This window comes from Salminus brasiliensis, chromosome 17 (assembly GCF_030463535.1).
Source record: "Salminus brasiliensis chromosome 17, fSalBra1.hap2, whole genome shotgun sequence".
NCBI lineage: Eukaryota > Metazoa > Chordata > Actinopteri > Characiformes > Bryconidae > Salminus > Salminus brasiliensis.
Genome location: NC_132894.1, coordinates 2,050,643 through 2,193,813, shown reverse-complemented (window position 1 = coordinate 2,193,813; position 143,171 = coordinate 2,050,643). Strand labels below are relative to the sequence as shown.

General features: G+C 42.4%; 9 protein-coding genes across 17 annotated transcripts in view; 4 read left to right on the top strand and 5 right to left on the bottom strand.

The window, feature by feature from the left end:
• The window catches only part of cdc14ab (cell division cycle 14Ab), a 58,863-nt gene extending 39,012 nt beyond the window's left edge, over window positions 1-19,851 (bottom strand). For all 3 annotated transcript variants that reach the window (XM_072660021.1, XM_072660022.1, XM_072660023.1), the window contains exons 1-5: window positions 19,276-19,851; window positions 17,195-17,285; window positions 16,827-16,902; window positions 8,460-8,552; window positions 2,385-2,464 (exon numbers count right to left, since the gene is read on the bottom strand). In XM_072660021.1, the coding sequence (XP_072516122.1) occupies window positions 2,385-2,464; window positions 8,460-8,552; window positions 16,827-16,902; window positions 17,195-17,285; window positions 19,276-19,372 (437 nt within the window). In that variant the 5' untranslated portion in view covers window positions 19,373-19,851. The remainder of the gene's footprint in view (window positions 1-2,384; window positions 2,465-8,459; window positions 8,553-16,826; window positions 16,903-17,194; window positions 17,286-19,275) is intronic.
• A 7,962-nt stretch (window positions 19,852-27,813) lies between these two features.
• Window positions 27,814-33,937, bottom strand: rtca (RNA 3'-terminal phosphate cyclase). The gene is made up of 11 exons (XM_072660278.1): window positions 33,458-33,937; window positions 33,187-33,287; window positions 32,360-32,503; window positions 31,913-32,036; window positions 31,717-31,775; window positions 31,480-31,621; window positions 31,146-31,267; window positions 30,971-31,029; window positions 29,746-29,840; window positions 29,531-29,635; window positions 27,814-28,929 (listed from the first exon to the last, which is right to left on the bottom strand). Exons 1-11 carry the CDS (start codon window positions 33,500-33,502, stop codon window positions 28,831-28,833), a joined length of 1,095 nt encoding a protein of 364 aa, XP_072516379.1. The 5' UTR covers window positions 33,503-33,937; the 3' UTR covers window positions 27,814-28,830.
• A 2,023-nt stretch (window positions 33,938-35,960) lies between these two features.
• Window positions 35,961-46,389, top strand: dbt (dihydrolipoamide branched chain transacylase E2). The gene is made up of 11 exons (XM_072660148.1): window positions 35,961-36,040; window positions 37,110-37,236; window positions 37,532-37,607; window positions 38,694-38,875; window positions 39,087-39,208; window positions 40,459-40,708; window positions 42,151-42,317; window positions 42,399-42,476; window positions 42,575-42,766; window positions 44,154-44,225; window positions 44,343-46,389. Exons 1-11 carry the CDS (start codon window positions 35,990-35,992, stop codon window positions 44,508-44,510), a joined length of 1,485 nt encoding a protein of 494 aa, XP_072516249.1. The 5' UTR covers window positions 35,961-35,989; the 3' UTR covers window positions 44,511-46,389.
• Window positions 46,390-47,098: 709 nt separating this feature from the next.
• Window positions 47,099-47,728, top strand: LOC140538510 (dynein light chain Tctex-type 5-A). The gene has a single exon (XM_072661106.1). The coding sequence runs from the start codon at window positions 47,099-47,101 to the stop codon at window positions 47,708-47,710; it is 612 nt and encodes a 203-aa protein (XP_072517207.1). The 3' UTR covers window positions 47,711-47,728.
• Window positions 47,729-49,571: 1,843 nt separating this feature from the next.
• Window positions 49,572-55,981, top strand: lrrc39 (leucine rich repeat containing 39). The gene is made up of 8 exons (XM_072660152.1): window positions 49,572-49,699; window positions 52,370-52,475; window positions 52,576-52,732; window positions 53,156-53,292; window positions 53,779-53,924; window positions 54,160-54,312; window positions 55,517-55,659; window positions 55,818-55,981. The coding sequence occupies exons 1-8, from the start codon at window positions 49,572-49,574 to the stop codon at window positions 55,889-55,891; spliced, it is 1,044 nt and encodes a 347-aa protein (XP_072516253.1). The 3' UTR covers window positions 55,892-55,981.
• On the bottom strand, window positions 55,459-62,842 carry trmt13 (tRNA methyltransferase 13 homolog). 3 transcript variants are annotated; one of them, XM_072660149.1, is made up of 11 exons: window positions 62,708-62,842; window positions 61,780-61,829; window positions 61,307-61,373; window positions 61,154-61,216; window positions 59,811-59,880; window positions 59,405-59,511; window positions 59,148-59,315; window positions 57,948-58,020; window positions 57,112-57,186; window positions 56,566-56,995; window positions 55,459-56,472 (listed from the first exon to the last, which is right to left on the bottom strand). In XM_072660149.1, the coding sequence occupies exons 1-11, from the start codon at window positions 62,840-62,842 to the stop codon at window positions 56,304-56,306; spliced, it is 1,407 nt and encodes a 468-aa protein (XP_072516250.1). In that variant the 3' UTR covers window positions 55,459-56,303. The 3 variants fall into 3 exon arrangements, with proteins under 3 accessions (XP_072516250.1, XP_072516251.1, XP_072516252.1); XM_072660150.1 differs by having other exon boundaries at window positions 62,652-62,801; XM_072660151.1 differs by lacking the exon at window positions 61,780-61,829 and having other exon boundaries at window positions 62,708-62,742.
• Window positions 62,843-63,371: 529 nt separating this feature from the next.
• Window positions 63,372-94,657, top strand: osbpl1a (oxysterol binding protein-like 1A). Of its 4 annotated transcripts, none has more exons than XM_072660234.1 (29): window positions 63,372-63,690; window positions 65,965-66,113; window positions 68,778-68,903; window positions 69,059-69,144; window positions 69,235-69,309; window positions 70,124-70,235; window positions 70,413-70,498; window positions 71,081-71,225; window positions 71,610-71,677; window positions 72,619-72,663; window positions 73,123-73,196; window positions 73,373-73,436; window positions 73,536-73,631; window positions 74,294-74,416; window positions 77,398-77,479; window positions 77,909-78,015; window positions 80,751-80,916; window positions 81,402-81,585; window positions 83,431-83,506; window positions 83,785-83,919; window positions 85,235-85,332; window positions 85,575-85,757; window positions 86,441-86,548; window positions 86,732-86,821; window positions 87,337-87,463; window positions 88,262-88,375; window positions 88,521-88,644; window positions 91,666-91,756; window positions 93,691-94,657. In XM_072660234.1, the coding sequence occupies exons 3-29, from the start codon at window positions 68,780-68,782 to the stop codon at window positions 93,791-93,793; spliced, it is 2,886 nt and encodes a 961-aa protein (XP_072516335.1). In that variant the 5' UTR covers window positions 63,372-63,690; window positions 65,965-66,113; window positions 68,778-68,779; the 3' UTR covers window positions 93,794-94,657. The 4 variants fall into 4 exon arrangements, with proteins under 4 accessions (XP_072516335.1, XP_072516334.1, XP_072516337.1 ...); XM_072660233.1 differs by having other exon boundaries at window positions 65,965-66,136; XM_072660236.1 differs by lacking the exons at window positions 63,372-63,690; window positions 65,965-66,113; window positions 68,778-68,903; ... (9 more) ...; window positions 73,536-73,631; window positions 74,294-74,416 and having other exon boundaries at window positions 77,411-77,479; window positions 77,880-78,015.
• A 7,600-nt stretch (window positions 94,658-102,257) lies between these two features.
• Window positions 102,258-124,746, bottom strand: ttc39c (tetratricopeptide repeat domain 39C). The gene is made up of 14 exons (XM_072660717.1): window positions 124,099-124,746; window positions 120,949-120,997; window positions 118,398-118,526; window positions 118,057-118,171; window positions 116,840-117,209; window positions 113,117-113,285; window positions 110,873-110,966; window positions 110,632-110,739; window positions 109,002-109,111; window positions 108,749-108,872; window positions 108,104-108,201; window positions 106,580-106,684; window positions 106,036-106,074; window positions 102,258-105,347 (listed from the first exon to the last, which is right to left on the bottom strand). Exons 1-14 carry the CDS (start codon window positions 124,248-124,250, stop codon window positions 105,258-105,260), a joined length of 1,752 nt encoding a protein of 583 aa, XP_072516818.1. The 5' UTR covers window positions 124,251-124,746; the 3' UTR covers window positions 102,258-105,257.
• Window positions 124,747-127,693: 2,947 nt separating this feature from the next.
• The window catches only part of lama3 (laminin, alpha 3), a 28,114-nt gene continuing 12,636 nt past the window's right edge, over window positions 127,694-143,171 (bottom strand). For both annotated transcript variants that reach the window (XM_072660713.1, XM_072660714.1), the window contains 20 exons: window positions 142,865-143,053; window positions 142,619-142,767; window positions 142,350-142,512; window positions 141,459-141,586; window positions 141,216-141,354; window positions 140,368-140,472; window positions 139,960-140,111; window positions 138,879-138,993; window positions 137,661-137,804; window positions 137,259-137,389; window positions 136,199-136,333; window positions 135,849-136,047; window positions 134,095-134,192; window positions 132,708-132,888; window positions 131,964-132,119; window positions 130,761-130,926; window positions 130,297-130,427; window positions 129,308-129,401; window positions 129,042-129,161; window positions 127,694-128,263 (listed from right to left, as the gene is read on the bottom strand). In XM_072660713.1, the coding sequence (XP_072516814.1) occupies window positions 128,121-128,263; window positions 129,042-129,161; window positions 129,308-129,401; window positions 130,297-130,427; window positions 130,761-130,926; window positions 131,964-132,119; window positions 132,708-132,888; window positions 134,095-134,192; window positions 135,849-136,047; window positions 136,199-136,333; window positions 137,259-137,389; window positions 137,661-137,804; window positions 138,879-138,993; window positions 139,960-140,111; window positions 140,368-140,472; window positions 141,216-141,354; window positions 141,459-141,586; window positions 142,350-142,512; window positions 142,619-142,767; window positions 142,865-143,053 (2,838 nt within the window). In that variant the 3' untranslated portion in view covers window positions 127,694-128,120. The remainder of the gene's footprint in view (window positions 128,264-129,041; window positions 129,162-129,307; window positions 129,402-130,296; window positions 130,428-130,760; window positions 130,927-131,963; window positions 132,120-132,707; window positions 132,889-134,094; window positions 134,193-135,848; window positions 136,048-136,198; window positions 136,334-137,258; window positions 137,390-137,660; window positions 137,805-138,878; window positions 138,994-139,959; window positions 140,112-140,367; window positions 140,473-141,215; window positions 141,355-141,458; window positions 141,587-142,349; window positions 142,513-142,618; window positions 142,768-142,864; window positions 143,054-143,171) is intronic.

Here is a 143,171-nt window from a genome sequence, read left to right as displayed (position 1 = left end):
TTTGCGCCGGCATGGAGCAGTGATGGCACGGCCACTTGGACACAGCTGGCCTTGCCAAGTCACAATGCGACTTATTCATTACCAGGAGGCTGAGAAAAGGCCCGCCAGCTTCGCTCCCATTAGACACATGCACTCAGACACTAGGACTTCAATCATACTACTTTAAGCCTACACACACTCAGGCTAGAAGTAAGAAGAGTCCCCTAATTACAGATCAGCGTTCACATGAATGCACCATTCATTTCTGGCATAATTAACATCTAGCCTACACAATGCAAACGGCTAAACCGTCCCACGGACTCATCCGACGCCTTTAACTAGTCAAGTTTTCATTTCTATCACAAGGACTGTCCGTGTGCTGTGCCTTACATTATTACTCAATTATAATAATCATTAAAATCATTATTATTATCAGTGTACATCTGAAATTGGCAACCCCACCAATCTACATTTATTATTATGGCTTTTAGTCAATACTCTCAGCCAGAGCAACGTACAAGGTTACTCATATTACAGAGGCGGGGCAATCAATCGAACCCCAGTCTTCCACTGGCAGGTCGTAGTGTTTACTGGTCATTTAATTGGAAGGGGTAGCCAAGTAACTGGTGCAGTGTAGTGGGCAACACCACCACCTTTTACATTACATTTACATTTCATGCCATTTAGCTGACGCTCTTATCCAGAGAGACTTACACGTACTCGTATTACAGATGTGGGCCAATGTAGTGTTAGGAGTCTTACCCAAGGACTCTTATTAGTGTAGCACAGCACAGTCTCCCAGACTGGGAATCGAACCCTCCATTTCTGACATGGTGGTGCCATCTGTAGCGCCACACCAACCACACAGCAAAACACCACCACCTTCCCAAGGGCAACCAATGGTTCGACTCCCCCTGACAGGGCAAGTCCATCACTTTACACCAGTAGAGCAGAGTTGTCAGATCCACTGGTACCCGTGCAACACACTGGACACACTAACTACTAAAACACTCGCCACCAGTCAGCCAGTGTCACTGCAGTGCTGAGAATGACCCACCCCCCACCACCAAATCCTACCTGCTTTGCGGTGGTCAGTCCTGTGGGATCCTGACCACTAAAGAACAAACAGGGTGAAAGGAGGCTACAGAAGAGCAGATGGACACAGTCTGGAACTACAGAACTACACAGTGCTGCTGTATAATCAGTGGAGCTGATTATATAGGAGTGAGTCCATCCGAACCGGAGAGGGTCATGATATTTTGATATGACTGTGCACAAAATACTCTCAAAATAATTATATTTATATAATCAATATAAATAACAATAAATGTACCTCTAGTCAATTTTCAAACATATTTACCATCTACCAACTATGCTGCATAATCACATAATCTGAAGAGTGTTAGGACCCATGCTACACTTGCATGCACTTACTGTTTATTAATTCTTAATATTGCACATTTTGAGGTTTACTGAGTTCTTAAAAATGCATGAAACCTAATGAGTTTATCATCAAACATCAACGAGCCACTCAACTGGGGATAATTCCCATAGCTCACTTTTCCTCAAATAGCTTCTGGACTTTACTGCCCTAGGTGGCGTGTCTGGACCAACCCCAGCTCTATACAGGCCGGATTACATCAGCCCCTGACCTCGCCGCTCTCTAATCCCAAATTACAAGGCAGAGCTTGGCAGTTGGCAGGAGTGAAATAATCTAGCCCTGTGGCATTGTGGCACTGTGCCATAAAGCCATGTTGACTGTTTGTGCTTTCCTGTGGAGGTCTGGAGAGTCCAGTTTTCTACTATGTGTCGACGGCCGGCAAAACTGACCTGAAAAGCTGAATATTTTGAGTTATCTGGAAATGTAGTTCAATTCCATTAAAATCTGAGGCGGCAACAGGGCCAGATATTTCATACCATGCTAAAGCAGATTAGCAAACTGCGCGCCAGGAGGGAAGCAACGATCTGGGTGATGGCAGGCGCATCAGCAGCAATTTGGACGGGACTGGGTTTTTGCTACGGCTTTGGCTTTCTGACAACGCTGGTCGTTGGTGCAGGACATTTTGACACTGAGCAAAAAATAAGGTCACACACAAACCCAAATATGCACACTAAACACACAGACACACTATAATGTGTTGTTCACGTGCACGACCCAGAGTCTTTGTTCCCCGGTGGCGTGAGGGGGGTAATTTCAGGGCATTCGGTGTCTGAGAACGTCACACTGTGGCTCAGGTGACACACAAATAGGCCAAGAGAACACAGCCTCTAAACAGAGGGGAGAACATGTGCCTACGCACGGCCATGTGCCTATTCAAATGTACTGGAAGACAAAAAACCTCCTCCGTCTTCTGGGAGTTGACAGCTGAGCCACAGGCTAGGTGGCCTGAATGATGGTTTCTCACCTGAAGGGCAGGTATGAAGCGTTGGAGCCGGAGATTAGGGCTCTGTAGGCCTCCTCCGGCGTCTTCTTCAGGTAGATCACCTGGAATACATCAAGAGGAAGAGATGAAAGATTAAAAAGAATGAAAGAAAGAAAGCAGAAGACCAGAAGACAAGAGGAGAGACACAGAACAAAAAAAATGGAGGACAGTCACAAAAGCAGAAGACAAGAGGAAAGACACAAAGACAGAAGACAAAAAGGGAGGACACAAGGAAGACAAAAAGGGGAGACACAAAAGCAGAAGACAAAAAGGGAGTACACAAAGAAGACCAGAAGGGGAGACAGAAGCAGAAGACAAGAGGGAAGACCATAAGGAAAGAACCAAAAGCAGAAGACACAAGGAAGACAAGGAGAGACACAGAAGACACAAGGAAGACCAGAAGACAAAAAGGGAGGGCAGCCACAAAAGCAGAAGACAGAAGCAAAGACACAAAGCAGAAGACAAAAAGGGAGGACACAAGGAAGACCAGAAGGAGAGACAGAAGCAGAAGACAAGAGGGAAGACCAACAGGGGAGAAACAAAAGAGGACACAAGGAAAGACCAGAAAAGGAGACGCATAACAAAAAGGGAGGACAGCCACAAAAGCAGAAGACAAAAAGGGAGGACACAAGGAAGACCAAAAGGGGAGACACAGAAGCAGAAGACAAGAGGGAGAACACAGAAGCAGGGAGAGGAGGGAGAGGAGAGAGAGGAGAGGCAGTGAGGTGAGTGAGGTGTGACCCTGAATGCTGCTGTTTTGGTGAAACGGTCTAAAGGAGAAGTATAAAGCCATACCGCTGACCGCCCCTTCATTTCCTTACAGCCGCTGATAAACCGGCGTTAAACTCGACCTCCTGAGGCAGACACCCCCCCACAGGGCGCACTCTCAGTCCTGCACCAATTACACCCCCCACAACCCCCCTGGTCAGAGGAGAAGGTGATGAGGCAGAATGTGGCACAGAGACGAGACTTCAGTGGATCAGCATAAAGAGGCTTTCTCACACGGGGACGACTTGTCTCGGCACGGTGCGGCTGACCAGTGGAAATGGTCAGACGGTCTCTCACACACACACACACACACACACACACACACACACACACACACACACACACACACACACACACACACACACACACACACTTACTTCAGCGATTTCTCTCCAACACCCTCTCAGTCAGAGAGAGAGAGAGAGAGAGAGTAATGAGATCCACTAACTCGGTCAGCAGCTCAGCCGGCTAAACGCTGGTAGTGTGAAGAGTCTCGATGATTCCAGAAGATACAGTGAGGAAGTGAGGCTGTGCGATTCAGCAAACGTACAGCATCTTCAGGAATCACTAAATAAGACACTTTTACCAAACCGTCCTCCCTGACCTTTCTGTCCGGCTTCTCACACGGTCCAGAAATGTTCTTTTGGGTTCTCTTGACCTTGGTTCTGAATGTACAGCATATTGTAAAGTTCAGCATACTGTAACACACCTGACTAAACGCCCCAGATACTCATCAGGCCTGGAGAGGGTTATAGCTAAATGCACGAGAACAGATGAAAGGGTAGGAGAGGAAAACAGGAAATAAGAAAGAAAGAAAGAAAGAAAATAAATAAATAAATAGATAGAGAAGAAAAAAAATAAAAATTTTAAAAAAAATTTAAAAAACGGATGAAGAAAAAATAAGATAAAAGAGAAAGAAAAGATCAAAGGAAAAAGATCAAAAAGAAAAAAGAGAGAAAGATGAGACAAAGAAAAATAAGATAAAGAGAAAGAAAACAAAAAATTTAAGAAAAAAAAGGTGAGACTAGAGAAAGAGATGAAAAGAAAAATAAGAATAAAGAAAAGAGATCAAAGGAGAAGAAAAGAGAAGACAATTTTCGATATCTTTATGGATCACATTACATTTGTGCTAAACCTCCGGCCTCTAAACCTTCTCTCCAGCCGCCCCCCCTCGCTCATTTGGGTTCCCTTGACTGTGATTCTTAAAGCACTCCCACCTGTAATATCTGAACTCACCTGATTCACCACTTCAGCCCCTAATCAGCCCTCATTGACTCGTTTAAACAGGCTACCAGCATCATAACGATCCGGCATCATGACAAGCTCTCCAATACAACTGCATTAGGTGCCTTACTACAACATGCAGGGGGTACGCAACTCCCACAGCGCCACATGAGTGCGGCAACGCGGCTGACGGAGGGCCCAGGGACCAAAACACGGAGCTGTGTGCCAGTGTGTGTGTGAGAGAGGAGACTGGAGGCCTCTCGCTTTGTAATTCCTGTACGAGCTCATAAAATATGCAGCAGACAGAACTATATACACCTGCAGACGTGCAGATTAAGCTCTGCAGCCATAAAGACGGGAAACACCGTGTGTACGTGGTGGGGGGGGGGGGGGGGGTTGTTTTTGTACTGTACTGGGACTCTGTAGGCAAAGCAGAGGAGGAAAACAGCAAGGGTTCACATCAACTGGAAAATGCTAAAACTGTGTCCAAATGTTTGTGGACACCCCTTGTAATGAATGCATTCAACTACTTTAATAGGCACTGATTGCTGCAACACTGCCAAGCATAGGCTAGAGGGGCATAAAGCCCCCCAGCATTGAGCTGTGGAGCAGTGGAGCATAACCTGTATGACCACGTGGTACAAAAACAAGCGTGTGTTCATGTCTCCACCATGTGACCCACAGAAAAGGCGGAATCCCTGCGCCCAGCTGTTCCACCAACCCCTATAATCTCCTTCACATGAAAAACCAGGGCACTTGAATTAAAGGGCAAAGAACATCTGCAGCTGGCAGAGCAAGCCAGGCCACACATGACTGGATCAATAAAACCCTCTTAGAGGATGAACATTGAGCCAGAGCAGGAGATTGCACACGCGCACACACACTTGGGTAATGGAAATAATGACCGTAGTGAAGGCTGAATGAATTTGTCAATGACGGAAAAATGACCAATCAGCTGCTTAGTACTAAATAGGTCCCCTCATGCCCCCAAAACCTGACCAGTTCTGACCAGTCAAGGCATGGACACCACAAAACCTCAAGGTGTTCCATGGTATATTGTTGTGAGATGGGACCTCCATGAGCATCAGCGAGAGCCGTGGGTGGGTGGTCTTGCCCCAGACGTCTAGAACATTTCTGGAGCCACTGGCACCAGATCATCAATGTTGTTTACTTCAGCCGTCAGTGGTCTTAATGTTGTTGGCTGATCGATTGCGTACATGTGCTTATGGATTGAATTCTGCTTAGCAGCTGAAACGGGCTAAAAAGCAAAAGACAGGCAGAGGAGCTTTCCCATTAGAAGAGGGAGTTAATTTAAGCCTGGGATCAAGGTTCATTCTAAATTTAGCCTGACTGGCAGGGTGTGTCCCGAGAGGCTGACTTTAAGGAAACGGTCCTCGCTAAAATCGACCATTATGAGACAGATAACTGGGTTAAACACTGGGCGTCCAGTCCTGCTTCTCTATCTAGGCCTACTTTATCCACGCCCTGGCCTTTACTTCACATACTGGTGTTCAAGCAGGGTGAGGGGTCACCCTACAGCTGTCCTATGCAGCTTTAAAACACACACAAATGAGCCATGTTTTCAGAAATGGCTACATCTGGATTAATCCAGTGCATTACTGAGATGCTCAGAGGGATGATGTTGTTATGTTAGTGAGCACAGGTTTGGGTGCTGATCTTCTCTCTGAACTGCAGGAACTGTATGGATTTGTATAGCTGCACCAGCAGATCACCTGATTTACCTGAACGAAGGACTAACTGGCCGTTGGAGGAGTTGGACTGGTCATACTGGTTGTCTTTTTCCAGGAGAACAGGACTGGCAATGGTTCAAGTAAGACATCATAAGAAGGACATAAACAAAAAAAAATTTAATCTAATTAACGCACTCGGCTACTTTTATATTTCACCCATTGCTGACACAGACGTGCAAATGCACACACAGCTTGTCTAGTCCCTGTTGAGAAGAAGTACTGTCAATAGATTAGGACTCTCTGGAGCAGATAGTTAATATGACCCTATTGGCACCATGCTGCCTAATGCCAAGCGTGGGCTAGAAGAGGGGTATAAAGCCCCCCAGCAGCATTGAGCTGTGGAGCAGTGGACAAACGGTGTTCTCTGGAATGATGGTGGTGGTGCTGCTCCATCCGGTACTTTTAAATAGGATGAGTTGGGAAGGTGATTATCCAACATTCTGACCTCACTTACTGAATGCCATCAAATCCTCACAGCAATGCTATAGTTTAATCTAGTAGAAAACCTTCTTCCCTGGGCAGCAGAGACAGAGTAACGCCAACAAAAGCAGGATCAACTCTCAGAAGAAACAATGAATGAGCAGGTGTCCCAATACTTTTGTCCATCAAACCTTATTTCCAACTATATGCAGAAAACATTTCTGATTTTTCTTTAAAAGGTTCTTGAGTAAAGGCAATGGTTCTAGAAGAACTAGGTGGTTCTAGATAGACAGATTTATGCTAGACCTGTATAAATGGTTCGGAAAAGAACTTCAGAGGCAGAGCTTCACAGATGGAGAAAGCCAAACCCCAGCCAAAAAGCCTTCACAAACCCCGGCGTCTGTGTCACAGATTAGGGCTGAGGATCTAGGCATTCTCACTGGTCCACAGGGATCTGAGTCAGATCTTGGAGATCAGCCCTACAAAGCTGAGAGACTGCACAAATACCAGCCCGGATCACGTCCCTCTCTGGACAATGGTCTCTTTGAGGAACATTGGAGAGGTATCACTCATGTCACTTCCTCCCTCTGTCCCATTTAAGAGTCATGCATATTTAAGATGCCTCACCTGCCTCACTCCTCCACCTTACCCTTTTTCCACTTACACAAATCCAGCCATGCTTTAAAATACAGCTGAGGAGCCGACTGTGGAGTCCAGCGGAGCCATTTGTCCAAAATCTTACACTTAGATAAGCCAGAACATTAAAAACACCTTCCTAATATGCCTAATGTGTGCAACCCCCACCCTCAATCCCACCAAAACAGCCCTGACCTGTTGTGGCACGGTCTCCACAAGGTCTCTGAAGGCGTGTTATGGTATCAGTGGAGCATCAGTGAGGTCAGTGAGATGTTGGATGGTCACCACCCCACCTCATCACATTCAAAAGTACAGGCTGGAGCACCATCATCATCATCATCATCATCATTCCAGAGAACACAGTCCTTCCACTGCTCCACAGCTGCATTCATTAGGAGGTGTGTCCACAAACATTTGGACATGGTGTAAGCGCGTTGCGAGGGGAAAAAGTTTCTAAACCAAGCAGACAGCTGGTGATGCCATATTGCAAGTAAACATCTACAACCATTCACAGCCCAATTAAAAGTATGTCCTACTTCCACAGAGCGGATGAGTAGCCTGTGATACGCTGACCCACATTAGGCCATCTTTCTGTTATCGTATGAGCGGGTCATTACGGATGCCACTTGGCTAAGCAGCTAAAGCCAAGCAGTGGAGGTTGTCAATACTGCTGGCGAAGAGGCAGAAAGGCAGGAGCTCTGCTGAAGAGACACCATTCACAGATGCTTGTGTGTGACTGGTACTCAGCAGGCGGGCGGGGGGCTTTATGGCGTAGGAGGAGTGAATGAATGGACGCTGTGCAACAGGACACACTGGCATGCCAACGGCGGCAAGGGCAGCGCTAGTGTGTGTGTCTGTACACGTACACAATGTGGTGGGCTATCAGTCCGTCAGCAGCCTGTTTTCTCTGTCTGAGGGAACAGGCTGGTGGGTGGAAGTTGGAACACAGCTGAGACAGTGTGTGAGTCTCTCCCTCACACACACACACACACACACACACACACTCACTTGTTTGTGTGGCAGGATATAGGGCCATATACAGATTTACAGGAAGAGGAAAATTCAAAGTGAAAATGGCAAAAATGGAAAGTAAGTAAAGCAGCAGTAAGAAAGGCACTTGTGTGGACCAGACCTCACTCCGAGTGAACTGCTGAACACATTCAGGAATGTCCCAAAACTTCTGACCAGTAATAATACAGCATCACAACAATATTTTGTTTATCTAAAAGCCCAGAATAGAGATGAAATCAATACTCACAGCATAGGCACCGATTAAGACAGCAGCATTAGCCCTCTTGCGCTGGTCAAAGCTGGTGTAGTGCACAATCCTCTTTCTGGTCAGTGTGAACGACTGGGGGGGCAATACAATAAAAAATACGAAAGGTTATTGACAGCATACAACAACAGAAAACATCACTTTGTGACTGAAAAAAAAAATTAAAGCAGCATTATGTGAAAAATGGCATTTCTAGCTCCTGGGCTCTCCCTACAGTTGGGAAGGGGAAATCGTGCTTTAAGACACCACTAAAGGGCATGGTTTTTACATACATTTGTGGACAAGCCGAGAGCTTCAGCAGCAGCATCTGAAGGTAGAGAAGCATGTGGACTGAGGCGGTTGAGTAATACTGCAGATTTTACACGAATATTACTCGGGGTGCGCAGCATTTGCATAGGTTTTCAATGGTAAGCCAATCAGGTTCTACCAGAAGCAGACACACAGTGCACCATGGGTCTGGGCGTGTTGATTCTGTGGGATGCAGTGCGACTAAAAGTTGAGTTGATAAGTGTTCGCAACACGTATGTATGAAACCGTATTGAAACGTCCCAGTGAGGCATGGAGGAATGGCTCATTACAGCAGTTTCAGGGTTCCCTGTCCTTTTCGATCCGTCCCGACCCAATTACAGGAAGTTGGATCAATAGTCCAAATATATTCAACATCAGTGTCTGCAAACTCAAAATTCATGGAGGAAAACATCAGGTTGGTGTAAATATCCTATGAAATTGCAGATATTGAACACATGCATGCACGTCTTTATTTTATATATATATTATTAGCAGGCACTGATGAAGGATCAATAGTCCACATATTTATAAGAGCCCCTGTAATTGGGTAGGGACAGATCAGAAAAGAAAGGGAACCCTAAAATTGCCATAATGAGCCATTTGAATAAATACAAATCGACTTAGCAGGACGTAACTTTAATTGGACACATTTACGCCCACATGCAGGGGAGTTTGTTTACGTCCGTTGTCACGCCGAAATAGTGTAAAGGCCTTACACAGAGGGGTTTTTTTCTCTCGAAGTTTTCCCCAAATTACTGATAGCCAATTATCCAACCCACTTGTTAGTAAAACCCCCTAGCCACAGGTAATGCTAACGGAACTGGGAGGATGAGGGCCGCCACATACCTCCTTCCGAAGAGCAAGGCCAATTGTGCTCTCCCTGGCTCTGGCTGCTGATTGCATTAATTAGAGCCTGAGCCCAGAGTAGCAATGATCGTAGCCCTATTGTCATCATTACAGGATTCTTAAGCTGCTACTTTTAAGGTAAAAATGCTACATAACGCTGCTTTAAAAGAAATTAAAAACCTTTTAGGTGTTGATTATACATACACAGTGGTTAAGGTCAATGTAGGTTTCACTGCAAACACACTTCATTATTGGGGCTTATTACGACATGTTAAGGGTCACGGAGAAGTGAGTACTCCTAAACGATCACTAACTGCTGCTACCAAACCCAGCATCTCTCCACAGTTCACAGACAAGCAAAGCTTCAGGTTCTTTCATGCAGAGCTCCCGTGTTCAGTGGCTAACTGAGCAGAGCGTGCATCTGGACGGCTCCCGGAGAACACGAGGGAGACCCAGACAGATGCTCCAGCATCTGCCCCAGCTGCGGCAGCAACCCCAGGCCTGCGGGGGCAACAGGGAGGGAAGCAGCAGGTGGGCTGCAGGTGTGTGTATGACGGACAGCTTGGCGTTTTTGATGCTAGAGGGAAGTCTGATCATGCAAGAAGCAAAACAGGCCGAGACAACCGCTTCTGTATAATCTGCGCTGGGGCTGAACCATCTGCTCCTCTGCTGCAGCACATGTGGCAGACAAATATCCACCAGGCTGGCGGAGAAACTAGACCATTCAGGAAGGGGAGGGGAGACGAATACAAATATTTAATCCAGAGCCAGAGACGATCCGAAGGAGAGCACTGTAACTTTCGGTGGAATTGTGACCAGCCTAGGTAAGCATTTAAGTGCACAATATTGACAAAAGTATTGGGACATCAGTTTATTTACAGTTTCCCCTGAAATCAAAGGTATTAAATTAGTTTAACCTGCTTTTATTGGAGTAACTGTCTCTACTGTCCAGGGAAGAAAGCTTTCTACTAGATTTTGGAAGAGCATTGCTGTGAGGATTGGATTGCATTCAGTGACAAGATCTATTCCTGAGAACACAGTTCTTCCACTGCTCCTCAGCTCACGCCCACGCCTGGCATTAGGCAGCATAGTGCCAATAGGTTCATCTAGTTTCTCTGCTCCTATCCGAGTCCTATTCTGGCAGTACGTGTCTGCGCACATTTGCATGAGCAACAGTTGCAAATTACACAGTAGCTGACTGCATTCATTAGAAGGGGTGTCCACAAACATTTGGACATACAGGGCATACATAATTTCCCCAACTACACACCGAGTCAAAACATGAACACTATAGCTGAGCCCTCTTATCTCCTAGAGATACAGCTAAACACAAACACAGGTTAATCGTTGGCTCAGCGGGTCATTTCGCAGCGAATGGGGCTGTAAGCATGTGCAGGGGTGCAAGTGCCGCGAGTGCCAGCGAAGGGATGGGCGTGCTGTCAGAATGCAATCAAACGAAGCAACTGAGGGTCAATTCAATGGAAAGAAACTGAGCCAAATTAAAACGACGACATCACGTTTAGCAGATTATTAGCCCGTGCCTAAACACGCCCTCATTGAGACGCCAAGAGCTTTGAGAGTCCACTCAGCAAGGAGGGAAAACTGTCTCTGTGCAACAAGCGCCCCACACACACACACACACACACACACACACACACACGTAACTTTAAAGCACTATAATTTCATTAATTACATGTTACCCTGACAATAGAAACACACTCCTTCCCTCCTTGTCTTTGTTTGGTTCGTTTTGTTTCACATGCAGGCCCATAACAGTGAGGGTTCAGAAAGAATGCCGTCCCCTTGGAGACACTGAGTAAATGGTAGAAACACAAGGCGGGGGGCAGACAGGCACGGTTGGGAGGGCGGGGTGCAGTGTGAGAGTGTTTAAAAATTTAAATAATAATATAATTAATACATTAATTAATAAATAATAATAATAATAACGGCAGAACACGCACAGCTTCATGCTTCTGCTGGAGAACTTTACCTTCAACATTCCCAAACATGAACACATGAGGTAACTACACCTGGCCAGCTTCAGAAACACAGAACACACACAGAAACAGAACAGGGATTACTTCAACCCTCCAATTTAAAGCCACAAATGATGGTGAAGAAACTCTTTCAGTGGTTTTATAGACACTGAGGACTTGGAGCGCCCCTGAGGTTTGGGTTTCATCCTCCTCTCTGACCTTCTCTTTAATCAGGGTAATTGGAAACGGAGGCCAGGAGGCTTAACCAATTAGGAGAGCCCAAATAGCTCACGTTTAGCTGGGTCCTAAACTTACAAATATAATAATAGGAGACATGCACAGGTTTAAGACGGCAAACGTGACTCTGCACGTCACTCGCGGGAGCGTCGTGGAGTAATGCTCAGTGTAGGTGCTGGAGGCCCAAAGCATTGCACTTGTGCTGTGCTGATTCAACCAATCATAGGCTTGATAATTAACTGACACCCACCCTAAACTCTATAGCATTGGACTGTGAGAACATCAGGAGACATGCAGAACCAGATTACACACCAATCAGCCATAACATTAAAACCACCTGTTATTATTATTATTGTTTGTTTGTTTTTGCACAACCAAAACAGGTCTGACCCATCGACTCATGGACTTCAAGACCTCTGAAGGTGTCTAAAAGTGCCCTGTGGTATCTGGCACCAAGACTAACCCTAGCAGCAGATCTTTGACATCCTGCAAGTTGTTAGGTGGGACCTCCATGAGAGTCAATGAGCCTTAGGTGCCCATGACCCTCTAGAGTCTTTCCTTGGAGCACTTGGCACTTGGTACAGACCATTGTGTACCAAGTACATCCCACAAGACCGGCCTGATGTTTTGGAGATTCTTTCGCTTCACCTTCAAGAAACGACTGTTCACTTGCTGCCTAATACAGTAAATCGACAAAAGTATTGGGACACCTAATCATCATTCATTGTTTAATCAGAATTCAAGGTTATTAAAAGAGTTTCTCCTGCTTTTGTTGGAGTAACTGTCTCTGCTGTCCAGAGAAGAAGACTTGCTACTAGATTTTGGAGGAGGAGCATTGCTGTGTGGATGTGACTGCCTTCAGCAGCAATAAGGTTACTGAGGTCATGTTGTTGGATGATCACCACCTCACTTCATCCTGAGATACCCAACTCTTCCCAGAAGTATTGGAAGGAGCATCCATCATTCCAGGGAACACAGTTCTTCCACTGCTCCACAGCTCCTCAATTCCTGGGGGGCTTTATTCCTCTCCCTCTAGCCCACGTCTGGCATTAGGCGTCAATGTATAAACATTCTGGATACCATCAGGTCATCTGTGAAGCCTGAACTGTTTGAAAGACTCTGTATGAGCGACCAGGATGAAGCTCTTCCCACACAGCATCCATCACACTGGCTCCAGAGGCTTGCTTACCTCATAGTTCCCCTTCTTCCTGAATGCTTGACCTAGCCACTCACCCTCCCCCATCCCAGCTAATGCACACAGAGTAGCACTCAGGCACTCGTCTAATCCTTCTCCGACAAATCCTTAGAGACAAGTAAACCCCGGTCAAGAGCCGGGCGCTGCTGCACTGGATGAACGGAACACTAGGAGTGAAGCAGCCGACTGAGGAACTGTAGCTGAACCTGTTGCAGGCTGCAGTTGCTTGCCTCAGGGTGTGGAAATTATGACAGCAGGGGTTTTCTCCTTGCACACTTCCCATGAACATCGAACCGGTGTTGTCCATTTCTGAGGGTAGATGCTGTACTTTGACGTCAACTGTGGAGAGATCTACCTACTACTGTAACGACACTTGATTTTCGTCATCTTGTGGTTCTGCTGTTGGGCTGAACTTTCTAGGACGTCCTGACCTGGTCATGTTGGTCAGCTGTTCCACTTGTAAATGATTTAGTGGACGGTGGAACGGTGGCTGAATTCTAACTGTTCTGAGATCTTTTTAAACCCCTTCCATCTACAGACCCCTCTGTATCTCCACCCTTCTTTCTGAAGGCCTCAGAGAGCTCTCTGGATCTGGCCATGATGGTGATGATCTTCACCTCTCACCTCAACCCATCAAGATCAGACCAGACTAAACGTCTTAGGTTTAAATAAGACACCAAGACTCCTCCAGAAGAATCCTCTCCAACCATGTTCTGATCATCTGCATTTAAAAGGAGTAATAAATGTGTGGGTTCCAATATTCCTTAAATGAAAATTACATTTCTATTAACTCTTATGATTAAAGACATTTGAGTTCAGTAAGATTACCTCCCTCTCTTTTAGTGTCGATCACATGACTGAAGCACAAAATGCTTAAATATGTTTAAAAAGATTTTCAGAAAGAAAGTTTTCATGGGGCGTTCTCATTTTTCCACATGTCTCAAGGTCATAGGTCTCATTTTCTTTCAAATACACAGCTTGTCTGATCCAACCTGGTCAAAGTTACCCTAACACCACCTTTTTACCCAATGACTCTTACAAAAACTTTTTATACAATATAAATCTATTAAAAGTATATTTCCACATTTAAAATGTATTTTTATAATAAATAATGATACAATTATTATAAAATAATAATTATTAAGTAAGTCCTGCTTTCTTGCAAACTGTGATGGTAGTATGCAAAAAAAAAAAAAAAAAAAAAAAAAAAAAAAAAAACTCATATTTTGTCTTTATTTCCAAAAAGTATAGACAAAAAGTTTGAGCATCCCCAACATATCTGACCATATGTGCAACACATTTGGTGGAATAAACCTGACTCTGATTCTAAACAGACAGTCAGGTATTTATAAGGGCTATTATTTCCCCCAGCGTATAAATCTACAGGCCGAGGGCTGGACTGATGTCCTGCCAAAGAAGGCAGTAAAAGAGCACCTGAGCCTTTCCTGAACCATCTAGGCACTTCATAGTGGGCGCACACAGAACCGTGCAGGCTCCAGCAAGCCCACAATAAAGAAAATCGAACATTCCCACACCTGCTTTAGAGTATTTTTGAGCAATTGGTCAAATTGTGATTACTGTGAAGCTTGAGGCCACATCACAAAGTGCTGAGTAACACAGCAGCTCTCTGCCAAGAGTGTCTCCTGCAATCCCTGAGGACAGTGTCCATGTCCGTGTCCAGACAAAAGTGCCAGGGTAGCTCTGAGACAGGTGAGTCAGAGGCTAAAAACAGAAAGGCTTACACCATGTTGGCGAAGCCCAGCCATCGTTTACGGGGGGAGGAATTCGCTTAAAAGCAGACCTTTAGGAGCTCTTTAACATAGCAAACGCCGGAGGCCTCGGCAGACTCGGGCTTGATTTAGGCCCTGAAAGAGGACCTTCTATGGTGCTGCTCTGAAAAGCAGATCTCAGCTTGTTTGCATTGGAACCTACCCTACCACGAACACTCATCAAACATGGGCTCCTCTACAGAACTGTCTAAAGATCTGAAAATAAAAAAATAAGTAAATCAATGCACACAAGGCAGGGGAGGCTGTAAGACAGCCAAGAGCTTTCAGCTTGCAGTTTCTACAGTGAAGACTTTTAGAAACGGCTGTTATGGGGAATAGGGCTGGGCATCACCACTGATACCCCAGGTCAAATCGATTCCGATTCACAAGGTCCCAATTCAATTCAATTTCCAAAACGATTTAATTAAATTCAATGTTGACTCCTTTAGGGTTATTTCAGTTCAATATGTTTTGTTTGAATATGAAGAGAGGAGGGGTGACAAGTATGCTAATTTTAGATCTCAGGCTTACGAATACGAATCGATATCAGATCAATAAATTAATTTGAAAAATCGATTTTCTAAATGCACCTCTAATGGGGATCTGTGGAGGCTAGAAGGGAGCTAGAAAACTAAAACCTTTAAACTGTAAAATCAAGAGAAGTTTTAAAAAATAATACCTAAAAAACATCTGATTCATATTGTCTTATTACTGCACCTAACTGTTATCACTTATATTCGGGGGTTCAAACTGATGTCCATATGGTAACAGGTTTATGATGCAATAGACTGCAATGTTACTTTTTTCTAATCAAACCTATTGTATAAACAATAAACAAATTAATTAATTACATAATCCAATCATCTGATGACCGAGTACAAAACTGCTCTCTAGTGGTCAGGGGTTTAAACACCACAAAATGAACTACTGTCTGCTAGGGCTGGGCAATATGGTAAAAACACTGCATCATGATATTTAAAGACTTTCACAATACACACTATTAATCACGATACATGCAAGACTACACATAAATCAGTAGTATTATAACCTACTATTCAGATCCTCTCCTGTACTGAATACAGTGATTTATACTCTATTAACATCTGCTGCTCTTCATCTAATGAACCCAGTCTAATTACACTGTTAGTAATGAACCCTGCAGCTGATCAGTGTTTATTAAGCACCAAGTCTTAGAAAAGCATATTGTTATCACCATAAATAAAATTATCACCATACAATAAAATAGTCATATTGCCCAGCTCTAATGTCTGCCACCAAATTTTTACATCTTAACTTTTCATTAATCATCAATATTGCTTTTGGCTAATGAACAGTTTCTACCCACAAGCCATCAGGTTCCTGAACAAGCTGTGAACCTTTCACCAACACCACTGCACTCGGACACTTTATTATTAATACTAATTTTTTATTTATTTATTTATTTAATACTGCTAAATAAATTTATTTAAAAACTGCTATGGACATAATCACTAAATCACTTTATGATAACAGAAGGAATAGACAAACATACATATTTATATTTAGCTCCACTCTCTCAGACTATACTCAGTCTCAAATGTACATTCCAAAGAATTGTGTTTATTTTGTATTTATTTCATATAATTTATATGACTTTTTATTATAGAAGAATAGTTTTGTCCTCCTGTAGAGCATCATATTTTATTATTATTAATAATAATAAGAAATTATTGTATTTTCTTACACCCCTAAGGGAGACCACTCTACCTTATAGTTGTGAACTCTCGGATCACAGCAGGCCTCAGCTGCCTAGACTTGACTTGACCTGAAAGAGGACCTTCTATGGTGCTGGTGTGATCTCTGGAACCGACCCCACCACCCACACAACACTGGAGTAAAATGTCAGCGAGGAATACATTTGAATGCCACCAACATTACAAGCGCAGACAATGAGAGGGTGTGAGTGGAAACTCCATGTGTGTGCAGCTGCATACTGTACACTGTTCTGCAAACAGGTAAAGTGACAAAGCAGAAAAAAAGATGGGTGCACAGCACTCACCTTCAGCTTCTTGTTGAGTTTACAGCAGTATCGATACAGCATAGCAAGGTTGAGAGGCCCGAAGTCTGCATAAAAGCTGAAAACAAGCAGACACTGAACTTCAGACCATTTTTCCAATGGAATTACACACACAATTAAAACCCTGAGCCTCGATGAAGCACTGAACCTCTTTAATTAGAGGCCTGAGACGCTAGTCTATTTATACACTGAGCTCTGCCAGCAGGAAACGGTGTAAACTGAAAAAAAGAGCTGCATTGTGTAAATAAGGAGTAATTCCAGGGAAAAACTGGGTGGGAAAATGTCCCGTTGTGCAGTTACGCAAGTGTTTCAGTGCTGTCGGAGTGGGACAGGGTGGGGAAAGCACTTACTTTTCGTACACAAACTCATCATCCGTGCAGAAATAGTGCGTGTTCGCTGTGCTCTTGGGTTTGCTTCTTAACGTGGCAAAATAGAGTCGATCTGGTTGGGAGACAAAAGACAGGTCATTACAGTGGAGACGTTTCTTCTCAGTAGGAAAATAACTTATTAACTTATAGAAGAAGTAAACCAGGAGTCTCTATCAAATCAAACATCCAATCCTACATATGATAAAACATCCAACTCATCAATGTGGCCTATGTAAACATTCAGGCATCGATTTGCAGGTCACCAGCTGTAATTGGGAACTGTCTGCTGAATCAATTCCCAAGATTTATACATTTTCTGACTCTTCAAGCATGGGTTCCTCTAAGCAACTGTCTAAAGCTCAGGAAAATCGAGCTAATCGATTCCCACCAGGTAGTCTGAGGCTATAAAGAAAAAAATAAATCGTCAAGTGCTTTTAGCTTGTGTTTCCCCCACAGTGAAGACTTTAAGAAAGAGCAGTTGAGTTCAGGGGAACTGTGGAAGTAAAGCTGAGATCTTGAAGACCAAGAGAAACCTGGAGAGATCTGCTCATATGCTGTTAAGACCTCCATATGACTCTCAGGCACCGGCATTGAAGTTTGAAAAGGTTGATTTACTAATTCTTGTTATGTTTATATATATTTTTACATAATTAAAAAAAGACGCGTCATTTTCTAAGGGTGTCCAAACTATTGCATTACACATACAGGTTCCATTCTGCACAGGACTTGAGTATAGTGATGGATAAAGATCTCTTAGAAATCTTATTATGAAAATGTAAAGGTAATAGATTCTTTAAGAACTGCATTTCTAACCCAATTAAAATGTTTATTCAGTAATGTTCATCTTTGAGGATTCAGGGGCAGCTTCCCAGATTAGATTTAAGACGGGGTATAGTTTTCTTCCAATGGAAAAATAGTACTTGAGTTCAGGTCTAGGCTTAATCCTCTTTAGTTTTAACATTTCATCAAAAGTAGGGGTCTCAGCATCAGATTAGATACTGAAACACTTATTTAAACACAGAACAGACGATTTCCTGAATTTATACTGATGACTAAAAAGAACTTGTATTACTTATATGCCTATAAATCTCAATTAATTGTAAAAAATATTAAAAACATTAAATAAAAAAACAGCCAGAGAAGCTGACGGATTGAACATGAACAAAAAGTCGTTCAAACACACACACAAAAAAAAAAAAAACACAATATGACCATAAAGACTATAACATTGCAAAAATAATATCACAATTTTAATGATAATATTGAGCACAATATTTGACAGATTTTTTTTTACCTGCTATTCAAACTCTGTCCTATATTTCCTACAGTGATTTTCACTTAATATTTGCTGCACTTAGTCAAATTAAACAGGACTATATTAATTATACTCTTTGTAATAATCTCATAATTTGATTTTTCATAAAAAATATTATTTAAATATTATTTTTTAAAATATATAGGAATATAATAATAAAAAAATTGTAATGTATGTTTATTTATTTATGTATTTATAATAAGTCATATTTCCCACTCCTATGATAATCAAACATTAGCTTGGACCCGTTTTGCACTGTTTACAGTTCAGACAAAACACTTCATATGATTTCTATTCTGCAAAATATTAATATCGCTTCACAATGAAATTTGAACATTGAACATTTTTATTCTAATAAAATGTGTAAAATATCGATTAATCGAGTCGAAGCTGGAAATGCGTGACGCGGTTAAAGTTGGCTTCCTATTCGCCAGCGTCTTTTTTTTAAACAGCCCGTTCCACCTTAAATCCCGCAGCGGAGTCCTATGCTGGAGTATGCGCGAGCGCCAGCCAAACTAATGCGCTATTTAAGGTGGACCGGCCAAGCAGAAAAACAAGCCCAATTCAGCTTTGAAAACCGTAGCATCACATCCCTAAAGGCTCAGACTTAATACTAGTTCTGTCGTAAGCAAGTTCTGCCGGCGTGCAGTGAGAAAAAGTAAGGAATTCGACCACAGGGTAGTTAGCTAGCTATCTAACTAGCACTATAGCTAGCTAACTAACTTCCCCGCCTCAGACACGCTCTTACCCTTCATAAACTCGGAGGCTCCCACCAAGGCATGGTCATCAGCCATCTTAAACAGAGTCGACAGAATAGCGGAGTGTCTGAGGTTGTCTAGAGTCATGAGGGGAACCGAGGAGACAAGCAAACACCCAGCCAGAAGTTTTCTAGAGGAGAGGAAGCCGCTCCGTCCGTCCGCCCGTCCGTCCGCCCCGTCTGCGCAGATACCCCGCAGCCTGCTGGCGCTGGCTCCAGCTAGCTACTTCCCCACGCAACTCCCCCTAAACTCCGAGAAGCAGCCGGTGTTTACTTAGACCCCCGGATTCAGGCTCTAACATACTAGCTAGTTAGCTAAACGCGTCCAACAGCCACGGTAATGACTGGAGAAGCGAGCCGAGCGCAGCCCACGTCCACCCCGCAGACGCGTGGCTAAATGACCGCTCCGCCGCTCGGAGCTCCAGCAGCTCCAGCAGCTCCACAAAGTGTCCCTCAGAGAAGAGCCGCGGAGAGCTGACGTCCTCACCCTGCTCTCACCCTGCTCTCACCCTGCTCTCACCCTGCTCTCACCCTGCTCACTCCTGAGCTCTCCAGTGCCATGCTGGGTCTGTGTGTGTTTGTGTGTGTGAATGCGGCTTAAAGGGACGTCACGTGGAAAGCCAGGCGGCCAATCACAGCGCAGAAGTTTGTTTGGAGCTCAAATTGACCAATCAGAAGCCAGAAAACATAATTTCATAATATGGCATAATTTATGACATGCTATAAATATATATATTTATATATATAATAACAATGATATATATATAAGACAGACTGACCTATAAAATAAATCCTAATCCAAATAAGTAATTCTTTATAAAAACTCCCATTAGTATTTATTGTAATATAAAATATTCAAGTATTTTTTTTATAAATGCTTACATGTTAAATATTACACTTACAGTATATTTGGTCACGGATAATTGCATGAAATAATCTGGGGGAAAGAACTGTAGATGTGCACAGACTGATACATGAGCGGTGGATGTTTATTAATGTTCTGAAAAGATGAACTTGTCTAGAAATACAAAGGTGGTGCTCAAAACCTAAAGCAGAAAATAATTGTAAACAAATAATTGTATGATTTCTCATTGTTTCCAAACATTTGAAATACTCAGTGTGTGTGGATTACAGTGCACACTAAAACCTCCACCTCCAGAACATCTGCAGATTATTAATATCCTTTTTGGGTTATTTTTGCTCTGTTGGCTCTTTGTCCACTCTCTCCTCTCTGTTCTGTACTTTAGTGCATTATTTTGGACCAAAAGGTTTCCAAAAACAAAAGAACAGCAACTATGAAAAGTCCTGGGCTGACAGATGCTGGGTGTACGCTACCCATGGCGTTCCACTGCGGCCCTATAGGGAGTTCAGTTCAGTGCTGGAGGAGAACCTCAGGGCCTGACTCAGGCTGACTCAGGTAGTTTGGCTAGGCTACTTTTAAAAGTAAAAAAAGTTATTTTAAGTTGGTTTTAGGACCTTTAACATATATATGAACTTGGCTTTGACTCGTTTCATTAATTACTGGCTCATTACTGCTGTAATGCAGTCATTTTTTCATGGAGGCCCCACCTCACAACTTCCAGGGCTGAAAGGATGGGATGCTGACGTTGTGGAATCCATACCTGTCAGAGCTGTTTTGGCAGCACATGGTGGTTTTAATGTTATGGCTGATCAGTGTACATGTCTGTTACTGTTTCCTGTGGTGACTGTTTGGTCTTGTATCTCTGTAATAGCTTTCTGTGAGGAAGCTTTTAGAGGCACGTGTCTGACTCTATTCACCTGTACTGTAAACAATTCGGGCAATTCAACTTCAGGGCCTGACTCAGGTAGTTTGGCTAGGCTACTTTTAATGACAATCTCTTGCTAAAAGTTATTTTTAGGGTGGTTTTAGGACCTTTAACATATATATGAACTTGGCTTTGACTCGTTTCATTAATTACTGGCTCATTACTGCTGTAATGCAGTCATTTTTTCATGGAGGCCCCACCTCACAACTTCCAGGGCTTAAAGGATCACATGGTGGTTTTAATGTTATGGCTGATCAGTGTACATGTCTGCTACTGTTTCCTGTGGAGACTGTTTGGTCTTGTACCTCTGTAATAGCTTTCTGTGAGGAAGCTTTTAGAGGCACATGTCTGACTCTATTCACCCGTACTGTAAACAATTCGGAAAGCTTCTCACCCTCACAGTGCTGGAGGAGAACTTCAGGGCCTGACTCAGGTAGTTTGGCTAGGCTACTTTTAGCAACGATCTCTTAGGTTGGTTTTAGGACCTTTGACCTACATATGATCTTGGCTTTGACTCGTTTCATTCATTACTGGCTCATTACGGCTGTAAGGCAGTCATTTTTTCTGGTGGCTTCCTTGAACTCGACACTGCATGAAAAAATGTACAACCGTAGGAATACTCAATGCAATCTGAGCCGGGTTGTCCACATTTTCCATATTTGCCTCTCTCTCCATCCTCTGTTGCTCCTGAAACCCAAACACGGGCTCACACGACGAAGATCACATATCCTTCTTCCCGTGCCCGGCTTTGTGTTTATCCAGGTCACCCACAAAAACAAACGGCGAGAGTGAATGAACCGTACACGGGACTGGCCACTCGGTATCACCACACTCATGCATGCAAGAGGTCAGAAGGTCATTAAAAAAAGCTATCCATATATTTATACTGTATATATATATATAAAGATAGATAGATAGATACCTATCAGCCATAACATTAAATTGTGAATAACACTGATGATCTGGATCTAGGCTGGATCTACACATTAGGCAGCAAGTGAACAGTCAGTATGTGAAAGTGATGAAGGTGCTGGAAGCTGAGCGTAAGAATCTGAGACACTTTGACAAGAACCAAAATGTGATGTTCTAGATAATGACTGGGTCAGAACATCTCCAAAACATCAGGCAGGTCTTGTGGGGTTTTCTGCTATGCAGTGATCAGTACCCGTACCAAAAGTGCTCTATGGGGTGCCCTGGGCTCACTGATGCTCATGGAGGCCCCACCTCACAACTTCCAGGGCTGAAAGGATGGGATGCTGACGTTGTGGAATCCATACCATAGCTGTTTTGGCAGCACAAGGTGGTTTTAATGTTATGGCTGATCAGTGTACATGTCTGCTACTGTTTCCTGTGGAGACTGTTTGGTCTTAAACCTCTGTAATAGCTTTCTTCACCTCCACTGCGTTTCACACCAGACCGCCTCAGCTGTAACCGCTGGATTATACAGATGTTTCCAGGGTAAAAAGGCTGTGATTTGAGTCCAGTTTAAGTTACATTGAGTGATTATTGGCGTGATGCAGTCTAGTAGGTTCCTTAAAGCAGATCCTACATGAAAGCAGACACATCACACCTCCAACGAGGGCCTCCCCTCAAAGTAAGGCTCCCATTCAGGATCAATAGATACGATCGATAGATAGATATGATAGATACGAAAATCTGTCCTACCTCCTATTAAAGAGATCCACACCCTTTGCACAGCTGAGGCCGGCTGGCTCCACTCACTGTTCTCCTGGCTTCTCCAGGACACAGCGTCTGACATGCCTTCATGGAAGGTCAGCAGACTGAGAGGGGTTCGCGACTCTCCTGACTTCCAGCAATGTCCAAAAATCCTCGAACCCAACCAGCAGCACTCAGCCACAGCAGGCTGCAGTACAGTGGGTCTGCGGGGACACAGTGTGCCAGAGGAACACAACAGTGGGGATTTGGCTCCCGTGGCTCACTCGGGTTTCCGTACACTGGGCTCGTGTTACAGCCCCGGTGAGGTGTGACTTTCAGGCTTCTTCGGGTTTCTTCACCAACTAATCGACCGCCTTCCTGTTTTCAGGTGCAGATGCGGGCCAAGATCAGATGCAGGCTGTTGTGTCCAGCGATTGGGCTCTTTGTACGGTCCAGATGCTTTAGGCCTCAGATAGCCTTTTAATTGCTGCTGCCGTCTTTACCAGTAACCGCCTGCTGTCATGCTGTCCTGCTGTCATGCTAATAAAGATGACTTGATACTGTATGGCTCTGACATCATGGAAAAAGCAGCCGACATGCCAACCGGTGTATTATTGAGGGTGGAGGGGGGGGGGGCAATTGGCATGGCACAGTACAGCTATGAGCATGGCACACAGCTTGTCTAGTCCCTGTAGAGAAGTACTGCCAATAGAATAGGACTCTCCGGAGCAGATAAACAACATGAAGCTATTGGCACCATGCTGCCTAATAATGCCAGGCCTGATGTAGAAGGGTATAAAGCCCCCCAGCAGCATTGAGGAGCTGTGGAGGTGGTCATCCATCATCTTCACCTCACCTCACTAACGCTGCTTCTAAATCTAGAGAGAGTAGAGACAGTTACTCCAACAAAAGCAGGATCAACTCTTTTTAATTTTAACAAGCAGGTGTCCCAATACTTTTGTCCACGTAGTGTATAAGCCTGCCCATTCACACTTAAGTTCAGACATCAATCAGACAAAAGTATTGGGACGCCTGCTCATTCATTGCGTCTTCTGAATTCAATTGTGTTGGAGGAACTGTCTCTACTGTCCAGAGAAGAAGACTTTCTACTAGATTTTGGAGGAGCATTGCTGTGAGGATTTGATTGCATTCAGCGGCAAGAGCGTTACTGAGGTCAGGGTGTTGGATGATGATGATCACCACCCCACCTCATCGTCCCCAACTCATCCCATTCAAAAGTACTGGATGGAGCTCCACCACCATCATCCCAGAGAACACAGTTCTTCCACTGCTCCACAGCTCCTCAATGCTGCTGGGGGGCTTTAGCTATACCCCTCTAGCCCACACCTGGCATTAAGCAGCATGCTGCCAATAGGGTCATGATATTGATCTGCTTCAGAGAGTCCTAATCTATTGGCAGTACTTCTCTACAGGGACTAGACAAGCTGTGTGTCTATATCAGCAATGGGTGCAACTTAAGGTAGCTGGATGCATTCATTAAAAGGGGTGTCCACAAACATTTGGACATGTAGTGGAAACTGTAAGAAGTGGGTCTTTAAGGTCGGGTCACTGAAGGATTTCTGCTTAGTAACCATCGCTGGAAGGCTGACAAAGGCTGAAATACTGCGGGTCTTTGCACTCGTGTGTGTTGGGTAACAGGAAGCTGCTTGAGGGATAGTGCCACCCACATGTCTGTAGTGTCCAAAGACTTCTGCAACAGCTTTGTACTGGAGCTCTAAAGCCATCCCACTGTGTAATAATGGGGAACCCCCTCTCTGTTTCATCATTTGAGGTGGGATAACACAAGCAGAACTGACATTTCAACCACTAGGGGGCGCACTAGCCAGGTCTAAAACAGCAAAAGTGTCATTTATGGGTCTTAAACGGCTTTAGTGGACAACCACATGAGACAAGGGACTATTGTTGGAGAAGTTGTAGGAGTTATAGAAGATATATAATATAAAAAAGTATTATCCACACTTTAAATGTACATTTTTCTGTTGGCTCACTTTAAAGATCACCTCAATGCTGCTCAAATGCTACACAAGCTTATATACACTATTGGACAAAAGTATTGGGACACCTACTCATTAGATGTAATTAGAGTAACTGTCTCTACTAAGAAGACGGCTTTCTACTAGATTTTGGAGGAGCATTGCTGTGAGGATTTGATTGCATACAGCTCCCAACAACTCCCCAAACGCATCCCAAAAGTACTGGATGGAGCACCAGAGAACACAGTTCTCCCACTGCTCCACAGCTGGGGGTGCTTTATAACCCTCTACTAGCCCACACCTGGCATTAGGCAACATGGTACCAATGGATCGTGTTGACCTGCTCCAGAGAGTCCTATTCTATTCACTAGACAAGCTGTGTGTGTGTGTGTGTGTGTGTGTGTGTGTGTGTGCGTGCATTCTCACATCTGTGTCAGCAGCAATGGGCGCCACCTAAAGTAGCAGATTGCATTCCTTACAAGGGGTGTCCACAAACATTTGGCCATATAGTGTAATACGAATAACATCATTGCGAAACAACTTCGGACTTCACATCTTCTCAACAGAAGCGATTGGGCCTAATCTCCGCTCGCTGCGCTCAGGCCGCCGCGGTGTAGCGGTAGGTGGATGTTTGTGTTATTTAAAGGGGCACGAGGAAAAGGCAAGGCTGCAGATCACGAGCAATAAAGGCCTCGGTTACGTAACGGCCCCTTCCAGAGCAGGTGTCCGGGCTTCCAGAACAAACAAGGCCAGCTGTTTTTCATCTGAACCTACAAAAGATTATTGATGACGGATGACAGAAGGGTCTGGAGAGTGAAGAGCATTTCTGGTTAGGCAGTCCACAGCTATTCTGCTCAGCTGGATGACCAACCCCAGTGTTGGAGTTGGAGAGCTAGGCTCTGTCCCTAAGCCCTAAACCCCTCCTGGAAGTGCACTTTTCGGAGGTTGTCAGAGGGCAGGTAAAAGGGGTGTGAGGGTTCAGGGCGTCTGAGAGTTTAGATGAGAATTGGGACAGAGCCTAGCTCTAAGCAGTAAACATTGGAGGTGGTCATCCTTGGCCCATCTCCAGCCAAGGTCAAAGGTCCCTCACGTCCCTTTACCTGCATACAATGCTGCAACACTTTTGCTGTTTTTTGATTATTTCATGCAAGAAACATCACTGGACTGCAGAGGAACATGGGTCATTGCCGTGAGACGCATAAGGGAGCATGAAGTGCCCCTAGGGGGCGCTCAAGAGAACCCTTGTTGGGGATATGCATACAAACGGGACACCCTACAGCCTTGCTCATCTAACGGCCATGCACAAATAAAGGATGCGAGGGTGCAGGTGTGAGTAATGGGACAGGGCCTTGGTGGCAAAGGTACCCTGGCACTCGATGATGTAGGTGTCCTACAGCAGATCCAGCAGTCAGTCAGCTGCCAATTCACACTGAAGCCATTAGCAGTACAGCCAATCAGAACAGAGGTCATTTACACGCATTTACACACCCTTAAAGGCACAGTAATCAACAGTAACAGTCAGTTTAAAGCAGTAATATGCAAGAACTGGTTATTCTTTGTTTCTGGGCTCCCCCTACAGTCAACAAGGGTGAATTTCATGTGTAATTTACAGTAAAATAGTAAATCATGCTTTGAGCGGGACAAGGACGAGCTGAGAGCTCCAGAAGCGGCATCTGAAGGTAGAGAAGCATGTGGATTGAGGAGGTAGAGTAATACTACAGGATTTTACACTAATGACTAATATCGGGCCCCTTCACACAGGGATAATTTCTTCCTGACCTTAAAACGGATGCGGTTTTCAACGTAGCGATGATTAATTTATAATTTTACTTGACGATGCACACACTGGGTTCACACCAATCTACAGAAAAGACAACTCAAGGAGTTTCAACACCTCATGCAAGACCTGACGCTGTATAACGAGCTATCCCGAAGGCATGGTCGTATAGTAGTGAGGGCGTTTGAGGCTCTGGATGATGATTAGCTTTTCTGACGCTATATTTATGCTGATTTGTTTGGTCTGCAACCATGACAACAGAGCTCGGATTGGTCTGCAACTATGACAACAGAGGTCAGCTGGAATTTTTTGGGCAGGCTCTGGTTTAAGAACTAAAGCAGCGTCACAGTCCATCAGTTTCAGACTCGTGTTAAAGACACGGTTCGCATTCGTTTTTTTGTATAAAGGCCCTTTGCATTGCTTTGAAAGGGCCTTTATACAGTTCCAGAAAAGGAGAAAGGTTCTGAGCTAGATGATAAAATGATGGGAAACCGGTCTCCTGCCTATTGCATACCAAATGAGCATAAACAGGATTGTAAAGCTGACTTTAAAGGTAAAATTCTTCATATTGCTGCTTTAATTTGTTTTATTAATCCCCAATTCCCACTGAATAGTCAGAACCCCATTAAATGGACTTATCATTCTACATGGCAAACTTGTTAAAGTCAATTTCTCACCAAAATCCTTCTCTAAAAATAGATAAATAAAAAACTAGAAATCGATTTCTATACATTTTAAAAATACCCGGCCTGTCTGGGGTACTCGCTGTGGATGCTACACCCTAATTGTGACGTGATGTAATTAGAACCTCATTTCCTCTGTGTCCCCATGCTGCTCTCAGGGCACCGCTTCACCCCTTTCAGGGACAGATGCACAGAGGACAGCCTGGGACTCCTGACCCGCCAGGATATTAACTATACAGCGCACAGGCCGCTCCCACCAGCCCCCACCGAGGATCTTCCCTCTCGCGAACAATTGCGGATGCACCCTTCCCAGACCCAAGGGCTCCATGCATATTCATTCATCTCGCATGGGGCTACCCCATTCTTTCTTTCTCCCCCTATTGTCCAAGCATCTGCTGGGGGGTAATTGTATTGCCTCACCCCCCACCCACACTCACCCCACGCACAAAGGGGCTCAGCCTTCAGGCAACAGCCTTAAAGTTGCACTCTTCACAACTGACACTTGTGAGCAATCACTGCTGTTGGGTAAACTCTGCAGATAACACTGTATTTTTAAACACACACACCAGGCTCACTGAAGGGATTTAGAGATGAAAGTGAGGCCAGGTTAAAGGCCAGAAGTCTCAGCACACTTTTTTCATATTTTTCTGCCTTGGCTTTTATTGTGATTCGTTTTCTTCCAAAAATATCTTAAAGCAAACAAACAAAAGGCCATTCTTCTTCTACAGTAAAGCCAAAAAAAAAAAGCATATAAAATCCCAGGCTTACCAGAATCACCACCTGCAATCCCTTCTCATAAATAACAAGCAGTAAATGCTACAAATTAACCCGGGATTTCAAACCTCAAACTTTTACACACGCCCCCCACCACCATCTCGCAGTTCTAGGAGCTTGAAATGAAAACACACGAGGAAAAAAATAATAGAAATGAAAGAAAAACAATAAAAATGAAAGAAAAACAAAAGAAACCCCCAAAATAAAGCATGGTGCCATTCAATCAATCAATACATCGACTTAAATAATTTACAAAAGAAAAGACGACAAAGCAGCTACTCAAAAATTTTGTTCAGGGACAAGAGAACCTTTCCTCTCCATGTACACATAGTGCACTATATTTAACAGTGACATACATGAATATTACTAATTCCATGCAAATGATTCAGTCAGACAGGAGCTGTAAACTTGATCCGATACAGATTGTGGTAACAGAGGGTTTTTACGAAACGCTGCTTCTTTAAGGCTTGTGTTGGAGCAGAAACTGGTGACCGCAAACGGGACAAATTCAGAGGGATGGAGCGGTATCAAGGATAATTATCAAGGATAATCTGGCTGGTCTAATAAACCATCTTTAATGCAACACCACTTTGTTACAGTGTAAGGCAATACCCTGAGTAACAAAAGTCATTTGAGAAAGGACAGGATATTTAAAAAGGGGGAAAGCGTGGACAAAGCAGACCGAGCCGGGGTCAGTCCAGAGACTAATAAATCAATTGTTCATTCCATGTAGAAATGCGAAGAGAACGTCAAGTTGTCCTCAGGCCATCCAGTCAGTTACAGTAGTGTGTTTCTGCTACACGACCTCCAGTCGCCTCTCTCGGAACTCCCCTTACCTTGGCTGGAGATGGACCAAGGACGACCACCCCCAGCGTTTACAGGTTAGAGTTAGTGGCACCGATACCCTGGCACTCAATGATGTAGGTGTCGTTGTTGGCGTGCTCGTCGTCAGCCTTGCTTACAACAAACTTGGCCTGTAAGGAGAGAAGAAATAATGTTAAAATTATATATATATATATATATATATATATAAGTTATTTTACTAAAACTTGTTAGATTTTAATAGTTAAACAAATTAAAGCAACATTATGCAAGAATTGGTATTTACTGCTCCTGGGTTGCCCCTACCATTGGTGGAGTATAAACTCCACTGCTGTAAATACAAATCATGCTTTGAACGCCCGCTCAAGGATAGCTGTACACGTGCATTTGTGGACAAGCCGAGAGATCCTGAAGGTAGAGCGGTATGTGGGCTGAGGCGGTAGAGTAACACTACAGGATTTTACACTAATATGACTATGGGTTCTGCAGCGTTACACAGCAGTTCTGGAGAGAGGTTCTCCTCCTGCAGCTCCACCACCAAACCTCCATAGTGCTGCAGCAGCGTTCCGGCCTGGAGTGGTAATGACGGAGACGCCGCTGTTCTCCCCCTGTTCCAGGTAGTGGAGCATCAGCATGATCCTGAAAATGCTGGTTCAAGCTAAGACTGCTGCATAATGTTGCTTTAATACAAACTGTGCTCTTAGACTAAAACCTCATCTTACCACCGGAGTAGGTCATCGTTAGAAACGTTACCTTAGTGAGTTGCTCAGCAACGTGGATGGCGGTCTGCGTGTGTAGAGTGATCGGGCCGGTGCGCATTCGAGATGTGCCCGCAGCCAAGGCCATGAAAATGATGAGCTATAAAAGAGAAGGAAGAGGAAATATTTACTCTAACGGGAAAAGAAAAACCTCAACTGCTCATCTTGTTTGACTGTTTGTGTGTGTCTCTCTCTCTCTCTGGTTCTGACCTGGTCTTGCAAAAACTCATCCACACAGCCATTGTGCCTAATGTTCCTCAGGAGCATCTCCGCAGCCTCGATTCCCACTTTATCTGCATAAACACCTGGGAGACAAAAGTTCAAATAAATCATTAATTAACAACTACTACGGCCAAAAAGCCATCACTTAATTAGAGCAATAATTATAAATATTACTACTATATAAAACAATTAGCATATTTACATTCATGTACACTGCACAAATATGGACCAGCTTTGTGCAGACTGTCAATCAGGCTATGGATAGTTCTAGAACTTGGGGTACAGTTCACCAGTATTTCTCAACCCTGGTCCTGGAGGAGTCCTGCCACATACAATTACTGCTTTCCCTTCTCCCAACACACCTGATTCAACTAACCAGCTAATTAACACAGCCTTTCAGAGCTGCAGCGGGTGTGTTAAGCCAGGGAAACCACTAAAATGTGGAAGGTAGGGCACTTCCCTTCAGGACCAGGGTTGAGAAACCCAGCATTTTATGTCTCCTAGACACTAGATTATTTTAATTATATTATATATATATATATATATATATATATATATATATATATATATACTATTATTTAAAAATAGATAAAAAGAGAAAAACTTTTGACTCAGTTTTGCATAACACCACCAATTGTATTAATTGTTCACTATTCATAATATAATGCAAGCTTTATATTTTAGGCACAATTAATACATCCAAATATAAGCTAACTGAGTCCCAGACCAAACATTAAATACATTAAAACTAATTAGCATGTACAAGTGTTTCATTTTAAGTTTGTGTTTACTCTAAAAGGTAATCAATATTACATATATTATATTTACGCAGTAATATGCAATATCAGCTGTGAATAACCATTTATGTATGCCCGGTGTTCTGCTGGGCACATGGGGTGAAGACACAAAATGGTGGAAAATGTAAACCATCAACTCAGTTAGAGGTTTCAATGGTCAATATTTAAAAACGACAAAAAAAAATTCAATATGTGAAACGTACCCAAATTCTGGAATACACCTTACCCTGAACCCCACCACACTTTCTGTTCATTAAATTTCCTTTTACTAACAAAACACTTCACTCAAGTGCTGCCAACTAGCGGTGAAAGTGCAGAAATGAAGCAAACGGCAGAACTACCATTAAGGCAGGCTGTTAAAATTAGGGACCAAAGCACACCGTCAGTTTAGCCTACAATAAAAAGGATGCCCTCACCTTTCTTGCCAAGAGACGAGCCAGCGAATATACAGCCAGTAGAGGACTCTGCAACGATTCTGTGAGGAACAAAAGGCAGAAACACTGTAATTTAATGTTCTGACGATCACAAAGGAACAATGGAAGCAATGCTGCTTAGTTTGGGTTTGTTGTTTTTTTGTTTTCTTAAACTCACATAATGCCGTTGCCGTTGCCGCAGGCCTTGTCCTTCTCTTGCAGAGACTGGATATTGATGTAAAGGTCTTTAATCTCTTTCCGGATAGTGCGCACTGCCGCAGTGGACATGTCCTTCGCCAGCTACAAACAACAGTCATTCAATCAGCATTTTAGCAATTTAGCCACAACAAAAATAAGCCTGGCGGCAAAAAGCCTCCCCCCCCCCAGCCCAAAAAAAAACAGACTATCAAAATGTGTGTGAGTAAATGTTATGCACTAATGCTGATGCACAAGACGTCGATGCCACGAAGGCCAATAAACACAGCAGAGGGCTCAACCTCGGACAGACGTACCTTAAAAGGCAGCACCCCGGCCACAAAGGCCCGGCCGTAGATTTTAGTGATGTTGCCTCTCTCAGTCATGTTGATGGGGCTCAGTTCTTTCACAGGGTTCACTTTTACGACCACTTCTCCACCACCCTTTGGGTAATAACCTCTGTAAAACGTCCAAAACAAGTCAAAAGACTTAAGAGTTAAGTATCACAGGGCGTTAGAGTTCAGAGCTAACGAGAGTAAAGGACAGAAACGCACCTCATTCTTAAGTCACAGTCAAACTGCAAGCCAAATTTCTCTGCAATGGGTTTGAACACCTATGGGATGGTTGGAAAATGGGTTAGAAGAGATTCTGCATATTTGGGTCTTGACATACTTAAGTTAATATATATATTAAATAAACAAATAAATAAATATATAAAATTATGACTTTAACTGGACCATCATTACATACCTTGATCGTATAATCAATCTGGGGAGCCATCTCTGCATTGGTACCTCCTTTCAAGCAGAGCTCTGTAGGTCCTCCAGTAAACAGAGCACAGGGCAGGGAGACCTGAAGCAGAAGCCCGACACTCCTACAGAAAACACAGAAGACGGCCTTCGGTAAACATGTAAGACAATCATCACTGATAAGTTTCCTAAGCCACTGAGGGAACTATGATGGACTATGTGAATCTCTTCAACCTGTAACCTGGAGGGAAAAACAAAATCCATGTATCCAGCTTTCCTCAGCCAGTATATCGCTACAGCTAGATGGCACTCCCATAATTATCTATTAATATACCCCAACGGACCTAACGGCTGCTTTTCCAGGAGCCAAATCAAGATAAATAATTAGTGCTCAGATGATTTTAATGAAAAAAAATTGAAGTTTAAAACAAACCACACGTTCGCTCACCCTGCAGTCTGGGTGTCGGCAATGTAGTTCCCGCATTTGATCTTCCCTGGAGTCAACGTGATCTCTGTGGAGCCCATCGTAGCTCCCTCCAGATTGCCATCACACATGTCCCTGAGCAGCTCCAACCCTGACAGATGCTGAGGCCTGCCGAGGTCGAGGAGAGGGGAGGGGAGGGGAGGGGTGGATAACAATGGAGAAAAGACAAGAATGAGTACATGGGGCTCCAACTGTAGACTTTTCTGTTGATGATCTAATGATGATGATGACGATGATGATGATACCTAGTGTGTTTACAGCAGCAGAATCACAAAACACACATTCCTACAACTTGCACACAAGCACATATTCTGGATTTATTGTCAGAAAGTAATATTTTCCAACTTCTAAGTTGTTCATAGGCATAGAAACACTACAGCTCTTAAGGAAGTGTGGGTAAAGTTGGGGTAATGCAGAGTAGTGCTGGCAGGCCATGTGCTTGTAGTGCTGAGACTAACAAAGGCCCCCATTCATCAGAGCATTTCAGAACAAATTTACAGTGCAAATGTGCAGAGTGTGTGTGTGTGTGTGTGTGCAGGGACTGAACACTGAAGATTAATAACTGACCAGCTGTGGAGTTCAGTCTAAAAGCAAACTTATAGTGGAGGATTGAGCTCAGAGTCTTCCTCCGCAGCTGGGCTAGCTTTTGTTCCACGGGTGAGTGTGGAGCTGGGGAGGGGTGCGAGCTGCCTGTGCTGGACATCCCGCTTAATGCAGGACACACAAACCCAAAACCCCAAAAAACAAACAAAACAAACACTAAAAGCCCAATTCTGGGCGTTTTACGTCACCTCAAGCCTGGTGTGCTCCTGCCTGCTCGGATTTTGTTGATTTTGATGGAAGCCCCCTGGATGCAGCTTAGCGCAGCGGACACCCGCAGGATCTGTCCCCCCTGAAAGAGAGCGAGAGGACGGGGGCGCTTCTTTGAGAACTCGGGGTGGCTTTTAGACACTTTACACGAAGCCGGGCGAGCTAGAAAGCACTGGAAAGCCTTAGAAGCGTTAGAACAGCCTAAATTAAGCGGATAAAGCTAAAAAATAAAGGCAAATTAGCCCGACTCACCCCTTCCATCGCACTTCCGTCCATTTCGTGCGCCGTTGCGGCCATTTTTCTGCGATTCAGATCTAATTTACGAGAAAGTATCGACGGATTGAATAACGACAGAGCCTCCTGATGTAGGAGGCTGAGGTCCCGGAGAGCTGAGCCGCTAATTCGGGGTACAAAAGCCCCCAGTCTCGCTCGGACGCTGGCTGAAGTTAGCTATAGCTAGTAGCGCTAGTGGAGTAGCTATGCTAGCTAGCTAACGCTGCACCGGCGAGCGGCTCCCAAACAATGCGGGGAGGAAAGCGCGGACCAGCAGATACACCCCGCTACACAGGGCCGGGAGGAGTCCGGGGAACAGAGGATGGAGGCAAAACCCTGCTCTTTTAACGGGTGGAGAGGCTCTGGGCTCAGAGCAGAGGCAGGAGAGTTAATTGAGTGTCTGCTGAGGATGCAGGGAGACTCTCCAACTGCGTTGCAACTAGTCTGGCCAGTCACACTGCTACAACACCAGCGCGCATGCGCAGTGGTGGCGCGGTGACGCATGGCTCCATATAAGTTTTGCAGTGGGGACATTTATTTATAATGATTTATAATCATAGATAATATCAGTGACATCAAATTACATCTAATAAGTTCCTAAGTCCGTTCATGTCATTCCAAATAACGACTAAAAAAAATGTCATATTATTATTTAGCCTTAAACAATTGTTCTTCTCATTGTTCTCAATCAAGATTCATTTAATTAATATGCAAATACTATCAGTAATATATCATACATTAAATATTATTATAATGAAATCTGTTCCCTGATAGATTTAAAGAGATTTCAAATATTGAGTAAATTCTTAAAGGCAGATTCGAGTATAAGGGGGGTTCAACAGTTGTGTTTTGCATGTTTTTGTTTGTGTCTAGTTTCTCTTAGAATATGATACAAAATAAAAGTTATATGCAAAAGTGTTGTTTAATGTCTTTTTCTAAAACAAAAGGTACAAAAATAATTAAATTGCCAGTTCACTGGCAGATATTTGATGGTTCAGGCTTTAAAGATGTTGTGATTGATGTAAAGGAAATTATTTTCTTTCTTTAAAAATTATTTGTTTTCTTTAAAACACTGATTCTAATTTTCTACTATGTTAAAGAAAATCAGTAGTCCTGTGACCCCCCATTTACTTAGATTATTGCTAAAATATCTCCCTTTCTCACCTCTACAAAGTTTAGCTCAGGCCAGCTCAGAGAGAACATGGGCAACAGAGGATCATTGCAAATTTGGACTAATGGGTTTAAACATTGCTCTGCTAATAATGACAATAAGCTTTATTTATAATGCACTCTTATTTATGTATGATATACTCTTCCATAAGACAATTGCAGCATGAAACAGCCATGGAATAAAACAAAATAAGAAAAAAATAAAAATGATTAAAATGTTAAAATATAGGATTAAACTATATATAAACTATAGAATAAACTATAGATAGATGGAAATAGAATAGAAATGTATTAAATATTAAAATATAGGCTTCAACTAAATATAAGCTATATTTGTATTTATAGCCATTGCAAAGAATATATATATATATATATATATATATACACACACACATATACACACACACACACACACATATATATATATATATATATATATATATATATATATATATATATATACTATATAATAAACTATAGATAGATGGAAATAGAATAGAAACGTTTTAAATATTAAAATATAGGCTTCAACTAAATATATATATATGTATTTATTGCCATTGCAAAAAATTATTATTGTTTGTTTATATGTATATATATGCACCTATATACACACACATATATATATATATATATATATATATATATATATATATATATATATATATACATACACACACACATATATACATATACTTTATAATAAACTATAGATTGATAGAAATAGAATAGAAACGTTTACAATATTAAAATATAGGCTTCAACTACATATATATATATGTATTTATTGCCATTGCAAAAAAATATTATTGTTTGTTTATATCTATATATATACATACACACACACACACACTTATATATATATATACACACACACACATATATATATAAAGATAGATAGATACATAGACAGGTTTAAAAATAATAGTGTGCAGTTGGAGAATATTGATTTTTTAAATATATTCTGTTTATATGTTTATATGGTTATATCGTATGTAGATAGTACTGTGTAAAAGTTTTTGCACCTGTGGAAATTATGAACAGTCGTGAAACCCGTTAAAAACAGTCTGGTCCAATAATAATAAACAAAGCCGTGGTGAAGTTGCGAGCGCAGCTGCTCCTGCGGTCTGTGTTCATCACTGGAGTCTTTTGTGCGGTTTTCTCTCTGATCTCAGGTCAGATTTGCACTTTCTCTCACACCGTTTTCCTGTGAAACACGACCAGCCAGCGCTGATCCCGAATCAGCGGAGCGACATCGCCGTCTGATTGGCTAGTAAATCGGGGCGTGATCATTACGTCACACGCACGTCTCCAACGTTTTAATGTGAGGAGAAGAAAAACATGGCGGCGCTCATGACCGTGAGAGGCTCGTTCCCGTTTATCAGACGGCTGGTGGGTTTGCACGGCTTTTAAAAGACACTGTACGGCGGCAGAAAAGCGAGCAGAACCGGTCCAACTGTGTGAGGTTAGGGTTCTGCAGAACAGCGAGTTCGACGAGCAGGAAAGGCGGAGGATCGGGCGAGTGAGCCGTGCGTTAGCTGTGCAGCAGCAGCTGTGAGCAGCAGGAGCAGATTCACTGCGAATACACTGAATATCATAAAACAGGGAGTTATGATTTTATACAGCTGCAGCGAATAGTGTGAGGACTAATGAGAGGAACAGCTGATAAATCCATTCAGAGTTAGATATGAGCTGCTACTGTCAACAGCTAGTCCCAGATTACTGAGTCTATGAGACTATTGTGCCATTAAAATGACATGACTGCAGTAGAAATTATCTAAAGATCACGTGATAAGTTAGCTAATTTTTCTTGAGATCTGTGTTTTCTACTTTCTATTGAAGTAATGTCTTTTGTCTTTGAAGGTTCCACATCTTTAACTCATTTTTCAGAAGTTTAAACAGCATGACATTTTATTGTAGATGTTTTTAATTGTGACTTTATGAACTAATGTGACTAAAATGTGGGCAAATTTCATAATCCTTATAATGTCTAATAAAACCGATACATGAAAATGGCTGGTCTGTACATTAAATTCTAACAGACCTGGTTTGAATTAGGAGTCTAAGCACTAATTTGTAGTGTGACTATTGATAAAATATGCAGGACCTGACCGGTAATGGTCTGATCTGTTAATATCTGTCTGGTTTAAAATCCCTGCAACTAAATGAAATGTGTTTTTCCTGTCTGGAAATCTGGAAATCTGCAGGCATTCAAAAACTTTATTTATGAACTTTATTACAGCAAACAAACACGTCTGTTCTAATAAAGAGTTTTAGTAAAAGATCCATCACTTAGGGGTGGTCCTGTGGTGGGACGAGTAGCGGGGGCCTGATATTGTGCAGCAGCAGATAGGCTAAGTGCAGCTATACTGTGTACTGTGTTAAAGCGGTCTCCTGGCAGAGCTGCACAGAGCCGAGTGAAGTGACCCACAACTGTCTTTTGTTCTTTGCTTTTTTGCAGGTCTCTGTGCAGCATCTGCGCAAGTGGTGCTCCTCCTCCAGGGTTCAGAAAGCACCTGTCGTACGCACACCCCACTCATATCCTATCAGTGGCTTTAATCAGCACAGATTTTTTAGAACTAGCTATGGTACGTTCTGTATGTCTAGTTATTTTGAAGAAGGTCAACTGAGGTGTGTGTGTGTATATATGTGTATATATATATATATATATGTGTGTATATATTAGTGTGTGTGTATGTATGTATGTATATATAGAACCTCTACATCGTGTGTAAGTGTGTAAATGCGTGTATACATACACACACTAACGTGATGTAGAAATGTGTGTGTGGAAATATATATATATATGTGTGTGTGTGTGTGTGTGTGTGTGTGTATAAAGGTATTTATATATCTTGAAAACTTTGCTGGTTCCCCTTGCAGCTGCAGCAGGACCCATTTTGCAGTTTAAACTCTCCGACATTGGCGAGGGGATCATGGAGGTGACCGTTAAAGAATGGTAAGCTATTGACACTGTTTCTTTGTTGGCAGTGGAGCAGTTGTAGGAAGGGCTGGAGATAGTGGACGTGTCCCCTAATGTCCAGATTTTACACAAGTACAGAACATGGCAGGGTGGTTTGTTATCACTTACTTTATTATTAAGGTCTTTTGCTCAAATCTGGGTAAAAACATGCAGAGTATACCAAGAATTGAGAAGAAAGTGGGAAAATGTTCTTCCATTTATTTAATTTCTAAACTGAATGTGTGTCAAAATGCAGGGAGGTTCTGCACCTCACAGCTGGGGATACATATAGGTGATATTATTATTATTGTTCCTGAGGATATTGCTTTGGGTAATATTCTTATGTTTTACTACCGACATAAAAATCATAGGATTTCATGAGAACATGGGGTGATATGTTCAGACAGAAAGAAGTTCAGACGAGGTCATAGCGATCTATCTGTTTGATAAAAAAGAACCAACAGTCATCGGACCCTACCTGTGGCCAACGCTAGGGGTAAACGTAAATAAGTGAGCAGGGACAGGGAGAAGACTGAAATGTGAGCAAACAAACAAAAGACAAGAGAACAGAATGGGGGCGAGGGAGTGGTGGAAGGAGGTGGTGTCCTTCTGTTCCTCTCTCAGGTGCAGCCATTAACCTGGTTCCACCTGCAGTACCACAGCAGGGCCAGAAGGGGGGCATGGGACTGTAACAGGTGGTTCTTGATTACTTAGTTTATTGTATAAATTAAAAATACCCCCCAACACACACACACACACACTTCTTAGACCGAATCTGCTCCCTGTTTGTTAGCAAGTCATAGAATTGCAGTAGCAAAGGCAAATCCTGGGGCGGATCGTTATCTTTATAAATAGGATTGCAGTGGTAGTAATATGGATATATGCTTAATAATTATACACAACATTCATACACTCTGCACATCTTACATCTGGATTATTTTGTATATTTTAGAGATTTTTTTTTTACTCCTGTGTCTCAGTGAATACTCAGATTCGGAGCAACACCACCAGGGGGCAGCATTGTTACTCTTTAGTACAGTCTTGTCCTGCAGGTCAAGTCATTCCTGACTTTCTTCTGAAAAGGTACGTGAAGGAAGGCGACCGAGTGTCCCAGTTTGACAGCATCTGTGAAGTACAGAGTGACAAGGCCTCCGTTACCATCACCAGCCGCTATGATGGGGTCATCCGCAAGCTCTACTACGACATAGATTCCATTGCCCTTGTGGGAATGCCGCTAGTGGATATTGAAACGGATGGAGGCCAGGGTAAGCACACGCCAGCTTCTCTTGCTCATTAGAAAGTCTGATGAATGATGTTCGTGGTTTAACATTGAACTGCTTCAACTCTGAACCCCAACGCAGGATCCAGCCCTCCGCATGTACTTGGCTGTGAAGACTGTGTATTTACAGTGTTGAGGTTTGTCCTGCTCTTGCCTGCAGTGTAATGTATCAGGCGTCCTGTATTGTTCTCTGTTAGCTCCAGAAGAGGACGTGATGGAAACACCAGCCGTGTCTCAGGAGGAGCACACGCACCAGGAAATTAAAGGCCACAAGACCCAGGCCACTCCAGCAGTGCGGCGCTTAGCCATGGAGAACAATGTGAGTGATTGTTAGTTAACTCTCAAAAGTATTGGGACACCTGCTCATATTTAAAAAGTTTGTCTGCCTCTATTCCCTGTCCAGGGAAGACTTTCTACTTGATTATGGAGATAAATTGCTGTGAGGATTTGATTGCATTTAGCGACAAGAGTGTTAGAGAGGTCAGGATGTTGGATGATGATGATGATGATGATGATGATGATCACCACTCATGATCTCAACTCCCCAACACCTCAAAAGTACTGGATGGAGCACCACCACCATCATTCCAGAGAACACAGCAGTTCTTCCACAGCTCAATGCTAGGGGGCTTTATACCCCTCTATAGCCCACCCCTGACATTAGGCAGCATGGTGCCAATAGCTTCCTGATATTGATCTGCTCCAGAGAGTCCTATTCTATTGGCAGTACTTCTCCTCTACAGGGACTAGACAAGCTGTGTGGGTGTATTTGCACATCTGTGTCAGCAACCTAAAGAAGCTGAATGCACTCATTAAAAGGGTGGGTGTCCAGAAGTATTTGGACATTATGTATATGTCATATAGGAGTATTCTGTTAGACCAGAAATGAACTTTTTGGAGCATTTCTATTGGTCCGTTCATCTCGAGATCTTGTTGGTCCCACCCTTGCATTAAAAAAAATAAAAAATAAATAAATAAAAAGCTCATGTTTTTGCATAAACAGTTTAGACTGAAGCTTCCTTCACTTCCTGTTCAGCCGGTCTGCTGAGGAAGGCAGTGGATAGAGACTACGCCAGAGGCTCAGTGAGAGTGTAGAGACAGTCAGCAGGGGGTTCAGGGTAACTGGTGTTACGACGAGACGCTGATGACTCTCTCTTACTGGGCCAGAAGCTGCGGGGCTCAACAGAGACAAAAAGACAATAAAAGAAGGTCATGATTGATTACTGTTAGACAAGGTCTGCTTTGTGTGTGTGTGTGTGTGTGTGTGTGTGTGTGTGTGTGTGTGTGTGTGTGTGTGTGTGTGTGGAAGGTTCTGTCCTTTTCTGGGAAGAACGAAAATAAAAATGTCAATTAAATCCAGATGACTACACATAGTTTACCAGAGCGAGGCTGTTTCCATAGTCCCTGCTGGGGGCTGGGCAGAGGACTGGTTTCTGTGTAGCCGTGAGATCAGTGTGTTTAAAAAGCCAAAGGTTCAAGTCATGTGTTGTGGTCTCTGTGCAGAAGATGATGGATTTAGTTCATCTTCAGTTTATTTCATCCCCTTGTTTCACCTCTGTGTCTTATTAGATCAAGCTAAGTGAAGTTGTTGGGACTGGTAAGGATGGGCGCATTCTTAAAGAGGACATCCTAAACTTCATAGCCAGGCAGACAGGAGCCATCCTACCTCCGAGCCCCTTCCACGAGATCCAGCCACCCCCTCCTGCACCAGCAGCCCCAGTGGCCAAGCCCAAAGAGATGAGCCCCAGCCCGAGCATCCCTGCACCCATTGCCCCGAGGCCTGTGTTTACGGGCAAAGACCACACTGAGCCTCTTAAAGGTAAGACAGCGTGTCGAACACTCGTAAAAACAAAGCTGCTACGACACCATGGAAGACCTCCTTTTTCTCCTAATTTGGTGTCGCCAATTAATCCACCCCTTCGTAGCTCCCCTCTAGCACTAGCATTCTGATGCATGTAAAGCCAGCCACCGCCTCCTTTTTAACTGCCACAGTGCAGCATTGCCAGACAGCCGGCACACTCTGAGGAAAGCGCCGGGTCCACAGCTCCACCACACCTGCCAGCAGATGCCAGCATTGCTTCAGAGCGATGAAGGGAGAGCGTGCCATCTACCCACCCGGAAAGAGCGACTTACAAGGTTACTCGTATTACAGAGGTGAGCCAATGTAGTGTTAGGAGTCTGGCCCAAGGACTCTTATTGGTCACCCAGACCGGGAATCGAACCCCAGTCTCCCACATGGTGTGGTAGCTAGCTCACTGGCAGGTAGTGGTGTTATCTGTTGCGCCACACCAACGGTTGTGCTCTCTCCGACTCTGGCTGCTGATGGCAAAGAGGCATGGCTCAGGTAGCGCATTTGAAGAAGGAGACCGATGAGCCGCTTTGAGACGTAGGATAAATAAACGCAGAATTTAGGTTGTATTCTTTTTTTTTTATTCTCTATTTTCTGACACGTTAAACCCCTCCAGATTTGAAGCACCACTCCGTTGTAGGAACTATTTAGTGGAAAATCAAATTCACGGTTTTCCCCTTACCCCAGACATAGTTATTTAGCCGGGTATATCTGAGCGAAGCGGAAAAAGGTTAATGGGCCGCTATTTGGACATCTTTTACTATTTCACATCTCCTTAAAATCTTGTACTGTACTATTTAGCAGCTAAATTATATGATTGTTTTATAAAAGGACCCAATAGCACTTCAACAATGCATCAGTATATCATGATAAAATGATATTGAAGGTGGTTTATTTGCATATTGGATCTACTGTAATATATGTAATTGTAAGGTATGTGCTAATCATTTGGCCAAAATTAAATATTAAAATCTCAGATTAAAGTGTATTATGTTTATTATCTATATTCCACAACTGCTGAGAGACTTTCTCCAGAGGCGTTTTTTTTTATTATTTATTTTTTAATATTCAGACCAAAATTAACTAATTTTACTGAAATTTCAGACTTTATGATTTGCTTTTTGCAAGGAATCCAAGTCAAATATGATTTTATAGATTTACCCACCCAACAAGGTTTGGACATTGTTGCTGTCCAATAAAAAACATGTATCTAGAAAATAATGACTTTACAGGCAAAGGCAGAAACGTCCCCTTAACTCTGAATGGAAGTCAATGGGACATAAGAGCTTATTCCAAGTAATTTAGAGCATTTCTATTGGTCCATTCATCCAGAACTACTTACACACTATTTGGACCTCCTTTAGTACATTAAATTACCAGATTAGTTCATGTCTCCTGTAAATCTTCAACAGGTTTTCATAAGGCCATGGTGAAGACCATGACGGCAGCTCTGAAGATCCCACACTTCGGCTACAAGGATGAAGTGGACCTCACGAGGCTGGTGCGTCTTCGATCAGAGCTTAAGGGAGCTTCTGAGTCTCGGGGGGTGAAGCTCAGCTACATGCCGTTCTTCATCAAGGTGATAACCTCAGTGAATGAGATGCTGTGTGTTTTATAGCTCATGACCCAAACATGACGAATGCTTGTGTTTGGTGAACAGGCAGCTTCTCTTGGCCTGCTCCACTTCCCAATCCTGAACGCCTCTGTGGACGAAGCGTGCCAGAACATTACCTACAAGGTAAGCGTCGAGGTGAAGGTCCTGCTCAGTGACGGTTTGGAGGAAAGGGAAAATGGTGTTGATCTTTAGTGTTTGTGCTGTTTTCGTTCCGAACTCAGGCTGCTCATAATATTGGACTGGCCATGGACACTACTCAGGGGCTGCTGGTGCCCAACGTGAAGAACGTACAGATGTTGAGTGTTTTTGAAATAGCTGTGGAGCTCAATCGGCTGCAGAGTTTAGGAGCATCTGGGCAGCTGGGCACTGCCGATCTCACTGGGGGAACTTTCACCCTCTCCAACATCGGCTCGGTAAGTCTGTCCTTGTTACTGAAGGTATTTAATAAGGCGATTCTCACAAATATGAGAAATCAAATTAACTTAGAATAAATTGAAAATGACTGACTAAATTTTATTACATTTTAATTGATTTTTTTTTAAAAATATAGTTGTAGTGTCTTTCACAGTAAATGACAATTCTTTAATGATAATAATTAATTCATGATAAATGTGATGTTATTTCTTTATATAATCTGTAAACTGTTGCTCAAAGCATTTTAAAGCCAAATGTTTGACAGATTTGAGATAATTGAGAGATTTGAGATTTTTTTTATTTTACGTATTTTAAGTAATAATATTTTTCAATTTTACCTCATTATACTAAACACTGACAGTTATCAAGGGTTTTACTTTTACTTCTGCAAAAGAACAGCAGTTGTTTTGGTTCCAATAAAAACATTTTCAAATTTAAAGTTAGTAGAATACATTAATTAATTTAATGTATAACTTTTTTTAATATAAGTAGTATAAGATAACTAATGCGAAAAATAAACCTATCTGTTGACGTGTGGTAATTACAGTTAGAGAGCTGGTGTAATAAAACTATTTAGCACTCCACATAATCAGCTGAATTATATGATTGTTTTACAAAACAATAGCACTTCAACAATGCATCAGTATATCATGATACATTGATATTGAAGGTGGTTCAACTGCATATTGAATCTACAGTAATATATGTAATATGTGCTAATCATTTGGTCAAAATTGATTTCAAATATTAAAATCTCAGATTAAGGTGTAGTGTTTTTATTATCTATATTTCACAACTGCTGAGAGACTTTCTCCAGAGATGTTTTTATTTTTATATTTCGTGTATTTTTGTTTTTTAATATTCAGACCAAAATTAAGTCATATTTCTGAAATTTCAGACTTCATGATTTGCTTTTCATAAGGAATCCAAGTCAAATATGATTTCATAGATTAACCCACGCAACAAAGTTTGGACATTGTTGCTGTCCAATAAAAAACATGTATCTAGAAAATAATGACGAGAGAAGGAGAAACGTCCCCTTAACTCTGAATGGAAGTCAATTGGACATAAGAGCTTATTTCAAGTAATTTACAGCATTTCTATTGGTCCATTTATCCAGCTTTATTTACACAGTGTACAGATCTGCTAAAAAATAGACTTTTCATTTTATATTTATATATATATATTTATATATATATATATATATATATATATATATATATATATATATATATATATATATATATACACACACACACACATATATACAGTAAATGTAACTGTACCTGTTCTTATTCCATTTTAATTTAATTGTTAGTTGTTGAATTGTTCACTTTAATTTATCCACATTTTTCAATGCTCCAACAATCCGTTCACTTCACTCAGATTGGAGGCACTTATGCAAAGCCGGTGATTCTGCCGCCTGAGGTTGCGATCGGTGCTCTTGGAAAGCTTCAGGTTAGTGTCACGTTTCTCTTAAAGACGTTCTAACATTCCTGATGGATCGTCACTGTTCACACGCTGGTTCCACGTGCCGCCCCTGAGATGCTTATTGGTTCTCCTTACTGCCGGCAGGTTTTACCCCGGTTCAACGCAAACGACGAGGTGGTGAAAGCACACATCATGAACGTCAGCTGGTCTGCAGATCACAGGATCATCGACGGAGCCACCATGTGTCGGTTCTCCAACTTGTGGAAGTCCTATCTGGAGAATCCCGGCTCCATGGTGCTGGATCTGAAATAAGACTGGTTTAGGATCAGTATTAGGAAAGCACACCCAGCTGTTCGAACTCACTGACTGACTAGGACTTTTGTGTTGTTTGTTTGTTTGTTTGTTTGTTTGTTTTTTTCTCTTTGATCAAGTTACTGAACTCTGATTTGTTGGTCCATCACTCCCTATCTCTTTCTGTTGGTCTCTCTCGTTACATCACATGGAGGACTGCACATGCCAAGGACACTAACACTAGACTGGAGTAGTCTTGAATGGGTCTATGATTGTTTTGTTTCTGTTGAAAGATCTTTGGGAGATCAAACATGCACACGCTTGATCTACACACCTTAATAATAAAGGCACTTCAATAGGGTCTTTCAGCAACGCCATGGAAGAAGCACTTTTGGTTGGTAAAGACCCATATTTGTAACGGAGATTAGTGTGATGAACCTCTGGTCCAAAACCTTCTCCAGTATAGTATATATTATTTTATATTATTATTAATATTTAATGATCAGACATGATTATCATTATCACTATTATCACAATTGACTGAATAACCTGATACATTACGCAGCAAGTGAACAGTTGAAGGTGTTGAATCTGGATAAATGGAGAAGCGTTGACAAGAACCAAACTGACTGTGATGTTCTAGACGATGACTGGGTCAGAACATCAGGCAGGTCTTGTGGGGTGCTCTCTCCCAATATGCAGTGGTCAGTACCAACCAAAAGTGCTTCGAGCAAGGACAACTGGTGAACTGATGACGTGGACTCCGACAGTAATGCTCATTGAGGTCCCACCTCATGATTTACAGGACACCTTCAGAGGTCTTGTAGAGTCCGCTCATGCCTTGACAGGTAGCACATAGGAAACGTGCTCAGTATCAGGCACTGATGTTATGGCTGATTGGTGTAGTTTGCTGTAGTACTGACTGCAGTAGAACGTCTTCAGCATGTTCTTCTCTTTTTAGTCTACAGTAAAATCAATAGAACCAACACTGCAGACTGTACGGGACTGTACTGTCCCAAAAACGTCTGCTTCATTACACGGTTAGGATGTCCAGAGTGTGAAATACTGCATTCTAGAGCCATGTTTGTAACAGAGATGTCTAAGTGAGTGTGGAGAACCTTTTAAAGACCTGAAGAACCCAACCAGTTAATAGGAAGGTTCTTCACACTCATTCATCTCCATTATCCTTCATGGCATGGAACATCCCTATGGCATTGCTCAAAGAACCCTTTGAAGAACCTCTATTTGTTGGAGTGTGTGGTATGAGGCAGCCAGCACATGACTACCAATCCTTATTTTCCGTTATTGTGTGTGTGTGTGTGTGTGTGTGTGTGTGTGTGTGTGTGTGTGTGTGTGTGTGTGTGTGTGTGAGAGTGAGAAGTTACTGGTCAAGTCCCAACCTCTTCCTCACAGCCTTAATGAGTTATATAGGATATTTATACTAGGATCTTCTGTTTCTATGGTAAATGTGGGGTTAATGGGTTCAATGAAGCAGGTGGTGGGCTGCTGACCATCTCCTGGACATTTTCTAAACACGGACCTTCTTGTATTTGGAAAGCAAATATAGTGTGGACCTGAACACTGAGCATTATTGCACAGAAAGGCTTTCGAGTGTGTTCCCGCTGACTGTGATCACGGGACGATGGTCAGCGAGCATCTGATGGGTTTCATTTCTGTGAGGTTTTACGGCTTTTCTAATCGTCTGATACTGTTTTTAAACCACGGGTGCTGTATGTGTGTAGTTTTAGGACGGGTTGGTCGTGTGGGCGTTAGCTCTGTGCTCTGTTTTAAACATGGGCTTCATCGCTGGTGAAGAATACAGGTGTACGTATGTATGAGCACAATTTATCCTGGATTTCGAGGGTAAACGTTGTAAAATTACACAACTGAATTATCTGGATTTGGTGTGCGTTTCATTTCATTGGGGCATTTTAGAAACACCCAGCCAAGGGGGTGGAGCCCCCTATTCATGTGGCCCTTTATTGTGGCTGGGAGCTTCTTTTTTTTGGTGGGTGTCACCCTGCAGACCACAGCAGGACTGCTTCAGCTTCTGCACAGGCCAACAACCTGGGAAGCTTATTTAATACCGGGGCATTTTCTGGATCTGCTAAATGTGAAAAGACAACATGCTGGTAAGTTTGTGTTTAATCTTAATTAACCTTCTGTTTAATTATGCGGGTTATGGTGGTTTATAAGTTTTTATATAGGAGATATTATATATATTATAACATGTAGAGAAGCTTAAATCTATACTTTAATAAGATAAAGACTCACAACTAGCCTAGAGTGGAGGAAAAAGGGGTGTGGGGGTTTGTTCTGCAACTGCAGTGGAACTCGCTTGTGCACCTGTCGCTGAATGCAGTCAAATCCTCACAGCAATGCTGTGTCTAGTAGATCTAGTAGAAAGTCTTCTTCTCTGGACAGTAGAGACAGTTACTCCAACAAAAGCAGGATCAGCTCTTTTTAACGTCCTTGACTTTGGAAAACAACAATGAATGACCAGGTGTCCCAATACTTTTGTCCATATATTGTATTTGTATTTTGGAAATACTCTAAATGTATAAAGTGTAGCAGCTACTACCCTCTGTAGTGTGTGTATAACACTTTTAATGTCTTTGGTGGTTTTGGTGGACATACAGCCCCGTAACACCCTCAACACCGGCTTAAGCAAGAGGAGACTTGGCCAGGGGGGTCAGAAAGGGGGTGAGGGTCCGATGTCCAGATTGACCACCAAGACTGAAAATGACTCCAAGCAACAAAGGAGCAGGACAAAGAAGACTGCAGGGTCCTCACAGAGACCACCGAACCAGGCCGTAAAGACGGAAACCTCCATTCCCTGGGCGTCATCTCGGACCCTGTACCCTGGACAGGGGGTGTGGCAGCAGTATCAGACTGCTCCACACAGGAGATTCCCCAGCGAGCAGGTGGGCGCAGTGATGAAGAGCGTAGTGGATGCGAGGCTGGGAGAAGCTCGGTATACCAGCAGCTGCTCTGCAGTAGCAAGAGAGCTCTCCGACTCCATTAAGGAGGCAGTGAAAGGCCTCTCCTATGAGCGATATAAGCTGATTTCGTATGTGGCCATCGGGCAGCTCCGGGATTCTGAGGTCACTTGCTCCAGCAGAGGAGTTTGGTGTCCAGCAGCGGACACTTTCACAGAGTACGTCTTCAAAAACGATCACCTTTTTGCTCTTTGTGTACTGTTTGCAGTGTATCAGGAGTAGGCCGACGGACAGAGGGCTGTACTACAACATATGTGAAATTTAACATGTCACTGTGGGGCATGAATGGGGAGCCCACCTGGGAACCAGAAAATTTTGTCCATGGGTTCCATGTTAGTCCTACATATGGATGGCCTCCAGGGTCCCCCTAGGTTCAGTGATGGGGCCTCATCTGGGTTGTACACTGCATATGGGGCCTAGATGTGACGCATGTGACACTAAGGTGGGCGGTAATGTGTGATCCCATTTGGGAACAATCCATGCCAACCTGGGACCCACCTAGCCCATGTTACACCCATATGAGCCCCACATGAGCATGTTAGCTAAGGTAAACTTGTATTCTGCTGTCAAATATTCTCAAATTATTGAATAAAAATATTGAATTTTACCATTAATAAGAATCCAGACTTTATATAACCTAATCAAATAAGTATGTATAATAGATAGACAGGTATATAGATACCTGCAAGCGGCAATGCAAGGGGCCCAAGAACATGGGTAAACATGGGTGAAAAAAAAAAAAAAAAAAGGTGAAACAGTATTGATGTATATATATGAGAGAGAGAGACCTTATAATTTAGGCCAATATATATATTATGTATAATAATATTATAATAAACCATTTTAATAACTATTCTTTTCTATTAGGTGTGTCAAATATTCGTCTTTCAGCAACACACTGTATTCTATCATCACAGACACCATAACACCAACTGCTCTGTTGTTTCAGTGTTAACTCAGGCCTTTCTGATGATGGGCCATTCTCCAAAATAACATCAGTAATTAATAAAGGTGTTATAATAAAAATGAAGTATGCATTGTTTCCAAATATTATTCCAATTTTGTGATTCAAGGGCAGTTATTCTAATCCAGTACTGCTGAATAGGGAAAAATGGGCAAACATGAGAATCTGAGACACTTTGACAAGTTCTAGATAGACGACTGGGTCAGAACATCTTCAAAACATCAGGGGCATCAGGTCTTGTGGGGTGTTTCTGGTATGCAGTGGTCAGTACCTACCTGTCAAAGGTGCTCTAAGGAAGGACAACCAGTGAACCAGCTTGTTTAGGGTCATGGGCTCCCAAGGCTCACTGATGGTCCTGGAGGTCCCACCTCACAACTTCTTCCACAGGCTTCAGGGGTCTTGTGGAGTCCATGCCTTGAGCTGTTTTGGTGGTATGATGGACGCCTACACAATATATGTATATCATATGTAATTCCTGTATGATATGAAATAAATAGAATGAGGAACCTCTCATAGTTGAGGGATTAGAGGCGCAGGCCTCTGCAGGAGACCCATTGTTAATCTGGTTAGGTCCACTCTATTCTTAAGGGTCTTTTTGAAGCGTGAGGGTCAGGGGACAGCTGCTATGGTGCCAGCACTGCCATGTGACCATTGCTATTCCCAGTGTAGGCTCTAAATTTAGACTCTGGCCAGACTTACTCTTCATGTGGGAAAACCAATGACAAACACCACCGGATAATGACTTTTTGAGCAAAGGGGGCACTTCTTTCAGCACCTAGCGCACATATTGGATTATTAAGGGATTTTTGTCAATGTCGGTGTTCAACCAGAGTGAGCCAGCGGGTCACAGGACTGGGAATGTCAAGAGTAGGAGCTGAACTGAACTGATGAGAGTGGTGAGTCTTTTTTTTCAGAGCTGTGTTTAGATTTATGAACCTATTGCACTGATGGTTGCATGATTTACTGCAGTTTCTCCAGGATGGAAAGTAGACTCAGGTTCTGCTTTTGTCTCTGTGGTTTTACTACTCTGCTTAGTAACACCCCAGAGTTCCCGAATCACTGGGTGTTTGAGATTGAGGAGGGGGAGGTGTACAGTGTGTGTGTGTGTACAGGGTCATCATGACCGGGGTGACGGTGTGTTTTGGGACGGTGAACTCCATCAAGGCTCTGTGGGAGACCAGGATAAAGAAGAGTACAGATGACCTGAAGAGAGAGAAGCAGCAGAAGGAGAGAGCCACAGTGGGACGGTGGGTGAAGGCTTAGGCTGTAGACCGAGACGTTGTTGCACTGGAGCTCTAGGCTTGAACTTTTTGGTAATTCCTAAAGCTATTGTTGGGTTTGGGTCCTGCATTGCTGCTCACATCTCTGATTTTGGAGCTTTAGCTTTGAATTTACAGTCAAAATCAGAGGAACCGAGTCGAGCACTCTCCAGTTTGTGTACTGAGAGATGCAGGAGGTACTTAGAAGCTCCAATGCAGTCCTGTACACCCCAAGCGTTAGGCCCTTTATATTTATATACTGCAAATACTATGTACGCTATACAGTGGGGAGAACAAGTATTTGATACACTGCTGATTTTTCAGGTTTTCCCACTTGCAAAGCATGTAGAAGACTGTAATTTTTATCATAGGTACTCTTCAACTGTGAGTGATGGAATCTAAAACAAAAATCCAGAAAAATACATTGTATGATTTTTAAATAATTAATTTCCATTTTATTGTGGGAAATAAGTATTTGATCATCTATCAACCAGTAAGAATTTTGGCTCTCACAGACATGTTACTTCTTCTTTAAGAAGCCCTCCTGTTCTCCACTCATTACCTGTATTAACTGCACCTGTTTGAACTCGTTACCTGTATAAAAGACACCTGTCCACACACTCAATCAGTCAGACTCCAGCATCTCCACAATGCCCAAGACCAGAGAGCTTTGTAAGGACATCAGGGATAAAATTGTAGACCTGCACAAGGCTGGGATGGGCTACAGGACAATAGGCAAGCAGCTTGGTGAGAAGGCAACAACTGTTGGTGCAATTATTAGAAAATGGAAGAAATGCAAAATAACGGATAATCTCCCTCGGTCTGGGGAGCCATGCAAGATCTCACCTCGTGGAGCATCAATGATCTTGAGGAAGGTGAGGAATGAGCCCAGAATTACACGGCAGGACCTGGTCAATGACCTGAATAGAGCTGGGACCACAGTCTCAAAGAAAACAATCAGTAACACTCTACGCCGTCAAGGATTAAAATCCTGCAGTGCACGCAAGGTGCCCTCCCTCAAGCCAACGCATGTCAAAGCCCGTCTGAAGTTTGCAAATGACCATCTGAATGATCCAGAGGAGGAATGGGAGAAGGTCATGTGGTCTGATGAGACAAAAATAGAACTTTTTGGTTTAAACTCCACTCGTCATGTTTGGAGGAAGAAGAATGATGAGTACAACCCCAAGAACACCATCCCAACCGTGAAGCATGGCGGTGGAAACATCATTCTTTGGGGATGCTTTTCTGCAAAGGGGACAGGACGACTGCACCGTATTGTGGGAAGGATGGATGGGGCCATGTATCGTGAGATTTTGGCCAACAACCTCCTTCCCTCAGTAAGAGCACTGAAGATGGGTCGTGGCTGGGTCTTCCAGCATGATAACGACCCAAAACACACAGCCAGGGCAACTAAAGAGTGGCTCCGTAGGAAACATCTTAAGGTCCTGGAGTGGCCTAGCCAGTCTCCAGACCTGAATCCAATAGAAAATCTTTGGAGGGAGCTTAAAGTCCGTGTGGCCCAGCGACAGCCACGAAACCTGAAGGCTCTGGAGGAGATCTGTATGGAGGAGTGGGCCAAAATCCCTGCTGCAGTGTGTGCAAACCTTGTCAAGAACTACAGGAAACATCTCATCTCTGTAATTGCAAACAAAGGTTTCTGTACCAAATATGAAGTTTCTTTTTCTGGTGTATCAAATACTTATTTCCCACAATAAAATGGAAATTAATTATTTAAAAATCATACAATGTATTTTTCTGGATTTTTGTTTTAGATTCCATCACTCACAGTTGAAAAATAAATAATTATATATAATATAAATAATAATTATAGTTGATAAAAATTACAGTCTTCTACATGCTTTGCAAGTGGGAAAACCTGAAAAATCAGCAGTGTATCAAATACTTGTTCTCCCCACTGTACGTCCAAATGTTTGTGGACACCCCCTCTAATAAATGCATTCAGCTACTTTCAGTTGCATCCATTGCTGAATCAGATGAGGTGGGGTGCTCTTGTTGCTGAATGCAATCAAATCCTCACAGCAATGTTCCTCCAATATCTAGTAGAAAGTCTTCTTCTTTGGACAGTAGAGACAGTTACTCCAACAAAAGCAGAATCAACTCTTTTTAATACCCTTGATTTCAGAAAAAACATTGAATGAGCAGGCATCCCAATACTTTTGTCCATATAGCATAATGTACTAAATAACTATTATAAACAATATTTCAATACATTTGTTCTTTAGAGGACCAAAAGAACCTTCAATTAACATCAAGGTTCCTGGAAGAACTCTTAAATCTTTTGATGATGTGAATGTTCCTCACTCTTCAAAAAGTTTCTTCATGTTCTCTTATCTTCTTTATGGTTCTCTAAGGCTGTGGTTCTCAACTCTGATCCAGGAGAACCCCCCTAACCTCTATGTTTGATCATTTTCCCTGATCCAAATGATCAACTCATTAATAAGCCCTTCTCTGGGCGAACACCTGATCTATGGGACACCATAAGTGGTTCTTCTATGGCGTCCCTCAAAAAACACACTGTGGTGTATAGAGCTTTGGAGAACCGTGGGTGTCCAGAAACGGTTAGCCAGCAGTGGTTAAAACGATTGATTGGTTTTATGAACCCAAAGGGTTTATCTTCGTCCTCGCTCTGTGCTACAGGCTGGCCGGGGCTTGGGAGGACAGGATCACCTTGGCCAGGTTAAAGGAGAAACTGGTGACGGAGGATGGGAGGGTTATCCTACGCATCGAAAAAGAAGAGTGGAAGGTACCTTCCTCCGTAACCCTCCGGAGCTCTGAATTAGTTGTTTTGTGCTTCACCATGTTGCTTTGCCCGCGTAGCGTTTCACAGACATGCTGTTACACAGACTCTTCCACCAGCCCTGGTCCAGCTCGCCCACATTCAGGAGTGGCAGCTGCACCGGACAGGCCTTCACAGGATCCCCAGCTTCATCTCCAGCTTCCAGGGCCTCATCGTGCTGGACCTGTCCCGCAACGCTATCAGAGAAATCCCTAAAGAAATCGGTTAGTGGGTTTGCGTTTTATCATGTCATATGTCCAAATGTTTATGGACACACACAGCTTGTCTAGTCCCTGTAGAGGAGTACCGCCAATAGAATAGGACTCTCTGGAGCAGATTGTCCAGAACGCCAGGCATGGGCTAGAGGGGTATAAAGCCCCCCAGCATTGTGAAGCTGTGGAGCAGAGGAATAACTGTGTTCTCTGGAATGATGAAGGATGGAGCTCCATCCAGTACTTTTGAGATGAGTTAGGGAGTTTGGGATGATGAGGTGGGGTGCTGATCATCCAGCATCCTGACCTCACAGCAGTGCCCCTCCAGGATTTAGTAGATAGCCTTCTTCTTCCCTGGGCAGTAGAGACAGTTACTCCAACAAAATGTGACACTTAATGCGTCCCAATACTTTTGTCCTTTTGTCTTTTCACCAGGTAAACTGACTCGGTTGCGAGAGCTGCTCGTGAGTTATAACAGGCTGAGCTGTGTACCTGAGGAGCTGGGCAGCTGTGAGAGTCTGGAGAAGCTGGAACTGGCGATGAACTCGGATCTGGATGAGCTGCCCGAGCAGGTATCAGGAAACGGGCCTCAACTTATTTGTATTCAATGGAGTACCTGGGTCCAGTGGCTCCTGTCTGTCGAGGGTGGATCTACATATTAGGCAGTGAGTGAACAGTCAGTTCTTGATGGTAATGAAGCTGAAAAAATAGACAAGCGTAAGAACCTGAGACACTTTGACAAGAACCAGACTGTGATGTTCTAGACAATGACTGGGTCAGAACATCTCCAGAACATCAGGCATCAGGTCTTGTGGGGCGTTCCTGGTACGCAGTGGTCAGTACCTACCAAAAGTGTTTCACGGAAGGACAACTGTTGGTCATGGACGCCCAAGGCTCTTTTGATTGATGCTCATGGAGGTCTTACCTCAGAACTCACAGTATTTGAAGGCTCTGCTGCACCTTCAGAGGTGGAGCGAGGTTTTAATGTTATGGCTGATCAGTGTTTTTTGCATTGTTCCAGCTTTCTTAATTGCTTTTCATATTGACTGTCTCTTCAGCTCAGCAATCTCAAGAACCTGTACCACCTGGACCTCTCCCTGAACCAGTTCACCACAATCCCAGGGTGTGTGGTGAATCTCCCTGCTCTGGAGTGGTTGGACATGGGCGGGAACAGGCTGGAGAGCTTGCCAGATGACATCCACAGGTGCGGATGTCCTACCAGAACCAACCTACCAGTATTCATGCTTATCCCAACTCAGTATTCAGTTCAGCCAAAGGTTAACATAACTGACAGCTGAAGATCAGCTAGGTGTGTTAGGAAAGGATTGGATGTTCTCCGTCCTCTCTGTAGGAGGTAGATCTCCATTAGAGGTTCTGATGTTCTAGATTTCACGCATCCCTCACATCTGATTTTACTGTGATCCGATGCGTAATTGCAGAATGGAGAAGTTGCACACCCTGTGGCTCCAGAGGAACGAGCTGGAGTATCTACCAGACAACATCAGCCGAATGCCCAATCTAGACACGCTGGTGCTCAGCAAGAACAAGCTGAGAGACATCCCTCCTCTGATGGAGGGCATGACAAACCTCAGGTAAGGGGGGTTTGTGGTTTTCTAGGCTGGTAAAAATGAAAGTGTGGAATTATTATTATTGTTATTATTTATATATATATATTATTGATGCCACAGAGAAATACTTTTGATTTCCTAAAGAACCATACAATATAAAATCATCTTTTATAAATCAGATATGAGTGTAAAAATATAAAATTAATAACAGAATAAATTAAAAAATAAAACAGTAATGTAAAGGTTTTCCTAGAGCCACACATCCAAGTAAAAACATATTTAGGGACTTTTATTTTGTATCATAGCTTCCCCCCTAATCTCACTTTTTTTATTATTAACAAATGTTAATTTTAAAAATACTTTTAGATATTACAATATATTTTCATACTAGTATAATTTTAATATTATAATTAACATTTTAATATTATGGATACATTCTCTACTGTAATTATTTATTTACGGGTATTTTTGGCACATCTGAGGTGCGACTTTCACTCTTGAAATGCAGGGCATTGATCCTAGCATTATTCCAATTTTATTGAGGCATTTTAGAATCAATCTTTGCTTAAATCCTTTATTTATTTAATTTTACAGTGTATTTCTACATATATGTTACTATATAAACATAAAGTTGCACAGGATTCATATAGTTAAAAAGTTTAACTGCAATTTTTAATTTTCTCTTATGGAAAACACAAAATACCTGTATATGAATGTAAATAAGGTACACACCCTGTACTGAGATGCACTGCGTTACTACTAAATTTTACATATTGGGGGGGAAAAAAGCATGGCATACATGAAGGTAATACCACATTTCCAAATATGTTAAATTAACATTCTTTTAAACAGAATATTAATTAATTAACCCACCATGCTGACTACTTCTGGACAGAATGAGAAATTCAGATTGCTATGTTTGACAGGTTTAATTTCACAACTTGTTAATGTTTGCCCAATACATAAAATAATAAATGAATGAATGAATTATTGAATAGTAATAAATACAACCATTCTGATTGTATCTGGGCAAAAAGTGAGAAATTCTGATTACATTCACAATTAGTTTATTTTCCCAATAAAAAAAACAACTTATATAAACTAATAATAATAACAATAATATTAATAATATATTTAAAATAAAAGTTTTTTTGGCTTCTGGACACAAAGTGAGAAAATCTGATTTTATTAAAGAATACAAAACTGTTTGACGTTTGTTTTTTGGCAGGTTTGTGAATTTCCGGGACAACCCGCTGACCTACGACGTGACCCTGCCGGACGTGAGAGAGGACGTGGACGAGGAGGAGGACGACAGGGAGATGTATGGGCGGGAGTTTATGCACCACTACATCCACGAGGCCCGCAAAAGAGGTTACGCTATACTCAACATGCACTGTGTGCACAAACGATAGGACAGATTTCATATAAAAGATAATAATAAAAAAAGAATAAAAACAATAAAACACTGCAATTTAAAGCCTGAGAATGATCTGCTGTCGATCTAACCTTCTGTCTACGCTGTGTTTCAGATTCCCAGACTTATACCTCTGTACTAAATGTGGCCCTGGAAGGTGTGCTAGAGATCGCTGCGCCTTTACTGTGATGTCCTGCATGCCACTGCTCAGTCTGCTCTGCTGTCTTCTGTTCAAAGAGACCCGGTCTGTCCGGTCACGTCCCGTCCCGTCCTGCTTGTTCTGCTGGTCCTGTAAAGACTCTTCTGCATTTTGCCTCTCTAGTCCCTACACTAGAGGGTGCCATTCTGCTATCTGTGCTGTTGGTCTACTGCGTCCTGTGCCAGCTGTTGCCAACCTGTCCCAATGTTAGCAGCAAAGAACTGACTGGAAGAAACATTGTCATATCAAAACCTCATCCCAATTTTAGTCCAAGCACTTGTGAACCCCTTTCATTGGTCCATTCATCATGAAATGTACAAATGAGGCTTTGATATGACCACATTGCTGTGTGTATGTAAGTAATGTCTATGTCCACAACGTCCAGCATTAGGGCTCACGTCTTTAAATAGGAACAGCAGTCAGAAGAACATTCTCCAAAGACACGTCTCGGCTGGTGTAATATCTAAGGTTGGGCTTGAACCCTCTTTGCTGAAGGTAATGCAGCCTGCCGTGGTCAATCAGCACCTTGCACAGGCGTCCTACGTGCTCCCGCTCTTCTGCTGATACAGCGCTAACAGAGACCACAGATAAAACAAGAGGTTAACAGGGCAAGACCATCCGCAGATCAATTCCACATCTACTGAAGGAGCTGCTGAGCACTCACCTGTTGAGGTTATCTGGTATGGTCTCAGAACTGCCTTCATGTTCTGCCTCTTCATCTTCTTCGTCCTCCTCCTCTTCTTCTTCTTCTTTTCCCATTTGTTTCTCATCTAATGTACCGACCTTCTCCCGTGGCGACGTCTTGTGGCCATGGCTAACTCTACTCATGCCACAGGTAGCCCAGCTGGACATGCGCTGGAAGGCGTCAAACTCTCGAATTCCAAGGCCTCGTTCCCTGAAGAACTCCTTCCCTACGTAATGCCTCCAGTCACAGCGGTGGTGACAGCAGAGGGCAATGGCAACCCCTGAGACTGCAAGGTCCCCTCCAGTTTTGCTGTCCTCCTCAGCTCCCTCGCTGAGCTTGATGCGCTTGGTGGGCTGATGACTGTCGAGGTCTTTCAGACTGTGCTCAAATAAACACCTCAGAGCCAGGTCTGTGAAGATGAACACAGATAAAGGAATCTGAGGAACGAGAGTCTGGAAGAAGAACGAAACAAGCTGCAGGACATTGGAATCCACGGCTGTTTCAGGTCATGGTCCAACCACTTACCAGTTGCTGCACCACACAGGTGTTTACCCACAGCGATGACGGGAAGCCCCTTTTCACTCAAGAATGGCACTCTTCCTACAGGGGTTTATGGGAAAGAGGAGCAAAATATCACCCTTATGTCCATCACATATCTGACCATTTCACCTGTGGGATCTCCAAATATAAATAAACAAGCAACGTCAGCAGCCGACTTTGGTGTGTTGTTTACGGATGAAAAGGTTCAATGAAGGGTCAGTCTTAGGCTGGGCAATGAATTCAAATGAACTGCAGGGCTGGGCAATATGGTAAAAATACTATATCCTGATATTTAAAGACTATTCGTGATATTTATCATAATACATGTTTATCACATACTAAAAACATCAGTATCAGATTCTTATAATCTTCTATTCAGATCCTCTCCTGTACTGAATACAGTGATTTATACTCTATTAACATCTGCTGCTCTTCATCTAATGAACCCAGTCTAATTACACTGTTAGTAATGAAACCTGCAGCTGATCAGTGTTTATTAAGTACTAACAGTTTTAGAAAAGCTTACTGTATCACCAAACCTAAATTTATCGACAAAATATCGTCATATTGTCCAGCTCCAACTGAAACCAACATTTAGAAGCTCTAATAGATGTAATCCCCTTCAAAACATACTACCATGTTTCAAAACATACTTTCAGTCAATGACATGGAAACACCATATAACTAAATAACTCGAGCAGCCTATCCGATCGTTCATTAATCATAATCGAGGTAAAAAGTTTAATTAATCATGATCCTGATTTGAGATCATATCGCCCAGCACTAGTTCACCCATATCCCGCATTCTCCAATCCACTTACCTAAATCAAGGTGCTGAATGTCCACCTGCAGTCTGTCAAATGTTGCGTCTGTGTTTTTGTGCTTGCCATCTACCTTAAGAAATGAGACCAGAGAAAAATGTCAGGTTTCAGATGATTAAGTGACCCTTAAGGACAATGCATTAACCCCTTGAACTCCACAGATCTGTCTGAAGGCCCATATGTGGAGTGTAATTCACTTTTACTCCACTGCTGTAAATACAAATCAGGCTTTGCACGCACTCTCATGGAAGGCTGTACACGTGCAGTCTCTCTGTACTATAATAAATAAGGACATACATAATTAATGACATAAGTAATTTAGAGGGAAACATTCTATTAGAATATCCCTGATGTTTGCCGTTCTTTCAACCTAAACTACACACGTCTTATTATAATACATACAATATAAATAAATTCAAAAACATGCCTAAAATGAATTCATATTGATGTATATTTGTTTGATCGTCACAGTCATCCCTCATAGTTGTCGACTAAGGCCTCTCCTCCTCTGAAATTAAGAGCAGGGAGTGTATTGGCTTAGGGCTGATATGTTAGCTCATATCTAGTGCATTAATATGGACTATCATACTTTAATGCTGTTGAATGTTCTAATAAATTAAAAAGGGTAACATTGAGAACATGATATTACTCAACAACATTAATAACTTAATAACTAAACAACAAGCCTGGAGTTTAAGCACTTAAAGCAGCATTATGTAGAAATGTTATCTTAAACCAGCAGCTTCAGGATCATGCTGATGCTCCTCCACTGACTCTAACAGGGGGAGAACGGCGTCTCCGTCATTCCCACTCTGGGTCGGAGCGCTGCTGCTGCTACTGCACTATGGAGCTTTGGTGGTGGAGCTGCAGGAGGAGAACCTCTCTCCAGAACTGCTGCTGTGTAACTCTGCAGAACCCATAGAGTCATATTAGTGTAAAATCCTGTAGTGTTACTCTACCACCTCAGCCCACATGCTGCTCTACCTCCAGATCAAGCTTCAGGTGCTCTCAGCTTGTCCAGAAATGCACGTGTACAGCCGTCCATGAGGGTTCGCTCAAAGCCTGATTTGTATTTACAGCAGTGGAGTAAAAGTGAATTACACTCCCCACCTGTAGGGGGAGCCCAGGAGCAAGAAAATAACCAAATTTCACATAATGCTGCTTTAAAACATCCCTCATCCTTGTTGATATGATGAATACCTTAAACCGAGTGCTGGACCTTTCCACCAGCAGAAAGTGGACATCCTCAGCTTTCTCAAGAGCAACATGAATCCAGTGGGAAAGCTTTCCTTTACCAGCACCAAACTCAACGTAACACCTGCCAGGACCGAGCAGCTCCAAAGCCTCCATGTTGCCCAGGATTGAGGCCTGTAGAAGAAAATGCAGCGCACTTGACTTTCGTCTTGATGATTTAAATAAATAAATAAATAAATAAATCAAGCTGTTCTGATTGTTACCTGCTGCTTAAGGTGTTTGAAAGCAAAGTTGCCATTCTTCGGATCGTTGAGAGGGTCATGTAAGGCCGGATGAGAGAGAATGCCGCTGTCAGGTTTGATGTTTAAGCCTGAGAAAGCGTTTAAATAAGAAGAGAACAGAACATTGTCTGTTTGTCTATAAATATATATAATCAACCGTTTATAACATTTGTGCATACAGTAATACAAGTAATATTACAGAGTATGCAGGATGGTTAGTAGTCACTTTACCTGGTCTTGATTTCCAGAACACACACACACACACACACACACATATATACATACATACATACATACATACATACATAATATATATATATATATATATATATATATATATATATATATATATATATATATATATATATATATATATATAAAAGATTACCTTGTAATGCAGTTTTCAGTTTCCCAATGAGGTCGTCCAACTCCTCTTTGGTTCGATCAGCGATGGACACCTTTAGCACATAACAGCAGACTGTTAACAAGGCATTTTCTAGTCAAAAAACATGCAGATTAACCCATTTAGGTTGGCTATGGCTGGGCAAAAAAAATAAAAATAAAATAAAAATTATATATATATATATATATATATATATAGACTTTTTTGTGATACACAATATTAATCACAAAACATGTAATCACAGACAAAACACATCAGTATCAGATTCTTATAAACTTATATACTATTCAGATCCTCTCCTGTACTGAACACTGTGATTTATACTCAATATCTGCTGCTCTTCATCTAATGAACCCAGTCTAATTACACTGTTAGTAATGAAACCTGCAGCTGATCAGTGTTTATTAAGAACTAACAGTCTCCTCCATATGATTAGAAAAGCTTACTGTTATCACCATCACTACATTTATTGACAAAATATCGTCATATTGTCCAGCTCCAACTGAAACCAACATTTAGAAGCTCTAATCGATGTAATCCCCTTCAAAACATACTACCATGTGTGCAGTCACACCACACTGCCCCATCCAGTCTATGACATGGAAACACCATGTAGGAGAACCCCAACACTGAGCCAACTGAGCAACTCGAGCAGCTTCTACGGTCATTCATTAATCATAATCGAGGTATTATTAATCGAGATTAGTGCATTTAGGTTTGGCTATGGCTGAGCAAAAATATAACATCATAATTAAAATATGTATAAAAGATAATACCAACTGAGATAATCCATTTTTCTAAGGTTTGCAAGCAGTGATCCAGCAGTGCTGTATCTACATAACTACTAGCGGCATATTATATATAATATATTATAAAATATAATATATTATTTTTGTTGTATAAACTTTCCAGACACCTTTAATTGAAGCGCAATTTGAAATGTGCAGCTCGCAGTGTGCCAGCATGGTTGAATAGCTACTAGTGGATCGGGATCAGGCATATTTTACTGAATCAGGTACTGGCTATTTTAAGCTAGATCCATTTGATGACCATTGACAGACACCCATCCGTTAGCCATTAACCCATCCGTGCAGTGTAAGTGGCGGCTTGCCGAGCCCGGGTATCGAACCCACAACCCTGTCATCAATAGCCTGTAGCACTACCCGCTGAGCCACCACTGCCACAGTTCCGATCCTTTGTTTTTACCGCTGTGTTCCAGCAGAGCAGCCTGTAGGTGCCATTAAGGGACATCACTCCCACTCCGCAGCAGTGACGAATGTTCCCGTAATTTAACCACTCTTAAATTACCCTCCTGATGATGTATTCACCTCACTGATGACCTCCTCCTCTTCATTAACGGGTCCAGCGTTGATGTCTTTCACATAATAAACCTATTAGGCAATGGAAGCAATACAAAGAGGCAGGGTTACCTGAGGTAATGATGAATGGAGAATGGAGAATATGGTCAATCAGATACTCACAGGCTTGGGCTTCTCCTTCGAGTTGCACTTTTTCAGATGTTTTGCCAAACTGTCTTCAAACACAGTGCTGATCAAAGAGAAGAACCATCGTCACACATAACAGAACTGTCTATTTACTAGAGCTGGGCGATATGGACTGCCACCAAATACTCTCCCATTACACTCTTTGTAATCAAACGTGCAGTTAATCAGTGCTCTGATGATACGCTCATAAAAGCATATCGTCAGGATAGATAAAATATTGTAATATAATATAATATAATACTGGTGTACTCCAGTACAGACGGTAGATCCAACCCCATTGTTGATTTTGACCATAATCGAGCAACCCTACTACAGTCTAACACTGGAGCCTTACATACTTCCGCATCTTACACTGACAGAAGGTTGACCTCCATAAAACAGCCAATTACACAACTCTTCCTCTCCTCAGACTGACCAACAGAGACCATCAGAGTTTGGTGTGAGCTTACTGTTTGGGGTCCAGAGGGCAGGGGATCCTTCTTCTCTCACTATCTTTATCCTAGAAGACAAATAGACACATGACCACAAGGGAAACACCAAGCAAGCTGTGTAAACTTCACACCTGCCTACAGCAACCCAGCTTCAAGCTCCAGCCACCCAGCTTCAAGCTCCAGCCACCCAGCTTCAAGCTCCAGCCACCCAGCTTCAAGCTCCAGCCACCCAGCTTCAAGCTCCAGCCACCCAGTTCCCAGCCACCAAGCCCCCAGCCACCAAGCTCTCAGCCCCCAGCTCCAAGCCCCCAGCCACCAAGCTCTCAGCCCCCAGCCACCAAGCCCCCAGCTCCCAGTCACCAAGCTTCAGCCCCCAGCCACCAAGCTCCAGCCCTTATCCCCCAGCCCCAAGCTCCAGCCCCCCAAGCTCCAGCCCTCCATGCTCCAGCCCTCCAAGCTCCAGCCCTCCAAGCTCCAGCCCTCCAAGCTTCAGCCCTCCATGCTCCAGCCCTCCAAGCTCCAGCCCTCCATGCTCCAGCCCTCCAAGCTCCAGCCCTCCATGCTCCAGCCCTCCAAGCTCCAGCCCTCCATGCTCCAGCCCTCCAAGCTCCAGCCCTCCAAGCTCCAGCCCTCCAAGCTTCAGCCCTCCATGCTCCAGCCCTCCATGCTCCAGCCCTCCAAGCTCCAGCCCTCCAAGCTCCAGCCCTCCATGCTCCAGCCCTCCAAGCTCCAGCCCTCCAAGCTTCAGCCCTCCAAGCTTCAGCCCTCCAAGCTCCAAGCCCCCAGCTCCCAGCCCCCAGCTTCAAGCCCCATCCCCCAGCCCCCCAAGCCCCAGCCCCCCAAGCCCCAGCCACCATTCACCCAGCACAGCTCACTCAGCTCAGAGTTACCGCGGGGGGGAAAGGTGTGGGGAAGCAGAGACTCTGGGGTAAATCTGCACACATACTGCATCTGCATGTTCCCCACAAAACGCCCTTCCTCGCCCGACCACCATTTTACAGTAGCGTTTCTTCTTTACAACGTAAAAAGCGCATCTTCCAGGTAGAGGAGCCGCCACACCGTCACTGAGCGGTTCGGCCATGCTGGCGCACTGCGAGCGGCACATTTCAAAATAAAAGCCCTGTTCCGCGCTTCAATTAAACAGCAATAGCTAGATTCCTCATACAATTTCTTCATACAACGAAAATAATATAGTATATTATATTTACATATATAATATCCAGCTAGTAGTAAAAGCAGACACCTTTTTAAAATAAAAAAAATATTTTAAAAGTTTTAATATTTTTAACGGCAATTTTCTTACAGTTGTTTGGGATTGTACCAGATATTTCATTTTAATTAAATTTTGTTTGACATTTTAATTAATTTTTTTTAATTGTCGTTGTTATTTATTCTTATTTTACTTATTTATTTCACGTGTTTTATAAAATAATTACAAGATACAAATTGTATTTTATAGCACGCCATGCTCTATTGTATGTTTATATTATTCAGTCTTTAGTGTGTGTATTTCTGTTTATTAACTATGTGTCTAGACAGCGGCTGGGCTCTCTATTTTGATTTCACTCGAGCTTTTATTGTGCCTGTTTTTCTGGAGCAGGACGCAGCCGTGTGTTGACGCTGCCCTGTCAGCTGGGAGGAGGCTGGAGCGGCTGTTTGGGGAGTAAAGCTGAACCTAGTGTTTTATTTTTGTTAGTTTTTTTGCTTCTGTTATTCTGTTTACTTCTGTATCCTTGACGCTTTTCCTGAGAACCTGGGTCGGGTCTGCAGGAGCTGTTCAGGCCGTGTTTATGGGAGAGAGCAGAGCTCAGCCCATCACATGCCTCTCCTAATCTGAGTTCAGCTTCAGCTGGAGGAACAGAGCGAGCAGGCTTCCAGCCCTCGGCTTCCAGGCGAGATCCAGGGCCATGTGTTAAAGCACAGAGGCAGGTAAGTGGCCGGGGGACAGGGACAGGGACAGGGACAGGGACAGGGACAGGGACAGGGACAGGATCCTCAGTGATGTTAATCGCAGCTCTGCGTGTCTTCATTGATTCGGGTCAGTCTGAACGACCAGCCTGGGTTAATGTACTGAGACAGCAGCCCAGGAGCACCAGGCTTAGCATTGATTTATCCTTAATAACCATTGACTGTCAATAGATGAATCTAAAAAAAAAATAAATAAATAAAAAAAATCTAATAAAGAAATTAGGGATATATATATATATATATAAACTTTTTAATTATTGTTTTTATTTTATTTCATTTTCATATTTTTCATTTTTTCATCTTTAGATTAAGCTGTATGTAGCTATATATATTAAATAATGAAAAACTAACTTTTTTATTTATTTATTTATTTATAGTATATTATTACATGTATATGGGTTCTTGTTTCCGTACATTAGACTATATCAAGCATTTTTATAATATTGGTTTTGTGCGGATAATAAACAGCTTAATGTAAAAATTAATACAATTTTTAAAAAGTTTTTGGTTTATAGTTTTATCGATTGGCAGTAGGGAAATAATTGTCTGTAAGTAATAAATCAGAGAACTCGGGGCTCCTAGATCACTGTTTCAGTGCATTACGCTTTTTTCCATGTTAAGCATTTTTAAATGCCCTGTTGAATTGTCAGGTAAAGATTACATGGCTCAGGTGTGTTTGCAGCAGAACTTTACACAGTATTCTCAGAATAGCATATATATATATATATGTGTGTGTGTGTATATATGTGTATGTGTATATATATATATATATATTATTTATTTATTTATATATATTAAAAAAAAAAAAAAATAAAAAAAAAAAATATATATATATATATATATATATATATATATATATATATGCACACACATACACCAAGTATTGTGTAGTTCCCCCTCATGCCACCAAAAAAGCCCTGAGGATGTCCTGTGGAATCTGGCACCATGATGTCAGCAGCAGATCCTACAGTCCTGCAGGTTGTGAGGTGGGACCCCCATGAGCATCATTGAGCCTTAGGTGCCCTTTACCCCGTTGCTAGACGGTTCACCGGTTGTCCTGCTTAGAGCAGTTGTTAATAATAATAATTTTGCTGCAATTAAAGCCGATTGTTTTTACATTTTTGTCTGAAAAAAAAGCTCAGACTATCCACTGGCCTGAGGCCTGAATGCTGAATGTTGTGTGCCAGACGGCCAGTGGTTGCATTTTGATGGACACAGCACCTGTGTGTCCAGCTGCTTCTGATTAGCCAGACTCACCTACAGGCATTTCACAAGCTCACACGTTCTATAAGACACCATGTTGGACGTAGGCTGTGGTTAACATGGTACCTTTCTGAGTTGGTCCAGCAGTCAGTTCATTACCATGTCCCAGTGCTGATGTAAAACCCTGTTCTCACGCAGCACGCCTTTCAGATCCCTCCACATCTCTTCAGCCGGGTGTAGGCCGAGTTTACTTCACCATAATAGGCCTATGTTATTTTCAAGGGGTCCTTCAACGCTGCTTGGAATTCTGCCCACGAACCTTCTCAAACAAAGAGGGTTTTATGAGATTAGGGTGCTTGTAACATGGTTTTTGCCCTTGTTGCTTTAACCCTCCTGTTCTCTTCAACTGTAAGGAACAGCAAAAATCTTCCCGGGGCATGTTTAACCACCCAAAAGCAGTTGCTTTTGAAAACAATTGTAATATCGCGATTTTTTTTATTTATTTCTAACTATTATTTAATCAAGATATTCATATTTTAATAACATTTCGTGTTCCCTAATTTTGGAGCTCTGGTTCCAGTTTCTCCTGTCAAGGACTGGATCTACATATTAGGCAGCGAGTGAACAGTCAGTCCCTAAAGGTGATGAAGCAGGAAAAATGCACAATTGTAAGAATCTGATAGACAACGACTGAGTCAGAACATCTGCAAAACATCAGCAAGCAGGTCTTGTGGGGTGTTCCTGTTGCGGTATGCAGCGGTCAGCACCTACCAAAAGTGCTCCAAGGAAGGACAACCAGTGATGGGCGCCCCCAAGGCTCACTGACTGATGCTCATGGAGGTCCCACCTCACAACTTATAGGACTTAAAGGATCTGCTGCTAACGTTACCACAGCAGGACACCTTTAGACGGTCAGTGGAATCCAGACCTCAACAGGTCAGAGCTTTTTGGTGGCATGAGGAGGACGTACACAATATTAGGCAGGTGGTTTTAATGTTATGGCTACCCGTAGACTTTTTTTCTTTTTTTAAGGTGGGGTGAAGTGTCAACATGTCTCAGAAACGGTCTGGCCGGTCTGCTGAGCTGTGTGCTCCACTGACAAGATAAACAGCAGTAAATCCAGCCTGGTCACGTCTCCGCTATTTGATTTCCTTGAAGAAAATAACCGGCTTTGATTTGACGTAGGTTTCCTCCATTGTTCCAGGTGTGTGTATATACACACACACACACACACACACACATATATATATATATATATATATATATAAAGTAATTGACATCATAGGTAGACTCAACTATGAGAGACAAAATGAGAAAAAAAAATCTGAAAATCACATTGTCTGATTTTTTAAGAATTTATTTGCAAATAATGGAGGAAAATAAGTATTTGGTCAATAACAAAAGTTCATCTCAATACTTGGTTATATATCCTTTGTTGGCAATGACAGAGGTCAAACGTTTTCTGTAAGTCTTCACAAGGTTGGCACACACTCTCCTAAAACTCTTCCAGAACATCCAAATGCTCTCTAGCAAACTTCAGACGGGCCGGATCTGTACTGGCTTAAGCAGGGGAACACGTCTGGCACTGCAAGATCTGAGTCCCTGGCGGCGTAGTGTGTTACTGACGGTAGCCTTTGTAACGTTGGTCCAGCTTTCTGCAGGTCAGTCACTAGGTCCCCCCGTGTGGTTCTGGGATTTTTGCTCACCGTTCTTGTGATCATTTTGACCCCACGGGCTGAGATCTTGCGTGGAGCCCCTGATCGAGGGAGATTAGCAGTGGTCTTGTAGGTCTCCCATTTTCTGATTATTGCTCCACAGTAGATTTCCTCACACCAAGCTGCTGCCTATTGCAGATTCAGTCTTCCCAGCCTGGTGCAGGTCTACAGTTCTGTTTCTGGTGTCCTTTGACAGCTCTTTGGTCTTCAGCATAGTGGAGTTTGGAGTGGGACTGTTTGAGGTTGTGGGCAGGTGTCTTTTATACTGTTAACCAGTTCAAACAGGTGCCATTAATACAGGTAATGAGTGGAGGACAGAGAAGCTTCTTAAAGAAGAAGTTACAGGTCTGTGACAGACAGAAATCTTGCTTGTTTGTAGGTGACCAAATACACCATTATTTACAAATAAATTCTTTAAAAATCAGACAATGTGATTTTCAGAATTTTTTTTTCTCATTTTGTCTCTCATAGTTGAGTCTACCTATGATGTCAATTACTGACCTCTCTCATCTTTTTAAGTGGGAGAACTTGCACCATTGGTGACTGACTAAATACTTTTTTTCCCCACTGTATATATATATATATATATATATTTGACGTAGGTTCTGTTTCCTCCATTGTTCCACATATATATATATATATATATATATATATATATATATATATATATATATATATATATATATATATATACGTATGTATGTATGTATGTATGTGTGTATGTATGTATGTATATATATTTATTTATTTATTTATTTTCAGTTCGTTTGGCAATATCATTGGCATCTGACCGGTCTATTGATAGCTTGCTGTGAAAGAACACATGCATATGGAAGCAGCATCATGTGCGTTGCTGCCCCGTGCCTGATAATGATCACAGCAGCATTTTTATTTCCTTGTCAGAGCAAGGAAGTCACAAGACAGTGTTTTCTGTGCTTCTCTCCTGAATGAACTGTGAGAATGGGAAGTGTCAGGGTGGCTCTGAAAAGACCACAAAGACCACAAACAAATAAATACCATTACTGTAATATCCTGTCAGGTTCAATCACATGGAGAATTTGATGCTGCTGACTAACGTAGTACATTTTCCAAAACCTACACCCCCCCCTTGCATATCTTGCATATTTTGCATATTTTTGGAGTCATTTTGTCAGATTCATACAATTCCTAAAAAAGCTCCCCAGACAAACAATTAGTCACCTTACATGTTTAAGATAGTAGTAACTGCAGGCTCCTGCAGATGGCGCTGCATGAGGATGCCGGGGCTCTATATAAATACCTGCGGGGTGTGTGATGGGATTGATAGATGATAGAGTGAAGAGGTGGAGCAGTTCAGTGAGTGTCTCGTCCAGTGTGTGTGTGGAAAATGGGTCTCAAAGCAGATACAGTTATTGATTGGCTAAAAGGAGGGATTTTCAGCTTTTGGGCGTGGCCAAAGACCCCAGTGTGAAGGAAGTGGCTGAATCTGCAGGTGTGTGTGGAAGCATACGGTCATACGGGTCTACCAGCAGTGGCAGAAATCCCTACAGCCTACTGGACAGTCTCCTCATTCTTGAGCAGAAGTGAGTGAAGGCCCCTTGCATGCCGCTCTGCTCCAGATGATGTTCTGCAGGTTGATGGTCTGCAGGTTCCTGTGGAGCGTTCTTTCAGAGGTTGGTGGAGGTGAAGAACCTGCGCTGGCTTCTAGATGAAGTTCTTGCCTGGAAGCGACTCATTTGACTCAATCAATCCCTGACAGTCAGTTTCATCTTTCTGCCACAATTCTGATAGACTGGCCTGTAGGCTGTAGGGATTTTTGCCACTGCTGGTAGACCCGTATGACCGTAAGCTTCTACACACACCTGCAGATTCAGCCACTTCCTTCACACTGCGGTCTTTGGCCACGCCCAAATGCTGAAAATCCCTCCTTTTAGCCAATCAGTAACTGTGTCTGCTTTGTGACCCATTTTCCTCCATCCAACGAGATGCACTGCACCACCTCTTCTCCATCTGTCAATTCCATCACACACCCCACAGGTATTTATAGCCCCATCATCCTCATGAGGCGCCATCTGCAGGAGCCTGAAGACACGCAAAGTGATCAAGTCAATCAATTAAGTCTCTAATGCTTGTATTTCTTGTTGTTTAAAGTAATGGATGAGCTGGACCCAGAGGAGCAATTCCTCCGGGAGGCCAGAAATGGGAACCTGCAGGGGATCCAGAAGCTTCTGATGTCCAAAATTAAGGAAGAAGCAAAAATTGACATCAACTGTAAAGGTATGCTCTGCCACATCAGCAGCAGGGGTGCATCTGCAGTGGAGACCGCCTTGTTGTCAGCAAACGTTTGAGGCAGCAGCAGAGACGGGATGCGTCTCAGAAAGGTTCAGTACTGGCTGATTGTTTACATTAACACCTGCCTGTTGTTTTCTCAGGCAAGAGCAAATCCAATTTTGGATGGACCCCTCTTCATCTGGCCTGTTACTTTGGCCACAGGGACGTGGTGGAGGAGCTGCTGAAGGTGAATGTAGTTCATTGTGGCAGCCTAATAAACCCTGAATCTTTGGGAATGAATCCATATGAAGCTTTCACTCTTTGATCCCGTCTGCAGGCTGGGGCGGATGCAAATCTGACCAACAATGTAGGGGACACACCACTCCACAAAGCGGCCTTCACAGGAAGAAAGGTACGTTGATGTTTGAGTGCTGGAATGAAAGCCTAGTTTTCACTCACTGAGATGAGAACTATTTTATATATATATACACACACACACACACACACACACACACACACACACACACACACCTGTGGCTGAATGGAACACTAAAATAAAGTGATTAAAAGGTGTGTCCAAATACTTTTGTCCACATATATGTATATATGGACAAAAGTATTTGGACACACCTTTTAATCACTATATTCTGGTGTTCCATTCAGCCACATGTGTATAAAATTCAGCCTCTAGTCCTGCAGTCTGCCTTTCCTCCACACATCAATGAAAGACTGGGAGGTTCTGAAGAGCTCACTGAACTCCAGCGTGGTTCTGTATGTAATAGGAGACACCGCTGCACCAACAACAACAAGTCAGCTGGTGAAATTTCCTCCCTCCTAGATCTTCCTCCATCAGCTGTGAGTGGTGTTATTATTGAACAGTGGAAGAGTTTAGGAGGAACAGCTCACAGAGAGCAGCTCAGTGTCCACAGAGTGTCTGTCAGACCACGTAAAGTTACAGAGCGGGGTCAGGGCCGAGTGCTGAGCTCAGAGCAGAGTGCAGAAAAGCCTCCAACTGACTCAGTAACTGCAGCAGAGCTCCAGACCTGCTGCTGCTGCTAGAGCTTAGAGCAAAGGGGGACCGGCTCCGTATTATTGCCTGTGGGTTTAGAGCGGGACGTCATATAAAAGCTCCTGTAGGTGTCCCAATACTTTTGTCCATGTAGTGTGTATATATTTTAGTGTAAATTAAACTGACTTTGTATGTCTGATGGTTCTGGTCACCGCAGGAGGTGGTCATGTTGCTGCTTCAGTACGATGCCTGTCCTTCTGTCATTAATGGGACGGCGCAGATTCCTAAAGACATCACCCGCAACGAGGAGGTCAGGAGCATGTTAGAGGGTGAGCATGAGGACCTCTGACAGTTCGAGTACACTAAGCATGGCGTGTGAGCGCTGTGGACGTTCACATGATTGTGATGCATGGTGTTTGTGTTGTTCCCCTGAAAACCCCATGGCTTAGCCTGCTGCAGGGGTTTCTCAACGATGTGACTCTCTGTGGATGTTTTTATCCTGCCAGCTGCTGAACGGACTGAGGAGAGGAAGCTGGAGGAGCAGGTGTTGGAAGCAGCGCGAGAGGGAGCCACAACCACTCTCTTAAAACTGGTACAGCAAATGTTTGTGGACGCCTCTTCTAATGAACGCATTCAGCTTTTTTTTTAAGTTGCTGTCCCACAGATAAGCACTGCCAATAGAATAGGACTGTCTGGAGCAGATCAACATTAAACCTACTGGCACCATGCTGCCTAATGCCAGGCGAAGGCTAGAGGGGTATAAAGCCCAGCATTGAGGAGCTGTGGAGCAGTGGAAGAAGAACTGTGCTCTCTGGAATGATGGTGATGGTGGTGCTCCATCCAATACTTTTGGATGAGATGAGTTAGGAGGTTAGGGATAATGAGGTGGTGGGGAGCGTTGGGGTGATCATCTAACATCCTGACCTCACTAACGCTTTTGTCACTGATTGCAATCAAATCCTCACAGCAATGCTCCTCCAAAGTCTAGTAGAAAGCCTTTTCCCTAGACAGCAGAGACAGTTACTCCAACAGAAGCCGGATCAACTCTTTTAATGCTTTTGATTTTAGAAGAAACAATGAATGAACAGGTGTCCCAATACTTTTGTCAAGTATGTTGTATTGCTACGCCGGCCTAAATGAGGCTTTTCTATTCAGTGTTGTTTTCTCACTGTAGCTTAACAGGGAAAAACCTCCCAATATCGACTGCACGGACCTCCTGGGGAACACGCCGCTGCACTGTGCCGCTTACAGGGGCCAGAAACAGTGTGCGGTTAAACTGCTGCAGAACGGAGCCAGCCCCAACCTTAAGAACAAGAATGGTGAGAGCGACACACGGATGTTTTAGCAAATTCTGTTTAAATGTAAAAATATACATGATTTAATATTAGAATAATAGAAATATATATGTTTAATATTAGACGGTTTGAAATACTTTTGCTAAAAATATCAATATCAGTTGTATAAAAAATAAAATGTTAAATTATTTAAGTCTTTGAAACAAGTATTTTTTTTAAGATTTCTGAACAGTGAAACAGAAATTAAATGATATAAATAAAAGAAAAAGGGAAATAGGTTCTGATCCAGTCATTATTTTTGCACTCACTCTTTTCACTTTAAAGCCTTATTAATAGAGATCCATACCCTGTGCAGTATATACTGTATATTATTAAATACAGTGAGGCTTCTCTGTGGCTTGTTTTCAGGTCAGACTGTGTTTGACCTGGCGAAAGATGCCGAGATGAGGCAGATCCTAGAGGGCAATGTATCGAAGGTGAGTTCAGTGGACGTCCTCACCACAGCTTACACTTCAGCCTACAAGGCAGCATTTCTGTATCACTCTTATTAAAAAACATACAGCCCTGGAAAAATGAAGAGACCACCCTACATGATTAGTTTCTCTGGTTTTACTAGTTATTGGAAGTGAATTTAGGGGAAATTAACATTTGCGCTGTATTTCATAAACCATGGACAACATTTCCCCTAAATTCTAAATAAAAATATTAATATTTAGAGAATTAATGAAATAACCTTAACGGCCAATCACAGCTCTCATGTCTCGGCCGGCTCTCCACTAGTCTTTCACATAGCTGTTGGGACTTTATGCCAGTCATAGTCTGCAGATTTTGCTAACTCAGCTTTGTATGATGAAATGCCTGGAATAAAACGGCGTAGAGATACACGTAGAGATGCAAATTTAAGAAAAAAAATCATTATTAAAAATTAAAAATTAATTATTTAATTAAAAATATTTTTTCCAGAGCTGTATATCAGACATTTAAACAGGGAGACAATCCAGACGCTTCTTATATGAGCACTTCTTATATGCAGCTCATTTTTTTAGAAGCTGACTTATCTGAACTTGCAGAAATGTGAGCGGGTGTATTTGGGTGCAGTTCAGTATTAGGAGTGTAGATAGTATAAACTGCACTAAACAGACCTTTCTTTCTTACATTTCCATTTAAATTGGAATAATTATTGTTATTATTAAATATGAAGGCATTGTAGTTGATTATTATTGGATGGATATAGTGCATCACATGGCAACATTGCATTTTCACACAGTTTTAGTAGTTTAATAAAACACAGCCTCTCCATGTTGAACCATCAGTCTATGTCTATTACATTACACACACATTTCAGCTTGCGTGTATCTTAAAAGCTGTGTCGCAGTGTGAAGAGGTCCCTAATGCTTATCTTTTGTTGTCTTTTCAGGGTTTGAGGCGCTATGTTCAGATGTTTGAAGGTCCTCTTTGGAAAGTATGTTTGAAGTAACATTGATTTAATATGATTTGATGTGTGATTTGATTAGTGGCGCATCCATCCAAGCACTGGTCTTATCGTTGGAAATGTGCAAATACCACGACCTTCTGTAGTCTGGAGTCCAGCTGGGCTGGAAGGTTCGCAGGAAAACTGTGTCTAACTGCGTAAAAAAACAGTGAAACAGTGCCAGCGTTATTTTTACTATTAAAAAAATTGCCAAATTGCCAATGGTATTTTAGCAGAGTAGTTAGTTCCCATACTGTAGCCATACTGTAGTCATACATTGACACCTTCAGGCCCATTTGTACACCACTATTAGTGATCACATGGGCTCCCTGACCAGTGGTTCAGTGCAATGCATTGATTCATGTGCGAAAGAAACAGTTCATAAATTCGTAAAATGTTATTAATAACTTATTCCTGAATCTCCAATTCTGTTCACTGGATCTGCTTCAGAGCACCAGGTTCTTTGGATGGCGTTCTCATTGGGTAGTTCTTCAAGACGGAGTCCTGTCTTGGTACTCTAAACAGTAAGACTATATAATAGTCTCTAAATTATTAAACAAAACAAATTATAATATATGCTACAGATTTTTTACAGTGTTATTTTTAATATAGCAGACACAGAATATTAATATAATAATACTTTTAACTCCATTATGTCAAATATGTAATATGTTCATGTTCTTTCTCTTTTCACGTTTAGGTCGGATGCAGCTTCCACCACTCAGAGGCAAGGCTGCAGACCCCTAACTCAAGCCCAATGTAGTGTAAGATTGATGATTAATAAAGCTAAATAAATGATTATGCTCATGAATATCCAGTATTTGATAGATACAGTGCTGACGTGCAGTTTCCCTCTCCTGCAGATTAAAGAGAAATGCTATTTTACAGTGAAGTGCTTCGACGACAGCGTCCATCACTTTAAAGTTTCAGCAAAGAGTGACCCTGAAGGCGCCAGAAAAGTGAGTCAGTAAAGAGCAGGGAAGCATTCACATGACAAAAGTATTGGGACACACCTTTTAATCACTGAAGTCCGGTGTCTCATTCAGTCCCCTTCAGCCACAGGTGTAAAAAATTCAGCCTCTAGTCCTGCAGTCTGCCTTTCTTCCACACATCAGTGAAAGAACGGGAGGTTCTCAAGAGCTCACTGAACTCCAGCGTGGTTCTGTATGTAATAGGAGACACCGCTGCACCAACAACAACAAGTCAGCTGGTGAAATCTCCTCCCTCCTAGATCTTCCTCCATCAGCTGTGAGTGGTGTTATTATTGAACAGTGGAAGAGTTTAGGAGGAACAGCTCACAGAGAGCAGCTCAGACACCGAGTGTCTGTCAGACCACGTAAAGTTACAGAGCGGGGTCAGGGCCGAGTGCTGAGCTCAGAGCAGAGTGCAGAAAAGCCTCCAACTGACTCAGTAACTGAAGCAGAGCTCCAGACCTGCTGCTGCTGGTAGAGCTTCGTATTAATACAGCCTATGGGTTTAGAAAGGGAGACCATATAAAAGTGTATGTAGGTGTCCCAATACGTTTGTCCATATGTTGTAGTAAAACTAATGTTTTAAATGTGTGTGTGTGTGTGTGTGTGTGTGTGTGTGTGTGTGTGTGTGTGTGTGTGTGTGGTTACAGAAATGGCTGGATGCTATAGAGGAGCACTCAGCCTTCAGCACTCATTACTGCTCACAGGAGCAGGCCAGTGAGGAAGACGAGGATGAGGTGATGTCACCAGGCGAGCTCACTGCCTCGCTGCTGGTGAGCAAAGTTCATCTATATATATATATATATATATATATATATATATATATATATATATATATATATATATATATATATATATAATACAATTAATATTACAACTAGATATAAAATAAATCAGCTATCCAAAATTAGGACGTCCTGCCTCACCTGTTTTAGTGTGGATAGGTCAAGTCAAGTCAGATTTATTTGTATAGCTTTTTACAACTGTTGTCGTCACAAAGCAGCTTTACATAATTAGTACTTTATAAAGGACAGAGACAGAGAAGAAAGAAGGAATAACATAAAGGGTCAAAGACCCCCGTGAGCAAGCCAACGGCGACAGTGGCAAGGAAAAACTCCCTCAGAGCTGGAGGAAGAAACCTTGGGAGGAACCAAGACTCACAAGGGGGACCCATCCTCCTCTGGCCAGACTATTTAAACATTAATGATAAAAATTACTAAACCAGATACCACAGACAGTTAATAGTGGTGATATTAATAGTGTCAGACAGACACGAGTCCATCTAGGTTTCAGCACGGCCACCAAACAGGCAGCAGTGGCAGGCGGGTGAGCCGCCCGCTGGCCGGACTGGTAGGTGGCAGCTGATTTGACGCAGGTAGAAATCGGGGAACTGCTGGACCAAGAAACGATCTTGCCATCACCTTCGAGAACTCGCTGGTCACTCCTTCTACTGAAGCTCGAAGCCTTGGTGTAGTGATGGATGATCAGTTATCGTTCTCAAGTCATGTTGCAAACGTAACTCGGTCCTGCAGATTTCTTCTGTACAACATCTGGAGAATTCCACCCTTCCTCTCTAGAGAGGCCACCCAGATGCTTGTTCAGTCTCTCGTCACTTCCAGACTTGACTACTGCAACTCTCTTCTGGCTGGTCTCCCTCTGCGCACCATCAGGCCCCTGCAACTCATCCAGAATGCAGCGGCACGGGTCGTCTTCAGTGTCCCAAAATTTAGCCATGTCACTCCACTGCTGCGTTCTCTCCACTGGCTTCCTGTAGCTGCTGCCCGCATCAGATTCAAAACCCTGACGCTGGCCTACAAAGCCAAGAACGGACCAGCCCCTCCGTATCTGATGGCAATGGTCAAAAGCCGATCCGCACCAAGAGCCCTTCGAGCTTCAAGTACGGCTCGGCTCGCCCCACCATCCCTCAAAATCCGCGGACGACAAGCGTCCAGGCCTTTTTCTGTTCTGCACCAAAGTGGTGGAACGAGCTGCCCCTGGATGTCCGAACGGCCGAGTCGCTCGCTGTCTTCAAACGCAGACTGAAGACCCACCTCTTCAGCGAGTACTTGGACGAATAGTTCTATGGTCGCCTTATTGTCTTGTGTTTAGCAATGTCTAAGCTTAGAGGTATCTTTTGTATTATTAGTCTATTCTAACTAGCTAAGGCTTTTTCTTGGGTAAATAGCAAAGCACTTTGTAAGTCGCTCTGGATAAGAGCGTCTGCTAAATGCCGTAAATGTAAATGTAAATGTAAGGTAGAGGGGACCTCAGCGGGCAGTCTTCCAGCAGGTCGGGCTGGGTGGCCATTTACTCGAAGAAGGTAAAAAGAGAAAAGTTAGTTCTAAGAGGAATTTTATGGAGGGTTGAGAATGTTGAGCATCAGCATCAGGGTATGTCTGACGACTCCGGCAGGTCTGATTATCACAGCATAATTAAAAGGAGAGAGACAGAAGGTAACACGGACACGGGCGCACCCTGAGAACACCAGCATCTATCTGCTCCACCGCCAACAAACCTGAGTGATCGCGTGTAAGCAGCGAGACGACAGCTCCAGCATCTCAGTGTACTACAATTCCCTGGGTCCGCGAACCCCTGGACCTGCAGCCCTTATCTAAGAAACATTAATTACCAAAAGCTAAACTAAACAGATGAGTTTCAGCTTAGATTTAAAGATTGAGACTGTGTCTGAGTCCCGAACATTATCTGGAAGGTTATTCCAGAGTTGGGGGCTTTATAAGAAAAGGCTCTTCCCCCTGCTGAGGTTTTCTGAATTTTGGGCATGAGTAAGAGGCCAGCACCCTGAGATCTAAGTAGTCTTGATGGTTCGTAGTATACTATAAGATCCTGCAGGTACTCAGGAGCGAGGCCATGTAGGGCTTTATATGTTAATAGAAGAATTTTGTATTCAATATGGAATTTAACTGGGAGCCAATGAAGTGCTGATAGAACTGGACTGATATGGTCAGATGTTCTAGTTTTAGTAAGGACCCTGGCTGCAGCATTTTGCACCAGCTGAAGTTTATTGAGGCTCCTGCTGGAACAACCTGACAGTAATGCATTACAGTAATCTAGCCTTGAGGTAATAAAAGCGTGTACTAGCTTTTCTGCTTCTTGTAGAGATAAGGAGTTTCTTAGTTTGGAGATGCATAAGCTAAGCTGCATAAAGACTGTTCTACTAATATTAGCTATATGTTGCTCAAGTGATAAATCTGAGTCGAATGTGATGCCAAGATTTTTAGCTGCTAAACCAGGAATGATGGAAGAATCAGCCAAGTCTAACATTAAGTCAGATAGTTTATTTCTAGAGTCTTTTGGACCTAAAAGGAGAAGCTGGGTTTTGTCACTGTTAAGGAGAAGGAAGTTATGTGACATCCAGAGTTTTATATCCTTTACACAGTCCTCCATTTTCTGTAGTCTAAATTTATCGTAAGGTTTGGCTGATATATAGAGCTGTGTGTCATCTGCATAGAAATGGAAATTAACGCCATGTCTGCTTATAAAACAAAAATAAACAGCTCATTAATCACAGCTATTAATTAACAATCAGCTTATCAATAGCCAAATCATGCAGCAGAACCTCTTCATGTTCTGTTTAGTCGTACGCAGAGTGCTGCTTCTGTAACTTCTCATTTTTCAGCCACAGGAAGTGGTGATAGTGACTAAACACCACCCCTCTCTCTCTGGCTTTCTCTTTCTTTCTGTGGCTTCGTTTGTTTGTTTTTGTCCGTCTTTCTCCATCGTTGTATTTCCACAGCGGGCTGAGACGTGCCATGGAAAGTTGGAGGCTGAGGTGTTGGCTCTTCTCTCGATGCTGAAGGAAGATGGACACTCTGAACGTGAGAACAGTGGCAGTTTTGCTTTATACAGAAGCAATGGGATGTGGATTAAAAAGGGGTCTGGATAATCTTGAGGGCCAGAAGACCGCTTCTGGATAGGGCCTAGAGCTTTATCTTGGAAGGCAAGACTAACATCAGCAGCCCTGTTTATTTGTGAGGTGGAGCCTTGGGCAGCCATGACCTGGTTGTCCTTTCTTGGAGCACTTGTGGTAGGTCAGTACTGACCACTGCATACCGGGAACACCCCACAAGACCCACCTAATGTTTTGCAGATGTTCTGACCCAGTTAGTTTGCCTAATATATGCAGCCCTTGACAGGAGCCAGGGGCTATCATTGCATGATCATTGTATGTATGTATGTATGTATGTTGTGCTGATGGACTCTCACTGTGTATGTAAGTGTCTGTATGTGTCCGTGTGTCCGTGCAGGTCTTCCAGCTGCTGTGCTGCAGAAGCTGAAGGACGTGTGTGAGGCGTCCGGCGAGACCTGCTCAGCTCTGCGTCAGTGCCTGGACCTCTTCTCCAAACAGCAGGGGGTAAGGATCATGCATCACCACCAAATACCAATGCCCCTTTAGCATCATTTTATTCAAGCTTCAGGAGATTATTGTCTTGTGCACAGCAGAAACAAGCGGTTACACAATTCTTACTTTGCAGTTCCTCCATTTACGGACATAATATTCTATAAATATCAATATAAATAGAGATATAAATAATAAATAATATATATATATATATATATATATATATATATATATATATATATATATATATATATAAATGTATATTATTAAATATAACATTTCTTTATTTACTTAGCATTACTTTAGTGTCCTTAGTGTGTGTGTGTGTGTGTGTGTGTGTGTGTGTGTGTGTGGGGAACACTTAAAAAACACAATATAACTCCAAGTAAATCAAACTTCTGTGAAATCAAACTGTCCACTTAGGAAGCAACACTGATTGACAATCAATTTCACATGCTGTTATGCAAATGGAATAGACAACAGGTGGCAATTAGCAAGACACACTCAATAAAGGAGTGGTTCTGCAGGTGGGGACCACAGACCACTTCTCAGTACCTATGCTTTCTGGCTGATGTTTTGATCACTTTTGAATGTTGGTGGTGCTTTCACACTCGTGGTAGCATGAGACGGACTCTACAACCCACACAAGTGGCTCAGGTAGTGCAGCTCATCCAGGATGGCACATCAATGCGGAGGCTGGAGGCGCGACCAGGAGACAGGCCAGTACACCAGGAGACGTGGCGGAGGCCATAGGAGGGCAACAACCCAGCAGCAGGACCGCCTCCTCCACCTTTGTGCAAAGAGGAACAGGAGGAGCACTGCCAGAGCCCTGCAAAATGACCTCCAGCAGGCCACAAATGTGCATGTGTCTGCACAAACGGTTAGAAACTGACTCCATGAGGATGGTATGAGGGCCCGACGTCCACAGATGGGGGTTGTGCTCACAGCCCAGCACCGTGCAGGACGCTTGGCATTTGCCAGAGAACACCAGGATTGGCAAATTCGCCACAGCAGGTTCACACTGAGCATATGTGACAGACGTGACAGAGTCTGGAGACGCCGTGGAGAGCGATCTGCCGCCTGCAACATCCTTCAGCATGACCGGTTTGGCAGTGGGTCAGTAATGGTGTGGGGTGGCATTTCTTTGGAGGGCCGCACAGCCCTCCATGTGCTCGCCAGAGGTAGCCTGACTGCCATTAGGTACCGAGATGAGATCCTCAGACCCCTTGTGAGACCATATGCTGGTGCGGTTGGCCCTGGGTTCCTCCTAATGCAGGACAATGCTAGACCTCATGTGGCTGGAGTGTGTCAGCAGTTCCTGCAAGATGAAGGCATTGAAGCTATGGACTGGCCTGCCCGTTCCCCAGACCTGAATCCGATTGAGCACATCTGGGACATCATGTCTCGCTCCATCCACCAACGTCACGTTGCACCACAGACTGTCCAGGAGTTGGCGGATGCTTAAGTCCAGGTCTGGGAGGAGATCCTCATCAGGAGCATGCCCAGGTTGTAGGGAGGTCATACAGGCACGTGGAGGCCACACACAATACTGAGCCTCATTTTGACTTGTTTTAGGGACATTACATCAAAGTTGGATCAGCCTGTAGTGTGTTTTTCCACTTTAATTTTGTGTGTGACTCCAAATCCAGGCCTCCATTGGTTAATAAATTTGATTTCCATTGATGATCTTTGTGTGATTTTGTTGTCAGCACATTCAACTTTGTACAGAACAAAGTATTTCATGAGAATATTTCATTCATTCAGATCTAGGATGTGTTATTTGAGTGTTCCCTTTATTTTTTAATACAGTTTGTATGTATACACACACACACACACACACACACACACACACACACACATGCTCAAGAACCTTCTGTCCTAACCTGACCTAAGCAGCTCAGGTTTTGAGTCCAGAGATTAAGTTCTGACTAAAACTGACCTGGAGAGACCCATAGCCTAAAGTGCCAAAAGAAACCCTGCTGTTTACATCATGATGCAGCAGCAGTAACAGCCACCATTAGAGCATAGATCAATAAAACATGGAAATTAATTAAAACAGAACATTAAATATTACATTATTAACTTTATTAATAGTAAAATATATATCAAATAAAGCAGCTGTCCAAAATTGAGTAAAAATGTATTCAAGTTCAAATACATTTTTATTATTGTTATTAAATATGAAGTAATCTCAGAAAATCTGTCATGATCAGTATGTTCCCTGACCAGTACTCACACTGTCCTCAGGTCAAGCTTCTCCTTTTCTCGCTCCCTTGACTTCGTCACTTTTCTATTCGTTAGTTAAAGGAGGCTGAGGTTTTCAGAGCTGGTGTTATTAACAGTGATGGCACTCCATCAGGGCTGTTGTTTTGTGTTTTAGTGTGGTCACATGACACCCAAGGGATTAGGTTTCCTGATGAGTATATGGGTGGACATTACACCGAGCTCTTCCGAGGGTTCCTGCAGACCCTGCAGAGAAATCTGGAAGATCTGGAGATCTGCATCTTAACTATTTTCTGCAGAATGAGAAATTCTTCTTCCTTTTTACTGGATTTATGTTTATCTGCGTCTGTTCTATTATTTTAATAAGCACCATATGTGTGTGACCTCACATATGGAGTTCAGAAACTGTTCAGAAACCCTGCAATTGGCATCATTATCAGGAATCTAGCTATATTATAGATATATATTTATTCATGGGGAAAACCCCAGTGTGTTCATGGGTTGGTGCTTGTGTGCATGTGTAGGTGTGCAGCCTGAAACTGGAGCAGGAAGTAGAGAAGAATAAGATCCTGTCTGAGGCTCTGCAGACTCTGGCCACGGAGCACCATGAGCTGGAGCGGTCTGTGGTGCGAGGCTCCCCCCCTCGCAGTGCTGTGGCCAGCGAAGATGACTTCTACGATGCTGTTTCTGGTTAGTGCTGTAACCAAACCATATCCCATATCTTTCAACCATTATCAGCAAAGTACACCAGTTATCTTCCGCTTCCCCCTTGCACGAGATGCTCCGCTATTGGAACTGATATCTGTTGAAGATATTTCTGTTGATATTGCTAAAATGCAGAAAGGGGGGGGGTAGATATACTACAAGATTTGCAGTACAGTGGACCCTTTTCACACTCTGGTACTGTTAAGAGGAAACAAAGAAAGAACAAAGAGAGAAAAACTTGAAAAATGTACATATATATATATAAATTATATGAATATAGTGAAGTGGCATATGGAAGATGATGGAAGTGATGCAGCATAAGCCTTCCTAATGTAATGGTTCCTTTAAAGGCCACCTGATCCCCAGCTCTGGTTTCAGCAGGTAGCTTGGGTACAGTCACAGGTTCCGTCTCTTCAGTGTGTGCCTTACCTGTGTGTGTGTGTGTGTGTGTGTGTGTGTGTCTGCTGTAGATTCAGACTCGGAGCACAGTGGCCTGGAAGTCAGCTGCTCGTTTGAGGACGGGGAAGAGAGCAGGTCCGAGCTATACTGCAGCGTCCGTAGCTTTTTCGGAGGGAGGATGTCCCGGGAGGATCGACGAGGCGATGAAGAGGAGGAGGACGAGGGGACCAGAGTTAATGGAGTCAAGAGGCACAGGTGAGCGATGGTGGATACACTCTTAAATGAATACAGTTAAAAAAAAAAAAAACATAATTAGTGAAATAAAGCTGTAATAGAGGCAATTTAGCGTCTGTATGATGGATATCAGCGTCTGTATGATGGATATCAGCGTCTGTATGATGGATATCCAGTTATGATTCTGAGGAATTCCTCACAGCGTGGAGCATTCCCAGCTTATTCAGGAACACTATCTCATAGTGCAGTTTAGTGGTGTATGGTAATTATTGTATAGGTTTAAGTGGAAGATGGTACCAGTGGTCTAAGGTTATTGCCTGTCCTGTCCCGTGCTTTGTTTTGGTCGTATCTTGTGATGAATAATTTAGATGGCAGTAGGCAGGGGAGGGACTCTCGGTACTAGAGTTAAAGATTGATGAGACGGACAAACGTAATAGCTAGTAATTTGAACTTTACGGATACGGTGTGTCGACTGACAGCCTGCTTGTGTTTGGTGATAAAGGCTTTGTGAGAGGGCCTGGTCAGAAGCATATACAGGTTTCTAATGGTTTCATTGAGATGCTGAATATGTTTATCTTCTTGCAGAAGGTTTTATTTAATAAACAATACTTTTTCGTCACTTAAAATGAGCATCTAACAGCCCCCTGTGGGTCATTGTGGTGGGACAGCTAGGATAAATAAGCTCTGTGGGTCACAATTCTTGGATTTCATCCATTCATTCATGAATAAATGGATTAAAAAGAATATTTTCAGGTACACTATATGGACAAAAGTATTGGGGCACCTGCACATTCATTATTTCTTCTGCAATTAAGGGTATTAAAAAGAGCTGATTCTGCTTTTGTTGGAGTAACTGTCTCTACTGTCCAGAAAAGAATACTTTCTATTAGATTTTGAAGGAGCATTGCTGTGAGGATTTGATTGCAGTCAGCGACAAGAATGTTCCCCAACTCATCCCAACCCAAAAGTACTGGATGGGGCGCCACCACCACCATCATTCCAGAGAACACAGTTCTTCCACTGCTCCACAGCTCCTCAATGCTGTTGGGGGGCTTTATACCCCTCTAGCCCACGCCTGGCATTAGGCAGCATGGTGCCAATAGGCTCATAATTACTATCTGCTCCAGAGAGTCCTATTCTATTGGCAGTACTTTTCTACAGGTATTAGACTAGCTGTGTGTGTGTGTGTTTGCACATCTGTCTCAGCAATGGGTGCAGCTTAAAGTAGCTGAATGCATTCATTAGAAGGGGTGTCCACAAACTTTTTTTTTTTTTTTGGTGTTTATCGTGTTGCGCCCAGTAAACAAATGGAGAGCATTGTTGTGTTGTATTTGACCAGTTAAGTCTTCTTGAGAGCTGTGAAAGCTCTTGTGGTCAGTTTTCAGGATTACGAGTTGCAAAAGTTTGGGAACCCCTGATGTAAAACTCTGGAAAAGCTCTATCTGTAATCTTGCATGTGGGGCTTTTGCAGGAGGTTGGATTGCTGAGAAAATCTACTGAAGCTTAACTTTCTTTTAAGCCATGTGCCTTGAAACCGATAGGGGTCAAGAGCCGGCTTGAATAAGATATAAAGCATCCGTTATCTGAGTGACAGCTCCCGTCTAGACAGACTTTGTCTTTCCTGTGCTTGGATTGGTCGGACCAGTTACCAAACTGCCTCAGTTTTTAATAGAACAGTTAGAAATGGCTTGAAAATGAAAGGAATGGATGTGCTGTTGCAGATCTGCTGCTTTTTGCAGTTTTAGCCCTAGTCTCTGATATTTATGTAGGAGCTTTGGCTGCTGTTGTGGATCAGGGCTGAAATACATCCAGTCGTTAGCCTGTAGAACTGACCTTATTGTGTTGTTTTTGGTCCTTCCCCCCCAGAACCAGCTTGCCTGCTCCCATGTTCTCCAGAAACGACTTCAGCATCTGGAGCATACTGAGGAAGTCCATCGGAATGGTAAAAATATCCCAAAATATCATTCCAGTCTATCCTCAACCCAGTCCGATTTGATCATTTTTCATTTCTCTTTGCTTCTCTAATTCACTTCTGTGTTTGTTGGATGAATCCCTGTAATCAATACGTGGAGTCATTTATTTAGGAAAGGGTACGGATTAGGAATCGGATACGGCAGTTTCCTGATTCCGTGGTTGGAGCTACGTTTAGAGCCCAGTTCATGCTCAGCGTGATGGCTCCACTGTAACCCTGACCCACACCTTTTCACTCTGCCTCTCTAGGAACTGTCTAAGATTACCATGCCGGTCATCTTCAACGAGCCACTGAGCTTCTTACAGAGACTTACAGAGTACATGGAGCACACCAGTCTCATCCACCAAGCTAACGAGTCCACAGACTCCATTGAGAGAATGAAGGTAACCCAATCGGAAGCCCTTCGGAGCGGGTACACGGGCATGGCCTGTGAATACGGTAGATCTGAATGGTCATATATAGGGGTTATATTAACACTCCAGCTTAATAACACATATAGAGCTGGGGACTAATTATGTGAAATGCTTTGGGTTCAGTAGTCGAACCAATTCAGATGCATGTTAGGATGATTTCGTGGTTCTTGGTCTTCGGCTCCAAAATGTCAAAATTTAGAGAGTTTTACTAGTCATAGAGGTGCTTGTGTAATGACTATTAGTTACTTATAGATCAATAATGCTACCTAGACATATTTCAGAGGGGTTGGGTGGAGCTCCATCACTCTAGAGAGGTCCAGATTTACTGCTCGTCCCGTAACCCCCCTCTATCTTTCTACCCCTCTATCTACATATCACCTGATTTGGCTAGTGAATTGCTTATGCGTATTCCTAATAATAGAGGAAATACTGCTGTTGTCAGTTATGTAATTGTCATATTTTAATCAGCACTGATTTTGTAAGACTTTTTATAGAATTATTTTTTTATATAAATTATAGTTATCCTATTGTTATAATAATGATAATAATATTTTATTTATGTGCACTTTTTATGGGACCCAAGCACATAAAACATAAAACCAATAAACGTCAACCAAAAAATTAAATTAAAAGAAAACGGTAAGGACTGTATGAGGTGAGGGAAGGGGTTCATTATAGAGGCCAGCTGAGGTCAGTGGCCTGTGGAGCACCACTGTTGTGCCATTGGGAGGCACTCTCTGTACACACCTTCACTGTGACGGTGTGACAGTGCCTTTCTCACAGTTATATGTACTAACAGGAGAGCCAGGCCTCATAGTACAGTAGCTGTGATTCAGTGCACCTGACCTTGCTGAATCCCAGGGGTCAGGTGGTTAGTTATAGGATGCAACCAAAGACTCTAGAAGGGTCAGCTGTAGTGTAACCTAAATATGTAATTTACATTTGCATTTATGGCATTCAGCTGACGCTCTTATCCTGAGCGACTTACTTACTCGTATTACAGAGGTGGGCCGATGTAGTGTTGGGAGTCTTGCCCAAGGACTCTTATTGGTGTAGCGCAGCATAGTCACCCAGACCGGGAATCGTAGTGTGGTAGCTCACTGGCAGGTAGTGGTGTTATCTGTTGCACCACACCAACCACTTCATGAATAAATAGATTTAAAAAATGTAATAAATATATAAATAATAAAATAAATATGTAATAATATATCATGTATTTTAGTTAAATGTCAAAACATTGCTCTGTTTGTAATTTAGTCAAGTTTAATGCTTGTGTGTGTTTCAGTGTGTGGCAGCATTTGCAGTGTCTGCAGTGGCATCTCAGTGGGAGAGGACTGGTAAGCCCTTTAATCCATTGCTGGGAGAGACCTATGAACTGGTCAGGTAAGCAAGTCGTTTATACGTATACTGAAAAAAGCTTGTTTACTTATTGCTTTTCTCCATAATATAAATCTGACAGTTTTTTTTATGTTGTGTCCAAATGCCATGAGGAATGGACCAATAGAAATGCTCCATAAAATATTCTTCCATTGACTTCCATTGAAAGTTAAGACGTTGTTTTTGCACGACAGCTGCATTACTTATTATTTAACCTCATCATGTTTATATGCATCATTTTCTTTTAGAGAGGATTTGGGTTTCCGGTTGATCTCCGAGCAGGTGAGCCACCATCCTCCAGTTAGTGCGTTCCATGCCGAGGGCCTGCAGAAAGACTTTGTCTTCCATGGGTCGATCTACCCCAAGCTGAAGTTCTGGGGCAAGAGTGTGGAAGCTGAACCGAAGGGCACCATAACTCTGGAGCTGCCTAAGTAAGTCTACACAGCTCTAGAGCATATCACCATCAACATATGAATAATTTAATTATTCTAATTATTTCATATAGAACTGGAAGAACGTCTGCATGTAGGTTACTGTATACTTCATAACATTTAACTACAGTAGACATTAGGGCATTATGCAATGTGAAAGTTATACAGCATGTTATAATTATTATAATTAATTATATCATAATATAGTTCATCTGAGTATATAAAATATAGTGTTTTTGGGTTTTCGGCACTTTTTAAACACTAAAGAAAACTGCATGGATCATAAAACTGCATTCAAATAAACAAATAGCAGATTGGAGGTCAGTCTGTTATGTTATTATATTGCGTTATTCATTTATTTTATAAATCATTTGCTTTTCTTTTAAATCTTATTTCTTCGTAATAACACATTAGATTAATTAAATGAAAAACATCATTTTTATTAGCAATTCTCCAAAATACTTCTGAAAAAAATGGTGTATTTGCTGAATTCAACTATAAACAGCTCTGCAAATGAACAGTAATTGTTAATTCCGCTGTCAGTTTTGATTATTTGTAAAATAGCTAATGAAATATAATAAAAAAAATACAAATTACTTCAGTATGACCTTAAGTTTTTGCTATATTTGCCATATTAGATTTTCTTAAGATTAATTTGGCCACACATTGCGTAATTCTTCCAGGTATAACGAAGCTTACACGTGGACAAACCCGACGTGTTGCGTTCACAACATCATCGTGGGGCAGCTGTGGATCGAGCAGTACGGCAACGTGGAGGTGATTAACCACAGGTGGGGGACGACGGCATCACCAGTACTGCCTCAGATCAGCTCATTTCCACACTCTGATCACAGTCACTGATCCCTCACAGCGACCTCTGCTGCACCTCCTCTTACATACAGTTATTATACAGTTACATACAAGCGGTTAGCACTGATGGCACAGTGACCGTGATCCGTCTGTGTGTCCGACAGAACTGGTGAGAGGTGCTGCCTGAACTTCAAACCTTGTGGTCTTTTTGGGAAGGAGCTGCACAAGGTCGAGGGCTACATTCTAGACAAGAGGTAAGTGCTGATTAACCCTGTGGGGTGTATGAACGAGTCAGCACATCCAATTGTGATGTTTCTCGATATTTCTATTAATATCTCTGTGATAATACAGCGCTGAAATACGGTTCATACGGCATTTCCTGAATCTGTAGACTCCGCCCTTTCCATTGCAGCTCATTGCGGGATTGTACATGACTCACATCCAAAGTTATGAGGCTATGCAGAAGGGTTGAGACACTCATTTTTGGCCTCTCGCTGTGTCAAACTGGTGGATTTGTGCAAACTGACCAGCGGACACTGGTCAGGAAATCACTAAAGACTTCTCAGTGTAAAGTTTTTCAGGTTTAGGGCCAGATAATCTCTTCACACAGTGTTCTAGGTCACATGGGGCCTTATTATAGGCAGAGCTGGGATTGTTCTGAACAGTTTGATATGAAACATGTGGGTATTAAATTATACGCAAGTGCCTTTAAAAGGGAATGTGCAAAATTCACTTGCCACTCCTTTGTGTCTCTCTCTCTCACACACAGCAAAAAGAAAGTGTGTATGCTGTATGGGAAGTGGACGGAGTGCATGTACACAGTCGACCCTGCAACGTTTGAAGCCCACAAGAAGAACGATAAGAAGGTCGCAGAGGAGAAGAAAAGCAGCAAACAGGTGAAGCTTCCTAGATATTAACTGGCTCTGTAATGGTGAGCCCAATAATAGTGTCAACACATACTGATGCAGAGCGATGCACAATTCCAGATGGTTGGTTTTGACATGATGTATGTGTTGATTTAACTATTCAGGCTATTTTCAAATGTAAAAATTGCCCCCCAAAATTTTAAAAATCCTACTGTTATAATAATGATAATAGTATTTTATTTATATGCACCTTTTAAGGGACCCAAGTACACTGCACAAATAAGAAAATCACATAGAGAAAAACATAAAACCAGTATGAAAAGTTACAGAACTACAGAATATATGGAAATATTATATATCATGTAAGTCATATCATTTATTATAGAAATATTAAATATTATGACAACCTACTTAATAGTGGGAATAACTACCCTTGGCTCGGATGACACTAGCGAGTGACAGTGGTGGCTCAGCGGTTAGAGCTCAGAGCTCTGCAAGCTGCCACTGTTGAACGCTTGAGCAAGGCCCTTCACCCTACCTGCTCCTCGAGAGCTGGATTGGCTGCCCACCGCTCTGGGTGTGTGTGTGTTCACTACCACAGATGGGTCAAATGTGGAGGAAACATTTCGCTGTACATAGTCCAGTGACAATTACTTGCACCTTTACCTTTTTATATCTAGTATAATACAAACTATAATATTATTATATAGATCACATATTATGTAGATCAAACTAATTATAACAATAAATAAATAAATGATTTAAATGATCCTGTGTAAATTAAACGCCAGTGATGTCAATTCTGATTACCTGCTGCGTGCTGCTCAGGGATCCAGTGCTGAGGCTGAGGAGTCCCCACAGCCAGGGGGCGACTCTCTGGAGGTGATTCCAGGCAGCCAGCTCCTGTGGAAGATCGCCCCTCGACCGGCTAACTCTGCTCAGGTGAGTCACCGGTTCCGAAACACTCACTTATTCACTCCCTCGTTCTTCATTCGCTCAAAGAAGCCTTTGGGATCGCAGGCTTGCGAGCTCCTGCAGGTACCGTCGCGTGCTGACTGATCTGACGCTGCTGCTTTGTGTCTTTCAGATGTACAGTTTCACCTCGTTTGCCATGCAGCTGAACGAGGTGGATGAAGAGATCGAGGCAGTGATTCCCAAAACAGACTGCAGACTTAGACCCGACATCCGTGCCATGGAGAACGGAGACATTGGTGAGCAGAACTCAAGATTTAACTTCTCTAAATGCTTTCAGTAGAAGGGGTGTCCACAAACATTTGGACAGTGTGTGTGTGTATATATGTATATATATATATATATATATATATATATATAATATATATATATATATGCACACTATATTGCCAAAAGTATTTACTCACCCATCCAAATCATTAAAATCAGGTGTTTCAATCAATTCCAAGGCCACAGGTGTATAAAAGCAAGCCCCTAGGCATGCAGACGACCATTTGTAAAAGAATGGAACGCTCTCAGGAGCTCAGTGAATTCCAGCGTGGTACCGTGATTGGATGCCAAAGTCCAGTCGTGAAATTTCCTCACTACTAAATATCCCACAGTCATCTGTCAGTGCTATTATAATACATTTGAAGTGATGGGGAATGACAGCAGCTCAGCCACGACGCAGTCGGCCACATAAAATGAAAGACTGGGGTCAGCGGATACTGAGGCGCATTGTGGTCTCCGACTCAGAGTCAATCGCTACAGACCTCCAAACTTCATGTGGCTTCAGATTAGCTGAAGAACAGAGAGCGTTCAGTTTCAGTTGCCGAGCAGCTACATCCAAGCCTTACATCACTGAGTGCAGTGCAAAGTGTGGGATGCAGGGGTGTAAAGCACGCTGCCGCTGGACCCTAGAGAGCAGTGGAGACGTGTTCTCTGGAGTGACCAATCACGCTTCTCCGTCTGGCAATCCGATGGACGAGTCTGGGTTTGGCGGTTGCTTCTGGAAGAAATTCCCATAAACACTAAACTCCTAAACCTTGTGGAAATACTTTTGGCAAGGTTGTGTGTGTGTGTGTGTGTGTGTGTGTGTGTGTGTGTGTGTGTGTGTGTGTGTGTGTGTGTGTGTGTGTGTGTATATATATATATTACATTTCATATGAAATCCTGAACAATGAGGCAGAAGTTTCAGCCTCAGCTACATCTACTGTGCAATATACCCATATATACCCACATATAATAATACATTTGACAATATAGTAAATATATATACAGTGAGTCCAAGAAGTATTTGATCCCTTGCTGATTTTCTTTGTTTGCCCACTAATAAAGACACTATCCTTCTGCACTTTTAATGGTAGATATATTCTAACATGGAGAGACAGAATATCAAGACAAAAATCCAGAATATAATTTTAAAGAATATATTTTAATTAATTTGTATTTCAATGAGGAAAATAAGTATTTGATCCCTCTTGCCAAACACACTCAATACTTAGTGGCAAAGCCTTTGTTTGCAAGCACAGCGGTGAGACGTTTGTTGTAGTTAACCACAAGTTTAGCACACACACCAGGGGGAATTTTGGCCCACTCTTCTTTGCAGATCCTCTCTAAATCATGAAGGTTGGTGGGCTGTCGCTTGGCAACTCTGACCTTCAGCTCCCTCCATAGATTTTCGATCGGATTGAGGTCTGGCGACTGGCTGGGCCACTCCATGACCTTAATGTGATTTTTCTTGAGCCAATCCTTTGTTGCCTTTGCTGTATGTTTAGGGTCGTTATCATGTTGGAAGACCCAACCACGGCCCATTTTCAGATCCCTGGCAGAGGGGAGGAGGTTGTCCCTCAGGATTGTGCGGTACATGGCTCCATCCATCTTCCCAGTGATGCGGTGAAGTAGCCCTGTACCCTTGGCAGAGAAACACCCCCAAAACATTATGCTTCCACCTCCATGCTTGACGGTGGGCACAGTGTTCTTGGGGTCATAGGCAGCATTTTTCTTCCTCCACACATGGCGGGTGGAGTTGAGGCCAAAAAGTTCAATTTTGGTCTCGTCTGACCACAAAACCTTCTCCCAATAACTTGGTTCATCTTTCAAATGATCATTGGCATACTTGAGGCGCGCCTCCACATGTGCTCTCTTCAGCAGGGGTACCTTTCGGGCACTGCAGGATGTGAATCCATTGTTGCGCAAAGTGTTGCCAATTGTTTCCTTGCAAACTGTGGTCCCAGCTGCCTTCAGGTCATTTGCTAACTCCTGCCGAGTGGTTGCAGGACGATTTCTGACTGTTCTCAGCATCATTGCCACCCCACGAGGCGAAATCTTCTTTGGAGCACCGGGCCGAGGTCTGTTGATTGTCATGTTATACTCTTTAAACTTTCTGATAATTGCACCAATAGTTGTTACTTTCACATCCAACACCTTACTAATCTTTTTGTAGCCCATTCCAGCTTTGTGAAGGTCAACAATTCTGACTCTGAGGTCCTGTGACAGCTCTTTGGTTTTACCCATGTTGGAGACTTGAAATCTGTGTGATCTGTCTGATTCTGTGGACAGGTGTTTTTCACACAAGTGATTAGTGAGAACAGGTGGCTTCAGGTCAGGTAACAAGTTGATTGGGAGTGTCTAACTGGTCTGTAAAAGCCAGAACTGCTAATGAATACTAAGGGATCAAATACTTATTTCACTCCATGAAATACAAATCAATTAATATATATTCCTTAGATTTATTTTCTGGATTTTCTTTTTAATATTCTGTCTCTCCATGTAAGAATACATCTACCATTAAAAGTATAGAATGATCATGTCTTTATTAGTGGGCCAACGAAGAAAATCAGCAAGGGATCAAATACTTCTTGGACTCACTGTATATATATATATATAAATATAATGTATATGTATGTATGTATGTATATATAATGTATATGTATGTGTGTGTGTGTGTGTGTATATGTATGTATATATATATATATATATATATATATATATATATATATATATATATATATATATATATATATATAATTTCTTCACTATATTGTCAAACGTATTATTATATGTGGGTATATATGGGTATATTGCACAGTAGATGTAGCTGAGGCTGAAACTTCTGCCTCATTGTTCAGGATTTCATATGAAATGTAATAATAATTAATAATGAATAATTAATCTGATCAAAATAACAGATTCCCGACATATCTGCAGAGGATGCACATGCATACATTCTGGGCATTGTGCTTCATTTTTCACCTGTGTGTTTTGCCCTCTTCCCGCAGACCTGGCGAGTCAGGAGAAGAAGCGCCTAGAAGAGAAGCAGCGGGCAGCACGGAAGAACCGCTCCAAGTCTGACGAGGACTGGAAGGCGAGGTGCAGTAGCTTTTCCCTCACTCACTCTTCCTCATTAATGCTGCATGTACGAAACTAAACACACTAGAATATGAGCTCTGCCTCACACACACACCTGCTCCGGTCAGTCGTGTAAGTCTGTCACTACACATGCAAATACACACACAGACATAGCTTTACAACTATACAGTGAATTCTGCTACTGCAGGCGTTCTGTGTTTTGTGGCTCACACTAAAATCTGTTTCTCCATTTCATCCTGATCTGTGTCCTGTGGCTTTGCTGTGCTGAGCAGAGGCCCCAGGTTTGACCTGCTTGCTGGTTTTCTGATGTGATTTTTATTTTTGTGTGTTGATGAACTGAATCTGTGGAGCATGCTGTGGCTGATGCAGGCTGTTGGCACCATCCCAGTTAATAAAATGGCATCTTCAGGACGTTCTCTGTAGAATAGTCCGTAGATTAGTCCAGTGTGTTGTAGGGGAAGCAAATGGCAGACCCTTAATCCAAGACCATTCCCTACCAAATTGTCCCAAAAATGTAAAGAGATCCCTAAACATTCAGCTGAGAATGAACTGCCAGGTAGTTCAAATGTAAAAAGATTTCCCTCAAATCTGTCAGTTATTAAGGATGCGTATTGGTAAGAGCCTGGCGATACGATGCATATCATGGTACAGGGGTTACTATTCAGTAGATAATGGTGTATTGCGATACTGTTAGCTAGTTGATATATTGCATTTTTTTTCCCAGCAAATTTAGGGAAAATTAGCATAGTATAGAAATCTGAATATGCATAAAATGAAGGTTTACAGAACAGTGGGATCTGAAGAGTACAACCCTGCTATCTAGTGGTCGGGGTTTAAACAGGGCACTAAACCACCGCCTGACACCAATTTTTATATCTAAACTATTCATTAAAAAGCTATTTAAGAGCAGAGACAGTATTGCAAAATAAAATGTTCCAATATTTATGTATAGCAATATTTTCTTACACCCCTATTAATTATAGCTAGGGCAAAATGATCCCTTCGAAATAATAATAATAGTAATAATAATACATTATTATATTAGTAATATATTATATTAGTAATAATATATTAGTATTAGTAATAATGAATTACCCTGGGTGTGTGCCCTGACTGCCTCAATCACTAGTGTGTGTGTGTGTTTACTGCAATGGATTGGTTAAATGCAGAGGTTGATTGATGTTGTACTGCTGTGCGATGTTGGTAAAGTGTGCTTGATCTTTATTAACCCTTTAAAGCCTTAATCATCAAATAATTACCAGTTTAATTGATCTTTTCACCAATTATTTAAGAAAATACATTTAATAGAAATGCCTTTAAAATTAAGTTAAATGAACAGATCTGTATGTGTTTGTATACATATTGTAATTCACCAGGGTGCAGAAAACATGTATTTGATTTTATTTATGCTATGAATTATTTATTTAAATTAATCAATTGAAATAATTATAGATGATTGTTACCATATATATATATATATATATATATATATATATATATATATATATATATATATATATATATATAATTATGACCTTAGACCATTCATTTCTTTAATTATCTCACATTAAAGGGTTAAGCGCTCCCTTTTGCAGGGCAGTGGTACTCAGCATTCATATACCGTTGCTGTCACACACAAAAACCTTGTATCTCCAAACCAGCAGCTTTACAGGAGAAAGACAATCCTTCTTAACTTTCGATGGAAGTCCATGTAAAATATTTTAGTGTAGTCTATTTTGGAGCATTTCTATTGGTCTGTTCATCATGAAATTTGGACACAATGTGAAGAACTACTTCCGGATTCACATTAGACCAAAAAGTAAAAAGAAAACGTCATAAATGAAGGTTTCTGTGTGACCACGACGTTATACTACAAATACAGCACAAACTGTTCACTGCTCAAACTCTGTTGTAACAGTGCTGTCTTTGCCCAGGTGGTTTCATCAAGGGCCGAACCCCCACAACAACGTTCCAGACTGGCTGTTCTCCACCGCTTACTGGAACCGAGATTATTCCGAAGTGCCTGACATTTACTGATCCAGTACCTTCCAGCTGAGCTGTGGCTTCGCGGACAACCTGCACGACTAACTCCTTCCATTCTGTTCCAAGCTCTTTCTGACGGAGTGCAAGTACCCTATCACTCACTGACTCACCACTTCATACAGATAAACTATGGGAGCAAATGCAGTCATCAGAATCGCTGATTTTCACAAGCTGGCCTTAATAAAGGGCTCAAAATAGCAATAATGACCATCAGGTGAGAGGACCAGCGTTCAGACCTTTGGAACAGTTGGTGATGAGTAATGATGAAATGCATTTGGCCCATCTTCTGTCCTTCTTAACCAGCGCTCAGAGCAGCCTGTTGAAACGATGTTTATCTATGCAGATGTCCAGTAGCAGTACTGGAGGACCTACTGCTCACAGCTGCTCTTTACTTCAGAGTCTTATTTTTTATAAGATGCCTCTTTCCTCTGTTTTCACTAACGGACTAAGCAGTCCTGTATTTTACAGATTTTACTGTGGATACCTGTTGTAGTTTAATATGGGTTGAATATGGAATTGTTGTAGTGGTGTGTGTGTGTGTGTGTGTGTGTGTGAGTGTGTATGAATGAGTGCTTGAGTTAAACTTATTCTCAAGAACCCAAGAATGTGAAAAACCTCAGTATAAACTGTATACACTGCAGTGTACATGACTTTGGCTGTTAGTTAGTTGTTTTGGACCATTTGAAGTGGTTGGTGCACCTAACTTTAACCCCTAGCAAGTCCGAGTTCTCGTTTGTTCATTTTGTCAGATTTCCTCCAAAATATGTAAATTATTCATTGGATTTATGTTGTGTATATTAGCAGACTGTAAACCTACATTTACAAAAATGTGAAAAATAAACACCTAATCAGATACAAGCAGGTCTGTGTGGTCACTGAAAATAGGCCAACTCTTTGTCGAAAATGGACAAAAGTATTGGGACACCTGCTCATTCTTTGTTTCTTCTGAAATCAGGGATATTAATTGAGTTGATCCTGCTTTTGTTGGAGTCTCTACTGTCCCGGGAGGAAGACTTTGTACTAGATTTTAAAGGAGGATTACTGTGAATATTTGATTGCATTCAAGATGCAAGTCAATGAGGTCAGGATCTTCGATGATCACCACCCAACTATAACCCTCTAGCCCACACCTGGCATTTGGCAGCATGGTGCCAATAGGGTCATGTTAATCAGCTCCAGAGAGTCCTAATCTATTGGCAGTAATTCTCCAAATGGACAAAATAGAAATAAAATGTACATTTAAATAATTCCCTCTTTGCGTACCCTTCACTGAAATATCTGACGCTGGCCCACGCAGCCAAAAAAGGTCCAACTACCTACCTAATCGTAATGGACTGAACCTGATCCCTACCATGAGCCCTTAAAGTACAACTAGGCCTGACCCACCATCTCTCAGGACACATGGAAGAAAAGCAGCCAGATTATGCTTCGTCCTGGCACCAAAATAGAGGAGCGACCTAGAGTAGAGTGTCCGAACAGCAGAATCACGTGGAGGGTTTAAAAGACTTCTATAGAAGCTGAAGTATTAACTGAAGCTTTTTACTCCAGTAAAAGTGTAAAAGTACTGGTTTCAGAACCACTTCAAGTAGAAAAGTAAAAGTAATGGAAGGAAAACAAAGGCTGAAAGCCCCCCCCCCCCCCCCCAAAACCCCATTTCTCTAAAAGTCATAATGAGGAGAATGATCTATTAAAATATTGATGTTAAAAATGTTGGGCTGCACTAGGCTCCTGTTTCAGCTGCAGATCTGCCCATTGAAAATGAAGCATTTCAGTAATATCAGCTCTATTAAAGGAGCGTCTCTGTGCTCTACTGAGCATCAACATGAGCTTCATGGAGGAAAATATGAGGAGTCGTTGTCTAGAAGTTCTGTAAAGCTGCAGAAAGTCAGACTTCAGAGGCGTGTGATCAATAAGCTTTATTGGAATGTAAATGTGGGGCTCAGTCGGGACGTTTCACTGCAGCTCTCTTGAGTCTCTGCCACGGACACAGTCTTCATACTAGACTACAGACGTCTGCTGTGAGCTCGCTGGAGAGTGGCGGGACGTGTGCAGGTGTGATGATCTCTTAGGTAGGTTTCTGGATGAGAGATTTATCTGGAGAGGGTTTTTTTAATAGGAGGAACGAGGCTGTTTTTAAAATGTAAGAAGAGGAAAGTTCAGATAATTGGGTGAAAATGTGAGGAGCAGAAGTAAAATGTCGTCAGAAAAATAAATAATTACTGCAGTAAAGTTTAGATAACTTTAGAAGAAAGAAGCTGGAAGCATTTGTTTTTGGTTATGTGTAAATGTCTCCAGTAGGAAGCACAGTGTCTTACATTACTCACCTCAGATGGTGTCTGGTACAGTGATGTGCTTGCAGATCTTGCTATTGAGTTACCTTACCTACCTTATGTAGAGGGTCTTCTGGAGACCTCAAGACCCAGACAATCAACCCAGGGTCACGATTATAAACACAGGGTCAGATGTACCATGACAGTCCGGCACAGTTTGCTGATTTCCCTGCTCAACTGCACTACAGTACATTTGTACAAACCTGATATCCTCAGATAATTGTTTTAGGGGATTTTTGGGGGTATTGGGGGTCTGGTAGCTACAGATGTTGAGAGGAGTTAACATACGCTCATGATGGACATCATGGCAGAGCTGGGCTTTCAGTGAACTGTTGATGTGTTCTGAGGTGGAATGAGTGGAGATCCATATTTTTTACCGAAATAAACAAGAATTTGGTGACATTATTTGGTGATTTTGGGGGTTTTCCGGAATCAGCCCAGGGTCACAATTATAAATACCGGGTCAGATATACGAGTCCGGCACAGTTTGATAATTTCCCTGCTCAACCAGACCGACTGAACCCGCAGGTGAGTTGAATTTAGGTGAGTTTGAGCAGGAAAAGCACAAAACTGTGCCGGAATCCGGCTCTCCAGAACTGCCAGAGTTGCCCACCCCTGAGCTAGTCGGTTGAAAACACAATGCCTCCAAGTAAACAAGAAAGATGGGGTTAAATGGACTGTGTTTAAAAGTCGGGTCAGAGCCAACAAACCAACCAATGAACTGAACTCTACCAATTCTCCACAGGAGACAGGTCCGATACCCAACCAGAATCCTGCCAGGCGCTTTTGATGACCACTTTGAGACATCCATGTGCTTGTCTGGTAGAGCTCAAGAGCTCAACTTCAAGAAGCCTGGGCATCTCGCTGGTACCCGCGTTCGATAGAGCTCTCTGGAGGAGAGGTATCACTTCAACAGAAATCGTTAAATGTCATACGTTGTCATGAGTTCAGAAATGGTCAGAAAATGTCACTATGGGTCTTTTGGAAGTTCTAGAAACAGCATAGGTTGACAGTACGAGTAGAGGCGTGATCATGCTTCTATCAGGTTTATTCATATTAGCTGTAGGGAGCCGGTTTCGCTGATGGTTCCTTGGCCAGATGGTGTCGTTGAGTCCCAATTCCCAAGTCCATTCATTGACTGGTGGTTCGGTCAGCAGAACGTGGCCTTGAGCAGAGGTTTGGACTGTGGTCTCCTTTCTACACTGTTGCAGATGATGGTCAAACCCTTCTCGCTTCTTTGCGGGAAGCAGGAAAGCTGCCATCTGTTGTCACTTGTGCAGAGGAATGTCAATAAGAGGAATAGGATGCATCTGTGGGAACATTTAAGGTACAGATCAAAAACTGTAATCTCCAAACGAGGGCATTTCTCCTGACTTTAAAATGTAAGTGTAATTGTCTCCTGTAAGATGAACAGTATCTTCAATTGCTTACCTCAGGAGATGGTGTCTGATATGTTGCTGATGTGGTTGCAGATCCTGCTATTGAATTACAAAGTCTTACCTTCCTTCTGTAAAAGGTCCTCTGGAGCAGCCACAGACACTTGTAGACACCTATATGCTGGTCTGATGGAGTTCTCTGATGGAGCTCAACATCAGGAACAGGCATAGAGGCCTGGGCATCTTCTTCTGAGGCAACCTCATGCCCTTGTCTGATGGAACTCTCTGAAGGAGCTCAACATCAGGAACAGGCATAGAAGCCCAGGCACCTCTGTATGAGGCAACCTCATGCCCTTGTCTGATGGAGTTCTCTGATGGAGCTCAACATCAGGAACATGCATAGAGGCCTGGGCATCTTCTTCTGAGGCAACCTCATGCCCTTGTCTGATGGAACTCTCTGAAGGAGCTCAATATCAGGAACAGGCATAGAGGCCCAGGCACCTCTGTATGAGGCAACCTCATGCCCTTGTCTGATGGAGTTCTCTGATGGAGCTCAACATCAGGAACATGCATAGAGGCCTGGGCATCTTCTTCTGAGGCAACCTCATGCCCTTGTCTGATGGAACTCTCTGAAGGAGCTCAATATCAGGAACAGGCATAGAGGCCCAGGCACCTCTGTATGAGGCAACCTCATGCCCTTGTCTGATGGAACTCTCTGAAGGAGCTCAACATCAGGAACAGGCATAGAAGCCCTGGCACCTCTGTATGAGGCAACCTCATGCCCTTGTCTGATGGAACTCTCTGAAGGAGCTCAACATCAGGAACAGGCATAGAAGCCCAGGCACCTCTGTATGAGGCAACCTCATGCCCTTGTCTGATGGAACTCTCTGAAGGAGCTCAACATCAGGAACAGGCATAGAGGCCTGGGCATCTTCTTCTGAGGCAACCTCATGCCCTTGTCTGATGGAACTCAACATCAGGAACAACTGCATCACCATCATCTTCTTCATCTTCTGCTTGTATAAGATGGCCCTGTTCTCTCCTGTATCCTTGATCTTCTTGACCCTTCTGCTCATGTAGTCCAGTTAAGCCCATGGCCACATCTGTTTCTCTTTCTAGTTGGTCCTGATCCACTACAGTAAATTTGTATAAACCTGATATCCTCAGATAATTGTTTTGGGGGATTTTGGGGGGTATTGGGGGTCTGGTAGCCACAGTTGTATTGAGAAGTTTACATACGCTCATGATGGACATCATGGCAGTGTTGGGCTTTCAGTAAACTGTTAGTGTTCTGGGGTGGAATGAGTGGAGATCCATATTTTTTTTTACAGAAATTAATAAGAATTTGGTGGCAAATTATGATTTTGGGGGTTTTCTGGAATCAGCCCAGGGTCACAATTATAAATACCGGGTCAGATATACGAGTCCGGCACAGTTTGCTGATTTCCCTGCTCAACCAGACCGACTGAACCCGCAGATGAGTTGAATTTAGGTGTGTTTGAGCAGGAAAAGCACAAAACTGTGCAGGAAATCGTCCCTCCAGAACTGCCAGAGTTGCCCACCCCTGAGCTAGTCGGGTTGAAAGGACAGTGCCTCCCAATAATCAATAAAGGTGGGGTTAAACGGACTGTGTTTAAAAGTCGGGTCAGAGCCATTTACCTGAACTCTACCAGTTCTACCCAGGAGACAGGTCAGATACCCAACCAGAACCCTGCCAGACGCTGTTTGATGGCCACCCAAGGCTTGAATCATTTTTACCCTGTGTTGATGATGTCACTCGTTCAGCCCCAGAAAATGAACAGTTCAGTAAAAAAAAATTAACAATCAGTGAAAAACCCAATCTGAGGAGCGTATGGAAACTTCTGACCACAACTGCAGCAGTAAAATTGGTTTCTGCAGCACTGCTGATGTTCAATTTAGGTTCAATTTTGGAGATCGGTGAGCAGTGCTGCAGCTGGGTTTTCTTAATAATTTCTCTTTTGGCGGCTCTCTGTGGAGAACAAATCAGAGAAATCAGTGTGAGAAATAAACAATTCCATTCCAAAATCAGCGTCATTCAGATACGAATTCAGCTGAATTAAATGTGGACTGTCGTTAAACATACCCGCCATTTCCAGAACCATCATTGCAGCCTCAGGACTGTCCATCACCAAGTAATCTGTGGAGTCAAGGTAACACAGTGTTAGCATTGTTACAGGATTTGAACTGAAATCAGGTTAAAGTAACCAATTCTATTATGTTTAATATCAGGACTGTATGTAGGCCCAGTACTGCAAGGAGGACAGTGCTCCTAGTGCTTTTGACAGTGGCATGATCTGCTGTTCTCCTGGAATCTTCAGCAACACACTACATGGACAAAAGTATTCAGGCACCTGCTGACTAGACAAGCTGTGTGTGTGTGTGTGTGTGTGTGTGTGTGTGTGTGTGTGTGTGTGTGTGTGTGTGTGTGTGTGTGTGTGTGTGTGCGCGTTTGCACATCTGGGTCAGCAATAGGTGCAACTTAAAGTAGCTCAATGCATTCATTAGAAGGGTGTCCACAAACATTTGGACGTTTTGTACTGCATATCAAAAGAACTCATGGAGAGACTACTCACTATATATGAAGATGTCCATTTCTACCAGATTCAGCTTCATCAGCCTGGAAATGTTCTTCTTGAGCCCCTGGAAGAAGCTCTTGACCCGTCCAGCAGCCCCGGTTACTGCCCGCAGTGCGGTCTTCAGCACATGGGCAGGCATGGACACCAGAAAAGGCATGAGCTTCTTCAGTTGTGTCTTCATATTTCCCCTTCTCCTGGAGTGTCAGCAAACAGACTGACCGAGTACAACGCTAATATATATATATATATATAGGTGTGATGATGTCATAATAGGGCCGTAGCCTAGGCGACAGTGAGATTCCGTTATTAAACATTGATAGAGGGAAAGTTTAGGTAGACAATTCTAAAATAAATAAATAAATAAATAATATATATATATATTTTAGAACTGTTACCTAAACTTTTCCTCAATCTTTAATAATCCAAGTAAACCATTAAAAAATACTGATTCTTATTATGATACAAATTTTAAAAGATTTCTAACTCTCTGTTTGATCTTGTAAATCACAAAGCTAATGAAAAAATAAACACCTTCATAAATCATGATACTGTTAAAACTTACAGATTTAAACTAAACTAAGCTAAGAAGGGTTATATTTAATGTTATGATAAGTGCTTATTAGATAAATTAGGAATATGGTGGTTTGTAAGTGTTTAAAGGAACATTATAAAGTAATTTTACTGATTTAAACTATCAGCTTCAGGATCATGCTGATGCTCCACTGACTGGAACAGGGAGAACGGCGTTTCCGTCATTCCCACTCTGGGCCAGAACGCTCCTATTGCAATTACACTCTCCAACTGTATACCAATTCTCGCATAATGCTGCTTTAATAGAACCTGCAAGTACAGTGAAATCATTGTTTATCTAGTTTTTCAAATTTATGCTTTAGATCAGTGGATAGTTTTAGTTATTATATTATTATAATTATAGTTATGATGTAGTTATAATTATTTACGCACTTCTGAGATTGCACCTAAGCAAGGTCATTTATGTGAATCATGGTACACAGGTAGGAGAATGTAGTTAAGAGTTAAGAGTCTCTTAAGAAATGTAGTTAAGGGACTCTTATTGGTGTGAAGTCTTAAGCTTAACCAGCCTGAAAATTGGAACCCTAGTCTATCAAGGTTACCCACTACGCTACACCAGTCATGTACGTTTCCTATATAAACAAATGTGAAATAACCATCAGTGCATTTCCGGAGCAGCCTTCCCCTCACCGCAGGACCAGGGTCATCAGGAGGGCCCACAGCATTATCAGGGACAGTACACACCCTCAACACTGCCTCTTCACGCTCCTACCATCGGGCCGACGCTACAGGAGTGTGAAGTCCAGGGCAGCCAGACTGATGAACAGTTTTTATCCACAGGCCATCAGGCTTCTGAACACCACCTTACCCCTTCCACTCTGAACTGGCTGATCTCTGACATGCGAACATTAAGATGAGCCCACTACATACATCTCTGCTTCTGTTTACAATACTGATTACTTTTTACTTTCTACTCTACTCACACAGTGTCCATATGCATCCATACTGTACTGTACTCTTTAACTTTAGTGTTTTTCCTTTACTTAGCTTTACTTGTGTGTGTATATATATATATAGTATTATTGTCATGGGCGACAAGCAGTTCCACTGTACAATGAAATTCTTACTTTGCAGTTCCTCTATTCACACACACACATATATATATATATATATATATATATATATATATATATATATATATATATATATAAAATCTTATAAATATCAGTATAAGAGAAACAGAATAAGTATATATATGTATATATATTTGTTATACTTACATACGTTTTCTTTTTATATTGATTTTAAGAAGATTTATATATATATATATATATATGTATATACACACTTATTCTTCTTATTATACTGATATTTATAAGATTATGAGGAACGGCAAAGTAAGAATTTCATTGTACAGTGGAACTGCTTGTTGCACATGACAATAATGTGCTATAACTGTAATTACTGTAGACTCTCAGATTCGTTGTTATATTAGCCTATAGTGTCTAATCATAGTATACTATAATTAGTTCTAGACCCTACACTAGTCCTCTTATTCTGTTGTTTTATTACCATTAAACTGATCTCCTCGTATAAACATGGTGGAACAAACTGACACAAACACTTTTCTTCATTGTCATTAATTTTTTTTATTTTTACAGTTTGTCCAGTTCAAGGAAGAAAACACTATAGACAGGAAAGCCAGTTCCTGTGATACTGATCAGTTCCTTCAGTCTGATGTCAACCATGTCAACCCCATGAGAGCGAGGTTACCTCGTACTGTAGCTGCATGGACAAAGCCCCAAAATCTGAGCCTTCTACTGCTTCTATGGTCCAGAACTGGTATTGCTGGGTTTTTGTGGTCTGTTCGTTTTCAGTATTGGACATATTTTTGCAAAAATGTTCCAAAATAAGCATTTTCACAAGAGCGATCAGAAATATGTTGGAGCCGGATGGATAAGATGATGGCAGAGTTGTAGGTGGAATTAGGACTATGGCACAATAGCTGGCTTAGTTCTGGACCCTACAGGTAGGGTCTCAGATTCTGGGGGTGGTTGGAAGGTAGATAGATGCACAGGTTACTAATGTAACACTAATCAGATGGTCACAATGTATACAGGTATTCAGATCACAGGTATTAAGTCAGTGTGGCTGGGGACAACTGGCAGAAACACCACCCACTCACAGTACAATCTGAGCCAGCAGCGAGCTGCCGCAGGATACACACCGTTAGTTATGCAAATATTATCATCTATTCGTCTTACAACATCATACAACGGCTGGCATTGACCATCTAACGAACACACCAATAACCGGTTAAACAGAACTGTGACATGTTGAGTTAATTTCCACATGATCTGATGTATCTACCAACGTAAATCAAGAGAGAGAGACGGCAACCGTGGAGAAGGAAGAAACAAAGCATTTGCTTCGTCCATCATGAGCAATGAAACTCAACCCTGCTTCAAATGTGTTTGATTTTTAATGGCATGGTTAAAATTCAAAGCTTACAAAGAATATTTTAAACATGAGTAGAGAAAAAAAGAGAGCCATCAACTCATCCCTGGAGATCTGCCTTGAGCTCAAACCCTCCTCCAGCCCTCCAGATCCAGCTGACCAGTGTCAAGCGGTAGGATCTACACATTCCTTAAGTAAATAAACAGTCAGTTTTTTCAGAAGAAATGACCAGACAATGACTAGACTGGGTCAGAATATCTCCAAAACATCAGGCGGGTCTTGTTATGCAGTGGTCAGTTCCTACCAAGAGTGCTCCAAGAAAGGAGACAGGGTCATAGACTGCCAAGGCTCAGTGATGCTGGTGGAGGTCCCACCTCACAACCTACAGGACTAAAGAATCAACCAAGAGTCTTGGTTCCAGATACCACAGGACACCTACAGGAGGTTTTAATGTTATGGCTAATTGGTGTATGGTGTATTTTGAGACCTATTATTCAGTAACTGCCATAAAATAGTCAGAAATGTCTCTGAGGCTTAGAGGGAACTGAAGGAACTGAAGTATGGGCCCACATACAGGGATCTTCAGGATCTTCAGGATCTCCAGAAGGAGGGTTGGACGCTCCCTATAGTTACAGATCCAGGTACTGTGAAGAACGTCGATAACAGGGGTCAGCCCAGTTTGGTGATATCCTGCTTAAGCACATTTAATCTCAATCATGAATTAATTACCAGGGTTAGGCAACAACATCTGCACACAGAAACGATCAAAGTGAGCTGGACACCCGCCCTCCAGAACCAAAACTGGTGACCCCTGGTGTATCAGCTCCACATTCTTCTACCACTGACTGGATAGTTTGGTCCAGTTTGAAGAATGCTCTGGAGAATCACCTTGAATTAACAGCAATAGAAGCTAACTACGTATGTAGGTGCGTGGTCGTACCTGCAGTTGGGGTCTCACGAAAATAGCATTACGGTTTAAAGCTGTGATTCCATGCAGAGAAATTCAGAGAAGGCCAATGTTCTGAATCAGGTGTCTGTTTCATCATAAAGGTGACAAGACCTGGCAAGCTGCCTGCCTTTAGCGACACTATCTTTATATTGTGTGCTGCTAGCGTTCCTGAATAAGACCATAAAGTCACAACCCCCCCAAACCCCCTGTCTACACCGCCATTCTGAGGTAGTGGCAAACTGGGACTTGGGACTATCAATGGCAGATTAGAGGGACTACAGTTATTGAGGGTTATGAGCCATGGAATCTGACCTACATGCAATGCAGACACCTTAATTAGCGCGTCCGCTCAGAGCGTGTGAGTAATCCGCTGGTTCATGAAGGGATAATTCGGGACAGTTGGGTTTTTTCTTAGTCTGCTGCATCACTGAGCTGGGATTACTCCTCATTCAGAGCAGGTTCAAACACGCTGGGGTCTCAGAAACACTAACAAGCATATTTAGGTAGTGCTCAGGACTGGAGATCAGACTGTAGATGAAGACGAATCAATCAGGAGGGGGCGTTTTTACTAGGATTCTGATTTATTAGCCTGATTTATACTTGATCTTCTGACCATAATCCTCATCTGTGTGTTTCTCCTTCTGAAAGAATCCCTAAATCTAAATGTTCTGGGTCGGTATCCATTAAGCATCTCTTAATAGCAGTGCAGGTCTCGGATCAGATTCTTCTAGAACTACTAATCTGAGAAGCTTCATGAATACAGGTCTTCTCTAATAAGACTGACCAAACCGTTACCTCTTTCCAACAATACTGAATATACTGGACGTTGCTTTGAATATGGGGATCATCATGTCATGCTGATGGGAGTTTAATTTATCTTAAAACTGAACTCGATGTTTTCTACGTTTTTTTTTGTTTTGTTTTTTTTAGGCACAGACTACAGACCACGTAATGACGAATACTAAACAACTTAACAGCTACTGTCACGTGAGTCACTCTGAGCATGAGCAACGACGAAAATAATAAACACTACAGGGTTTCAGTGTCAGTCTTCACAACCGAAGTTCTTCCTTTTTGTTCGTCCAAACGAGATTAAAAAAAAATAAAGAAAAAAAATACGAAGAGAGAAATACACTGTTGTTTCCAATGGCTTGCATCTATTAAAAGTGCTAGACAGGAGTGGTCACTTTACAAATGCATGTCCCGGGCCAGGCAGGGTTACTGGGGGACCACGTCTTTCAGGGAGGCCAGGGCTGAGTGGATTCGCACATGCAGTCTGTTCTCGAAGTCGTATCCTGCATAGTTCTCCTGCAAGCACAGGCATGCTCAGACGGTAAGCTCTATACAGGTTAAGCGGGCTAAGCGCTCATGTAGGAAACACCCAAGATACACTATATGGACACTATATGGACAAAAGTATTGGGACACCTCCAGCACTGGCGATAAGACTGTAGATGATGATGAACCAATCAGGAGGGGGCATTTCTACTAGGATTCTGAAAATTAGCCTGATTTATACTATAAGTATTGGGACACCATCACTTATCGTTTCTTCTGTAATCAAGTAAAAATCATAGTTGATTCTGCTTTGGTTGGAGTAACTGTATCTACTGTCCAGGGAAGAAGGCTTTCTTCTAGATTTGGAGGAGCATTGCTGTGAGGATTTGATTGCATTTAGTAAGGTCAGGATGTTGGATGATCACCACCCCACCTAATTATCCCCAACTCATCCCAAAAGTACTGGATGGAGCTCCACCACCATCATTTCAGAGAACACAGTTCTTCTACTGCTCAACAGCTCCTCAATGCTGCTGGGGGGCTTTGTGCCAATAGGTTGATGTTTATAAAATGACAATAAAATCTTTATTTTAAATTATTAATTATAAAAATTATTTTTTTTTTAAATTATTTTTGGGACAATAACCATGACCTGCCTAAAACAGAGTCTATGTATAAAAAAACACTATTCTAAATTACAGTGTACACATCATCTTACCTTTGCCTGAAGCAGTAATGATCTTCCTTTACTCAGCGTCTACAAACACACACAAATGATGACAGTGCTTTATTCACATGTTAACAGCCGCAAATGAACACTATAATGTTGGTGACAGGAGCTAATTCATCTTCTGCATGTCATGTATAATATCCTAAATTGCATGACATTTGTCACTGGCAGATTAATCATGAAATGACATGGTTGAAATGTCTCATATAACAGTCTTTTAATCCTTATGAAAAGGAAGCCCTGATTAAAAATCCTCAGTCCAAATATAGAAGGGCTGCTGGGTAATGATGGAGGTGATGTGTATCATGCTAAATCCCAGGGATTACCTTTCTCTTAGTGGTTTTAATCTGAATTCAGGGACTAAACTGCTGCCTGACTTTATACTCTACAGTTTACCACACTCTATGCTGCACATACACACCAGCATTTAGAATGTAGCGCTTATATTGATTAAACATCTGTGCAGGAAAATGTCATGTAAAATATATTTGCTAATCTACTGCTTCCAAAAAAATCATATAAAAAAAATTACCTCAGGTTTCGCCAATAACACACATCCCAGCTCATAGTAGGAATACGGCTGCACGTAAGAGTTGGTCTGTCGACCCAGTTCATCCCTGGCTGCCATCTGGTAAGACTGTGGACGAGACAGAATTTATAGTCACCAGCTATACAGTCAGTGATATCCAACAATTTAACCAACAATGGAGATCTACCATCCTGCAGAACCTCTAATCAAGCAGGATTGGTTTTACCCAAGGAGGTACCCAAATTTATACCCGATTTTGCCCCAATTTAGATCGCCAATTACCCAACCTGTACATATCCCCCCACACAACACCCCAGACACTAGTGTGGCGAGACCGACACAGGCCCCCTCCGACACCTGCGCAGCCAGCCACACCTCTTTTTTAAACTGCAACATCACCGTAATCCAGTATGAATCTGCAGTGTGTGTAGTTTCTACAGTCTGACAGTAATAATGGTGGAGGGAGTTTAATCCAGTATGAATCTCTGGATATGCAGTGTGTGTAATTTCTACAGTCTGACAGTAATAATGGTGGAGGGAGTTTAATCCAGTATGAATCTGCAGTGTGTGTAGTTTCTACAGTCTGACAGTAATAATGGTGGAGGGAGTTTAATCCAGTATTAATCTGCAGTGTGTGTAGTTTCTACAGTCTGACGGTAATAATGGTGGAGGGAGTGTAATCCAGTATTAATCTGCAGTGTGTGTAGTTTCTACAGTCTGACGGTAATAATGGTGGAGGGAGTGTAATCCAGTATTAATCTGCAGTGTGTGTAGTTTCTACAGTCTGACAGTAATAATGGTGGAGGGAGTGTAATCCAGTATGAATCTGCAGTGTGTGTAGTTTCTACAGTCTGACGGTAATAATGGTGGAGGGAGTGTAATCCAGTATTAATCTGCAGTGTGTGTGTAGTTTCTACAGTCTGACAGTAATAATGGTGGAGGGAGTGTAATCCAGTATTAATCTGCAGTGTGTGTAGTTTCTACAGTCTGACAGTAATAATGGTGGAGGGAGTTTAATCCAGTATGAATCTGCAGTGTGTGTAGTTTCTACAGTTTGACAGTAATAATGGTGGAGGGAGTGTAATCCAGTATTAATCTGCAGTGTGTGTGTAGTTTCTACAGTCTGACAGTAATAATGGTGGAGGGAGTGTAATCCAGTATTAATCTGCAGTGTGTGTAGTTTCTACAGTCTGACAATAATAACTTTGGGGTAGTTTTGATCCAGTATGAATCTCTGGATATGCGGTGTGTGTACTCTCTACAGTCTCATTTGTGGGTTTTTAGATGACGGTGAGTTTGAAGTTCGTTGCGTAACAATGACATGAACATTTAACCTCGGATTTCGGACGTCTGTGGGAATTTGAATACATCACACAACGACTTTATTTCATACAAATTAGTCAGTAAAATCTCTTGCAAATGATCTTACACAACCAGCTCCACTCTACTGTCTGAAAGGAGCTTCTGCAGCGAGCTAGATGCCCCCTGGAACAGTGCTGACCGTAGATTATTAAGACTTTAACAAACCTGAATGGCATCCTTAATGTTTCCAAGACATTTCTGAATAGCACCGAGAAGCAGGTGTTTTAAGCCCTGGCAGGACGGGTCATCCAGACCCTGCAGCACTGCAGAAGAAAGGAGTGGAGAAGAACTAGTGTCATTATCAGAACAGCAAAACCCACCAAAACCAAAGCAAAGCTTTATGATATCAAAAATATAACAATCCCACTCCACTTTCTAAATTATGTTCAGATAATTCCTGGATCAGCTTCCTCACATCTATGCAGACATGCACTAAAGGATGTAAGTAACTACAACTGATGCCAGATCTCCCCAACAATGTACAAAGTACTGGATGGAGCTCCACCACCATCATTCCAGAGAACACAGTTCTTCCACTGCCCCACAGCTCCTCAATGCTAGGGGGCTTTATACCCCTCTAGCCTACGTCTGGCATTAGGCAGCATGGTGCCTATAGCTTCATGTTTACTATATGCTCCAGAGAGTCCTATTCTATTGGCAGTACTTCTCTACAGGGACTAGGCAAGCTGTGTGCGTACGTGTGTGTGTGTGTGTGCATTTGCACATCTGTATCAGCAATGAGTGCAACTTAAAGTAGCTGAATGCCTTCATTAGAAGGGGTGTCCACAAACATTTGAACTTTTAGTGTACCTTGGCTCATGAGTTGGAGTTTGGAGGATGAGCAGTTCGGAAGAGCCTTCCACAGGTACAAGACCTCCACAACTCCCAGAATGCAAAGCTCCTGTGTGGCAGATATCTTCCTCAGGCGCTCTGCCTACAAAGTCAATAAGGGGATTAAAGAGAGTTAGCATAAACCCCCAAAAATCTGCTTTCATTTTTTAAAAATTTGATCAGAATTATTATCTTATCTTATTTTATTATTTTAGCGGAAGGAAATACGCACCCTCTTGAAGGCAAACTGCTCGATCTGATTGTTCTTGCGTTTGAAGAGCTTATGGACATCTCGGAAAATTCCTTTCGCCCCCTCTAAATCACCAGATGCACCCTGGCATACTGTTTAAATACAGACAAGAACATAAAGACTGTTTTAAGACATTTTTTTCATTATAAATAAATAATAAACAAATAATTGGATACATGTAAATAAATAAATAATAAATGGATCAACCTGTAAAGCTTCATAGGTTTCATATAATTCAATTAAATTCATGTTAGTTAAATCCTGATTTATGTGTGTCCAAATACTTAAATACTCTTTTTCTATAAAAGCCCAGACAGACAAACTAAACTGATGATGATTGTAAATGACTGATAAATCTCTACAACCTCAATCTGCAAAAAAACACAATAACCCATAGGAGCATGTGGTGGTGGGCCACAGACCCTTTAGAAGCAGTTTATCCTTCACTTGAACTCATTAAGACCCCAAGTGACATATACTCAACATCATGGATGCCTCCCAGAACAGTTTGTGAATGTGTGTAGACGTGACCTCGTTTACAAAATGCTGGTGTGCTTGGTTAGTGTTTGTATTTCTGCTTGTAAAAGGTCGGCTCCAACCAATTTAACGATCCGGACGCTTTAAGAAATTGTCATATATTACATAAAGCCAGTCCTGAGCCCATTTCTAGAAAACAAATGATGAAATACAAGTTATGACATAGCAGTTGCAGTGACATATATGTTACATCTGGATTTATAACCTTAAAATATATTTACATTTACGTCATTTAGCAGATGCTCTTCTCCAGAGAGACTTGCAGAAGAGCTTCACTGTTCACTGAAGAAGAACCTCAGCTAGTTTAAATAGACTAAAATTAAAGCTCCTCTAATCTTAGACTCTACTAAACACAAGTCAATATGGAGACCATAATACTCTACTCTTCACCCAATAGGAGGGTCTTCAGTCTGGGTTTGAGGACAGTGAGCGTTCCACCACTTCGGTGCAGGACAGTAAAAAGTCTGGACGCTCGTCTTCCGTGGATCTTAAAGGATGGCGGGTCGAGCCGAGCCGTACTTAAAGCTGGAAGGGCTCTTGGTGCAGATCGGCTTTTGACCATCGCCATCAAGTACGGAGGGGCTGGCTGGTCCAGTCTTGGCTTTGTAGGCCAGCATCAGGGTTTTGAAACTGATGCGGGCAGCTACAGGATGCCGGTGATGAGAACGTATAAAATATGAAATATACAGAATTCATGTGATCTCTTTATCACAAAAAGAAAAAATGCCATCGAGCTGCTCAATTAATTTAACTGATTAAATAATTTTGCTCAATATTCAAAACTGGGTATGGGCTCCTGTGAGTTAATATCCAGAAAGTCTTGTTTTTTAAAAGTGTTGATTCATTCTCAAGGCAGAAAACTGCCGATACAACAGGGACCTCTGGACAAACTGGTGGGGCTTCTTCGGTAATGGACGTTTGGCCAGCGGGTAGACCATAGGCTGTTTAAGGGGTTAAATCTACACTGTATTGTTATGTAAGTTATTATATAATATAAAAAAATAAAAATAAATATGACATATGATTCCAAACTTCAGACAGACGACCAATGAAATGGCTTGATGACTAAACGTACCTCCTGTTAGGTAAGCATAGTAGCACTGTGACCATCTGGACTCATTCTTCAGCCTTTCAAAAGCCTTATAAGCATCTTCAAAGTTCATCTCAATCATGCTGCACCAGCCTGAAAGAGCACAACACATTCATAACCATTCATAACCTTCAAAAAGCTTCACGTCTTTAAAATATATATATATATATATATACATACATATACATAAATGTTATATATATATATATGTGGAGAAGCATCTTACCGATCTCATAGAGACACACATGTTGAATCTCTCTTTGGTCTGAGGCGAACTCCAGAGCATCGTGGAAGGATGTCAGTGCACTGTTGATCTGGCACTGCGAGAGAAAAGCCGCTCATTACTGATATGGAGGTGGAGGAGGGACTATCAGTAGCAGTTTAATTGTGTTATATTAAAGGGCTGAAAGCAGTGCAGTGTTACAGTGGGCAATACGCCAGCTCTCCGCCAGAGACTCATCAATATGCTGGGAATTATGGACCAAACAAAACATATAGTGTGATATATGGTGATCAGAGGTGGCAGAAGTAAACATACTTTTTCCATACATACATAAAACACTGGTAATAGAATTTTGATTACTATAAAAATATAAGCAGAATAAAAATTAGATTACAAGTATATCTGTTTAACCCTCTATAGATTAAATTTGAACTTTAACGGCACTCGCATGTAAGATAAGATGTCCACGTGTTTTAGGTCAAAATATTCTGAACAATCTCAGCTTTCTTTCTAATATTTCCTGTGAAAACATCCCTTTACTCATGTGAAACGGGTTTACCAGAGTCTTAGCTTCACGAAAGCAGTGGGATGTCTGAACGAAATAGTTTGAGCGGCAGGAGACGAGTCTGTATGTGTTCATTGGTCAGTTTTTAGACACGGCGAGAGGCAGAGACACGTGTCTCGACTCGCCTTCGTAGCCTCATGACTCCCTGGATGTCAGTCAGGTACGATCTGGCATCAATTCTGCAATGGAAAGGACGGGCTCTACAGATACAGCACATGTCTGAACTGTATTTCTGTGCTGTGACATCACAAAGATATTAATAGAAACACTGAGAAACAAAAAAATCTTTTATAGACTCCAGAGGGTTGAAAATACAGTGAGTAAAAAGTACAGATTTGTAGAATAAAAAAGTATTAAGTGACAGATGTACAGAATCATGCTGTTCATTATTTACAGTAATTTATACTTTGTTTTAGTTTTAGTGTTTTTTTGACCATTACAACGTATTAGCTGTTACGAAAAATATCATATATCATTATTATTTCTTGAATTACTGCAGTATTATATTTATGCCATAAGTTATAAGTACACATATATATCCTTCACATATATAACTTCACATATATATCCTATATAACCTGGTAGAAGACTCACAACCATCAAAACCAGCACAACACTGACTGTGCAGGACTTTACCATCTCACTCACATCTTTTATGTTGTTTGGCTCGACGCCACATTTACCTTTTTTTCTTAATTCAGTTTAGTTTTATTGTTGTTTATTTTTATTATTATGATCCGGTCTCGACCTGAGAAGGAGTCTTGGTTCCTCTCAAGGTTTCTTCCTATCGACCCCTGGGGAGATTTTCCTTGCCACTGTCGCCACTAGCTCGCTCAAAAGAGGCTCGGACCCGGATCTCTGTAAAGCTGCTATGTGACAACATTTGTTGTAAAAAGCCAATAGAAATCAAATTGAATTGAACTGAACTGAACTGAACTGAACTGAACTCGGCACGCTAACAGCTTTTTCTCCAGAGCTATAGCGCTCCACAACCACAGTGGACACCTCACACTATAATCTATAAACCTAATCAATACCTGAGCTGAGCTGAAACTGGACTTCAACACAGTACTGATACATAACATCTGCACTAAGATTATTTGCACAGCTGTACAGATGTTAATTTTCTGTAAATGTTTATAGCATATCTGTACATAAGAGTTTGTATATAGATGTCTATTTAGGCTACATATGGATATGCAGTATTCATATTTAGTACTTTTTATAATAATAATAATAATATATTATTATTAAGAATATTATTATTTAGTGTATTTTTCTCTCTTAGTGTAATACTTGTTAATAGTCCACATTTGACCCATCTGTCACACACACAGACAGAGTGAACTAGGGGCAGTGAGCAAACACACACACACACCCAGTTCGGTGGTCAGCGACCAGGAAGCTGCTCAACGGTGGCAGCTTGCCGAACCCGGCCCACTAAATAAAGAGACTCTGGTTCTGGTTCTGCTGCACAGGTTTTTAGTGTTGGGGCATAACATTTCCCACTAAACACTCATTACACTGAATCTCAGCTCCAAGCTAAATTCATTGGGTTGAATGGGATCTGAAAGAAAGCTTAATGCGAGTGGAGCACGGATAGATCAACCACTCCCATACATTCTGCCACAAAAGACCCGGGACCGGTCTAAAGGTCTGGCTTTTAGGCAACGTGTACCCACCTCTAACCTCTGTACACGTCCTCTGAAGAAGATGAAGAGAGAGGAGTTGGGGTAGATCACAGATTTCTTCTGCAGGATGGTCTTGGCTTCACACAGCCCAGCCTTGGAGTCAGAGCCATCCAGGGCGAAGAAGGGCTGCACTACTGTGTGGTACCACAGGAGGGCCAGCCTGAGGGGACAGACAGAGAGCAGGAAATCTAAGCTCCAGAAGCTTGATATGAAGGTAGAGCAGCATGTGGACTGAGGCTCTCTGGGTTACGCAGCGTTACACAGCAGCAGTTCTGGAGAGAGGTTCTCCTCCTGCAGCTCCACCACCAAAGCTCCATAGTGCAGTAGCAGCAGCAGCGTCAGAGTGATCCTGAAGCTGCTGGTTTAAGATATGATTGCTCCATGATGCTGCAGTAAGGGTCTTGCTCGGTAAGTGTGGATGTGTGGATACTGTACAGTGTTCACTTAGCCTCTGTAGTCGATATCAGCCTGAAAACGGTCTTTATTTCAAGAGCCAATTCCAGTGGGTTTTGTCCCACTGCCACGAGACACTGGATTAAGCACGCTTAAATTCAGAGCTATTCTTAGATCAGCGAGTCACAAGCTGTCAGCTTTTGGCAATGAAGCCACTTGGAACCAAGCCCCCCTGTGGCTAAAGAATGAAAGTAAGCTCAGCGTATCTCTTCAGCTACATTTCTTATTATCTACTGTAAATCTGGGCTGAGAGTTTATATTACAGTACAGCCATGTACAAACTATTAGGACACCCCATGAATATATAGAAATCTGTGGGCATTTGATCTTCATTTAAACAATACTGAGAGATGGAGGTAATATAACTAAACCAGTGCAGTTTGATAATTACCCAATAATTAATTAAGGAACGGCTCAAAAGACAGAAAGAAATGGAGCGTTCTCCAGTGGTCGAGTCAAAGCTCAGAACCTAATCGTACCGAGACGCTACGGGGGGATTCAGATCAGGCTGTTCAGCAAGAAACCCCTTAAACATCACGCATGTCCATGTACACTATATGTCCAAATATTTATGGACACCCCAGCTAATGAATGCATTCAGCTACTTTAAGTTGCACCCATTGCTGCTGACACATAGCAACTGCTATTGGCAGCATGCTGCCTAATGCCAGGCGTGGGCTAGAGGGGTATAAAGCCCCCCCGCAGCATTGAGAAGCTGTGGAGCAGAGAAGAAGAGCTGTGCTCTCTGGAATGATGGTGGTGGAGCTCCATCCAGTACTTCTGAATGGGATAAGTTAAGGAGATGAGGATGATGAGGTGGGGTGGTGGTCATCATCATCCAACATCCTGACCTCACTAACGCTCTTGTCGCTGAATGCAATCAAATCCTCACAGCAATTCTCCTTCTCCAAAATCTAGTAGAAAGTCTTCTTCTCTGGACAGTAGAGACAGTTACTCCAACAGAAGCAGGAGAAACTCTTTTTAATACCTTTGATTTCAGAAGAAACAGGCGGTGAATAAGCAGGTGTCCCAATACTTTTGTCCAGATATTGCACCAGCTATTAGAACATATAGTGTCCTATTTAAGTAAGCGTTCAATTTGGCTAAGTGGAACAACACCCCTGACTCTTAGTTTGACCTCCATCAATATCAATACCTTACATAACAACCATGCCATCATGGCTAAATGTAGAGCAGCAAACACACACACACACACACACACACAGACTTTAGTGATGGAATGCAAGAAACACACACATCAAACCCAGATCCACTCTGAGTTCAGTGTGAATGTGAAACCGAGCACATCGGCTTATTTCTAAAGGTTAGCCTTGAAGTCCCTCAGCCAGCAGACTTACATAACCGGCGATGAGCGTTGCGCTGCGCAGCTGATGCGTATCTGCATTTGCATCATTTGAGATATTTCCAGCTTATCTGTAGCTGCATTTGCATCCTGTCTTGTAAAGCCTTTACAGTCACTAATTTGTGAGCTTTTGCGTCTCTGCTAACCAGCCTTTCTACTGTCTCTCCATCAGCTGCTCAAAGAAATGCTTTACTGCAGGAGTGGGTAAGGGGGGGTGGTAGAGTCCAGCACAGCTTGCAGATTTCCCTATTTCCCTGCTCTAACAGATCCTACAAAACCTGGCAATTAACAGGTGCTTGAGCAGGAAAAGCACAAAACTGTGTTTGCCTTGGGCTGATATATACATTTTCAATAATGCTTGGTACATGCAAATGAATCAGAGACGCTCAGGTGCATGAGATCTGCTCTCCAGCAGAGAGTATATCGAGATCCAGAGGAAGGGTGCCAATGAGCCAGCTTGGCGATATTTTGTTTTCCAACCAAAATAATGTTAAGAACCACTGATCCACTTGGATTAGCGTCTAGAGGAACACACTTTACTGAAGGGCAGTGTTCACAGAGCTACACACCACATCATACAGTACTGAGCCATGTTAAACAGCTGTGGAATCTTATATAAAGAGCTGCTACTCTGGTCAGTAAGTGGTGGTGGTGGTTGTTCTCCATCACTGTGCTCATTAGAACATCCCCAAAGCTCTCCTCATGGAGTCTAGTATTATTTCTACATGTTTATACACTACACATATGGACGAAAAAGTATTGGGACACCTACATGTTCTACCTTTTATTTCATCCCTTTCCAAGCCCATAGGCATTCATATGGAGTTGGTCTCCTTTTGCAGCTCTAATAGCTTTCACTCTTCTGGAAAGGCTTTCTACAAGATTTCGGCGTGTGCCAGTGTGAGGTCAGATGCTAATGTTGGATAAGACGGCCTGCCATGCAATCTCCATTCTTGCTCATCCCAAAGAAGAAACCCCTCAAACATCACGCATGTCCATGTACACTATATGTCCAAATATTTATGGACACCCCTTCTAATGAACGCATTCAGCTACTTTAAGTTGCACCCATTGCACAGTTAGAGAAGTACTTCCAAGAGAATAGGACCCTCTGGAGCAGATAAACATGAACCTATCGACTCCATGCTGCCTAATGCCAGGCATGGGCTAGAGTGGTATAAAGCCCCCTGAGGTGAGGTGGGGTGGTGGTCATCCTCCAACATCCTGACCTCACTAACACTCTTGTCGTTGTTTGCAATCAAATTCTCACAGCAATGCTCCTTGAAAATCTAGTAGAAAGCCTTCTTCTCTGGACAGGTGAGACAGTTACTCCAACAAAAGCAGGAGAAACTCTTTTTAATACCATTGATTTTAGAAGAAACAGTGAATGAGCAGGTGTCCCAATACTTTTGTCCAGATAGTGTACCAGCTATTAGAAAATACAGTGTCCTATTTAGGTAAGTGTTAAATCATCCCAAAGGTGTCTGCTGAAGCATTAAGACTTCGCTTCACTGGAACTAACTGGCCTACAGGCCAACCCCCTAGTAAACAACCCCACAGCATTATCCCCCCTCCACCAAACTTTACAGTTGGCCCAGTGCAGTCAGACAGGTAACGTTCTCCTGGCATTCCAGAGTCCAGTGGCAGTGGGTTTTACAGCCTATGTTGGATGAACGCTGCCCTTCAGTACAGCTATATCGAGATTTGTAGCATTTCTGTAGTGTGTCATCTTAAAAATACAGTAAAATACATTTTACATACTTTTTATTAATGCAGATACCAGATATGCATCATCAAATATGCTTTGAATTATTGGTGATCTGCTGATACTGATATAGTACATGCATCCCTTTTCATGCCTCATTAGAAAGATGGCTTAAAAAAAAAACAGAGCTTACGTAGCCAGAGGTGCCTTCATGTCTTTGCTCTCGCTGGCGTAGGCCAGAGATGCAAGGCCTTGGTGACGGTCTCCAGGGAAACCCAGCAGGTTGACGATCTTCAGCAGGTGTGGAGGTACCATAGAGATACAAAGGTGAAAGAGGCCGTAGCCGAAGCTGACCGACCCCTTCAGGCGATCCAGGGCTTCCTCCGTTACCCCTCCGCTACCTTCCGCCTCAGGTGTGTTGTGGTTGGCCTGATCAGAGGCCAGCTCCCCCTGCTGGCTGGATGGCCGACGACGGCAGGCTTCCTGAAGCTGGCTGATGTCGCTGTAGCATTTGTTGTACATTTTCCAAGCCTTGCGGAGGATCCAGCCTCCTTTAATGTAAGCTGGAAGACAAGAGATTGTGTTTATTTTATTCAACTTGACATTTGTGTGGGTTTTATTACTGTTTATTAATATTGTATTACCTCATGTGAAGCACTTAAAGCTGTGTTCTATGTATGAAAAGTTTTAAAGTTAATTTTATTTTTTTATTACAATTATTTATGACTGCTGTTGTGACTTCTATTTAACAAATACTTTTATTAGTTTAGAAATAATAAAACAACAGCAAAAATATATTTGCAATACTACACCAAACCTATAGCTGTTTGAAAAATGTAAATATGTAAATATACAAACATATTTAAATATACATATATTTGCATATACACATTCACAAATGCAGATATACATACTGTGTATATGTATATATATATATATATATATATGTGTGTGTGTGTGCGTAATATAATAATGTAATCTAATTTAATATAATAATAATATAACATATCATAATAAAAATCAATGACATAATATAATACAATATTTATAATAGCATAAATCATATAATACAAATACAATTCAGAATTTTTACATGTAGATCAGCAATACAGTCAAAACAGATTGCCAAACTGCTTTTGATCAGATCATCAGATCTCATCTTTATGCTCTGCTCTGACATTTAAGGGTGTTAAACGCCCCTTTCTTCCATGCTGTTCTTTATTGTTATAGTGGTTAGAGTAGTGCAGTGTAGCATAGCGTCCTCAACGTCACCGGCTGACGTCCGATTCCCTGCCTGGACAACACTGCAGCATCCCAGTAGAGTCTTTAGGTAAGACCCCCAATGCTGCTGCATCCTCTGCTAATACTAAATCAATGGAGAGGTGGCAACAGTGTGTGAGCAGATCTCACCTGAGAGTTCCTGTTTGACGAAAGAGAGTACAGCGAGGTAGACCTGGCAGTCAGCCACGATGATCTGCCTTTGGAGCCGGTCCACTACCGCCATCCCTGACCTCTGAGAGTCCATCTGGAGGGGAAAGAATAAAAGTGGGATCTGGCAACCCTAAGGACCATGTAGGTTTACATTATGAATGAAGATATGATGCAAGAATGATCTCTCTCTCTCTCTCTCTCTCTCTCTCTCACACACACACACACACAATTACTCAATTACATGGTACATTCTGAATGCCTTTCTATGGTTTCTTCTTGCACTCACACATACACACACACACACACACAAACACACTTACACTCTTCTTGATCTTATTACGGATGGTCTCGATGACGCCAGCATTATCACTCTCACACAGCTTCTCTGTGGTTCGCAGGTCGTCACAGGCCATCTGCATCTTCTCCTCCTCAAACGTCATCATCGCATTCTGTGCACACACACACACACACACACACACACACACACATTTACAGTCACACAATTTCACAAGAATCTCAAGAGTCCACTTACTTCTAGGTTTTATCTAGAAAATACACTAATCGTCCAAAAGTTTGTGGACAACACTTCTAATTCAGCATTCAGCTACTTTGAGTTGCACCCATGTGAAATGCACACACACACACAACTTATCTTGTTCCATGTCGAGAAATACTGCCAATACAATAGGACTCTCTGGAGCAGATCAACATGATGCTATTGACAACATGCTGCCAAATGCCAGGCGTGGGCTATAGAGGGGTATAAAGCCCGCCTGTATTGAGGAGCTGTGGAGCAGTGGAAGAAGAGCTGTGTTCTCTGGAATGATGATGGAGGTGGAGCTCCATCCAGTACTTCTGGATGGGATGAGTTGGGGAGTAGGGGATGATGAGCTGGGGTGGTGATCATCATCCAACATGATACATTTACATTTAGGGCATTTTTCTAAAAGTGCTTCACTATTTACTCAAGAATAACCTCAGCTAGTGTGAAAAGACTAAGAATTCAAATCTACCTCTAAGTTTAGACACTATGAATACTTATCACAATACACGTGATCACAGATAAAATGCATCAGTAGCCACAGATTCTGAAAAGTGCAGCTGATCAGCGTTCTTTAAGCACTGGCAATATCCTCGATATCCAGACACCCTCGTTCCCCAAACACTACAGTGATATCGAACAAATTAGAGATGCTGTTCATACGCCAGCAATGAAAACTGCGTAAACAGCTCCATCCAACTCCTCTGTAAACAGCCGCTGTAATACCAGGCAGGCTGAGCTGTAATGGACCAGGGGAATGAGACAGGGAAAAAATGCACTAATCGGATTAGAGGAAGTTAACACAATTGCGCTCACAGTGTGTGGTCCCAACAAAGAGCTCTTTCTCAAGAAACACAGAACTCGCTTCTCTCCATTCTTCTGCTCCACGGCCACATGCCAACCCGACGGACTAAGCAGGGTGGATATGAGCACAGAGATCTGAAAGAAGGTGTGTTGAACACAGTGTCTGAAAATGAGCAGACCCCTGTTCTTCAGCTGGTATCACTGCCCTCAGTGGAATGGAATGGAATCAATCTCTGTGATTGGCTGGTGAACAAACGGACCTGTTCTGAATGAAATGTAATGTAATCACCCGTAACAGGGTGGTGAACAAACCTTTTCGGTTGATTAATGTTAATCTCGTCTCGTCTCCTCAGTTGCCTATAATGCTGTTGAGGATGGAGAATGATGTCATCGTTCATATTATAAGGCAGCAGCCCTGTCTTCACTGTATGTGGTCATGATGGGGGTCTGCTGCTCCTTCTCTTTCTGTATTGCTGTAATGAGGCCTACACAAGTGCTGTGATTCTAACAGTGCCGTCCCTGCACCTGTAATCAAACATTTCTCAGATCTTCTCAGACCTCGTATCTCCCAAACAGCAGCTTTACAGGAGAAGGAAAAACCTTCTTAACTTTCAATAGAAGTCGATGTTTGATACAGTATAAAGAACAACTGCCAGATTCACATGTGAAGAGATACAAGGGAGGTATCTGTGAAAAAAAAGATGTAAAGCTGCTACTCTGTGTTCAGTAAGTGTTCATCTCCTCAGAGGGTTCTCCATCACTGTGTTCATCATTAGAACATCTTCAAAGTTCTCCTCTCTCATGGAGTCTAGTATTATTTAGAGTTCTCCTCAGATCAACACCTGGTTTGGTGGTAAATCAGGGCTTAATGATGGTAAATGATGGTGGACTGGAGAGGGGCGTGCAGGAGAACCCTGGAGGAACCGAGCTCTGTTCTTCAGACTAGCTCACCGACAAGATCTCACTACTTTCTTTCTTCAGAATGAGAAGCTCTTGTTTCTCCTTTTTACTGGATTTATGTTCACCTGCTTTATCTGTTCTGATGAGATCTGGAGCTTCTGCTTTTGTAGAACTCTCTCACTTTTATGTATTTTGGGATCTCTGAAAGACTTTGCATGGTTTACTATTGTTTATTTAGGTGTTGCTTGTATGGTTTGGCCTTAATTAACCCTGGCGTGAATCCTGGAGGACTCTAGTGTTACAGTTATAATCAATAGTGACAGCCTTACGCTCAAATGAACAAATGGTCCTTTCAGCTTGTCTCTGCTGCAGCAATGCTCTGTAGGGGGGGTCTTAAGGTGAAAAGGCAGAGCTACCACCACAAACTGCTGGTGGTTTCTACATTTACCTGCATGCTGTACTAATGCACTATGTATAAATGTGTATACTGTGCAGAACAGGGTTCTCAGACCTCACTGCACCCTGATATGAAACCCCGGTTATTATTGGGGCTTGGTTTTAGGGGGGTTAGTCTGTAAACTGTTCCAACACATTGACTATAGAGGAGTTACACTGGAAGCACTCACCAAGAAGGACACAAAACTGGCTCCGAAGCTCATCAGTGGACTTTGGGTCCTGCAGAGAGAAACGTCAGCGTGTAACAACTATATTTATGACATTTAATGCAATGATGATTAAAACAGATATAAAAAAGAGCAGTAAAAATGGTTCAATTCGAAATCTACAGTCAACAGATGTAGCGAGGAAACAGACGTCACACATACAGTTTGTAACGGACACTACAGGTGCACTGTGGTCATATTCTGCATAAAACCTGCAGTCTGCACAAACCTGCACAGGTTGCAGAGCATTCTGGGAGCTGACCAAGCTCATTTTACTGGATAAACGCCTTTGCATTTGTTGCTGACACACAATGCTTGTTATGTCGCACTGTCAGACATTCACTGCCATATGCCATATTCACTGTCCAAATGTTTCTGGACACCCCTTCTAACAAATGCATTCATCTTTGACTTTAAGTTGCCCCCGTTGCTGACACAGATGTGCAAAAGCAGTTGTATTGGACTCCCTATTTGGAGCAGAGAGAGCCTGTTGGAACCATGCCTGCACCATAATTCTGTAATTCTGTAAAGAAGTATAAGTACTCATAAGAGAGTAAGATTCCATATAAATTTGTGTTAATGAATTCATGGTAATATATACACTCTAAAATATAGTTATATATATTATTATATATTATTTGTCTGTTATTTAGATTTTTGTTATTATGAATAATAATGATATAGTGAATGATATTTGTATATCTAGAAATATGTGGTTTACTGGTCAGAATGATTACAGTGTAGATTATGTAATTAGATTGTAATATGAGCAGACTGTCATAGTTAATATCTGTAATTAAAATCTCCACTAGAAAAAATGTCTGAGTTAAAAAACTGGCTTGCCATAATAATATGCATCATATGGCTTGCCATAATAATATGCATCAGTGTTATTATTTTTACTCGTCCAAACAAATATGAGATAGCTAAAACTATATTTTGGAGATCTGAAACTACACAGATCTGAAAGCATACTACAGATAGTCAACAATGAATTAGACTGCACTGATCAGAATTCCTTTATGGGTATGTGGACATGTGTAGAGAGCTGGATTTACACTTTCTACCTGTAAAAATGACTGTAGACTTTTTACATTAAATTTCTAATTGAATGTAAGAGAGAATGGTGTAAATCAATGGTGACACATGGAGGTCTTATAGATATGTAGATCAGATATTAATAATACTTAACTTTTAAGATTTTACATATGCTTCAAGATATGCACTCTAAAATATAGGTGTGGATATCTGTTATTATCTTTAATATTATCAATCAAATTTACGTTGAGAACATGTAGATATCATTAATTAATCACACTTTTTTACTGGTAAAGACGTATAAGTATTCATAAGAGAGTAAACTCCATATCAATTCATGTTAACATATGACTGTATACATTGTAGATCTGATGTTTTACTTAGCATGTAAAGTATATATCTGTAATTTCTACTGTGTAAATGTATGTAATATTATGGTAATGTATCTAATCATAATAGATTATGTTATTACAGTTTAGATAGTAGTAGTACGCTATGTTGTTGTGGTAATATGTGCAGTCAGAGTGGCTGCATGCGCTGTAGATCTAATGTAATACTAAATATTTAGAGTATATATATATAATTTGAATTTCTACCAGGAAAATTGAGATTTACTAGTAAACATTGAGTTAATCTGTGGTGGCACTGCAGGCTAAAATATGCATACAACCTAAAACATAGTTTTAGATACATATTATTATCTAATATAGATCTAATATCATTGATCTAAAACCTAGAAATTTGACTCATCAGTATATATATGTGTAATTACAGTTGTAACTAGTAGTATGTTAGGTTGTTCTGGCAATATGAGAACTGGCTGTACATACTGTACATCTGATGTTATACAAATTAGAATTTTGCATTACAGAGTTATTTACTAGTGAACACTAAGCTAAAGCTTGTAACTGTGTTGGCATTGTAGGCCAAGATGGCATGCCATAGTATACATTCTTGACATATATACACTCTAAAATAGAAATCGGATCTTATTATTATCAGCATAATGTCATAGTTCATATCTGTAATTAAAATCGACTAGGAATATTGAATTACTGAGTTTTTACTAAGTGAACACTGAGTAAATGCTTGTATCTGTGGTGGCACTGTAGGCAAAAAATAGCTTGCCATAATAATATGCATTAAATATATACACTCTAAAATATGTTATTTTGATTATTTTGATATTTGATATTATGGCTAATAATAATTAATTATATTAGTATCTCTAGAAAAAGGTGGTTTACTGGTCAGAATGATTGACAGTGTAGATTATGTCATTGTAATTATGTAATAAAAATGCTATGCTGTTGTAGTAATATGAGCAGACTGTCATAGTTAATATCTGTAATTAAAATCTCCAGAAGAAAACAATGTCTGAATGTCTGAGTTTTTACTGAGTGAAGGCTTGTATCTGTGGTGGCACTGTAGGCAAACACTGGCTTACCATAATAATATGCATGATATATATATATATATATATATATATGCACACTCCAAAATATAGTTTTATATTTATTATTATATATATATGTTTCTATTATTATTATGGATAATATTAATTAATAATACTAGTATCTCTAGAAAGAGGTGGTTTACTGGTCAGAATGATTACAGTGTAGATTATGTAATTACAGTTTAGCCAGTAGCAGTATGCTATGCTGTTGTGGTGATATGAGCAGACTGTCATAGTTAATATCTGTAATTAATATCTGTGGTGGCACTGTAGGCAAACACTGGCTTGCCATAATAATATGCATGATATATATCCACTCTAAAATATAGTTATATATTTATTATTATATATTATTTGTCTGTTTTCATTGTGCTATTTATTAATATTGATAATAATAATAATGATTGATATTAGTAGAATGATTACAGGGTAGATTATGTAATTACAGTGTAGCCAGTAGCAGTATGCTCTGCTGTTGTGTTAATATGAGCAGATCATAGTTAATATCTGTAATTAAAAGCTCTATAAGTCTAGTACACTCACATTACTGAACACCGACTAAATGCTCGTATCTCCGGTGGAATTCAGGCTGAAGCAGCTCGCGCTTCGTCCAGGCCTACCTGTATCTCCTGAAGAGCTCGTCGCTTTCCTTAAAGCCGTTGTTGAGCAGCATGTTGATGCCCTGGAAGGCGAGCTCTGCGTCCTCGATGTGCTCAGCCTTCTCCTCCTCCACTCTCTGCTGCTGCTGCTGCTGCTCCTCCGGCCCCGCCATTGTGTTTCTGCGCCGGCGTTCACTCCCTCAGGCCTCGGCACGACTGCAGCGAGAGCCGCGCATCGACAGAGCAACGATCCCCCCGAAATGAAAGCCAGGAACCGCGCAGCTGGAGCTTAAACCGCCGTGCAGCCACCCAGCTCTGCAGCCACCCAGCTCTGCAGCCACTGCGCCCTCGGCTCCGTCAACCAGCGCGCGGACAACGCAGCTCAGATGGCATGTCGTGATGTTCACAGTTCAGGCGCCTTCTGCACGAGCGTGGACTCGACCCTGAGCATCTGCTGTGGCTTCCTCATGGTGCTTAAGGAGCGGAGTGGAGTGGATCTGCTCAGTGCAGGGCTGGAGCTGCTGGAGCTGCTGGAGCTGCTGTTACCATCCTGCTAATGGAGGCTTCACCCCTTCACTCCTCCTCCAGCATTTCCTGCCTGAGTGCAGGAGCGCGCACAGCAAATGCACCCCAGTCCCTGTAGTCTCCACTGTGTGGCACACCCTGCATCCAACCGCTCGAGGGGAAAACAGTGACGCTGCACGACCTTAACCCTTAACGGGGCAGATTATGCACGTAATGGTGTGACCCTAAAACACACTGCTGTGCAAATGCATGCACACACACACAGCTTGTCTAGTCCCTGTAGAGAAGAAATACTGCCAGTAGAATAGGACTCCCTCTGGGGCAGATAGTAAACATAAGGCACTATGGGCATGCTGCCATGCTGCCTAATAATACCAGGTGTGGGGTAGAGGGGTATGAAGCCCCCCAGCAGCATTAAGCATCTGGAATGATGCTGGTGGAGCTCCATCCAGTACATTTGTGAGGGGGAGGGGGGGAGAGGGGTAATCATCATAATCATCATCATCCAACATCCTGACCCCACTAATGCTCTTGTTGCTGCATGCAATCAAATCCTCACAGCAATGTTCTACTCTAAAACCTAGTAGAAAGTCTTCTTCTCTGGACAGACCCTCAAAAGTTTGGACACGCTTGCTTGAATGTGTGCTGATCATCATCTTCAAAACACTGGATACAAATGCTAGGGGGATGCCCCCTGTCGCTGTCCAGTGCTGGAAGGCCTGTGTGGTACAGCGGGCTGTGAGCCACACCCACCGAGCGATGGAGATACAGACAGATGGAGAAATAGATCTGGGGAGAATGGAAGAGGGGAGAGAGAATGAGAGTGAGTGAGGGCGAGTGAGCGAGTGAGTGAGTGAGTGTGACAGAGAGAAAGAGAGAGAGAGAGAGAGAGAGAGAGAGAGAGAGAGAGCATCACATGGCCAACATTAGAGTAGTCTCTGCGGAGACCCACAGACTCACACTAATGCACACACACCACATCACATCAATAAATGATGACAGAGCGTACCAGGATATCCGCCCATCCGCCCGGCTGCGTGAAGGCCTTTATACCAGGAGGAGCCAGGAGTAAGGGGCTGCTTTAAATGGGATGATCACAGTGTATCAATAGAGTGTGTGTGTGTGTGTGTGTGTGTGTGTGCTAGCATTAGAACAGTCAACCTAATACACAGTATCTGAGAAATGTAACACAGAGGCTTCGAGACTTCAGTTTCAAATCAGCGTTTATTCAAAATTAAAAATTTCATTTTTGACCAGTTTTCTTCTAGAACTGATGAAATCAGGCCAGGATTTTTGATTCACGTTAAATTTCATTCAATTTTAACTCTTAAAAATAAAGGTGCTACTAACGCTTGTTTGAGCGATACCATAGACAGACCATATTTGGTTCCATCAAGACCCAATGTCTGAAAATTAAATTGAATTTAAATTGATTTCTAGAGCACTTTTCACGACAGATCTCAAAGGTTACAACGCAGCTTTACAGAGATGATGCCACTGAGTAAGCCAATGGCATCATCAACATTGTCTACCCAATTTCCAGGCCAATTACCAAATCCCTGTTAATGTGAACTCCCCCTATTACTAGCAGAGGTGTCAATTAATGAAGTACAAATAGTAGAAATGTTGGTATCTAAACTTTACTTTGATTTTTTACTTCTACTTCTTACATTTTAAAAACAGCCTCGTTACTCCTATTAAAAAACCCTCTCCAGATAAATCTCTCCATCCAGAAACCTACCATTCATACCATTCTGACTCCCTATTGGTTTATAAGTGATCCATCACACCTGCACACGTCCCGTCACTCTCCAGCGAGCTCACAGCAGACGTCTGTAGTCTAGTATGAAGACTGTGTCCGTGACAGAGACTCAAGAGAGCTGCAGTGAAACGTCCCGACTGAGCCCCACATTTACATTCCAATAAAGCTTATTGATCACACGCCTCTGAAGTCTGACTTTCTGCAGCTTTACAGAACTTCTAGACAACGACTCCTCATATTTTCCTCCATGAAGCTCATGTTGATGCTCAGTAGAGCACAGAGACGCTCCTTTAATAGAGCTGATATTACTGAAATGCTTCATTTTCAATGGGCAGATCTGCAGCTGAAACAGGAGCCTAGTGCAGCCCAACATTTTTAACATCAACATTTTAATAGATCATTCTCCTCATTATGACTTTTAGAGAAATGGGTTTTTGGGGAGGGGGGGGGGTAGTGCACTATAGACCCCTGTTGCGCGGCCTAAGCTTTCGGCCTTTGTTTTCCTTCCATTACTTTTACTTTTCTACTTGAAGTCGTTCTGAAACCAGTACTTTTACACTTTTACTGGAGTAAAAAGCTTCAGTTGATACTTCAGCTTCTATAGAAGTCTTTTAAACCCTCCTATCTCCACTACCTTCTACCTGAGGAATGAATGTCATCACTAGCAAAGCCCCCAACATTAGGAGAGTGAAGACTAGCGCATGTCTCCTCTGACACATGTGAATTCAGCCACCACCGCTGATGCAGCATCGCTAGGTAGCAAGAGCGCTCGGCAGAAAGCTCAGCTCTCCAGCTCCAATACATCAGCTAACAGGCGCCTGTGCTGACCAACATCACACTAGGAGTGATGTGGGGAGGAGGGAGGGCCATCAACCCACCCCAGAGAGAGCAAGGCCGATTGTGCACTCTCAGGCTTCGGCTGCTGATGGCAACAGATTAGACATTTAAAAGGTTCTTTACTCACACATCTCTTAATCAAATTGTTCTATATGAAACCAAAAAGGGGTCTTCAATGGCTTCAAAATAAAAATGAACAGGCTGCCTTCCTAAATACGTTTCATGTGCTAAATCTGTAGAAAACAAACCATAAAGGAGAGAAATCGGAAATCAGCGCTAGGCCTTCACGGCACCAGCCAACACTGCTATAATGACCAAACGAGGGGATGCCATCCTCTTATTGATGTCATCACCAAGTCGCAAGTATAAATCATCATCCACCAACAAAACATTCAGAAATATCTGAAAATAATAATAATATATATATATATATATATATATATATATATATATATATATTTGGATGATTTCTTCCATTGTATCACTCAAAGATCCCTTCGTAGCACCTTTATTTTTTTAAAAGAGTGTAGTTAAACCCAGCTACTGGATGGTCACTGGGCAGATCACTGGGCAGGCCACTGGGCAGGCCACTGGGCTGGCTCCAGAACAGCTTTGGGGACAGTTAGGCTAAAACACACTCACACATACCAAATCAAAATATTGTAAGTTGCCCAAATAAACAGATTTACCTTTCATTTCCTCTAAAGTTTCCTATTTGGACGTACTGTTGTGGACTTAACAGTGTCCGATGTAGTATTGGGGAAGGTTGGGGTCAGGCAATGTGGACCTGTGACTAACAGGGACCCTAATAAATGTGTGTTTTGGCAGAATTGTTAGAGTAGAGTTGTAGAGTCCAGAGTAATGTGGGGAATGGGGCACATGGGGCTCCCTGGCAGCCCCCCTTCCCACTGGTCTGCTGCTAGTCTTCTGGACATCCGCTTGTGTTGACAGGGCCAAACACACTGGTAAGAGTCTCAAGAGGAACAGACTCCTGGTTGATCTTCACGTTCCTCATGCAGCCCACAAAGGAGCTCCACACAGGGACTCTCTTATGCTTCCGTTCTGCAGGAACAGTGAGAGAGAATGGAAGACCGTTAACAAAATGTTGGTGCTGGAGGTCCAGACCTCAGATTATGTAATCACTGGTGTTTTACTAAACTGTGGATGTCACTGACCGGTTGCCTAGTGCCATACTGGAACCAGGACTCAAGGACTAGATTTTGAGATCTGACAAAGGATACATTTATGGACATACACTATATGGACAAAAGTATTGGGACACTTGCTCATTCATTGTTTCTTCTAAAAACAAGGCATTAAAAAACTGCTTCTGTGGGAGTGACTGTCTCTACTGTCCAGAGAAGAAGACTTTCTACTAGATTTTGGAGGAGGAGCATTGCTGTGAGGATTAGATTGCATTCAGTGACAAGAGTGTTGGTGAGGTCATCCCAACTACACAACTCAGCAAAGCCCAAGTATTGGATCATTCCACCATCATTCCAGAGAACACAGTTCTTCTTCCACAGCTCAATGCTGCTGGGGGGCTTTATACCCCTCTATTCCACGTCTGGCATTATTAGGCAGCATGGTGCCCATAGGCTCATGATGTCTATCTGCTCCAGAGAGTCCTATTCTATTGGCAGTACTTCTCTACAGGGACTTAACAAGCTGTGTGGGTGCAACCTAAAGTAGCCCAGTGCAATCATTAGAATGGGTGTCCACAAATATTTGGACTTATATTACACATGTCATCTATTTCCTCCACATCTGGTGTCCTGCTACCCAATATGTATGGTCTTTAACTTCAGGAAGAAGACAAGAAGAAGGTGGGCTTTCTTACCTGGGACACCTCCGATGTAAAGTGTGTCACGAGTCTGGGAATAGGAGTGCACAGAAGGTCCGACAGCATGACGATGCTCTTTGCCCATCCTTAGCTTGATTACATTGCCATTTTTGGTCACTGGACAAAAGAGACAGTGCACACAGCTTTAGAGAGAGAAGGACCGGGTGTCTGCTGTAGTGTGGATGGCTTGTGAACATGCTTTACAGCCCTGTCGGGTGACCCTGCATTGGAAGCCGAATATGAACACTGTGTAAATGCATCACCTGTCACATGATGGAAGGTGTGATCACACAGCGTTGATGGAGAGGTGACCGCGGCGCTGTAATCTCCTGCGCCGTCATTCATCTGAACCACCATCTACCACAACACGACCAACACAGCTCAGATAGGCAAGTCTCCCACACAAGATTCAAGAGCAAATTATGAAGCTGGACTTTATTTGAATCACTTTTATATACAATAATAACTGACAAAGCACAATGAAATAATCAGCAGGCAATATTTAAAAAAATTAAATATTGTCCTGCTGTATTACCCCACCTCCTCCCACCAAAAAAAGATGTCCTGCGCTCCTCCTAACCCTGTTTTCCCTCCTGTCTGTTTTCTTTATCTGTCTTTCCCAGTTCCAACTGCCCCATCCTGGTTCTGCCAGACCTGGCTCTCCACTACCCTCCACTGCTGCCCACTGTCCTGCGCTGGGGCCTCGCATTGATTCATCCTCATTTCACTGCAAGTTTTAATCTTTTATGGCGTATTTATTTATTTATTCCTGATTATTATTATTATTATTATTATTATTATTATCCAGTGTTGACCAGATCAGGACGGGTTCCCCTTTTGAGTCTTGGTTCCTCTCAAGGTTTCTTCCTCTCGACCCGAGGGAGTTTTACCTTGCCACTGTGGCCACTGGCTTGCTCAAAAGAGGCTTGGACCCAGATCTCTGTAAAGCTGCTTTGTGACAACATTTGTTGTGAACAGCTCTATATAAGTACATCTAAACACCAAGATAGTACATGATAAATAATACTAGTATATATACTTATATATAGTATATATACTAGTTATAAGTATCAATTTTAACTTAATTTGTCAAGCAATTTGGCTTGCTTTGACCTCCTCTTTCGAAATATAGTCAATTCTGGCTAAAAATGAGTCACCTTGCATGTTTGAGGTATTAGTGACCACCTTACTAAACATCTTAAACACACACTGGTTGGGACCACTGGTAAAGGAACCCTTCAAAGGGACTCACCTCGGACTTCTTCAGAAAAACACTGAGGCTGTGTCCATGATGACCTCTGCAGTGGAACAGTAAGCCGGTCAGATTTCCAGGCCGAACCTCGAATGTGAGGTTGAACTCAGCACCCGGTGTGAAGTACTTTTCTGAAAAATGAAAAAAAAAAAAAAATATATATATAATAGTGAATTAAACGCTTCAATTCAATTCTGACGCAGTGTTGGTTCAGAGTGGGTTCAGAGTGGGTTTCTACTAAGCTGCTGCTGCTGGACCTTAACCCATGGCTGACCCTGTACTCTGACCTCAGCCTGGGGATATGGAAAGAGAAGCACTGTAAATGACACTGAAAGCACATGAATAAAAGTGAGATGCCAATATTAATAATAATAATTCTTCATAGAGGCCTTTTTTGTAAGTAAAGTACACTTTAAGTTGACATTTTACACAGAATTCAATCAAATAAAATGTGGGGTCCAAACCTAAAGCAGCGTAAGAGCCATGGCCAGTGAAGTACGCCCCCTTTACTGCTGCACCATCAAAACACGGGGCGCCTCCATGATTGACAGCTGGCTCTTCAACCAGAACTTCATAAAATCTGATGTCACGGACGCAGCCGATCACACTCTTCTTAGGGAAGGATTTCTCCTGATGAAGAAAAGAAAACGGACACTCTTGGACAAATGGACAGGTCAGATCTATTTCAGATTATTAAATTCAAAAATGATATTTAATGCAGGATGTACTCCAGGCTGAATTTACACTGTTCAAAAGTTGGGAATCACTGGTTTTGTAATGCTTTTTTCCTTGTCTCGTCCTTCAGTCAGCCTTTCTGTGCTCCGCTCTAGCCCCGCCTTGTCATTAGTGTTGCCACCTGTGCCTCTTTTGAAGCCCTGCCCTCTTGTCATCTTCCTCAGGTGTTTCTTGTCAGTGTCTGTGTATATGTAATCCTTTTGTTTCAGTGTTGCTGGCCTGGTCTTTTGTCATGGTTCTGGTGCGTGGGCCGTGGTGTGCCGTGGTGGGCTGTGGTGGGGGGTGGTGTGTGTTTTTTTGTTAGCTTTGTAATCCATTTCTTTGGTTCTTGCTCAGTTTATAAAAAACTAAACCAAAAAACCATTTGGTTGCACAAAAAATGTCTAATGATTCTAATATTGTAATTAGAATCAGTCAAATAATCAAAAATAGCTACATTAGAAGTGTATATGGGACATACATGTGCCAAAATGCTTCATAATTAATAATAAAATTAATATCCAGTAATTCTTGTATTTTAAAACTCCTGAGACAGACTGGACAAGAACATACTATGAACAATGCTATATAATGTAACTTCTTTATGTGTATGAAATATAATTTGGTCATAATAAATAAATAAATAGTCATAAGAATTATATATTTTATTATACATATAATAAATATTTATTACTAATTTATGTTTATTGAAAGTGATTTTTTAAATTTTATATTAACATTTTACCATTTAATGTAAGTAATTTTAATTTAATTAAATTTAAAGTAATTTATTTTAATAATTTATTATTACAATTATTTTTCAATTATTAAAAAACAAATGGATTAACATCACAAGTGATTCCAAACTTATGAACAATGTGTGGTGAAAGTGATAAACTGAGCTTGAAGACTTGAAGAACTGAAAGCTCAATCAGATGTGTGTATGAACTTGCCTGGGTTCTGTTGACTGGCTGAACCCGTCCAGCTCCGATGTAGGCCGGCGCCTGCAGCTCCAGAGAAATCCCTTCATCCTTCTGCAGCCGTCCGTCTGACACCCGGAAGCCATCCACCACGAGGTGAAATGTGTGCTGCTCAACACTGAACCTGATCTGCATAGACAACAGAGCAAAGAAGCAAGGCTCGTTCACACAGGAGCCGTAAGTGTTGCAACATCAGATGAGTTTTCCCTGCTCCAGCATCCCGGATTAACCTCTGTAATGAAGTAAGGAGAAGAGTCGGATGTGTTGGAGCCTTCAGAGATGTCACTGGAATTCCTGGAGCACAGTTTTACCTCTTAAACCCAACCCAGATAATTTACCCTTGTGGGGCCTGTATGGGGAGCCCAACTGGGAACCACGTTCCATGTTGGCCCCACATATGGATGCCCACCAGGGTCAGTGATGGGACCAGGAAGGGTTAAACGTGGGCCTCATCTGGGTTGTACACTGCACATAGGGCCATGATGGGATGTGAGATTAGGGTAGGCTGTAACAGTGGGGCCCATTTGGGAGGCCTAACTCACTCAGAGCCCACCTGGAACCCACCTAGCCTATGTTCCACCCTTGTGAGCCCCACTTGAGCATGTTGGCTGGGAACTTCTCTACCCTGCTGAAAAATCCAGCTCCAGCTTTTGATGATAGCTGGTTTCAGAATTCCTAGGCTGGTCTTTAATTGTTGGTAATAAGTTGGTAGCGTACGTTGTGCCAGTTGCCGTTATTAATCTTCTTTGGGTAGTAGATCAGTCCTCCCTCCCCAACGGAGAGTGTGACCCTGCCACCGTCTATGAACAGAACCACTCGTGAAACATCTTGCTTGTCTGCGATGTGGAGCAGAAGACCGTTGGCTGACCTGGTTCGCACGTCCAGAGAGAAATGGGGTCTGTGAAACACAAAAAAATTTCAAAGAGACGATCTTGTTCCATGTATATGTTCTATATAACATGTATATGTTCTATATTCACTATATGGACAAAAGTATTGGGACACCTGCTTATTTATTGCTATTCTGAAATCAAGGTTATTAAAGAGTTGATCCTGTCTCTTCTGTCCAGAGAAGAAGGCTTGATCACCTCCCACCTCATCCCATTCAAAAGTACCACCATCATTTCAGAGAACACAGTTCTTCCACTGCTCTACAGCTCAATGCTGGGGACACTGAGACACTTTACCCAAACCTGGACACTTTATTATGCTATGCTTCTTAATCTTATACTGTAATTAGACTGCTGAACATTATTTTCATATTTATGTCTATTTATATTATAGATTTTTAAATTATTATTATTATCATTATTATTATTATTTTATTTATTCATAATTGCTCTTTGGGTGTAACTGGGACCTTGAGAGCTCAGTTTGTGCCACCCCATGTACCACATGTGATGTGAATGACAATAAAGTCTTCTTGAGTCCTTTAGACCCCTCTAGCCCACGCCTGGCATTAGGCAGCATTTTGCCAATAGGCCCATATTCATTTGCTGAATGCATTCATTAGAAGGGGTGTCCAGAAACTTTTGGACATACAGTGTCTACTGCTTATGTGAATTATGTGATACTGTTCAAGTTGTTGCGCAGAGCAGAGCATCATGTACCTGAAGTTAAGCTCCTCTGGAGGTATATTGTACTGCAGCTGACTTCTGGCCTTGAGATGATTGGATTGCCAGGCGTGGGTGGGCTAGAGGGGTATAAAGCCCCCAGCAACACTGAGGAGCTGTGGAGCAGTGGAAGAGCTGTGTTCTCTGGAAAGATGTTGGTGGAGCTCCATCCAGTAATTTTAGGATGAGTTGGGGAGTTGGGGATGAGGTGAGGTGGGGTGGAGATGATCCAACATCCTAACCTCACTAATTCAGCTTTTGTCGTGGAATTCAATCAAATCCTCACAGCAATGTTCCTCCCAAATTTAGTACAAAGCTTTCTCCATGGTCAGTAGAGATGGTCAGTTATGCCTAAGTTATCTACATAACCAAGATCATACCACCCCAAAAGTTTCCGGGGTGTCCGGAAACTTTTGGACATACGGTGTCTATTGCTTATGTGAATTATGTGATACTGGTCAGGTTGTTGCCCAGAGCAGAGCATCGTGTACCTGAAGTTGAGCTCCTCTGGAGGTATATTGTACTGCAGCTGACTTCTGGCGTTGAGGTGATAGGCCTGGATTACAGGGGCTGGCTTGTTACAGTCTTGCTGTGAAGAAAATATAAAAACAACAACAACAACAATTATCATGATGCATCCTCCTGCATCTTCCTGCATCCTCCTGCAGCCTCCTGTATCCTCCTGCAGCCTCCTGCATCTTCCTGCATCCTCCTGCAGCCTCCTGTATCCTCCTGCATCCTCCTGCATCCTCCTGTATCCTCCTACATCCTCCTGCATCCTCCAGTATATCAGCAGTAGAACCAGTCAGAAACCACCTGGTGGAACTACAACCAGGGAAGAACACTACCAGGTGAGCCTTGCAATGCTGACCCAGCCCATAATAGTAGGTAATGACACTGTACTGATAACTATAGCACCACCCACAACAACAACAACGTACTGACTCACCAATCCTGGCATAAAGTGTTCTGCAAACCCCTAAGAATGGACACTGTACACCAGTCTGGCCCCTGTCTCGGCCCTTATCTCCACCCAGGTGTCTCGTGCTATGCAGCTGTTTGTTTTGGTGACCTGCCCCACCTCTGCTCCACCTTGTTCCTGTGTTTTTTATCTTTCGCCTCACCTTTTATTGGTGTTTTCAGGTGTTTGTTGTTGTCTGTCTCTGGTGTATTGACTGTACACGCCTTGTGTTCACCATTGTTCTCTGCCTCGCATTGTTTCACACAGGAGGAAGACAGAAAAGGCTGCAGGATGTGAGTGGGAGTTGGTTCTAATGAGGTCTGGGGTGAAAGGACGGGAAGATCCAAGTGCAACAAGCAGAGAACAAGCTGTAAGGTGCCTCAAACAATGCAGGGCGGAGAACAATGGCAAACACAGAGGCCTTGTAATCAATCATATATCATATTTAATATTTGAGTTTCTTTACATATTTGTCTTGGGTGGTGTTCTGATGGTCCTCTGGGAACGTCGTTGCACACCACTCTGTACTTGGATCTGGTTAGAATGACACAAAAGGCCTTCTGATTCTGAACCTGAGGGGTTTAAATACACCAGAGACAGAAAAGCTACACCTGGGGCGTCTTTTACAAAGCAGAAGCTCACATTTTAGCCAGATCCACTATATGTCCAAATGTTTGTGGACACCCCTTTTAATGAATTCATTCAGCTTACTTTAAGTTGCACCCATTGCAGATGCACACGCATCTTGTCAAATCCTGCCAATAGATTAGGACTGTCTGGAGCAGATGACAGCAACATGAACCAATGGGCACCAGGCTGCCTAATGCCAGGCGTGGGTGGGCTAGAGGGGTATAAAGCCCCCCAGCAACATTGAGAAGCTGTGGAGCAGTGGAACACAGCTCGTGTTCTCTGGAAAGATGGTGGTGGAGCTCCATCAGGTACTTTTGGGATGAGTTGGGGAGTTGGGGATGAGGTGGGATGGGGTGGTGATGATCCAACATCCTAACCTCACTAATTCAGCTTTTGTCGTGGAATTCAATCAAATCCCCACAGCAATGTTCCTCCTAAATCTAGTACAAAGCTTTCTCCATGGTCAGTAGAGACGCCTAAGAGAGTTAGGCCTAAGTTATCTACTTAACCAAGATAATACCCTCCAGTATTCGAAGGTGGGGCTACAGACAAGTGGAGTAAAGGCACGTAATCAAACAAACACATAGGAATTCACAGCAATGTTCAGTACTATACTGTAATGTAAGACTGCTGGTCTGCTGCACTCAATCAGACCTGTAAGTGACTTTTCCCAGCCTTTCGTCCTGTCCGGAATTCCTTCTTGACATCTGGCCACTTAACTGTCCTTCTGCGTTTGAGGCCGTTTTTCTCCATGATGGCCAGAGGAGGGCGCTGTGCTCTACATGTTCCTAAAGACACAGCTCCTGTCTTATTAAAACTGGTCAGATCAGCTGGGATGTAATTGTTCTCCAGCCTGGACACAGAGGGAAAGCCATGATTGGACGTTATTTCGAGTGTTCTAATACTCTAATATTGCTGGTATTGATGAATAGGAATGCACCCACTCCTCACATGTTACCATTAACAGGTATTTCTATAATGAACTGCAGGGGACTGTCATTTACCTTCTCATGTAAAAGTTCCTTAGGCAGCCGCTGAAGGTCCCTTTTCCCAAAACTACACTTGTGTCAGTGGATACGGCGCCGGAGGGCAGTGCCTGTATTTCTGCTGTGTCTGAATTATCAATACTCAACTCCATTCTGAAAGGAAGCGAGAGAGATGTGAGAGAGTCTTTTCCCATTTCTGATTGGGAAAAGATTGGATTCCTAGAATGTGTTTGTACACGGATCAGCCATAACATTAAAAGTACGGTCAGGCAGCAAGTGAACGGTCAGTTCTTGAAGGTAAGCGTCAGAATCGGAGACACTTTGACCAAGAAGAGCCAAACTGTGATGTTCCAGACGATGACTGGGTCAGAACATCTCCAGAACATCAGGCAGGTCTTGTGGGGTGTTCCTGGTATGCAATGGTCAGCACCTACCAAAAGTGCTCCAAGGAAGGACAACCAGTAAACCGCTCATGGAGGCCCCGTCCACCTCACAACTTACAGGACTTACAGGACTTACTGCTAATGCTGGTCTTAGTGCCAGTACCACAGCACACCTTCAGAGGGGGCATGGATGGAGTCCATGCCTCAACGGGCCAAAGCTGTTTTGGCAGCAAGACGTTGGTACCGAGTACTGGTACCGAGTACCAAAAGTGCTCCAAGGTAGGACACCCGGTTCAGGGTCATGGGCACCCAGGGGGTCTCACTGATGCTCGGAGAGGCCCTGCCCACCTCACAACTCACAGGCACTAAAGAATCTGCTACCTACATCTTGGTGCCAGATACCACAGTTCACCTTCAGAGGTCTTGAGGAGTCTTGTGGACAGGTCAGAGCCTTCTCAGCACTAGGCAGGTGTTTTTAATGTTATGGCTGATGCACACGCATCATCATCTTACTGATTGAAAGATGTTCTACTGTGGCTGTTTGAGATTGAGAACCTGCGAGTCCATGCCTCAACGAGTCAGAGCTGTTTCGGCAGCAAGAGGTGGACCCACATAATCTTAGGCAGGTGGTTTTAGTGTTATGGCTGGACCTAATGTACAGAAAGCACATGTGGATTGCCAAGCTCATGTGTTACCCAGTGCCGTTTCTGAAAGCTGTCACATAGTGCCACCCTCCCTCATCATATCTGTTTTTGGATTTCACAAGGGTTGTGCCATCTTTCATCTCCACATGTCCGTCCACCAGAGCCAGCTCAAATCCACCGTCCTGTGAGCCGAGAGAAAAAACAGTGAGTAATCACGCCTGCTGCTGTGTGCAATAATCATTCAGCTCAGATAAATTTATCTTAGCTTTTGAGAAGGAGAGGTTTTTGGACCTTCTGCTTAAACCAGGCCAGAACTGAAATCCAGAAGTCACATAAACATGGCCTAGAGGGCCTGCAATCTTAACAGTTGGGTTACTTTGTTACTATAACGATTTTAAATAGACCTCCAAGTATGTAGACTTTACCTATGCAATTTATATTTTTTGCACTCACCAGTTCCCCAGTGTGTGCCACTAGGATGCCGCTGCTCTGGGTAGATTTGAACCCAACTGAAACCATGGTGCCTGTATTGGACTGGTTGACGTCCTGAACAAAAGCAAGAGAGCTCCCCAGCTCCACCGAAGCTTCCCGCAGACCCTATATAACAACATACACAGTACATCGCAGGTTCTCAATCTCAAACAGCCACAGTAGAACCTCTTTCACTTAGCAAAATCATGATTTTACAATCAGCCATAACATTAAAAACACCTGCCTAGTGCTGAGAAGGCTCTGACCTGTCCACAAGACTCCACAAGGTGGTATCTGGCACCAGGATGTAAGTAGCAGATTCTTAAGTAGCAGTACCTTGGAGCACTTTTGGTACTCGGTACCAGTACTCGGTACCAGTACTCGGTACCAGTACTCGGTACCAGTACCAAAAGTGCTCCAAGAAAGGGCAAGTTCTTGCTGCCGAAACAGCTCTGACCCGTTAAGGGCATGGACTCCATCCACAACCCCTCTGAAGGTGTGCTGTGGTATCTGGCACTAAGACCAGCATTAGCAGTAAGTCCTGTAAGTTGTGAGGTGGGCGGGGCCTCCATGAGCATCAACAAGCCTTGGGCACCCATGACCCTGTTGGCGGTTCACTGGTTGTCCCTCTTTGGACACTTTTGGTAGTGGTGCTGACCACTGCATACCAGGAACACCCCACAAGACCTGGTGCCTGATGTTCTGGAGATGTTCTGACCCAGTCATCATCTAGAACGTCACAGTTTGGTTCTTCCTGGTCAAAGTGTCTCAGATTCTTACACTTGTCCATTTTTCCTGCTTCATCAACTTCAAGAACTGACCGTTCACTTGCTGCCTAATATGTAGATCCAGTCCTGGACAGACAGGAGCCACTAGACCCAGACACTCAGTGCTATCCATTCAGCTGTCTGTGGTTTTAATGTTATGGCTGATTGGTGTGTATATCATGTGTGCTAAGTAATTCAGTTTATTGGATGATTTGATTTAAGTCATGGACATATCAGTAACAAAAGGTTTCACAAGGGTACTACCACCCCTGGACAGGTGCTATTGGAGCTCAGTGGTTTTAATGTTATGTCTGATTGATGTAAAAGCTTTAACAGTAAAAACATGACTCATTTAAAACCCGTTAATCTCCCACATGCTAACAGTAAGAGACTGAAATGGGACATGAGTTATAAAGGGAGTGGTCTTACTTACCAGTAAATCCACTGGACAACCAGGGACAATCCCGACTTCCTCCACGAATCTGACGTTAACATCCACTTCAAGGCTTTTTAGGCATCCTCTCAGTGCTTGATAGGTGATGTTATGTCTGTAACGAAGTACGTGGAAACCTGGTTAGTTCCACCTTGTCCATTAAAAGCAGAACATAAACTTACACCATATGGACAAAAGTATTGGGACATCTGCTCAATTACTAAAATTAAGGCTATTAAAGAGCTGATCCTGCTTCTGTTGGAGTAACTGTCTCTACTGTCTAGAGAAGAAGACTTTCCACTAAATTTTGGAGGAGCACTGCTGTTTTTGGTCAGGATGTTGGACGTTCACCACCTTACCACTACCCCAAACCATCCCAAAAGTACTAGATGGAGCACCATCCATCATTCCAGAGATACACAGTTCCACTGCTAGGGGGGCTTTATACCCCTCAAGCCCACACCCAGGACCAGACATGCTGTGCATCAGGACATCTGCATCAGCAATGGGTGCAGTTTAACATAGCTAAATGCAGGCATTAGAAAGGGTGTCCACATTTGGACATACAGTGTTTGAGCGCTTATGTTTTGAATTATGTGAATTATATTTTAGAGCTAATATTGTTTACTATTTTTAAATTATGATCCATTTCTCAATATCTAAATATATAGTTACTGCTGCACACAGAACTGGGTGTGCTGTTGGTACTAATGCCACTGAAAACACTATATGGAGTATTTATTCCATATATATATATTTAAAACATCTTCACGCTCACACATCTGTATTACATACATGGTTCTTTAGGTTCCTAAAAGCGCCTCCGCTATGCCAGTGGTGAGCTATTCCAGTTCTGGAGAGCCAGATTCCAAGACTTTGTGCTTTTCCTGCTCCAGCACACCTGATTCAACTCACCTGTTAACTGCCAGATTTAGTACTTCTGTTAGAGCAGGGACATCAGCAAACTGCACTGGACTCCAGCCCCCGTTGCCCACCCCTGCTCTAGTATATGGCATCACTCACCTGAACCACCTGAAGCAGCTTCATTGTTTTAGTAAGTCTGCACAGGAACTCCCTTTACCTTGCTGCAATCGCTGCTGGAAGGCCTCCTACGAAAGCTTGTGTGTCTGCAGACTGCAGAGCCCCGTAGTCGATCAGAACATTGACTGAAAGTGAAGAAATGGCTATAGTATGGCTGCTGTTTTTGAGGATTTTGATCTGTTGGTAGTATTCCTGCAGAATTAAATCAAAAAGGCATATGCAAATGAGTTGTCTGAGTGAAGGGCTGTATGCAAATCACAGCATAGAGCTGTAGAATGGATCACTCATACTGAGAATGGAGGTGAAACTTAAGAAATGACATGAAGCCTTTACTGGAATCCTCTGACCCAACGCAAAAGCCTTGTATAGTAAAATAAGATAAAGTAAATTGTGTGAAATCATGAGCCAACAGCAGTTTGGATGCCACCTGTTGGATGGCAAGGCTTACCACAGGGAAAACTTTTCTGTCGCTCCATATGGTGGGTCTTTGGCCCCCCAGTGTCATCCTCAAAACAACAAAGCCTTCCTCCACTGTAACAGTGAAATAGGAATCCTGTTGAAAATATATCTGCATATTAACATACAGGACCCTTGTGAAACATCTTGTAACTGATATGTTCCTGCATTAACCCATCCTAGAAATCGAATATATCTCCAATCAGCCATAACATTAAAACCAGATGAAGTGAATAGCACTGATGATCTGGTCCGAGTGGCTCCTGTTGAAGGCTGGATCTACATATCAGGCAGTTCTGGAAGATGATGAAGATGTGTGTGGGAAGCTGAATGTAAGAATCTGAGACACTTTGACAAGAACCAAACTGTGATGTTCTAGATAATGACTGGGTCAGAACATCTCCATAAAAACATCAGGCAGGTCTTGTGGGGTGTTCCTGGTACGTAGTGGTCAGTACCTACCAAAACTGCTCCAAGGAAGAACAACATGGGCTCCCAAGGCTTACTGATGCTCATGGAGGTCCCACCTAACAATTGCTAATGTTAGTCTTGGTGCTCCAGCTACCACAGGACACCTTCAGAGGTGTTGTGGAGTCCATGCCTCAGTGGGTCAGAGCTGTTTTGGTGGCAGGACGGGGATCTACACAATATTAGATGACTGGATTAGGTCGGTCTTGCAGGATGTTGCCAAAAGTGGTCTAGCTTCCTGGTACCCATCCATCCATCCTTTGGTCCACCTTCAGTTCATTCTGGTCCTCTTTCAGCATTTCAGAAATGCTAAAAAAAATGACTTGATGTTCTTCTCCATATCAGTGCTATCTCCTGTATGTTACAACTCACCTTATTACCCAAATAAAACAGCAGGGCGTTCTCCTGTCGACTTAGGACAAAGAATTTGATCACTCTGCTGTCGTCTTGTACGTTTATCCTCCCATAGCCCGTCCCATCAAAATACTGCCCCGGCTGACGGATCTCACCTCTACAATAGAAAAGAGAAAAACATGGCCACTGTAACCAGCTCTACTCTGGTTCTCTACAGTCTGACAGTAGAGTATAGACATAATCAATAAAAATGACAGTTACCTTAGACACCGGTCTGTATTTTTTATGTTGACAGCTTTCTGGAAGTTGTAGAGGCTGAGGATGTGTTCGTTTAACGTGGAAAATTCAATGCATCCCCTAAAGCTGGGATAATGGAGCTCCTTGGGTGGCTAGTTTTATAAATCCAAATAACAAGTAATGAAAAATGACAGATTAGTTCTGAACCAAGAGGAGATTCCCACAAGAAAAAATGACTTATCAATTAAAACGGCCATATCCTGACACTTCTTTGGTTACCAAAGTCCACCATTTTTGGATGGGTTTCTGTATCAAAATTTCTGTATCAAAATCAATATTTTTACTTCTTTATGTTCTAAAAATAGTCATAATTCATTTTTACACCAACCATTTCCAACTTCTTTTACGACTTTTACGCAATTCTCGTCCTAGAGGTCCAGGTTTCTGCACCTGATTCAATTCTCCTGTCAATTGCCAGGTTTAGTAGGTGTGTTAGAGCAGGGAGGTCAGCAAACTGTACTGGACCTTGACCCCCATTTTCGTGCCCTGCCTTAGGCACTCCAGAGAGCTGCAGAATGAATCGATGATGCTAAACTGTGGTAGGCTGAATGGGCGGAGATATGTAAATGAGTTGCATTTTGCGACATCAGAGAAACTGAATTACAAATAGGCTGTTTTTTATATGGGCCCTTTAAAATGGTCTGAAAAAAAGTAGTCCGGGCTGAAACACTCCTTATACATCAAAGGAAATATGTAGATAAACTGAATATATATATATATATATATATATATTTACATAATATATATTTACATAATGCACTCAAGATACATGTAAATATTTTGGGTTTTGAGTCGTCACACACTTTAATTTACAAAAAGTAAATTTGTTGTTTTTAGCATTTGATGTATACTTACAGTAAAGTCGTTCGGATAGCCTCCCACGTATAAGACCACCTCATCACGGTCCAGGTCCAGCAAGCTAACTGTTGTATTAGCTTGACTTGTCATTGGCAGCCACCTTTTGGGTGCAGATGAGGTGTAGGTCTTGGTGAAGATCACTTCCGCATCTTGGTAAACTCTGATTTAGAAGAAAAGCCAAAGAAGTGCAAGAAAGACAGATAAATAAAACATCTCAGATCAGGCAGATAAATGTCCAAGAAGAAATGGAATGATATGGCGTTTACCTGCGGAAGTCCACTCTATCCATGAAGGAACTATTAGCGCTGGACCTGGTGATGTGTGTAGTCTTTATCTCATGGATTTGGCCCCCCAGTTTGTACATGCAATACAGCACACTGTTCCGGACCACTAAAGCAACGTAGTCTTTCAGGGCCTGCATTTCAACAGTTAGCAGATAATGCTCTGGTTAAGAGTGACAACAGTGCTAGTAGATCCACGGAGGTCTAGAATTGGTGTGCGGTGCATCTTACATTCTTGTTCCCCAGGTAAAGAATGAAAAGATTGTCGTCTTCCGCTGTGATCTGGCGTCGTACACGGTGGTCTACTTTGGGCCGGTGGAGAGTCAAGTTGAGGGCTGTGAAGGCTCGTAGATCTTCCAGGTTTTTGGGAGGACGAAGCTCAATGTGGCTATCACCAGAGAACAAGATGGGACCCCTGATCTAGAGACCCAATGATCACAAACAGTCAAACTGGCATTTCCAACTCCCATCTATTATCTAGCACCCCCCCCCCCAACCCATATCACATGATGCTGCCGGCACTGGCAGAGCGGTGTTA

Coding starts and splice junctions, on each gene's coding strand:
- lrrc39 (XM_072660152.1), top strand. CDS start 49,572: ATGACCGGGGTGACGGTGTGTTTTGGGACGGTGAACTCCATCAAGGCT. Junction 49,700..52,369: donor GAGAGAGCCACAGTGGGACG/GTGGGTGAAGGC, acceptor TCTGTGCTACAG/GCTGGCCGGGGCTTGGGAGG. Junction 54,313..55,516: donor GAGGGCATGACAAACCTCAG/GTAAGGGGGGTT, acceptor GTTTTTTGGCAG/GTTTGTGAATTTCCGGGACA.
- dbt (XM_072660148.1), top strand. CDS start 35,990: ATGGCGGCGCTCATGACCGTGAGAGGCTCGTTCCCGTTTATCAGACGG. Junction 37,237..37,531: donor ATTTTTTAGAACTAGCTATG/GTACGTTCTGTA, acceptor TTCCCCTTGCAG/CTGCAGCAGGACCCATTTTG. Junction 38,876..39,086: donor TGAAACGGATGGAGGCCAGG/GTAAGCACACGC, acceptor GTTCTCTGTTAG/CTCCAGAAGAGGACGTGATG.
- rtca (XM_072660278.1), bottom strand. CDS start 33,502: ATGGCCGCAACGGCGCACGAAATGGACGGAAGTGCGATGGAAGGG. Junction 29,841..30,970: donor CTCGTCTCTTGGCAAGAAAG/GTGAGGGCATCC, acceptor TTTGTCTCCCAG/GTGTTTATGCAGATAAAGTG. Junction 29,636..29,745: donor ATGAGTTTTTGCAAGACCAG/GTCAGAACCAGA, acceptor TCTCTTTTATAG/CTCATCATTTTCATGGCCTT.
- osbpl1a (XM_072660234.1), top strand. CDS start 68,780: ATGGATGAGCTGGACCCAGAGGAGCAATTCCTCCGGGAGGCCAGAAAT. Junction 70,499..71,080: donor CAACCACTCTCTTAAAACTG/GTACAGCAAATG, acceptor TTCTCACTGTAG/CTTAACAGGGAAAAACCTCC. Junction 80,917..81,401: donor CTTCTACGATGCTGTTTCTG/GTTAGTGCTGTA, acceptor TGTCTGCTGTAG/ATTCAGACTCGGAGCACAGT.
- LOC140538510 (XM_072661106.1), top strand. CDS start 47,099: ATGTCTTTGGTGGTTTTGGTGGACATACAGCCCCGTAACACCCTCAAC.
- ttc39c (XM_072660717.1), bottom strand. CDS start 124,250: ATGGCGGGGCCGGAGGAGCAGCAGCAGCAGCAGCAGAGAGTGGAGGAG. Junction 106,685..108,103: donor ACATTAAGGATGCCATTCAG/GTTTGTTAAAGT, acceptor TCTCGTCCACAG/TCTTACCAGATGGCAGCCAG. Junction 105,348..106,035: donor CATTACTGCTTCAGGCAAAG/GTAAGATGATGT, acceptor CTGTGCTTGCAG/GAGAACTATGCAGGATACGA.
- trmt13 (XM_072660149.1), bottom strand. CDS start 62,842: ATGGCCGAACCGCTCAGTGACGGTGTGGCGGCTCCTCTACCTGGAAGA. Junction 61,374..61,779: donor TGCCCTCTGGACCCCAAACA/GTAAGCTCACAC, acceptor CTCTTTGATCAG/CACTGTGTTTGAAGACAGTT. Junction 61,217..61,306: donor CGAAGGAGAAGCCCAAGCCT/GTGAGTATCTGA, acceptor ATTGCCTAATAG/GTTTATTATGTGAAAGACAT.